At 33.4% G+C, this 144,179-nt stretch overlaps 3 protein-coding genes across 19 annotated transcripts; 2 read left to right on the top strand and 1 right to left on the bottom strand.

Annotated features, from left to right (window-relative positions):
• Positions 1 to 44,125: 44,125 nt before the first annotated feature.
• LOC143255248 (epithelial sodium channel subunit gamma-like) lies at positions 44,126 to 79,884 on the bottom strand. Its single transcript, XM_076510614.1, has 13 exons — positions 79,706 to 79,884; positions 74,854 to 75,097; positions 66,283 to 66,424; positions 62,644 to 62,831; positions 61,963 to 62,072; positions 59,689 to 59,852; positions 53,315 to 53,398; positions 52,530 to 52,644; positions 51,938 to 52,010; positions 49,176 to 49,230; positions 46,241 to 46,260; positions 45,536 to 45,611; positions 44,126 to 44,554 (listed from the first exon to the last, which is right to left on the bottom strand). The coding sequence occupies exons 2-13, from the start codon at positions 75,078 to 75,080 to the stop codon at positions 44,393 to 44,395; spliced, it is 1,416 nt and encodes a 471-aa protein (XP_076366729.1). The 5' UTR covers positions 75,081 to 75,097; positions 79,706 to 79,884; the 3' UTR covers positions 44,126 to 44,392.
• Positions 79,885 to 88,823: 8,939 nt separating this feature from the next.
• LOC143257949 (uncharacterized) lies at positions 88,824 to 92,568 on the top strand. Its single transcript, XM_076517018.1, has 3 exons — positions 88,824 to 89,157; positions 89,994 to 90,105; positions 91,134 to 92,568. Exons 1-3 carry the CDS (start codon positions 88,876 to 88,878, stop codon positions 91,499 to 91,501), a joined length of 762 nt encoding a protein of 253 aa, XP_076373133.1. The 5' UTR covers positions 88,824 to 88,875; the 3' UTR covers positions 91,502 to 92,568.
• Positions 92,569 to 106,563: 13,995 nt separating this feature from the next.
• LOC143255247 (regulator of G-protein signaling 7-like) lies at positions 106,564 to 136,587 on the top strand. Of its 17 annotated transcripts, none has more exons than XM_076510602.1 (16): positions 106,572 to 106,688; positions 110,929 to 111,051; positions 113,204 to 113,300; positions 114,021 to 114,071; positions 115,481 to 115,587; positions 116,841 to 116,889; positions 118,078 to 118,142; positions 118,658 to 118,734; positions 120,137 to 120,218; positions 122,574 to 122,660; positions 123,148 to 123,209; positions 127,557 to 127,670; positions 133,057 to 133,260; positions 133,957 to 134,175; positions 134,545 to 134,754; positions 136,131 to 136,587. In XM_076510602.1, the coding sequence occupies exons 2-16, from the start codon at positions 110,974 to 110,976 to the stop codon at positions 136,303 to 136,305; spliced, it is 1,677 nt and encodes a 558-aa protein (XP_076366717.1). In that variant the 5' UTR covers positions 106,572 to 106,688; positions 110,929 to 110,973; the 3' UTR covers positions 136,306 to 136,587. The 17 variants fall into 17 exon arrangements, with proteins under 17 accessions (XP_076366723.1, XP_076366717.1, XP_076366714.1 ...); XM_076510599.1 differs by having other exon boundaries at positions 106,574 to 106,688; positions 110,908 to 111,051; XM_076510603.1 differs by having other exon boundaries at positions 106,581 to 106,692.
• Positions 136,588 to 144,179: the final 7,592 nt, after the last annotated feature.

The raw sequence follows: 144,179 nt of genomic DNA, 5'->3' as shown, positions 1-144,179 counted from the left end.
AACAGTTAGTTTATATTATACGCTTTGGTTATTAATCTTCTATTGTTTTAAAAGTTTAACTTTATATCAATTAATGGACGACTGACAATATATTAAAATACTTTTGCATATTGTTTTTGTCACAACACAAAACATAAAGAAACTAATCGAAAGTGCTATGTGATTTATTAGTCGTTTTGTAGGACGTCTTCCTGTCTTTTACACTTTTAAAATTTGAGCACAACGAATAAATTACAGTATAATATTTTACTGCTGTGAACAGCTTGTTCCTGTTCTCTGCTGAATCAGCATTAATAAAATACCAAAGTAATAAGATGAAATAAATAGCCTTTATGTATATATTTCAGGTATGGGCTTCAAAAGCACTCTCTGAGTGCTATCACATTAATGTTTATAGGATAATGACGTTCTGTTTATTGCAGTGTTTCCATTCTTCCAAAATATTTTGCATATTGAAATGACACTTACAGAACGCCTCTGAGTGTTTTTTTTTTTTTTAACTACAAGCATTTAGCTCACACCTCAGCTATCTCTTAACCGATTTGAGATCTAATTCTAGATTTGGACTCAGAAAGCCAAACCCTTTCTACTGATGTATTTAACTACGCCCAAGATCTCATAGATTAATTTATTTTAATCCTGTCTAAACGAATTTCAATTTGAGTGTAGGCTGCTAGAAATCCCGGTGAGTAATAAAATCGAATCACTCTTGATATTTCTGGCGAACAAAAATATAGCTAATAAAGGAGGAAATAAATCAATTTCATGTGCCGCGGCTATTGAGGATTTCCTCTTGTTTAAACAGAAAGTAGTGCATAATTTGTCATATTATTTTCAAGTAAAATTATTATTTGTGTATCGTTAAGTTTCTTTAAGCGTTTTACATAAACGAAATAAAATTAAATTCCTTGTAAAAGAGAAGAAACAAATTTTTTGGTGAAGTACGTGTTCTGTTTTGTACTTTATTTTAAACTACTGAATGGATGTAGGAAAACAGCCTACAGACTTCGTTTAGCCACATCTTGAAAGCTTGCTGAATATAGTTCTCTGATAAGCTGCTATGAAATGTTTCCTGTTATTTCATATGATCCTAGATCTCGATGACGTTTATCACACGTTTGCAGAGTCTACTAAATACTGATCTTACACTTACTATATTACAATAGAATAGGATTTTCCACACTGAATCTATCTATATATAGATACATGTAAATCCCAGGATTCACTGCAGTATATGGTCCATAGAGGTCAGTAGTTACAATGGTTGGTCAGTTGGAATCAAACCAGGTCAGAATCTGTTACAAAGCTTACAAACGTTCAACGATAATGATTACAAGATGCTACACCAGTGGTATGACTGCTATAGACATAGCACGCTTAATTAATCTTACCCATAACTATGTGTTAGGTGATGTAAATAATTACTCTTTACTCCATGCAAATTTTAAAATACATTGTTCCCAGAATAAAATGTTCTACTTTTAATCCATTACCTAGGTCTTTAGTGGGAGTCCAGTGAGGGTAGGACATTTACTACTCACAGAGAGCTCTGAGATATTGGATTTTACAAACTTGCTGCTGTCTGTCACAAGCCCTTTATTGCAGTCCTGAAATTTGAAAGTGGGGGGAAAATGATTGAAAACAACTATGTGTAACTATGAAACCCACTTCTCGTTGCTTTCTTTACATGTCTTCCATACCATGTCCAGGAATGTTTTCAGACAAACAGTACTCACTATCTGCTTTAGATTGAGTATAACCTTGAACTGAATCAAGTGGACTGTTTGTTGCGGGTCTTTTATATAAGCAGTAGCAAGCAGCCTTTTTTACTAGATGTTAAACAGCAATTGTTCAGTTCTTGACAAACGTGTAACAGAGCTTAGTTTATGATTAAACCAAAAGATGGAGCCAGGTCGTATTAAAACAAAGCCTCTCATTGGCTCAGCGATAAGGTTTCGATGCCCGCAGTAAACATAGCACAAATTACTCATTGTGTATCTTTGCACTTAACAACAAGCAATTAAAATGAGCCCTCTGTATTGAAGAGTCACAGCGTCTTTTACACGTAGTGCTGTCCCAATATTTTGTAAGGTAGTGTATCTATTACCATACAATATGTCTCCCGCTGGTAGAGTGGAAAGTCTACGGACTTATAACTCTAAAATCAGGGCTTCGATTCCCCTCGGTGGACTCAGCAAATAGCCCTACGTGACTTTGCTGTAAGAAAACACACGCGCACACCATACAATACACAACAATTTAATAAACCAACAAGAGTTAACGTTTGTTTCAGATTCTTTATCTTAAATAGCCTTTTGTATTCCATCGATTTAATGGAACGTAACTGACAACTGACAAAATGTATTATAGTTTCTTTCACAGAAAACGTTCTAGGCTATTTAATAAGTAAATTATTGAAGCTGCAGTTCTCAACATATTTCATACACTGGTAACATGTGCCACCTAACAAAATGAATATTATATTTTTGTCTCTTTTTGTATATTACAAAATTAAAGACCGCAGTTAAGAATATTTCTTATCCTTGATCCTTCGATAACTTTCCTTTGTAATTGTCTGTGTTCATAATAATTATTACTGTTATTAATATATATATATTTCTTTCAAGAAGTTGATAACTGTATAAACATTATTGAATATTTTGTTCTAACACTTTTTAAAATGAGAAATATGAAAGATTTAGTAGGTTATATCATAACGCCTCTCAGTGGCACAGCGGCATTTCTGCGGACGTATACCATTAAACACCACGTTTCGATATCCGTGGCTGGAACAGTTTAGATAAGCCTTGTGTATAGCTTTTTGTTTAATGAAAAAATTACAGTATATCAAATATATTATGCAAATAAGAAAGTCACGTGGGAACCACATGGGTATCAGAACTACACTTTGACATTGCTTGACTTTTTGTAAGTTGCGTGATGCTACCAGAAATTCATTTGTCTTGGTAATTGTGTGTAAAAGTCTTTTCCAATATGCAAAACGTTCATAAGCTCAGGTCCTTGAGATGTATTCATCTTATGGATTAAAAGTTTACAAGACTAGGGTTTCTCTTCTACCCAATAGCACTGTGAAAAGAGTGAACATGGATCAGTTTGGAGGTTCAGGCCATAAGACAGTGTTTTTTGCAATGAAAACTATGATGCAAGGTTATTATCAAGATGCACGATTGTCATTTGGAGTGTGAATGTACGTGATGACATGGAATGTAAGAAGGATGCTGCTAGAAAATAAGATTAAAATAAAATACTCAACCTCTTTAAGTACATAAACTAAAGCATAGATTAGGTATCTTAAATTATGCTATAAATAAAACGTACAAGAAATATATGCATCAACTGATTTCAGAAACAACAACAATAGTAATAGAAATACATATTACCAACTGGCTTATCCTTTCATGGAATGAGAAAACCCGAGGAAACCGCTAGGAATGACATAAAGGGCCAGATCCGAAAGCAGGTACCCGATTTATCTTCCCAAAGAACTCTTAAGAATTCCTTCGAATTTTCTTAAATATAAATACAATAAATAGCATGGAAAACATATAGGGATGCAGGATTGCAGAGTGAGGTAAGATCCAATGTCAACCATCATATAGATATAATTTCTTCTGGGAGATCTAAGAATACAACCAAGTTTGGCTGTTATTGAGCAAAATTCTATAAACTTGACAACCAGACATAAAGACGACACTTCCGTTCCATACATTTCTAACAGACGTGCGTGTTAAAAGCACGAGGAAAGCACAGAGGCTTCTAGAATGTGAAATAAGTGGCCAGATTCAAACGTCAAACGCGTTTGAGGTCTTATTCACTCCCTGGGACCTTAAGGATAAATGTCAGGTTTGTTGAAAATCGGTGTCGCGGATCGCTAGCTATAAGCAAACACAATGCACAGGCAAGACATTGGATCTCAAAGTGCAACATAGGGGGTCAAGATTCATACATCAAGCCGTTATGTCACCCCCAAGAAAGCCGTAAGGATACTAGTCAGGTTTGTACAGCAGTTCACCAGTTATAAGTGAGCACATATAAAGACGTAATGACAAAAATGGTTTAGATGATTGTTATGTATACAAAGTATCAAAATTATTGTTCATTTTGTCAAAACATCGAAGAAAAAATCAAATTTTTCTTTCGAATCTCTGTCGGTGTTTGGGTAAGAAAAGTTCATACCCTGGAGGGTCAGGTTATCTATGACCTCTTCCTCCTCCCCGTACTCATGTTCTTGACGGATTGGTATTTATAACTGTAGAACTGAATATTATTTTGATCCTTTTCAGAGCAATGTCCATGTATTGTGGCTTATATATAGTGATTATTTTATTCTATCAGCAGAATGTCAAGTTTGTTGGTGGCATTTTTTTTATTATTGTTTAATACATATATATATATGCATATATATTTGTATTATTTTTTATTTTTATTATTTAATATATATATATATATTATTTATTTTTATATTTAAAATATAAGTTAACTTGGGAGAGATATTTAGGACTAGCTTCATCATGTATGAGGTACCTGTCTAGTTCGCATTGTAATTCGTTTTTCATCCAATTCTTATTAAAGTACATTATTGTACTATGTAGGAGTCTATCTGGTATGGTTGGTATGTTCGAGTATTCGTGAATGAACTGGGATGATATAGTTCTTGGAACTCTGTATGCAGTTGTGAGGAACTTTTTCTTTAACACATTCCACACTCTGGTTTAAATTTCGCACAAAGTTACACAGGGGCTATTTGCGCTAGCCGTCCTTAATTTAATAGTGAAAGACAGCTGGTTATCCACCGCCAACTCTTGGACTACTGTTTTATGAACGAATAATGAAATTGACCGTCACTCAAAAAGCCCCATGGTGAAAAGGGCGAAGAAATTTGGTAAGACGGGGATTCTAACCGGTGATTTTCAGCTTCCACATAAAACTAGATATATTTCAACATATGCAAAATAGTGCAAAATAAAGGTACATTACAATATATCGATCATTAGGAATATGAAAAGTCGTTCATATATATTTTGTTTATTAATTAATCAAGAACATATAACAAAACTGAGAAAAATGAATACACCTTTGACAAAAAACATCATATTTTTAGTAGTTTTTAAAGGTTTAATAATGTGAATATAATCAAGCTAATTAGGTAATAGGTCTGTGAAACTTATTACATTAATATATGTTATATGTTTTCTTATAGCAAAGCCACATCGAGCTATCTGCTGTGTCTACCGAGAGGAATCGAACCCCCTGAAGGATTAAAGAAAAAATACACAGGAAACTGAAAATGAATTAATACGCGATATAATTTACAAAATACCAATAAACAACAAGAGTGGGATTCAGTGGGAAAAAAAGTCAATTCAACTCTAAAGGTTTTAAGAACTCATGAAAAAACATAGATTTTGAGAATTAAGCTTCGTCTACAATTATCACTATGGGTTCACCGTACGTCAAGCTGTAGTCGAAGGAAGTTCTCATCATGTTGTTCTATCCTTGCATTTATGAATGAGGATGGGAAGGGGTTTCCAGTGGTTATTATGTTTTGTACTATGTTAGTGACGTATTAAGATAAGTAAATAACCTACAATTTTAAAGAGAAAATTGGGAGAAATAAAGCATATATGCAGGTTAACGTATCGACACTCAATGATACTCAAACATGGATCAATAAATATTAAAATTACTCAGTTGGGTTAACTTACTTTGATTATATTTTCTCTGATCTTATGTAAGAATGAAACAATAAATTTCATTAGAGAATTGTTTGCTTGTTTTTTTGGCATAACACACTTGAATTTCTTTGAAGCTATCCGAAACGTACAAACAAACCTGAATGAACATCTTATAAGTAGGATTAAAGCAACTTCAGTAAAGCTACAGAACTATAAGAATAGAAGGTTGTGTGCGTCTGAGAATATAGTTTCTTTGGGTGTGAATGAATGTTGTACTAGAAAAAAAAAGTGTTTGTGATAGACCGTAAAACTACAAATTCAGTTGATATATATTACAGCCAGAAGCAATGTTAGCGTAATGATTAACATTACTGTATGGATTGAAAATTTTTGAAGCTACGAGAAATCTAACAGTTTTTCTTGCTTTGTTTAACGTAAGACTGGACGCTATTTAGAATTCTATTCCATACCACCGTGTTATAACTTTAGAATGGATTTTTTAGGTTTAAAAAAGAAAATTAATCAAAAACAGGAACATCATGGTAAAACAAAACATGTTTAATGTTCTGACATTTTGGAATATACACATTCCATTTCAGCAGTCTAATACATATAAAGTTAACATTCTAAATCAATATAAAACACTATAAACAATATATATGTTACATTTGTGTTTTAGATTGCTGGTGATGTAAATGTTGAAACGTTCAACGATTTAACACGTTTTGATTCACTGTAGCGATTAGATTTTGTTTTCCGTCCAATGAATATTTCGGATTCAACTTCTTCAAATGTAATTTCGGTTCAGCTTCTACTTTGTTTTGAATTACTTCTGGACTTTCTTACGTTATTTTGATCTCAGAGAGAACTGGATTAATATGAACTTGGAAAATGTTTCTTTAGCGTCTATCAGTTATGACGGCCAAAGCCAGCAGAATGTTCAGTGCAGTTTAGTTATTGAAAAAAAAACAAACCTATCTGTTCTAAATCGTGTATCATTATGTACGTTTGAGGTATCTTAGTCACTCTGTGCCAGACCAAAAATTATAGACTTCTCCCAGTTAGTGTCAGAATACAGAAACAAGACCTTCTCATCACGTGTCACGTAATGGCTTCACAATGAGACACATATCAATAATTTGAAATGAGGCATTAAAGGTAGAACAACAAACGTATGTGTATCGAATGGAGTCAAATAATATCACTGCTTAAATATAAAAGTTACCTCTGTTGTTCAACACGAAATACAGAGAAAAAAACGTTACTGAATTTAAGTCTTTCATTTGTTTTTTGAACACCATTATCCCTACTTTTCATGTTCATTTCATTATTATAGCTTTGGCTTTGAAAATTTACCATTTGTAATAACAAATTTCTCAATGATTCCTCTAATCATTTGCAGTCATAAAATTATTACTTTCGTTTTCAACAATAATAATCTAAGAACATTGACCTGGTTGTTGTAAGTAGAAGTAACGAAGATAAATCGAATTATCAGTGACATCGTTCCTGTGTGGCTTATGTCGGAAGTAGATCACAATCAGGTAATCTCTTTTTATTTCTAGCAGCTGTCAACACACGAGTCTGTATGTTGTTAGACAACAGTTATGCTTTTTCTTCTTTACGTGATTGGGCTTTTGTATCTTCAGTAAGATAATTCTTCTAAAACTTATTTCGTAAGAGTATCAAACACGACCACATATTTAAAAATGTAAACAGGTTTACGGGTATGGAAAGCTCTTTGCACATGTGTGTGTTTTCTTATAACAAAGCTACATCAAACTATCTGTTGAGCCCATCGAGGGGAATCGAACCCCTGGTTTTATTGTTGTAAAGCCGTAGACTTACCGCTGTTATAGCGAGGGGCTCTCTTCGCATATCCAAATAGAGCAGTATTTTGAGTTCCTTGAACTATTGGTAAAGCAATAAATTTTTGAAGAACAATCAGCCAAAGCCCCGCCACTTATTAGCAAATTAGTTTTAAGGCAAAGTATGAATGAAAAAAAAGTTTCGATAAGAAAACATGAGAAGTAAATCATGAACTGCTTTAAATAACGTATTGCGTAATTATATCTGTTTATTGAAGTAAATGAGAAAATCTAACTGAATCGTTTATTTGTAGACTTTTCTCATGCAGCCCTTGTACGACCCAGTACTAATCCGTGATTCCGAGATTTTCAGGTACACTTCCATTAAAGCCGATTGTAATCTACCCTTTGAGGTAATGGTCAAACTCCATTATTCGATTAGAATAACTCCGCAGTTACTGTTGAGCGGAGTTTGCTTTTTTGAAGAAAATTGTAGTCTATATTTCAAAATTATAAACAACTAACACAAATAGCTCTGAAGCAGTTTTGTGCGAAGTTCAAATAATATTGACGTAAACATCATTCTTTTATTAAATATATCAAACAAAGTGGAAATATGTAATAACCAACAGATAAAACTTTCTAAAACTTGTCAGTTTATCTGGGTATGTTTCCTTTACATTAGTCGGGTTATTCATTCAGGTGGTAAAGAAGGCAATATTCACGTTCCAAATGTTTCGGTAAAGGTCTTTTTATGGTTTAAACTCAGGTGTAAAATACCGGGGAAATACATAGAAAGGGGGTGAGTTTTGGTTGTAATGTGGGATGAGACATCTGACAATCCACAATGAATACCAGGATTTTTTTAAACTACGAAATGTATTGCTATCATAAAATACAAATGATTAAATTATAATAGATATTTAACGTTACCAATACTCGCATGAACGAGATAATCAGATAGCAGTTATCCGTTTATGGAAGTTATTTGGATTCTTTACAAGTAGGTACTCCCGTAGGATAGTGAGCCGAAAGATCCTCCCTCCTGAAGGTCAGATGATTATATCACTGGAATATTCCTACTCTTCAATAAATACTTTGCCCATATCGCTAATGAATCTGATTCAAATACTTCAGCCACCTTCTCCTGGTGAGTTTCCACTGGTCAGATTATTATATCACTGGGTTTTTCTACACTGTAGTTCGCCTGTTCTTCCAGAAATACTTCGCCCATGTCTCTAATGAACCTGATCCAAATGCTTCAGCTACATCTCTAAAGAGAAATTACATTTCTTTCCTGCTAAATTGCAAATCAGTAGCCACTTCATTAATTATGTTTTCACAAAGTTTCAGCAGCCAATTTCAAATGGATAGAATGCAGTTTTCCACCCTCTACCTTCAAAATCAGACCTAATCTCTCCATACTTAGTGAACTTTTGTTCATGTAGTTCTACCAGCGCTCCATCATCACAATCCTTCCAATAGCTCAACAGATGGCAATATTTAGCCTATGGCTAGTGAATGCCTGTGAGATAAAACATTCTCTTTCCCTTTGAAGTCTACTGTTACTTTTCAATAATCTGTGATTGACAGTTTATTATTTTTAGGAGAGCTACTACCGTAGACACCTGACCCAAACCTCTCTTTAACAAAGGTGATGCCATTTGTTTGCTGTATGGCAGTAAATTATTGTGGCACCAGGTGCACAAGGCATTGAAAAGGGCAGAATGGCGTGAGCTCAGAATATGCTGAAAGCTTCCCTTCACACATTATGAACGACAACAGCTTGCCTTTCCATCGTATCAGATGCTAAGATTGGTTGATATAGGGAGCGATGTACACAAAAATAAGAACGTGGAAGGTTTAACCTCACACAACAAGAACGTGGAAGGTTTAACCTCACATAACACATTCCGTGATAAATTCAACTGTTCTACAGTCTCTCACCTTGCTCTTGTGTCTTGCTTAGTTACCAACAGTTTTAATTAGTCTCTTCTTCAACTTCTAGAATTTCCAGAGAAATCATTTTTCTTCGTGTTTTGTTGTTTTCTGATGATCACCATATATGACTTGACCATCCAAATCCTTTGCATCCTAATCAAGTATGTCCATCAATCTGCCTTTGCTTGATCCTTGACTCTGTTTCATTCAGTGTTTTCTCAGCTGTTCACTTATTGTCGATTCTAACATACAAACGTAAAAAGTGAGTCGATGAGAATTTATGGTTCATAATACCTGTCCACACTTTCAGACAGTAGACGTTCATAGAATTGTCAGTCAAACCTCACTATTTCTTTAAATAAGAAAAGTTAGCCAAAAGTTGACTTTGAGTACTACTGAATAGGAGCTCTCGTCCTAAAGTCTAGTCTGTCACTTCCAAATTAGGGAATTGTACACGCAGGCAGCCGTTCAGTAAATTTGCTAGAAATCCCTAAACAAATTGAGTAGTAATAAAAATGTGATATTTACAATGTGTAATGTGAAAGGCACTCAGGGCACTCGGTAGAGCGCATATCTTGGCCACATAGACTGATCATATTCAGCCCTCAAAATATACGAACATGTGTCCATATGTTCGTCGTTATCAGCTGATACGAACCATTTTTGGTATGACAGTGAGGAGCAATGTTCAACAAATTTCCACCAAGTTTTATTGAAACCTGACAATGTTTGACTTGGTTTAGATTAAACATAGTGTTAAACACCTCTCCCAATATTAATATATATGGAGTTTTTGGACCTCGATGACCTTCATTTTTGAGCTTGAACCTAGAAAAATAAATCACCTCTAAGATGGGTCATAGTCCAAATGTATACTAACTTTCATTTAAATACATTCACACACACACACAGGAAATACAAACATTCTCATCTTCGGTAGTGGAGCTAATTATGTAACACTTGAACGTGTAGTGAATGAACTTAATGTATTTAAATCACGTTCGGTCATTCCATATCACACTCAAATTGGAATCAAGATAATTTGTAGTATTTCTTGGGTTATATTTTCAAGTTTTCTAAGGTTTGAACATTAAATATTACGTAGTAATTTTCCGTTATATTTGCTATATTCTTCTAATATGGCTGTATTATTTTTACGTGAGATAATTGTAGTTTAAATAGTGTGAATCGTTTAGATTTTTTTTGTTTGAATTTTGCACAAAACTACTCGAGGGCTATCTGTGCTAGCCGTCCCAAATTTAGTAGTTTAAGACGAGGGAAGGCAGCTGATCATCACCACCCACCGCCAACTCTTGAACCACTCTTTTACCAACGAATAGTGGGATTGACCGAAAAATTATAACGCCCTCCCGTCTGAAAGGGCGAGCACGTTTGGCGCGATGAGGATGCGAACCCGCGACGCTCAGATTAGGAGTCGCACGCCTTAACACGCTTGGCCATGCCGGGCCCCGAAACGGTTAGATTATGAGTGTTTTCTTATAGCAAAGCCACATCAGTTTATCTGCTGAGTCCACCGAGTTAGATTTTGTACTGAAATCATATATAAAATTATTTTAATTGCTATGGATTGCACTTAACCTGAATGTTTTTATATTATTTTGATCTTTGTTTATCACTACTTATCGCTACTCATAGAATGTAGTGTCGTTTTTTTTTTTTACATTTTTATTCTTGCTACATATCACACTGACGAAGTTCCTTACATTAAATATTATTGATAAAGATAATTTCAAGTTGTTTTTTAATTTTGTAAATCAATACATTTTCTTTCCCCGGACTTGTAATACAATACTGCATATATCTTTCTTAATGTTTATTTTTATGTCAGAATATTTTGTTGCATTAGATGTCGCATTTGTTTCCTTTCATTGTTCTGATACACTGTCGTACCACTTTTTTAATCAATACGACGAAATGAAAATGAAAGCTCTCATTCCGAAATGATGTCGACTCTCCTCTCTATTTTTATTTTTCAAGTTTGTTTTTTATTTGGAAATCGATAGTTACTGGTTTGTTTTGTTTTGAATTTCGCGCAAATTTACTCAAGCTAGCCGTTCCTAATTCAGCAGTGTAAGACTAGAAAGAAGGCAGCTACACCCACACCACTTCTTGGATTTACTCTTTTACCAACGAATAGTGGGATTAATCGTCATGTTATAACGCTCCCATATGAGCATATGTGACAAGGCAAGCATATTTAATGCGACAGGGATTTGAACCCGCGACCCTCAGATTAGGAGTCGAACGCCTTAACCCACCTGGCCATGTCGGGCCTCCCAATTACTATTTCAAACATAGCAGAGTTGTGTTTACGAAATTAGAAATTTTTAAACCTAAAGAACAATTAAATTTCTTTTGAGAAAAAAAAAGTTGTAATCGCGTAGAATATTCACGAAAATGCTGGAATACAAATCTAATATTTATCAATGTCACTCACTACTCAAAAACCTATTTTAACTAGTGATCGCATTTTTATGTTTGGTTTAAATACTACTTATTTATAACCCTTAATTCGTTCCAAATAAAGGAACTGCATAATTTGTTATATTGCTTGAGAGCTATTTCGATGAAACTCTAATCTCATTAACTGTAAAATGAGTTTAAACTGGTTTTTGTTAAATATCTTCGACAACCAAATTTAAACATCTACTGGTAACCCAATTAATTTTCTAAAAGCCTCACAGCGATATATATGAATTCATATAAGTACACTAACTCGTATATAATCTAATTTCTTTGCTTTTTCCAAGCTCATGCATGGTATTCCTTTTGATACAAGAAAGAAAATTATCTCGATAGTTAACTTATTGCATTATACCAATAAACTACAGTAATGTCCTAGTGAATGCCTTAGGAATTGATGAAAACTTAGATATAGATCAAAGAAATTAGCTTAATTTTTAAACAGGCTGAAAGAGCCGTCTAGATAAACCATAAGCAGTTTAACAATGTTAACTATGAATGAACAGATTCAACGATAACACAGGCCTGCGATGGTTTTACTGTCTTGAACGTTTTGCAAGTTTAAAAGTAATTGCTGTAGGCTGAATCCGAAAATGATATTCATTTCTTTCCATTACGAACAAATTTCTCACAAAATGTCATATCTACTTTTACATAAGTGAATCTTTCTCATTACAAATGAATCACGTTTTGTTATGCTTAAAATATTAACAACCACTGGTGTAAATTTCTTCTAGACCATTGAGACGTACGAGTTTTATCGATCGCTCTGGAACATGCCAGAAACACACCACAAGTATACAAGCAATTAACCGGCCGCGTGACGTATTACTTATGGATAATATTTGTTTGTACTTGCAATTATACATTATTTTTTCTTTTCAATATTAGCCCGGTATGGCCACGTGGATTAAGGTGTTCGACTCGTAATCCGAGAATCGTGTGTTCGAATCTCTGTTGCACCAAAAATGTTCGCTCTTTCACCTGTGGGGGCGTTATAATGCAACGGTAAATCCAACTATTCTTTGGTAAAAGAGTAGCCCACGAGTTGTTGGTGGGTGGTGATGACTAGCTGCTTTTCCTCTAGTCTTACACTGCTAAATTAGGGACGGCTAGCGCAGATAGCCCTCGAGTAGCTTTGCGCGAAATTCAACAACAACTTTTCAATATCATTTATCAATTGATGTTTAAATAACCAAAGCGTAATGTTTTACATTTGTAGTAACTCTGTTGTAAAGAAACAAGAACATTACAAAGTTCGTCAAAAAAACGTATTATGAGTATTTTGGAATGAAACTTGGGAACCAAGGCAAATTATAGGATCCCCACAGAGTTTACACCATTTGTGTCCAGGAGTTGAGACTGGAATAAAGATAAGAAAAGTCTATGTCTTTTGAAATTCCAGTGGTCTGGCGTAAGTCTAGAAACCACGGATATGACTACTATTTGTGCTCTTGTAAGATGCAAGGTTACAACAACTGAAATAAAAAGGAAATTTCTTATCCGAACCTTAAATCTACTATAATACCTGTTGTTCATGGATCTGATATACCTGTACCTGCTCCTTCAGAGACTTTTGATGCAGTTTCACCTGATTCTGAATATGATGCCAATAGATATGATGATAGGGATTGTTTTCAACCTGAAACGTCTGGTGAATTACAACTTTTCACACAAGGTGAACTTAATAATTTGATAAGAGTTTTGGGTCTTGCAAAGCATTCGTCAGTGCTTTAAGGGTCAAGTCTTCAGTCTTATTTTCTCCAGTGACGTCATTTTACTTGTACAAAAATCGTGAGAAAGAGTTCACACCATACCTTTCACAAGAAGGTTCACTGATTTATTACAATAATTCTGGTAATTAATACCAATGCTAGGAACTGCAGTCTCTGAACCAAGTGAGTGGCGGTTGTTCATTGGTGCCTCCAAAAGAAGTCTAAAAATGTGATCTCCTTCACAGTGGCAATATATATACATTTGTTCTTATTATTCATTCTGTTTGCTTGAAGGAAACTTACGAAAATCTCAAAGTTATGCTTAATTCAAATACAAAGAATATAACTAGCTATTTTGTGGATACAAACTTTTAGGGAACAACAAGGACCTAAATTACGAAAATACTGTCAGTAGCATACTCAATAAATTCATAGAGTTTGGTTGTAATAGGAGCTTGAAAGTTTATTTCTTATTTTCACATAATGACTATTAATCTAAAAACTTTAGTGGCGTCAGCGTAGAACAAAGGAAAAATTTCATTAACATGAGGGAAGTGGAGGAGAGGTATCAGGAAAGGTGGAACATCAGTATGATGGCTGATTACTGGGGAGGTATCAGGAAAGATGGAACATCAGCATAATGGCTGATTACTGGGGAGGTATGAGGAAAGGTGGAACATCAGTATGATGGCTGATTACTGGGGAGGTATCAGGAAAGATGGAACATCAGCATAATGGCTGATTACTGGGGAGGTATGAGGAAAGGTGAAACACCAGCATGATGGCTGATTACTGCTGGTCATTCAAATTAGATGTGCAAGACACAACACATAAAAGAAAGATCAGAACACGTAGATTAAAAAAATCAGGGTAAATAAGGATGCATATTTGTTTGTCATCAATGTTCTTACCTTTTCTTCAGTTTGTTTGTATTTCTGTTAGCAAACACAATAATAATGAAAATGTTCATTATGACAAACGAAAATATAAATTGATATGAGCAAGAATATTTTTCTCTTCCCACTTTATAAAAGTTCTTTTGTGACAGAAAAATATGAATATTATTTTGACAATCGGCGAATCATGGAAAACTTTTTATTAAAACAAAAACAACTTTTTCAAAGTTTAAATACCCAGACCTGTGTAGTCTTTGTATCTTATTTACAACTAAAATAATATTTCCCAAGGATCTGACTGTGTAGCTGTTTTTTTATGATAATTATATTTGAAGTTGATTGTTTGTTTAGAATTTTGCGCAAAGCTACTGGCGGACTATCTGCGCTAGCTGTCCCTGTCGAACGCTTTAACACGCTTGGCCATGCCGGGCCTATTTGATGTTGAAGTTAACATTATTGTTTCCTTTTCTATATCACAAAGCCCTGTGAAGCTGTGATTTGGAAATCCTTTGTCTCTTTCACCTTTCTCCTTCACTTAATATTATATAAAATGGAAGCTCAGTGGCTTGTTCATTCCACTCAGCTGAAAGCCCGATGTGGCTGTTTGGTAACCTTTCAAAATGAAGGATTCAGAATAATATTTTTTGCTTCTATAGGGGAAAAAAAGTGAACATCCAAAATATCATGTTACTGTATTTCAAAATGAAAATTTTTACTCTTATTTTCCATAATGACTAATTACTTGACGACTGTCACCGTACATGCTATGCTAAATGTATAATTTGTTGGCGAAGACAGAATTAACACAAACTCTGTAACCGTATATATTATACTGTATGTATAATTTGCTGGTAGCGACAAAATTAACACACAAAAAACAAGGAGTTAATTATGTTAAGGTTTTATGAAGTATATGATCCATTTATATAATGAATATTCAGTAATTAGGTAATTTAGAGCTTGCCCATCGCTTTAGAATGCACATTTGCTAGAGTCCTAGCGAAGTACTGAGCTTTTGCATATTGGGTTGTGTAATCAATAAATGATTGACAGGACGACAATTATGTAGTGATACGATGTTACGTTTAGCTCGAGGGATAACTCCATTAATACCAAAAGCGATAAGAGGCAATAAAAATTAGTTTGTAAGTCAGATCTTAATTTTCCTTAAAGAAACCTGAAGGTCGCCAGGTGGGGTCACCTATTTTTCCAGTAGTGTGTTTTATAGTAGTCAGTCAATAAATACTAAAATGACGTCACATAAAATATGCTAAATGTTACAATTTGTACTGTCATATAGTCAATAACACGTGCGTATGCCGTGAATCACGAGAAGGATTATGCATTTTGTAGGCTACATTCCAATATGACACATGAACTTTAAAAACAACAAAATAAAAATATATGTTACTGTTCATTCTGGTTTTATTTACTCTTGAAACAGAGCATTTTCGTAAATGCCAAGCAAGTATGATTTAACTTTTAGAAATAATTTAAAACAAAACAAAACGTATCACATAAGTTTTATGTCAGATGTTTAAAGTGCTACAGTACGTGATTTAATACAACAAAGAAGAAAACCTTTCGTCATTAAACATTACGAAATAAACTATTTTCAGCTAAAACCTGCAATTTAACCTTGTAGTTTTCCGATTCACACATACCTTAATAGGTTCAGAGCTGTTACAATAATTGTAGGAGAACTAAGGTTCAAGCTGTGATGTGCCATTGAAAGCCCTCACTTTTTTTAATAGTAGCCGCGTAAGTGGAGGATACTGGTACATTGTTTTTCTCTACTTGGTCATCAGGTCTACATTAGGGCGAGCTATGTCTAAAACTGAATTTATAACCTAGCCGCTTAGCCTATATTCATGTTAAAAATACGAATATCTTAAGCAAAAGTTACAAACGCTTTGATTCGTCATGATAGATTGTAATTATTGAGTAAGGTAATCTAATGAGTTCGTAATGAATGTATTATAATCCACCAGTTCTAAGGCTCATTGTAGAGAATTGTAGTATATTTTTAGTAATCAACCAGAACTGGTTGGTGTTTTGTTATTCTCCCCAGAAGAAGGTTGTTGAAAAAAACTTGTAATCTGCGTTGAAGTTTACTTGAAACATGAACTTTCGTTATGAGTGGAACGCGGCATGGCCTGGTGGTTAGGGCGTTCGACACGCAATCTGAGGTTGGCGGATTCGAATTCCAGTCACACCAAACATGCTCGCTCTTTCAGCAGTGGAGGCGTTATAAGTAACGTTTAATCCACTATTCGTTGGTAAAAGAGCAGCCTAAGAGTTGGTTGTTGGTGGTGATTACTAGCTGTATTTCTTTTAGTTTTACACTGCTAAATGAGGGACGGCTAGCGCAGATAGACCTCGTGTAGCTTTGCGCGAAACTAAAAACAGACAAACAAATGTTATGAGTGTACTAGTGAGGATGGTAACCTCATTGATAAATGAAGTAATCAGCTGATACACACTTGTCCCAACGCTCCTGCCATTTCTGGAAGCAATGTTGGAAGTCTTCAACTGTTATGTGACTAAGTTCTGCTTTCACATGATTATGGATGGTTGGAATGTCATCAAATCTCTTTCCTTTCAACTTAATTTTGATTTTTGTGGACAGAAAAAATTGCAGGGAGCATGATTGGGAGTATGGTACCACAGGAATGTTTTGGTACCACAGGAATGTTTTTCTGCCAAAACTTCTTGAACAGACACAGCAGTTTGTGAAGGCGCGTTGTCAAGAAACCAGTGACCACAGCTCGCCTGACATGATCCATAGGAAATCTCCAGTTCATCAGCAATTTCGCGGATAGTTAATCGTCGATTACTTCGAATTTTTTTTCTTTCACTTTAGCGACCGTTTTACCAGTGGACGATGTCGACGGTCGCCCAGAATGTGGGTCGTCTTTGACCGATTTTCGGCTATCTTGGAAGCGTTTTATCCGCTGATAAACGACAGCTTTACTTAAGTAGTCATTCCCAAATGCAGTTCTTAACATATCGAGGATTATTGTTCTTCTTTTATCATTTTTCACACAAAACTTGATGCAAACAGGGACAAGAAATACGTCTGTCTGAACACGTTTTTTACAACACAGGTATAAGGTCTGGAAAAATGGCTGTTCGTTGGGAACATCACAATATGTACTTTGGACACATTTCAGTGAAGCTCATGTCTCTGTACTGGCATTTCAAAGATCGTCATATTAAAAATCTTTTGAGAAATTGTTAATTTTCATTTTATTATAAGGTTCTATTGAGTTAAATTATTATCAACGGTTTAAAAAGATACGACTGTAAACGTATGAAAAGATTCAAATGAAGTGAATTAATCATTATATTTGTATTTCCCATTATATAACTTGTATTGGGTTTTATTGTGTAGAGGGCCCGTTTTTGCTCTTCCGAAACTCATAATGTTTTTAACCAACAATCTGACATCTTTATCAGAATAAGGGAAAGCTTGTTTCATTCGCAACAGCGTCTGCCATTTTTAATATACCGACAACTCTGTATAACGCATTTTGATTGGTTCTATTATAGATAATCAGCCAGTTGTAAAGCTACATACAGTACTTTACTGAAAGTATAAAGAGAAACCCACGTGGTTTGAAATTGCTGAAATGATAATCAATCATCCAAAAATATGACTGATCAGTTGATCTAGAGCAAAAACTGACTTAACTTCGACGAAGTCGATTAATCGGAACACCACGAGCGAATACAAGCTCATTTTTTTGCCAGAAAAATGTTGATTTTAATGAAAACATCAAATCCAAAGCTGGGGAAACAACTGTAAATTTTAAGGGTGTTGACGATTGGAGACACTTTATTTACTACATGGAAATGTGCCTCCGAGTTCCAACGAATATTTTTGTCAAATTTTTGATCTTATTTATCTTCTTACTCGTCCCCTGGTGGGTCTGTGGTGATTCTTTGTGTTTACAATGCTAATATCAGGAGTTCGTTTCACCTCGATGGGCACAACAGACAACCCGATATGGCTTTGCTGTGATAAAACACACATCTGCCTTCTTAGTGAATATTAAAGTACTGTCAATTACTGTATATTTCCAACAGGAAAATGATATATCTTATTATTGAATTATCATATACGATTTTTTCAAGCATTGAAAATATTAGAAGTCCATGTTTTTTATCCGGATTGGGGTGTTTATTTTTTGTTGCAATCGCTTTAATGTTTGCTAATGTTTTGTGATGCTATAATTTTTTTCAACATAAATACATTTCTTACACATTGACTGGATAAACAGTGTCTTGTTGTGTGAGCCCATAAAACTTATTTTTGTTGTGAATTATGGTAACCCTGCATAAGAATAAAAATCAAGGTGTGGAAACTTTCAACATATGAAAATATACGAACGATTTTTGTTTCTTTATAGAACAAAGCAACATTATTTGTTGTGTCTACGGAATCGAGCCTCAAAGTTTTATCCGCTGAGTATAAATATTTGCTACATGGAAATGTGTCAATTACAACAATAACTTGTTGTTTTTATTAGTTTCCGTAAGTCATTAAAATTACTACTGTCCCACAGGAAAAATGTATATGAAAAAATATTGACGTGTGTTCGATTACTCTCTGTTGATAAGCTGATTTTATAACAGGTTTTAGTACTCGATTTGATTAAACACAGATCAACGAAATAAATATTTGCTTTACAGTTTCTTTTAACCTGACGGATGAGCATTAAACACGCTTTTAGATCTAATCGTTTTCACATTTTACTAAAACTTGGAAATTCAACCTTTACGCTTATCTCAGTTGAATAATTCCTAGCCAGACAGAGACAAAGTCTAACTAACATTAAATGTATCTTTTAAGTATAACAAATCCAAAGCTTTTATAATTTTATTCTTGTGTTTTACACCAATGAGATACTTCTTCCATATCATGCTGGTCTGTAACGTCATTTATAAACTGAAGACGTTGAGATTTATTTTCATTTCATTCGTTTTCAAAATTTTCATTTTGTTTTCAAAACTATGACACTTAAATATCATTTTATTTTTGTCATAGACCCAGAGAAGCACAAAGTCACTGACGCGGTACAAAACAGACAGAAAAAAGTAGAAATTTTTAGAAAAATATCAGCTGTGAAGAAACCAACCTATTAATCAGAATTTTTAAAACTTTTTTGTAATATAAATGAAATTCTAATTTTAATGAAAACGTTAGACACCAAGGTAGTAGATGGGCTTTAAAATATTTTTTGTTTGTTTTTTACCTCATTTCCCTTTTTGCGTTGGTGCACTTTGCTAATTAAATAATGTGTGATTGTAGTGATAGTTGTAATTTTTAATAATTATTGAGTTTGTTTTTTAATGAAAACTAATTAAGTTACTTGATAGTTGTCTACGAATGTTTCTGCTGTATTGACGTTTAAGTTAAACAACCTTATCTTAGCTTGTTGGTTTTGTTACTGGATTTATTCTTTAATGTTGTTTCATTTGTAACAGATTTACTGTTGTACATTTATTTTAGTGCGTACTCTTGTTTCCGTATAGTTTTTTTCTTTGTTGCATGTGACGTACATTCTTGAGTGCATACTGACCAAGTCCCATCAGCAATCTACAGTTGTGTATTGTAATGCTAGTGATTGACAGTATTGTTACGAGCGAACTTTGGTGAATGTTCTAGAGTCTCGAGTGATTGGTATATAAAAACCGACGCGCCGAGAGACAAATATAGTATTGTTTTTGGATAGCTACATTCAGTACGCTCTAAGCCTAGGACGCTATAATTGTGATTAACACCTATTAATCAGAAAACTAGAGAACTGGACCAGAAACGTTTATAGATTTCGAACATTACAAACCGTTCAACACCAGTGAATAACTTCGGACGTCAGTATTTCTACTAGAACATAAAAAACTATCGTGTGCTAAAGTGCGTGAACGATTCAAGCTAGGTCGCCGTCAACAAAGTATTAACTTGCTTTCCATGAAAGTCGATAAAAAATTCACGTCTAGACCGAATAGAATACTCAGTATAATTTATAAAGTTGTAAAACTCTTGTTTGCAAACCATCGTTTGTAATAACTATTAATAATAACCATTGTTATAAACTGTATTGTTTACTTGTCTGTATATTAAAATATATTTGTGTTAAATAAGCAAATTGTGTGTATCAAACTTGTTGGAAAATATCATAAGTTTAATACATATTAACATTTAATTAGTTGCTAAATTGGCCCGGCATGGCCAGGTAATCTGAGGGTTACGGGTTTGAATTCCTGTCGCACCAAACATGCTCGCCCTTTCAGCTGTGGGGCTATTATCATGTTTACGGTCAATCCCACTTGGTAAAAGAGTAGTCCAAGAGTTGGCGATGGGTGGTGATGACTAGCTGCCTTCTCTCTAGTCTTGCACTGCTAAATTAGGGACGGCCAGCGCAGAAAGCCCTCATGTAGCTTTGCGTGAAATTCGAACACAATCAAAGAAGAAGCAAAGCAAGCAGTAAGAAATATGATAATATAAAAATATACCATCACCTTCATGAAGACATAGCTTGAAGATTACTTTCTAAAATTCAGCAATAGAGAGCTAAAAACACCGACATATGACGCTTTAAACATGTATTAATTGCAATTCATTTGTCATTAAAATATCTTATCTTTTTTGCAGCCCTATTTTTCAAGTACTAAAATAAATTTTCGATATGGCTCTGTAGATTCGATATAATATATTAAATCTTTCCAGATATTCGTGTTTTTATTTCATACCGTGAACAACAGAGGGCAAGGAAGGATATAATGATTAAAGCCATCGGATCAATGAGAGAGAAGGTAATTTATCAACTTCGAAAACTCGAGAAAAAAATATGGGGAGTGACACTAACTTTGTAATGTTACTTTTGAATTATCTTTTCTAACAAAAGTGGAACGGAACCTAACATTCGAAATGAGGATGAAAAAAGCTTTATGCTCAAGGTAATTCTACAAAGAAAAAGTTAATCTGTGCGCTAGTCAATATATCAGTGAACTGACAGTTTTGACAAATAATAGCTTTCTTAGCTACCAAATTGCTGTGACCAATTGTCTCTAAAGTGGAAATTAGGGATGACGTTTCAGAAAACTGTTGTTTTTTTATATACTGTTAATACTTTGCTTGTAACTGTACGACAAGCTTGGATTTTCTACACGATTCCTTGCTTGAGACTGAAATTGTCTCAAACTTGAGCATAATTTTTACGCACTTTCCCTTCCTTTAGTTCGAAATGGATCGTTAATGTTCTGCACTAATTTCGGTCTTGTAAAAAAATTATCAAAGGTTTAAAAATTAAATAAAATCTGAAAATTAAAGAAATATTTTTATGGCAAGTGAATTTCGTAAACTGAGTATATGTGATTTTGGAAACACTCTTTCCACTTTCACCTCAATGGAACACTTATTTTTTGTTGTTTTTTAAAGTACTTATTAAATAAGCAAGAAAAGTAAACAACCCTATGATAAAGAAAATTTAACTAAAATAAACATCAAATTAAAAACTGCTAATTAAATTTAATTTTAATAATTTATCTTTTAAGTGGGATGTTTTTTAAATTCAATTATCCTTGACACATTTTGAGTTTGATTTATATCGTTCTTAAGAGGTCGTAAGTCTTAGGGCTTATAACTCTAAAAATGCAGATTTTGACAACAGCGATGGACAGGGAACAGATAAAGCCATTGTGCAACTTTGCACAAAATTAAGTAAAAAACAAAAAATGTGTAGCTCTGTGCTTAGCAATAAATAAACAAAACCATAAATAGTTTTTTAGATATCTATAAAGTTAATTTGTTTACGTTTGGTTTGTTTGTTTTGAATTTCGCACAAAGCTACACGAGGGCTATCTGCGCTTGCTGTCCATAATTTAACAGTGTAAGACAAGGGTAAAGGTAGTTAGTCATCACCACCAACACCGCCAACTCTTTGGCTACTCTTTTATCAACGAATAGTAGGATTGACCGTCACATTATAACTCCCCCACGGCTGAAAGGGCGAGCATATTTGGTGCAATTGAGATTCAAACCCGTGACCCTCAGCTTACGATATCAACGCCTTAACCCATCTAACCATGCCGGGCTTACGTTTCGTTGGAATTAAACATAAAACTAGACAAGGGAATATCTGTACGCTGCTCACGACAGTTTCTTGGGGAGTGAATCTGCAAACGTATCGCATTGCCACTAGGAATCAATTTTTTATTTATACATCAGTTGCATAAAATTGGAATACGTACAAAAATTACCTCTTTACAGTAAATAAACATTTCTACCTGAAGATACAAAGTTGTGTTACTACTGGCATAGCTTATTAAAGTTACTAATCGTTGAAATGGAAGCCTTTGGTTGCATTGTATGAACCGTTTTGATTTATCCTAAATACATTAAACGTTATGAATGCAGATGAAGTGACTGAAATAAAATACAAGTTCAGCATGATTGTTCTATAGTTTGTTAAATAGAGGTGAAATTAAATCGTTACCTTTCCAATACACATCCTGCCGGGACTTTGGAAGTTCGATTTCAAGAGACGCAGCGAATAAAGAATGGAGACACATTATTTATGGTTGACAGTTAACTGCAGGTTAACCTAGACCTAGTACTCGTCATAACAGCTGATAGATTGGAAGTGCGGTAAAATGACTTGCTTATAAACGCGACTCCAGGAGTGCCAGCCTCGAACTCCACTAATACTTTCAATACCCGTTGTTCCCATTCCCTCTATTTTTTTTCAAATAGTTAGCTTCAAAGTTTATAGATTACTTTTGTAATAAGATAGTAAATTGTATGAGTTCCATCTTTAACCATATCTTCTCTTCGTATGAATATGTATCAGAGTCCTAAGAATTTTGTTTAAATTGGCTGTCCCTCACATCGTTCGACTACTACTTATACAATTCTTTTAATTAAATAACTTTTTTGTGAAATTTACTTACGTCACTGCAAATTAATATTATTGTTATTATTATTCTAGGAGGGTTACTTTGGATTGTTACATAAAATATCATAAGCCATACTCCAGTTCACTAATTTTTGACGAAGAGAGTTTTATTTTTCTACTAGAAATTCTACAATTTCTTGTAAATAGGTTATCCTAACTTTCATCTAGATGTAGGCCTAGCTTCACAAACAACTCTTAAGATTCACTACTATTTATAATCTCGTACCTACGGTAATTTTAATAATTCTCTTACCTTGCTGAAAACTTGAAACACGAACGTTCATTCTTTTTCTTATCTGTTGTATTTCTTTTTTTCATATCATCCTTTTGGACCAATATTTAATTCTTATATGATATTTTTTACAACGTGTCTTTTTAAATTAGAGTTGAAAGACCTGATGTCCTGCAGTTTATTTATTACCTTTCAAGTTTAAAAATATATATATGTATTTCGTGTTTTCCTAATTCTCATATCCTAAACCATTACTGCGTCAATGAAATGATCGGACTTCAAGGAGTATGTCATCTCCTGTGGGTCTTCTGGATCAGAAATGCTGAACAATCCCTTCCACTTCTTCAGCAATTCTTGTAAGGTCTCCTTCTTCACCATTACTTTTTATCTTAAATCTTGCTTTAGAAACTTCCTGTTGTAGTCGCTTTCAAATACCTCATAGCTATTAAGTTTTTTTATTGGAACTATTCTTGATGTTCTCAAAGATGTTTTTTTTAAATAAGCAACAATATTACCAGCCTTTTGTTCATTTACATCCCTTTCACAATTACATCCCTTCATTCTGGAAATGATTTCGAACTATACTTAATGTACCTCCCAAGATACCTTTTTTGCCACAGTCTGGATAAATCGATGCGTGTTAAGCTAAGGTTTCGTCATTGTTTCGTCTTCTGTTCCTAAACTTTGCTTTAGAAGTTTTCTTCTTGAATCAAGTTATAAATCTGTTTCATGAGGTTTGCCTTTAATTTCTACTGGTTGATTAGATTGATCTTGGAAGTGTTTTGAAATTGTGGCTCGTAAGTCTCCTATGGTTTCTTTTTGGTGATTTCTCGATTGGGCGATGTTGTTATACTGGTCTGCTACATTCCAAAAGTTATGTAGCTATATAATTTCAAGCAAGTTCTGGAGTCACATAGTAACAGTTGTAACAACTATAGACCAGATAAATTATTTTATTTTATATGTGTATGAATATAGCATCCTTGAGGTTCCCCAGAGAAAAATGTGACTTGTTTGATTCTTGTATTCTGATATTTTCTTTGGTATTCTTTCAACTGTTCAATCTTGCTTCGAGTACGTCATCATCTCTAATTTCAACTTAGATTATATTTTATTTTGACGAAAATAATTCCACACCTGATACCATTGTTTTAGCAATCTCTTTTTAGAGCTTACTATCGCTAGAGGAATTATTTTAGATTATACGGATAAAAGGAAGAAATATACAAAGATTAGTGCATTTAATGATAACAAAATCAGCTTACATATACTATAGTTGACTGCAAGATCTCGAAACTCTACAGTTTTTCGTACATGAAACATAAGCTGATCAGTGAACTACCTGTGTGATCATATCACCTCTGGTTAAACAGTCTAGTCTTATTAGTGGATTACCTGTATGATCATATCACCTCTGGTTAAACAGTCTAGTCCTACCAGTGGATTACCTGTATGATCATATCACCTCTGGTTAAACAGTCTAGTCCTACCAGTGGATTACTTGTACGACCATATCACCTCTGGTTAAACAGTCTAGTCTTATTAGTGGATTACTTGTACGATCATATCACCTCTGGTTAAACAGTCTAGTCTTATTAGTGGATTACCTGTATGATCATATCACCTCTGGTTAAACAGTCTAGTCCTACCAGTGGATTACCTGTATGATCATATCACCTCTGTTTAAACAATTTAGTCCTATCAGTGAACTATCTGGTTAAACATGTTTTCCAACTTTGTACACAACATATACCTTTTATTATTGACGACTTATTCACAAAAAAAGGTTCATCTTCCAACTAAACTATTTCCATTTTTTGATTGCTATGTAATTATCTAGTTTATGTCTCTTCGCGTAACTGATCTAATTTACATTACTTGTCTGATATAATAATTCAATAACACATTCCAACTGACGACTTCTCCAACAACCATTGTGTCACACAAATTTATTTTCTAAATATAGTATTACCTGCTAATCACTGTCCAACTTTTGTAGTTTATGTCTCAACCAAGTTACTATATTCATTTCTCTTTTATTAGAACTTCTTGGGTGAAGGAAGGGCGTATCTCTATTGGTCTTCCATATCTTCTGAGGACTTACGATAAAATGAATTTTCAATAAACAATCTTTCAAGTTGCTTTTGTCCAAGGTATCGGTATGCAATATAATTCCCTAAAATCGGTCAAACTCAGTAATAGGTTATTCGTGACTTCATCTTCATCGTTATATCGTTGTAATCTTATTACATGTATGAACAGTTTATAGAGGATTGTTAAAGAGAAAAAAGAAAAACACTCTTCATATTTTTATGTATATGTAAGCGAAATATTTTAGGTCTATGTTAATAACAAAACTGAAACCCTTATATTGTATATTTAACCAATCAAAGATCTTCAACTATATAGATCAAAGCGGCATAAAATAAACGTAGTCGAGTAATTAATTAGTTATCATTTTCTTGTCTTGACAGCCAGCTTATTAATTATTTTTCGGTCTTCAGGGTGCTAATAAAGAACTTAATTAGTTTAGGCTTAATTGTTCGCTTGTTAAATGATGAAGCTTGTCTTCGATTCCAGCACAAAACGTGGGACTTTCCGAGATTTCTATTTATTACATAGTTTATACGACTTGCGGAAATTTCCAAGTACATGAAATGGGTTTTGTTTGTTTGTTTGTTTTGGAATTTCGCACAAAGCTACTAGAGGGCTATCTGTGCAAGCCGTCCCTAATTTAGCAGTGTAAGACTAGAGGGAAGACATCTAGTCATCACCATCCACCGTCGACTCTTGGGCTACTCTTTTATCAACGTATAGTGGGATTGACCGTCACATTATAACGCCCCCACGACTGGGAGGGGGAGATGTTTGGCGCGACGCGGATGCGAACCCGCGACCCTCAGATTAAGAGTCGCACGCACGCCTTAACACGCTTGGCCATGCCGAGCCACAAGAAACGGGATTTTCGTGTTGTTGTTTACTTCTGCCCAATATTAAATATATAAAAAAATCATTTAAGAGCATACCTGAAGTATGAACAATTATTTGCTCTAAATATAGGAGCAAGGCGTAATAATTATCTCAAAACATTTTCATATAAACTCTATACAAAAACAGACAAAAGATAAAAACAGTCTTGCACTCCAAATCAAATATTTGTTTTACACCTTCAAGTGGAAACAAAAATAACTAGCGATACATGAAACAAAATTACATATGAATATGTCCTCATATATACACTGGACTACTAATTAACACATTTTGTAAGAATTATATGCGTAGACAATATGGGGAAACTTTACTTACTGATTACTCGTATTTATCATTCTCATAAAAAAAACTCTTTGGTCGCAAATGTGTCCCTGTTTCTCCAAACTTAAGTTTACAATGTACTATTTGTAGATGTTTCTACAAACTTAAGCTTACATTGTACTGGTTGTGCATGCTTCTTCAAACTTCAGCTTACATTGTACTGCTTATTCATGTTTTTTCCAAATTACAGTTTACAGTATATCGATTGTGCATGTTTCTCCAAACTTCAGCTTGCTAAATATTTTGATAACCTTTCATGTTAATTTCTTGTTGTTTTTAATACGAAACGTTCACTAGTCTAGTCTAGTCTACAAAACTAACTCCTATCAAATGTTTATAAGTATTTGATAAAATGCATATATACTTTAATATTTTATATTTTCCTTTTTTTATTCTAAAAATATTATTCTTCCCATATTGAAGCTGTTTTATTCACTTATGGTATTCTGATGCTTGTGATATGATTAGTCTCGGGTCCTTTTCTTAAAGTGTTTTCTATCTGTTGTGGTAGAATGTTTGGTATTTCTTTTCACTTTACCATTTTACTTTGGCATAACCAGATGGTTAAGGCACGCGACTCGTAATCTGAGGGTCACGGGTTCTAATCCCCACTGCATTAAACATGCTCGCCCTTTCAGCTGTAGGGGTGTTATAATGTAACGATCAATCCCACTGTTCGTTGGTAAAAGAATGGCACAAGAGTTGGTGGTCTTACACTGCTAAACTAGGAACGGCTAACCTGACAGCCCTCGTGTAGCTTTGCAAGGAATTCAAACCAAACTGATTTGCTTTACCTTTATTTTTTTTACTCTTTCAAATTGTGCTACATAATATCTCATAGAAGGTGATATAAATCGTTAGAATCTATATTCTACCAGCTGATATTTTTCCTTCTTTATCCTTTAGAGGACATATATATATGTGTGTTTTAGGGTCCTATATCTTTTCCTAATACTTTATTTTTTCTACCAGTAATTCCTTTCTTTATTTGTGTCATTCTCTTATTTTTCTCACTACGCCGCATATTTTATTAACTTCTACTGCTGGTTTTTTGTCTTTAGTTATTCCTAGTTTTTCCTTTTTTTGTCAAATTCGTTTTTGGTTTTGTCAGGGTATACTTGAAGTTGATTGTACTTTCTACTTTGTGATATTTTTCTTGTTCTTCCATTAGGGCCTGGAATTGTTTTTTAATGTGATTTAAAAGTGTTTTTTTTTTTACCTTCCTGTTTTAATGGTTAAATAGCTCTCTTTATTTTCCGCAATTTTGAAATCATCTACAATCCTGCACATGTTTTTATTGATTTGCTTTAATCACACGCAGCGGTAATTATTTTCATGATAACCTAATAGTTTTTAAAAAATTACGTCTGCACATAGCCGTCAACAGCACCAACAAGCAACTGTTCATTGTATTTTGAGCATCACTCTTGCAGAACAACCAAGTGAAAAATAATTTGTTTTTATTGTTGTTGTTTTCAGACAAAGAACATGTATATTATGTTAACTTTAAAAGAAGTAGTTAACAATCCTGAATATGTTTTAAAATGTGGAACAGCTTAATTATCATGATGTTCATATCAACTAATTTGTCTGAAATAAAACATTAAAAATGGCGTATCACAAACATACACAGACAAACTTCTGTTACACTCATTGTATGGAATACTTTTTTACGTAATTTTGAAACATGAAGCTTTAATAGTTGTAGAATAAAGAGTGAAAATTAAAAGTGACTATGTGCCAACACTTAACACTGGAAGAACTGTGCATTTACGAAGACTTTAATAAATTAGTCACGAAAAGCTGTTTTGGTAATCTATACAAGTCTCACCATAGACAGTTTATTTTCAGATCATATAATTTCTCTTAAACCTCACTTTGAAACTTGGAATAATCTAAGAGTATTAGATTATTACGTACTCTAATCAATATACATTTTCTCACATATTTGGTAGGTGTCGCTGTCCTGGTGTTACTGTTGTTACTATTGTAACCATTGCTTCTGCGCTTTCATCCCTCACACGGTAGATTAACTCCTGTAACTGACTTGATGAGTTCTTGTCATTGATTTGGAAGCTTTGCTGACTCTTCGTCAACCTCATAACTGGCAAAAACCTCAGATAAAACAGTTTTATAGAGCTGAGGAATCAGACATAGTGTTGTACAAAACGTGCATCTAGCACGGTGTTTGTGACATTTTGGCATGGAGTAAGAGTTTTACTATCTTATAGCCTGGAAAATACTTCGCATCTTATCACACTGTCGGACAGTTAAGACGCGAGATATCTCACAAGTTCAAATCTCTATTAAGAATAAAACAAAAGAGTACTGGAAACAATCCCCCAAACATATCTTCCACATTCACTAATTAAGCTTTGGAAAACAAACAGTTTCTAGTCTAATATGATACAGCCCGAGATGGCCATGTGGTTAAGAAACTCGACTCGTAATCTGGTGGTCGCGGGTTCGAATCCCTGTCACACCAAATATGTTCCCCTTTCAGCCGTGGCGGTGTTTTAATGCAACTGCCAATCCCACAATTTGTTGGTAAAAGAGTAGCCAGAGAGTTGGCGGTAGGTAGTGAAGACTAGTTGCCTTCTCTTTAGTCTAATACTGCTAAATTTAGGGCGGCTAGCGCAGTTACCTTTCATTTAGATTTACGCGAAATTCAAAAACAAATAAAAAAACTAATATGATACTGAAACAATATATCAAAACATAACATTTCATAGCAGTTTTTACTGTTATTTTTTTCATATAATTTAAAATCCAAAACAAAAATATCTTAAATATTAGTGTTTTTAAAACGTTTTGATATTTTATGTCATATTATTGTATAATATTCTTTTCTGCTAATGACATCAATTTTTGGGTGAGCCTATTTACCTTCTTTGAAATGAAAAGCAAGCGTACTCGTAATGACACTTGGTAGCTAAGCTTTGTTTAATCATTCTTGAAAGTTTGGTTCCTTTGAAAATTCGCTATACGCAGTCTATCTGCGATATCCGTCCCTAATTTGGCGTTGAAAGATATTTAGTTATCACCACCCACCGTCAACTCATGGGCTACTTTTTTACCAACGAACTGTAGGATTTACTGTCACATTATAACTCATCCACGGTTGAAAGGGTAAGCATGTTTGTTGGGACGGAGGTTCGAACTCGCGCCCAGCTGTTTGTGAATCCAGTGTCCCTAACTCCTAATCCATGCCAGGCCTTCTTGCAAAAAGTGTATTTGTAATGAGATATGGTGACTAAGCCTATTTAACCATTCTTGTGAACTATCTCGAAACACTTCATTGTTCGAACAATATCGTTAAACTTTATGTTATTGTACAATTGCTGTGAAAATAGACATACTCTACAAAGACAAGCTTTTGTTTTCTTTGTACATTAATCGTAGTATACGAGATGAATAAAGTATATTTTATGATATTCTTGAAACTACTTCACTAAGTTTTATTGTCCTACAACACAAGTTTCATTATAATAAACTTTTATGAAGGATGGCAAGGTCAATCTTAGACCAACCATCTTGACAGTTTTACACATATCTTGCACTTTAGGGTAATATTTACTTCGGTGATCGCGTAACCACGTTATACTTTTGAAGTTCAGGAACATGCTGTGAACGGAGTATGACGTATTGTTCAAGTAAAGTGTGATTAACGCTCTGTAATTACGTTTTCCTGCAACGTAAGAAATATGTCTGTATTTAACTGCACTTTGACCGAATAAACTCATAACTATAATTTAATTATTTTAGCTTTAGATATATGTCCTAATTACAAATTAACTGTATTAATTATATAGCATTTTTGATGACAGAACATGAGTTAGCGTCACGTTTTGAAACACACAGTAATTATATTTTTTTGGCGTTGTGTAAACAAAACAAATGTACAGTTACCCCAGAAAGTGTTCGTACCCCTTCGCCCTAGTAGTTTTTTACTCATAACTCAAAAAGTATCACGATTAGGCTAATAGACGTTATATTACACCAACACACATCTAAATTGTTATGTAAATTAAACGAAAAATAAACTGTTTATAAACAAATAACCAAAAATAGGAGGAGCAGAAAGTGTTCGAACATTTTAGAATGTGTGAAAAACTGATATTTCCGTAAAAATTTTGTTTAGTTTGGCGAATAAACTACATTATACCATTCCAGAACTAGACACTGGGTTCATAATTGCTGGAATTTAGCCAGCAAAAAATATATCTCCAGCAATTTAGCGCCGTCTCCGTCATTATCTGCTTGGTCATCATGGCGAACAGAAAACAACTGACCAGTGATTTAAAAAAACGAATTATTATAAAATACTAATCTCGTGTGTCTTTGTCCGGTATTGCTACACAAAATAATTTGCCGAAATCTACTGTTCAAAACATAATTGCTAAGTTTAAGCTAACAGGATCAACTGCTAACCTCCCTCATTCTGGACGCCCCACCAAAATTTCAGAGAAAACCAAGAGGAAGGTTCTCAGAGAAGTTAATAGGAACCCTCGTTAACACGTAAAGACATACAGAAACTGGTAAGGGAAACTGGGGTTGAAGTAAGCACCTCTACATTTACGAACATGTTACGCTCTTGTGGGTTCAAAGCACGCCGTCCTCGTAGAACTCCATATTTAAAGTCTGTTCGTTTAGAAGCACGATTGAAATGTACAAGAAAGCATGTAGATAAAACCTTTACCTATTGGAAGAGTATTCTTTGGTCAGACGAGACTAAACTCAAGCTTTTCGGCCACAATGATGCTCGCTATATTTTCCGTAAGAAGGGGGAACAAAATCTTCCAAAGAACACCGTCCCTACAATTAAACACGGAGGTGGCTCGATCATGCTATGGGTTTCCTTCAGCTCTTCTGGTGTAGGCAGCCTTCACCGCGTAACGGAATCATGAAAAAAGAAGAGTACGTTGACATATTAGGCACTTATATCAAGAATGATGCTCAGAACTTGCAGCTTGAGCGTCGTTGGATCTTCCAACACGACAATGATCCTAAGAACACTTCGAAATATGTGCAATACTGTTTGCAAAAGAACCATATAAGTGGCCATCGCAGTCACGCGACCTCAGCCCAATTGAAAACATTTGGTATGAGTTGAAGACCAGGGTTCATCAGCGTCATCCGAAAAACTTGCAAGAGTTGGAGGCCTTCTGTAAAGAAGAATGGAAGAATATACCAGTCGAATACTTTCAAACGATCATGGAGGACTATGAGGAGAGATTGCGCCAAGTAATTGGCCTGATAGGCTTCACAACTGACCATTAAAGTAGATGCACGAACACTTTCTGCCCCTCATATGTTTGGTTATTTGTTTATAAACAGTTTATTTGTCGTTTAATTGACATAAAGGAATTATGTAAATCTTTGTTAGAATAATATTTATAATATACTTTACTTTCATTATCCTAATCGTGATACTTTTTAAGTTATGAGGAGAAAACTACTCACGACGCAGTCGGACGAACACTTTCTGTCGTAACTTTATTGACTTTAAACCTTCTTATGTATTTAGCTACATTATTATCTTATATTACATTGTTAAATAGAATTTTAAAGGCATCTGACAAGCCAAACATAATATGTAATGTTTGTGCATTAAATTATTTCTATTGTGCGATCGAAAATAATAAGTTGTACACACACAAAAGTAAATGATATGTTTACACAATATCCAACAATTTTAAAACGCAATAATTTATAAATAAACTTATTATTTCAAAAACTGTTTTATTTCGAAGTCTAAGGTCAAAGATGGTCAAGTCCAATCTACACTGTGGTCAACGTGTGTTATACTAGGATTCGGAGAATTCCACTCCTCATCAGTAACCCTAAACACGAGTTAACAAAAGAGAGATAAGTTGGACCTACATCATACTGAAACGTATCAAACATCCTCCAAATACTAAGTTTATTTATAATAACTGCTATTGTGCGGCTACATAATGTGGTGAACTAATTATTGGTCAATGACACTTTTTCTTTACTTAACAAATACAGTATATAAGTTTTTATCATAGTGAATATAAAACACGTCTGTTTGTTTAACTTTCAAGCACGATTAGAAAGTTTAGATGTTTGAATGTTTATTCGTTGTCTTTTCTAATGGTCATCAAGATTAATTAATGAACTTGAAAGTAAATCCAAAGTCATGTAAACATAATGGTTTCTGTAATGCTTCGTAAAAAAGAAAGATAAAACGGGTCTTATTATATATTTAAAGTATATGTTTAATAAAGAAGAAAGATTAAACACATTTTGATGTTGTAGTCGTAAACAACCCATGTAAGACTCTCCAGTGTCTTATGTTCCACTGTAGATTTGTATTACCTGATTTTCAGATGGTTTCATTCACGTTAACCACACATTACTAAAGAGTGTATCAGTATCATCCGAAAATGTAAGATATTTATTGACCCTTTCTTCATCTATGTAACTGATGTAAATGAAAAAGGGGAAAAGTTCTTTGGAATGAGCCCTGAGGTATTTAACTTGTGACATTAAACCAGTTTGATGGAACTTCATTTATTACAACTTTCTGCTTTCTTCCATCCAAATAGCTAACTTGTCTCCTAACTCTATAAAGATAAGTTATTTTAGAAGCATTTATGTGGCACCTCATTAATTTCTTTCTGAAAATTTAGATACACCAAATCCAAACCATTAAGCTCATCTACATAAGTAGTGACCTTAAACAAGGATTTGAAAGGCAAGATTTTCCCTTAATAAAACCATGTTGACTGTCCAATAAGGTTCTAAGCTTTATTAAATAGCTTTACAAAGTATCTTTTGTCAGACTTTCCAAAACACCGTTGATGTAATACCAATAAGCCTATAATTACTGAGACATTTTTTATCAACGCCTTGAAAAGAAGAATTATATTGGCTAAATTCCAATCCTATGGTTTCTGCACACAATTTGAGGAAATACAAAAAAAAAACAACTAACAAATTATAGAAAGTGGTTGACCTATTAAATACTTAACCTCCTTCAAAACTCTTGGGGAAATAATATCTAGCCCAAGTGCCTTATCATTTTTTAAGTTTCCTAATTTTTTCTTAATCAGCTCAGAATTAATGCAGTCATCTTATTTGATTTTGTTTCCATCAGTCAACTGTTCAAGATGTGGAATACTGTTTAAACCTTCGTTTGCAAATACTAAAAAAAAGGATATTTTAATAACCCAGTCATCTCATAATTATCTAACACGAGTCTTCCTTTATCAGTTATCAAAGATCCTACCCCATTATAACATCCTGTTTACCCTAAATATATTTAAAGAAATTCTCACTATTAATTAATACATATTCAACGTTTTACTTGCAGATACCCTTTTATTTCTATAAGGAATATGTTTATCTTGAATATTTATTTTTTCTACATCTCATCAATGTTTTTAAGTAACTCAGCTGCCCAATTCACAACAAATGATTCTTGTAGCATCTCTTAAAAATCTGTTTTCTCGAATTTTGTAACCGAATTATCATTATTTCTTTTCTCCATATGCAAAAAATCACTGAAGCTAGTAAAGTAATGATCAATTGCACCCTTTCTTTTATTTTTATGTTTGAAGTTACAATTAAATCAAGTAGTATTATTTGTTAAAAGTAGAATGCATCAATATAGAATACTACAAATACAAGTATTTTAAGGATTATTTTTCACCTTAATAAAGGTGGAGATTTTTTCAGTTTTTCCTAAAGATGATTAAGTTAAACTTTCTCGTAATGAAGATAGGTTTTTCCTAGTGTTCATGGTTTAGCTATTTCTTTTAATTTTTAACAATTGCTCTGCAAAGAAGTGTCAATAAGATCAGGTTTCTTGAAGGAACAGCCATATCACTTTTAACCAACTCCTTTTGTGAAACTGCCCTCAAACTGGATGATGTCCTAGGTATATGATTTCTAAGTGTTTACTTGAAATCAGCACAATCAGTATAAGAAAATGAAGTTGCATCAGAATGAGGGCTAACACTGTCGCTATTATCCATTATTCCAATATTTTTCCTTCTTTTCTATTGAAAACATCTGTTTATTTCGAGGTATTTGTAAAAGGTAGTGAAGCTTTGTTTTGTGAGTTTTGGTCAAAGGTAAATCCTTGTTTATTATCTTGCTAACATGCCACAAAATATTCCCTTGTCATAATAATCACCTTTCTAGAATGATTGGTTGGAATGTGGTGATCGAGCTTCTTGCTGTCCTAAACCATCTGCTGGGTAAGATTTTATTATTATAGAGAAAAATGAAGATTCAGTTATTTGGCATTTTGTTTCATTTGTCTCTGTTAATAATAGAAATTTAATATAATGAAGGAAATGTTACTACTTATTATTCATCAGTGGTTTTATATGCCGGTTTAAAACAGTTTCTCTTTTTTAAGATATTATAAACACTGTTGACAACAGCTACACACTTGTAAAATCAAAAAGAGCGTTTTCCATTTTTAAGTTCATCTTTAAATTATAGAAAAATATATAAATTCTTTAATGGATTGTTTGAGTTTCGTGCAAAACTACAAGAGACTAACTTCCCTAGCCGTTTCTAATTTAGCAGTCTAAGACTAGATGGAAGGCAACTAGTCATCACCACCCACCGCCAACTCTTGGGCTACTCTTTTATTAACAAATAGTGGTATTGATCGTCACATTATAATGCCTCCACGGCTGAAAGATGGAGTATATTTGATGCGATAGGGATTCGAATCTGTTACCCTCAGATTACTAGTCCAGCGTCTTAACCACCTGGTCATCCCAAGACTTTTCTAGTGGAGTTTCCAAAATGTTAACAGAAAGTTATAACAGCCTATAAAACTTCCTTCACTTTTCTTTTTAACATAATAAAATGATAACTAATGTAATGTTGTATCAATGTCACAAATATTTATAGAAACTTCTTAAACTCCTCCATTATAATTTAGAAAATATTTTATATGCTTAATAAAAAACAACAACAAAGTATTTCATCATTAAGTGTGAAAACAGATGATGTGTTAACACTGTTGATTCCCGTAACATTCCCAAACACTTTAACTAGATCCTCTTTAACTCTTACTTTTCATGAGAAAACAATATCAGATATTTTAACCTATTCTTGTATAACAACCATTCCATTCCAGGTATCATCTTTGTAACCGTCCTCTGAACCCTTTCCAATCATCCGATGTCCTTCCTAAGGTAAGGACTCAAAGACTGAACAAATGTGGATTAATCAAGAAGTCATACAATAACATTAAAAACTCTTTAGACTTGTATTCACTACTTCTGTGAATACAACCTATACAACCTAAATTCCTATTTGCACTGGCAACAGCACACCATTTGGATGGCTTAAGAAAGTGATCATCTAGAAAGACAAGACCCGGTTCTTCCGTAACACTGCTGAGGTAGTTTTCATCAAACATTTTACTTATAATTGAAATGATGATATCCTACTTGTGCCCTCTTGGATTTATTATAATTAAAAGTCACTTGTCATTTACTTGTTCAACTCACCAAATATTCTAAATTCTTTTCTAATGCAGCAACATCCTGGCCAGCAACATCTTAATATCGTCAGTAAGCTCATATCATTAAATGACAATTCCTTCATTTTTGTTGTTAATGTAACTCAAAAAGAGCAAAGGTCCTAAAACTGAGTCCTGAAGTACCACACTTGTGACATTAATCAAGTTTGACTGTACACTACTTATAACATCCCTCTTCTCTTCTTTCTTCCATTAAGCTACACCAAATCCACATTTGTACACTCATATAATTGAGTAATAACCTCTTTAAATAATCTTAAAATATTACTAATATAAATATTAAATATGCTATCTTGTTTATTATCATAAAACTTTCCTTTGAAAGTTCATTGATATCCGAATTTCATTGAATTAACAAAGAAACTAAACCTATCAGTTTATTGTTTACATAAAGTAGAAGTACGCTCAACATTTGAAAATCATAAGTTGAAATACAAATGTCATATTTGTTTTTACGTACTAATTGGTGTTAAGTGAAAAATATAGGATTTTGTTTGTTTGTTTTGATGTTAAGCACAAAGCTACACAATATGCAATCTCTGCTTTGCACACTAAGGTTATTAAATCCGATTTCTAGCGTTGTAAGTTCCCAGACACTAGGGGACGCAAAATACAAGAAAAAGCTTAGCATCATGCAACACAAAATGTTTTCTGAATGCTAGGTTCTTTGTTGAGTCCTATACTTTTTTTCCATATAAACGTTTTCTATTACATTAATGTTTCATGTTTCTTAATTGCCCGTCTGTCGGTATCTGTTGACTTATCTGCTTCATTCATTCATACATTTGTGAAGTTATCTGAATTTTTGGAAGACAAGTCAACACATTTTATCTTCCCTGCGACATTTAGTTTTGTCTTTTATGTATACACTATGGTATAACCGTTTAATTTATTCCAAGTGACTTATAAAGCGAAAAACCGGGTTTCGGTGCTTAGCACAGATAGCCCATTGTGCATAATTTTGGGCTTAACAATAAACAAACAATTTCAATTTTAAGAGCAAAGTTACGGCAAATTAACACTAAATCTTAATATTGTTCAAAGAACAAGGTCAACGTTTAAGAAAAACTCATGTTAACATCTTTAAGCAATTCCTGATATATATATATATATGGCTGTGTTTGTATTGAGACGACTGAGTATGTTTTATAACAATTTTTTAAAATATGAAAATCTGAACGTTCTGTGACAACCACAGTCGATATATATCGGCATGAAGCAGCGTGTATCAGTACTACTTTTTCACATTCTTTTTTGTTTGTAAAGTACGATGCTATAAAAAATTCATCATTTTTGTGAATGGTATGTGGCATTTCTGACACGAGATATTTATAAACGCAAATCATGAAAATGTGTTCAGATCAGGAATTATGAATTTTCAAGAGCAAGATATATCTGTTTTATTAGAAGTGGTGAATAAAGGAATATGGATCAATTTTGAGCACTAGAGCCATTCCATAAATAAACCAACCACAAGTCATGCTCTTGTTGCAAAGCCATACAGGTGTTCCATAAATCGGTGCAGAGCATAATGAAGAAGGATGTATTTTTGGAAAAAAAATGATTTATTCGATAGTTTACACAACGACATATCGGTTCAACCAAAGCATTCCTCAAACAGTCCAATAGAATTTCAGAAATAAATTTTTGATTTTTTCATGAAATAAAATCTCATGTCAATTTTTGTTATATATTAAAACAAATTTGCATTTCTAATTGACTTTATATGTAATATAAAAATTAAAATTCATCTCCCACGTACGATTTAAATTGGATAACTGGCTTGTTTGTTGTTGTTTTTTTAATCTTGCTCAGAGCTACACGGGGCTATCTGCGCTAGCCGTCCCTAGACTAGATGGAAGACAGCTAGTCATCATCACCCACCTCCAACTCTAGGGCTACTCTTTTACCAACGAATTGACCATCACATTATAATGCCCCCATGGCTGAAAGGGCGACTATGATTGGCGTGGAGCACTTGTCCACTTGTTATTTTTAGGCTTACACTGACTTATTATATAACTTGCTTTCATTTTTTGAAATTGCAATATGAGTTTATTTTAGTATGGCAAGATTTCTTAACATGCATTATATTTTCATATCGACAGTAAACCATTATTTTACAATCTTTATCAAAACCACTTAACAATACACTAGCTAAGACTATTTCTGTTGAAAAATTAATAACACTTACGCTGTTATAGTTAAGCGTAACAAAATACTCTCTTCAGGGCATTTCATACAAAAATAAACATTGATTACAAACATCACTCTGTCTCCAAACTGTCCATTATTCTTTTATAGTTATAAGTAGGAGATACTTTTAGTGACGAAAGGGAAGGTTCATAAATATTCAAATAATTTGAAGACTGATAGCTTAGCTTTACATGAATATTCAGTTGAAGTTTGTTCCAAAACACCAAGAACTTTGCTAAATTATTTTGCATAAAATAAGAATTATTGTAAACATAATTTGAAAATAAACAGAATGATATGATACTTACTATTTTCGGCTTGAACAATATCATATGTGACGCATGGGGTAAATGGGCAAATCATAGAGCTCTAATTTTCGGGAATATCTATTCGTATATGAAAATTAGTTTTTCTTCCTAATTTGTAGGGCCTGGCCTTATATTATTCAAGATAATAATTTTGAACTATCCGAATCTATCATATCTTTAGAGTTACGTAGAGTGACAAAGGGGTCAGAGATCGGATCTGAACCATCACCCATTTTCTTCACCTCATGGGGGCACCTGTATGTTCCCCGTGCTATCCTAGTTATCTCTATCAAACCTTAGGATATCCTTACGGAATCCGCTCAAATAATGTATGAGAATGTTGGACGTAACTGACCCTTATTATGTCAATACCATTAATCACATGTTTCTCTGTATGTCCAACTTTTACACCTTCAGTTTCTACTAATTTTAATTAAACTTCGAAGGCTCACTTAGAACATCCCTGGAAGTGACATATGAGAGTCAGCATACAAATTTAACACCACCCATGTCATTCCCTAGGGCGTTGAATGGTATGTCAGCTGGTCTGTCTGTAAATATGTTGACAGGTATACTATTATAAATGTATTTTAATATCGATGTTTATTTAAGTTACATTTATATTTTAAAATGTACATAATTTATACTGTTAAATCTGTATTGCAAAATTTCCTTCTATTTACTAAAGTTGTACAAGATTCTCGAGTGTAAGAACCAACAATATGCGTGTGGTGTAACTACTATTGTATCGACAGTATTTTTGTGTAGGCTGAACTTTCTAGAAATTCTTCTAATTCATATAAATGTACCCACCGCGACGCCTCAAGAAAAAAAAATATATTATTGGTTTGCTACAATTGGTATATTATAAATCTTTGAATCTTATATTATATTATAAGAACGCTTATAAGTTTCAAATATTACAAATCGTTTAATTTCGATGAATTGACACTGACATTATTATTTTTTAAGAAGACATTATATAACTTTAGCGATGAGAAACCTCAATGTTTAACGAAGCGCAAAGAACGCCGAATTATCTAGCTCACTGTTAAGTGAATTGTAGTTACATTAATATCGAAATTAATTCGCTCATCGAGAACCTCCGACAAGACATTAAGGAAGTTCCAGCTCAGAAAGAAGACTCAATAGTGGTTTTAAGTTTTTAAAACTTTGCACATAGATCATAATTTGAAATAACAGTTATTGTAAGATGTGTTATTAATTGTATATTAAAATATATTTGTATTAACAAACAAATTTGTATTTTTAATCTTGTAGTCAAGTATAATAAATTGGATTCATATGAACCTTTATTTAACTTCTAAATCAAAGTTATAACTTAACTCAGTTTTTGGGTCTTTGAAATTGTAATACGAAAAACATCAATAAATAGTCAGTCAGATATATGCTTGTAATACACGTCACTGAATACTTACAGTTACGACAGAAAGTGTTCGTTCCCCTGCGTCGTAAGTAATTTTTCCTCATAACTTAAAAGCATCAAGATTAGGATAATGAAAGTATTGTATGCTATGAATATTTTACTACCACACATCTACATAATTTTTTATGTAAATTGAATGAAAAATAAACTGTTTATAAACAAATAACCAAACATATGAGGGGCAGAAAGTGTTCGTGTGTCCACTTTAAATGGTCAGTTGTGAAGCCTATCAGGTGAATTACTTGGCGCAATCTCTCCTCATAGCCCTCCATGATCGTTTGACAGTATTCGACTGGTATATTCTTCCATTCTTCTTTACAGAAGGCCTCCAACTCTTGCAAGTTTTTCGGATGACGCTGATGAACCCTGGTCTTCAACTCATACCAAATGTTTTCAATTGGGCTGAGGTCGCGTGACTGCGATGGCCACTTATATGGTTCTTTTGCAAACAGTATTGCACATATTTCGAAGTGTTCTTAGGATCATTGTCGTGTTGGAAGATCCAACGACGCTCAAGCTACAAGTTCTGAGCATCATTCTTGATATAAGTGCCTAATATGTCAACGTACTCTTCTTTTTTCATGATTCCGTTACGCGGTGAAAGCTGCCTACACCAGAAGAGCTGAAGGAGACCCATAGCATGATCGTGCCACCTTCGTGTTTAATTGTAGGGACGGTGTTCTTTGGAAGATTTTGTTCCCCCTTCTTACGGAAAATATAGCGAGCATCATTGTGGCCGAAAAGCTCGAGTTTAGTCTCGTCTGACCAAAGAATACTCTTCCAATAGGTAAAGGTTTTATCTACATGCTTTCTTGTACATTTCAATCGTGCTTCTAAACGAACAGACTTTAAATATGGAGTTCTACGAGGACGGCGTGCTTTTAACCCAGAAGAGCGTAACATGTTCGTAAATGTAGAGGTGCTTACTTCAACCCCAGTTTCCCTTATCAGTTTCTGTATGTCTTTACGTGTTAAACGAGGGTTCCTACTAACTTCTCTGAGAACCTTCCTCTTGGTTCTCTCTGGAATTTTGGTGGGGCGTCCGGAACGAGGGAGGTTAGCAGTTGATCCTGTAAGCTTAAACTTGGTAATTATGTTTTGAACAGTAGATTTCGGTACATTAAGTTGTGTAGCAATACCGGACAAAACACACGAGACTTGTATTTTATAATAATTCGGTTTTTTAAATCAGTGGACAGTTGTTTCCTGTTCACCATGATGACCAAGTAGAAAAGACGGAGACGGCGCTAAATTGCCGGAAATAAATTGTTTGCTGGCTAAATTCCAAAAATTATGAACCCAGTGTCTACTTCTGGAATGGTATAATGTAGTATATTCGCCAAACTAAACAAACTTTTTACTGGAATATCAGTTTTTTCACACGTTCTGAAATGTACGAACACTTTCTGCTCCTCTTATTTTTGGTTATTTGTTTATAAACAGTTTCTTTGTCGTTTAATTTATATAAAAATAATGTAAATTAGTGTTAGTATAATATTTATAATATAGTATACGTCTATTAGCCTAATCGTGATACTTTTTAAGTTATGAGCAAAAACTACTCGGGACGCAGGTGCACGAACACATTCTGTCGTAAGTGTATAACGAAAGATATTCGCGCATAATTGCATAAAATCATGGTGTTGTTGCGTTTGGATATGAGTTGTATCAGACAGTTATTAATAAGCCGGACTTGAAAGGGGAGTTAGGCAACGGATTTAACTGTACTAAAATGGGTTTTGTTAGGGAAATTTTGCGAGAAAATAATAAATACTATATAAGTTTCTGGAAAGTTGAAGAAAATTTGTGTTTAAAGTTAATATCTGAATCAATTTAATTTTATCTTCATTAATATTAGTTATATCTATACAATCACTAATGAGAACATTACCGAAATATATATTTAATAACTGTTCAAAATATGTTATTATTGCTATACATAATCCAAAGCAATAAAGAGTCACTAGACGTGGTACATAATAATTTAATTCACAAAGTTACAAGTGTTGGGTATGTAGTGACATCTGTTGAGAGATGTTCATGATGTGCTAAAAACACGTGAGTCCAAGAAGTCTTGATAAAACTGGAATAGAAACCATTTATCAAGACTTCTTAGACTCACGTGTTTTTAGCACATCATGAACATCTCTCAACAGATGTCACTACATACTCAACTCGTGATAAAACTGAAATGGAAACCATTTATCAAGTTTCTCAAATCTGTTGAGAGGTGTTGAGATTATTATTAATTTATTTTTTTTAGTTGTCCACGTCTAATTGTGAATTCATTGCAGAATGCATTTTGCTTTTTTGGATTCAAATATTTCAACAGTATTACATGTTGTGTTTTATACTTAGGTAAACTTGTGTTTTATAAAATTGATAAAAAATAGCAGCAGATGTGAAACCATTATTGTCATTTTCTTTAAAATAAACGTAATCAAAATTGTTATAAAACTTAGCTACTTCTTTTAATAAGAGGGACACATTATACAAACGCAATTACCAGAATTTTTATAATGTAAACCAAATGTGTTTTAAAACGTCACTCCGTGAGAAAAATATTTCAAATACAAAGGAGATTTTCTTGTAATTAATTCTACATGGATGCAAACAGTTGTGATTCCCTTCAAAGGTTCTTCCCAGCGGTATGTTTGCGTAATTACAACGCTATAAACCGGGTTTCGATAACAGTGGTGGGGAGAGCTTTGTGTTTAACACACAGACACTCCATTCGAATCAAGCAGAAAATAATCCGTTATTATTGTCTAATTAACCTGGAAATTATAATAATTAAGATGCGATTTAAAAATTAAAAGGAAATATGGAGTAAATTGCCCAGTGGTTAATGTTATCCTTAATATCTTATACTTGTTACTAATTATGTCTGATGCTGTTTTGTCATTAATAATAGACAGAAGCCTGAAGACACTTTATAATAACGATTTTCATGTGTTATTGTAGTGGTGTGTTGCCGATGACACAGAGTACGGTGGCACGTGTTAGATACTCATTATGCAAATATAGTCTACAACGACAGTTCTGCCTTAATTACAATTATGGCTGGTTAAATTTATGTGATAGAGCCTGTGCCCCTCAGATTACGAGAACGATCTAACCAGCTGACCATGTCGGACTTCCAAAGAAAATGAACAGATATTTCCTATAATGGAGAGTTTTATGACTGGTTTTGTTCATTTATAAATGACAACTGATCGTGGAGATATCAGGGGTAGAGCATATTGTGGAAATATACTTAAAATTAAAGAAGTTTCTCCATTAAATAAAGAGGCAAAAAGCGATGGGTTTAATACTCCAAGAAAAATTCCCATATACACAAGAAGTACTTATCTTTATTGAAATTTGCATGATATTTCAAAAATATCTTCACGAGACCTTATTTTCCATTTATCTGAAAAACTATCAATGTGTTTAATATTTATTTAAAACTTATTTTTCCTATGATAAAATATTGTCTTATGACTTTAAAGTATTCGATGAAATGTAAATTTCTTTAGATATAATACTCACAAATCAAACTGTGGCGATTTTAGTTGTGAACTTATAAAGACAATGCAGAGAAATTATTGAATTTGCTTTATTAACCTCTTTGGAAAGAGACTTCCTGTATTTTGTGAATACAATTGCACGCAGACACAGTACAACAATATCACTATATGTTGTCTATAAAAACACTTTGTGGGCTGTGAGGGTTAAACACGCAAATTGTAGCTCAAAATCACATAATAATCATAAGCACGCAACTCAAATATATTGTAAATTTCTAAACAAAAAGAGTCCATTAACATTTCATTATTAAAGTTAGATACTTTAAATTCTTTCATCTAACAAAGAATCTTCTTTACGTTGGTGTTGTTCCATGATTAAAACAAACACGTTTTCCATACCATTCAAAATCGTAGATGTATTTCATTAACTGTATGAAGGTGTCAGAAAAGCTAACGATGGATATCCCAAGCCACAGTCCTATTTGTCCACCAATGGCGTTCATAATATCTTGTGGCTACCAATAAAGAAAATCGTGATCTTTTGACATTAGAATTGGTGGGAATTCGTAGGAGGAAGAGAAGTTTACAACAGAAAGCAATACCCTTTAACTTGTGTGGTAGTTATTTCTCTTCAGCTACTTTCTAAATACTATTTAAACTTTATATTTCTGACCTATGAGGTAACGAAACTAGACTTTATAAACTGTCAGGTGAATAAAGGACTTCAGAGTTAATGTCCATTGCCTCCATAACGTTTATTACTCAACTACATATAATGATGTAAGATTCCATTGTAGTTCTGGAGCACAAAATAACTTATCTGGGTTATGACCACCACAGATATCGAAATCCTGCTTTTATTATTATAAACCACAAGACTTACTACTGAGCCACGTGTGTGTGGGGGAGAAATTACTGATCACGTGTGGCCCACAGGTAAGTCAAGGACAAGTGGTGAATCTATAACAGACTGAGCTAGCTTGAAAAATATTATAAAGTTGTTATCTATAGGTTTTTCAAATTATGTGCCATTTCACCTTTAAGATCTAAAATAAGACACTTAAGATAAAGCTTATTTTACAAATAAACCTACTTTCCTCTACTTGTACTTTTCAAATTACAAATTTCTTTCATTATTTCACAGTCCAAGATGATATGCATTTTACTCTATGTTTGGAAACTTTGCAAAGCCTTATTTTTGAGTTTAAGTTTCATTTATTGTATTTCATACCTAAGCATTAAAGTTGAATTTCATCTACAGTGAGATCAAGAAGTTCCGGAAGCAACACCATAAAGACCAATCCCACTATTCGTTGGTAAAAGAGTAGCTCAAAAGTTGGCGGCTGGTGGTGATGACTAACTGCCTTTCATCTAATGTTATACTGCAAAATTAAGGACGGCTAGCGCAGATAGCCCTCGTCTAATTCTTTACGCGAAGTTCAAAAACAAACAATACTTCATAAGCAGTCGTTTTTTAAACCATATTCACTTTTTACCTGATATTTTGGAGTGCTACTGTAGATCAACGTTTCTTTTCTTTGAAAAAATACCTTCAAATGAGTGTAATCGTAGCTGTCAGGAGAGAAATATAGAATTATACTTCATGAGCACTCGTTTTAAAAGTGTATTCAATTTGTGATGAACAGTGTAATTTTAGTGTAAAAATAATATCATTCAGATTATTTATACATAAACGTTCTTTGATAGATTGTTTAGGCACAGTATTCATGATGACACTTTGTAGAATGGACGGCAACTACCTGTTGTGGAGACACAAGTGTAGAGGACGACGTTTCGAAAGTCTTCCACCTTTTCTTTCCCCCTTTTTCTCAAGTTTCTCTTTTGGAAGACGAAAGGCGGAAGATTTTCAAAACGTCGTCCTCTTCGCTTGTGCCTCCACAACAGGCAGTTGCCGTCTATTCGACGAAATTTCAACACATAAACAGTTTTGACTAACATGTCCACTTTATTCTGTCGTTGAAAGTTGTTCTTTTTATATTCTTTATTTAATATCTTGAAAATAACAAAAAATTATTTAAAACTTTACCAAATACATCAAGTTTATTCATGTAATTATATGATTCAGCTAATTAGATTTCTAGTTACGACGTCGGTTTTCTTGTGAATATTCTTATTTATATTACTTAGCACAAACTTGACTCTCGTTAGTTTAGTAATTAAAGTAATTCCGTAATACTTACTCATATTGAAAAGTCGTAAGCTGTAATAAGAAAAAAAAATTAAAAAATTATACTCTTTATTTTAATAATAAAAATCTTGTACGACATTTCAACAAACAGGTTATATACCACACAGCTTAAAACTAAGCACACAAGTTAGAATATATATATATATATATGTATGTATGCTTAGTTTGTTATAAACAAAAACAAGTCGAAATAAAAATCAGAAACGCTATACAAATTGAACGGATCCCTAGGTTACAGGCTATAATATGGAAAAATTTTATTAATTTTACAATTTATAATTTGGTTATCTTAACAGAAGAAAAAGAGTAAATTCTAAAATGCTTTAATTCTATGGAATTTGTTAAATTGTTTTTAACTTGACTTCTATCCAAATTATACGTATATATAATGGGTTTGAAGTTTGACCCACATAATCCATATTACATTTGGTACAAGTCAATAAATAAATTATATTTTGTATTTTCAAAAACAAATTTTTGTAAGTACTCGGATGAAAAGTGCTCAAAACAAGACATATTATATAGCCTGTGCTTGGGGATCATTTCAGTTAGTAAAGAGTTTTTTATTTTTGTTTCGGCTTGTTTTTGTTCATAACAAATTAACATCAATCAGAGGTTTGGATTTACTGTTTTTAATGCAATCTTTCCTTTTTATTCTGTTTTGTTTTACTTAACTTTTCAGTATTAATATTCCCTCTGTGTACAGGTTTGAACCCTGTCACACCAATCATGCTCGCCCTTTCAGCTTTGGGGGTGTTATAATGATACGGCCAATCCCACAATTCTTTGGCAAAAGAGTAACCCAAGAGATGGCGGTGGGTGGTGATGACTAGCTGCCTTTCCTCTAGTCTTACACTGCTAAATTATGGACAGCTAGCACAAATAACCCTCGTGTAGCTTTGCGCAAATTTAAAAAAGAAACAAACTGTCTATGTTTATTTAGCTATACTGAAAGGAAAAGTGACAATTCATGTACTATTAAATATTCATATAACTTTAAGCACTGTTTATAATTTACTAGTTTTGTAATTTTTATAGCAATAAAATGACTATAAGAATACAAACGTTTTTACACTAATTGCATTTGTCATTAGACTTTCTTAGTTACACCAAACATGCTCTCCCTTTCAGCCATGGGGGCGTTATAATATGACAGTCAATCGCACTATTTGTTGGTAAAAGAGAAACTCAAGAGTTGGCGGTGGGTGGTGATGACTTGCTGCCTTCACTCTAGTCTTACAGTACTAAATTAGGACAGCTAGTGCAGGTAGCCCTGGTGCAGCTTTACCTGAAAATTTAAAGAAAACACACAACTTCTCCAAAGCTCTAAAAGATGTACTTCATAATACAAACATCAAAAGGTTTAGTACTTGTGATTAATATATGATTAAAAATTTCGATAAACAATTTCCTGAATTATATTTTACAAATAAGTGAAAACTTAAGTGTTAGCCTGCACCAGAGAATGAAATCGTTTACCACAAACATAATGATTGGCAAAAGTGTGTGAACTGTAAGTCTGTCCCTTATGCAGATGGTTGAGTGGGTTACAAAAACCGATATTGAATATGTAAATCAGCAAATCATGTAACGAGAACAACCAATAAAATGTCGTGCTGCAAAGTATTAAATGTATCAGAACTACATTTTAACATTGTTTGGCATTACGTGGGTAGTGTAATGCCACCGAAAGTCTATTATTTTGGGGGAGAAGAGTGTAAAAGCCCTTTAGGTGCAACGTATTGAGACCATAAGCATGTACTGAGGTCAATAATTTAGAATGCTTTTTATACTTAATGGCAATGCAAAACAACAGAATAATGGTCAATAATAAGGAACATAATGGCCGCTCCCGAGTGGCACAGCGGTATGTTTGCTTACAACGCTATAAATCGGATTTCGATACCCATAGTGAGCAGATCGCATACAGACCATTCTGTAGCTTTGTGCTTAATTTCAAACAAACAAGCACCAAGACCTGCAACTTGTAGTATATTAGCCTTATTAAATAAAGAATGGTGTCTTGTAGCAGCTGAGAATCCACTTAATAGAAATAAGTTTAACTATCTCCTGTCTTAAGAAACTGGAAAATTATATGGTCGTTCATTCTATTTTACACAAAAAGAGACCAATCAAGTAGTCAAATGCTGTACCTGGGGATTTCTGTGCAATTTGACTGTTTAAATGGAAGCGTGAAAACCATTATTCTCGAACAGTAGATGGATGATGGAAAGTAAAAAGGAGGAACTGACATACCTTAACAGGAGAATCTTATATTAGTCAGATGTAGCAAAACAAGGCCTTAACAATGTGATGAGATCCCAAATCAATTTTAATATAACTTCCCAAACCATCTTCATAATATTAAGCCGCTAAATGAGTATAATATCTGACGTTAATATCACACATTACCTATTCTATACTCCTATAAAACCCATAAAGTGCAAAAAAGTAATGATATGCCCAAGATTTTAAATATCACTGACAAGTAAATCAAAATAATGTGATATTTTATGAATATTGATGAAGGAAAACTAATGTCGTAAACAAGATTTATGTACCGTACGTAGAAAAATACTTCAAAAGCGTAGATTACAGTGTTATGTTTATATAGCTTCCCCAAACACGAAAAATAAATTGAGGAGAAGGTACATATGATAACAAAAGAATGAAACAATGAAAACTATAGGGTTACTTTAGTTAGAATTTGGATAGGAAAAGCTGCTGTGATCAACCGTTAAAATGAAGCCCCGGATTTTAGCGTTCTAAGTCGGTAGAAGTACCACTGCTATACCGACAGTGGGGAATAAATGTACAATTTTTATCAGAAAAAGAAAGAAAAAAAGACAAATTGACTCATAAGGTCAAGTACAGGAGCAAAATATTAGATGTTGTACTTAGTTTTAGACATATGAAAGTAGACTCACCGTATCACCTAAAGATAAGTGGCTGCTGGAAATGGTTGTCTCGTAGTTCCTCTCGCTAAAACAGATAGAAACAGAAACTGATGTTATGCAGGAATACAGCTAACCCTTGACATAAAATTATTGTATATTGTTCTGTATTGATATCATTGTCTACGTGTATTGAGTGTTTATTCAGAAAATGCCATAGTAGTAATAGAGAAATTATTGTGATCTATTGCTATTATAGTCTTATCTATGTTTTCAGTATTATTTCGTCAAAAAACACCTGTTATGTTATGTTAGGCTATGCTGTTGGCATAAACTTTTTCGAAACATATCAACTTTTTTCAAGACAGTTTCCCTGTACTTGCTGTAGAGTTATGCCTCGTCAAGTACCAGAAGGTATAACGCATCAAATTGTTTGACTGTGCAGAAATAGTGTAAAGCAAACGGTCGTTACCGGAACAGTAGGGTCTTCCAGTGTACTGTATCCAGAATTCTGAAACATTGTTCCAAAAAGATCTAGTGAAAAACATAAAACGTACTGTCTGTAATGATTCTGTTTTGATCAGATTAACATGTTAAAGTCGAAAGAAAGGCACGAATACTATCGTTCCAGAATATCTAAAAGATCGGTGAATAGGAGATCAACAAAATAAGATTATTTTGTAAGAAGGGCTATCTAAAAAACTAATATTAACCAGAATTCACCCCCATCACCGTGATACTTGGGCAAAATAGCATACCATTTTACTCTTAGAGCACTGAAGACATGGTTTATTTTCAGATGAATCACATTTTTAGCTTGTTAAATCTGAGAGTAGGATTCATGTTCATTTTTTGTCTAGAGAACAGATGAGAGAAGACTGTCTTTTCCAGAAGAACGAAACAGAAGGTGATGCAGTACATTTTTGGGTAGCTATTCATCATGGTTGAAAAATTGCTCTTCATATTTTCCAGGATAACGTCAGTGACATCTTATACACTCATCACGACATTTCTGCCATGTGGTGGGGGAAGGTTTGGCAATAACGTTGGTTTCCAGGATGACAATGCTGCTCCCCACAGTGTACGTATTATACAGGATTATCTAAACTTGTAAAACGTTAAATAATTGCCATGGCCAGCAGAGTTTCCAGATTTACTCCCATTGGAAAAGGTTGGGCAGAACTGTCTGTAAAATTACTATCACGACCCTAAACCAGCTACTGTAGCTTAGTTACAGCGCCTTCTAGTGATAAGTTGGGATCAAATTACGGTATATTACATTGATAACCTCATCGACAGCATGCAACGTCACCTTACGGAGGTTATTAGCGTACGAGAGAGATGAATCAAGTACTAATTATTTAATTATAACTGATATCAATACGAGCACTACTTATAATAATTTATTGTTAAACTTTGCCATTATATATGTTTTGATAAGATTCTGAACAACTGAATTACACACCTTTTTAATTTGTTTGTCTGATAACATTGTTTATTGTTCTAAAAATTGTTCATAATGTCCGTAGAACCTGTTTCATTATCCAAACTGCATATGTACATATTTAACATGTTGTTGTTTTTTCAGGTTGAAGAGCTAAGTGTATTTGTATTTCATATTACTAATCATGCTTTATTTGTTACAAAATATGTATACACATTTATTACAATCATATTACTTTAAAAAAGACGAACATCAGATAACCCAGTTGCTATATAATTGAATATAAGTGGAAATATTTAAGCGGACATAACAGAAACTTAATATCCAAGATTACATATATCCCTAATAACTTCAAACCATACTATAGTTATGCAATTTTAAATAATTTAGTTAAGTTAGCTAAAGTAACAAAAAAATATAATGGATTTCTAATAATCCTTGTTTGTTTGTTTTGAAATTCACCCAAAGCTACACGAGTGGTATCTGCGCTAACCTCCTTAATTTAGCAGTGTAAGACTAGTGGGAGACAACTAGTTATCACTACCACCGCCAACTCTTAAGCTATTCTTTTACCAATGAATAAGGGAATTAATCGTCACTTATAACGCCCAAACGGTTGAAATAACTAGCATGTTTGGTGTGACGGGAATTCGAACCCGCGACCCTCAGATTACGAGTCGAGCGCCCTAACCACCTGGCGATGCTGGGCCTTTGATAACCCTATATAATTATAATTTCTGGATAATTATATACATATATTCAAAAATGGAAACTTCACAAAATTTAAATTATTTCTGGTATCTTAAATCTCACTGTTCAGTCAGACAAGAGAAGCCAAAGATAATGTGGTGGGTACTATATTTACCAATTGTTTTTTCTATAATCTATCATTTTAAAATTAATAATAGCTATGCGCAGATATCTTTTCTAGCTCTGCGAAAATATTCTAAATACAAAAACGTCTGGAATTCAATAATACCGATTAATTGTGAAAAATAATAAATTTTTTTTATAAAAATAAGTAACATTATATTTCATTAGATAATTTAATATGTGTTTGTTTTTATGAATTTCGCGGAAAGCTACACGAGAGCTATCTGCGCTAGCCGTCACTAATTTAGCAGTGTAAGGCTAAAGGGAAGACAGCTAGTCATCACCACTAACTTTTCGGCTACTCTTTTACCAACGAATAATGGGATTAACCGTCACTTCATAAAGCCTCTACGGCTCCAAAGGCGAGTGTGTTTGGTGGGGAGGGGGATTCGAACCCACGCCCTCATCTTACAAGTCGAGCGCCTTAACCCACTTGGCCATGCCCGGTTTAATTTAAAATATAAAAATATTTACTTACAAGCAAGAAAGAGGACATTCGCAGTCGTGCTCACCAGAAATTAAAATGTTTCTCACCCTCTCCAGGCAACAAACTATAGTGAAAAATTAGGCTTAAAGTACATAAAGTTTGAAAGGTACCAGTTATTTGTTAAAAAATCATAAATAAGTAAAAATTTGTTTCTCTTTTCTCATTCGTTTAAAATATGTTAATTACTTAAGCATTTTGTACAACTAATGTGTTGAAACTGATATCTGATATCAGCAAAAAACGAATTTAATTAATAAAAGAAATGATATACATGTTAATCTATTTGAACTAAGAACATTTCGTATTTGTTTTATTTTATTATTTAATCGAAAAGTCATAGTGCAAACATGTCCTATCACAACGATGTCAATATTTTCAGTCTGTTGCTCAAATAAGTTAACATAATATAATTATAATAATCACCAAGTGTATTAAAATGTAAGAAAAACTGCACAAAGCCTAGTTTAATTTACAACGTCTTTTCTTTTTCTTATTATAACAAATCAGACGGGTTTCAGTTGACGATTCTTTCAAATATTCTTAGGGCGAACTTAGGGAGAAAAATCCGGTTTTTCCAACTTACCTATTGAAGTATTACCAATAATACAAGGTGGTACACCATGAGGAAGTAGTGCTGTTGGGTCACCACACCCGCAGGTTTTATTGCTCAATAGTTGTGCGCAGACCTGTAGGCATAACTAATAAGAGAAGTAATAATATTCTAATTTTGTTAGAAATTAACTCACGAAGTAGCGTATATCATTACCATCTTGCATAATTTATAACCAATACTACAAGTATAAACATAATTTATAGCGCTAAACTGAATACATAAAATCTTCGTAATGACCATCTCTCTTTGTTCTCTTCTCATTTTTAATGTTCATATTTCTAATTATCTTCTATAATAATTAATGATGCCGGCTTCAGAGGTACAATATTTGCTAAATAAGTATCAAATATCCTCAGAAAAAACATTCTAAAAGTATATCATGTATTTTTTGTGTATTTCTGTTTTAAATGTAAGGAACTTAATTTCTCATTAAACCGCTCTCAATACTCAAACTAAAACTTTTTAAAATTCTGTTTAACGTTTCGTTTTTATTAACTTCATTTCGTATTAAAGTTATTTTATTTAATTGTGAGTTATTTTTTCCTGAATGAATCCGAAACACGATATGATAAGCTTTTATATTTCACAATGCTTTACAATATAAGATACACACTACTCTGCATAGTGTAGGAAACATAGGATGACTCTAAGACCAGTGCGATGGCACATTTGACATCATTTTAAGGAAGCTAAAAAACAAGCTGCTATAAATGTGGTATTAATTCACTAATACAGATAACAATAAGCCTACTCACTTCTCTGTCATAATATGCATTCAAGGATGCATGGTTTTTGCCACAACTATCGCTATAGGGCTCCGGCAGACGATGGAAAATAATCTGTTAGAAAATAAATAGAAAAAAAAAATAATTTCAATGTATTCTATGATTTGCTACATTTTAATATGTGAGTAAATATTTCATTAAACTTGAAATACTTCGAAACACATGATATATGTAAATTTTTATATTGAACACTTATTTATTATCTTTGTGGACACATGTAAACTCGTATTTTAAACACATATATTTGTTATCTTGGTTTACATATGTAAACTTGTATTTTCAAACAACGTTATCTTTCTAATCAAGGTTAATATACATCTAAAATTTTATTTCAAATACAATAGTCTTTGTTATCTTGGTTGATATATGTAAACTTTTATTTTAAACACTATTATCTTTGTTATCTTGGTTGAAATATGTGAACTTTTATTTTAAACACTGTTATCTTTGTTATCTTGGTTGAAATATGTGAACTTTTATTTTAAACACTGTTATCTTTGTTATCTTGGTTGAAATATGTAAACTCGTATTTTGAACACTATAATCATTTTATATTGTTTGATACACATGAAAAAGTTTATATTGATCACTATTATCTTTGTTATCTTGATTGATTCATATAAAACATGTAACTCAGACACTATTATATTTGCTTCCATGGATGATATACATGTAATTTTTTTTTACTATTATCTTTTTTCTCCTTCTTGTTTGTCGTAAACATCTATTTCATACACTGTTTTCTTTGTTATCTGGTTTGATATGCATAATATTTTATTTTAAACACTGTTTTCTTTGTTACTTGGTTGGTTTATGTAAACTTTTATGTTAAACACGATCATTTAAAATTTTATTATAAACACTATTATCTTTGTTATAATCGTTGATAAAAGTAAACACGTATTTCAAAACTGTTATCTTTCTTATGTTCGTTCATAAATATAAACATATATTGTACACACTATTATCTTTGTTATCTTGGTTAATATATGTAAACTGGTTTTTTAAACACTATTACCTTTTTTATGTTCTTTGATAAAGATAAACTTTTATTTGGAACAACATTGTCTTTGTTATTTTCGTTGATATATGTAAACTTGTGTTTTAAACACTGTAGTCTTTATTATCTTGGGATATATATGTAAATTTGTATTTTGAACACTGTTATCTATTTTATCTCGGTTGTTATACTCGTATATGTATACGTTCGTTCTAACACTATTACTTTGGTTATTTTGGTTGATATATATAAACCTGTATTTTAAACACTACTATCCTTGTTATTCTCGTTGATAAAGTAATATTGTATTTTATATACCATTGTCTTTTTTATGCTGCTGGATATGTATTTGTAATTTTATTTCAAAACTGCTATCTTTATTTTAGTTAATATATGTATGTAAACTAGTATTTTAAACATTATTATCTTTCTTTTCTTGTTTGATAAATGCAAACCTGTATTTAAACACTATTATGTTTGTTATCTTGGTTAATATGTGTATGCTTGTATTTCAAAAAGTATTATCTTTGTTCTGTTGGTTGATAAATGTAAACTTGTATATTATACACTATTCTCTTTCTTAACTTGGTTGATATATGAAAATTCGTGTTTGAAGCATTATTATTTATCTTGTGTTGATTGATACCTATGTATACTTTTATTTTGAAGAATATTATCTTTGTTATCTTCCTTTATATCTGTAAGTTGGTATTTTAAACTCTATTATCTTTGTTATTTTGGTTAATATATATGCAAACTTCTATTTTAAACGTTATTAAATTTATAGTTTAGATGATAAAGGTAAACTTGTATTTTAAACAGTGTTATCTTTGTCATTTTTGTTGATATGTGCAAACTTGTATTTTAAACGCTATTATCGTTGTTATCTTGGTTGATTTATGTAAACTGGTATTTTAAACACTACTATCTTTGTTAGCTTAGTTGATATGTGTAACTCGTAATTTAAACACTGTTATCTTTGTTATCTTGGTTATATATGTAGAACTGTTATTTCAAACACTATTATTTTTGTTATCTTGGTTGATTTATATAAACTGAAATTTTCAAAACAATTGTCCTTGTTATCTTGGATCATACATAACAATTTATATTTTGAACACTATTATCTGCTACTTTGGTTGATATATGTAAATTTGTATTTTGAACAATATTATCTTTCAGTTATGACGAGAAAAACCACTTATAGAGAAAAATATATATATATATAAAAATTCTCAACCCAAACCAACCGTTTTTACATACATATTATCTTTGTTATCTGGGTTGATATATCTAAACGTACATATTAAACACTATTGTCTCAGTAATCCTGTTTGATAAAGTATACTTGTGTTTTAAACACTATTATCTTTGTCAGATTGGTTGAGGGCCCGGATGGACAAGCGCGTTAAGGCGCGCGACTCGTAATCTGAGGGTCGCGGGTTTGCATCCCTGTCGCGCCAAACATGCTCGCCCTTTCAGCCGTGGGGACGTTATAATGTGACGGTCAATCCCACTATTCTTTGGTAAAAGAGTAGCTCAAGAGTTGGCGGTGGGTGGTGATGACTAGCTGCCTTCCCTCTAGCCTTACACTGCTAAATTAGGGACGGCTAGCACAGATAGCCCTCGAGTAGCTTTGTGCGAAATTTAAAAACAACAACAACAACAGATTGGTTGATATACGTAAACGTTTATATTAAACACTATTATCTTTGTCAGTTTGGTTGATATACGTAAACGTTTATATTAAACACCATTATCTTTGTTGATATATCTAAAACTTATGTTTTAAACACTATTATTTTTGTTATCTTGGTTGATATATGTAAACTTGACCATACTGACACGAAGCGTTAAACGGTAAATACGTAACAAAATTTAGTCATTTGTGTTCAAGCATAAGCGTTGTCAACATCTCTCACTGACATCTCCTGTGTTACATTGGGTAAAACCATAGCAAAGGCTAAAAAGTTGACAGAGTTCGAACGTGGCAGAATTGTCGAGCTTCAAAAGCAAGTTCTCTTTCAACGTACCATCGCTGATGAGATTGGGCGTAGTAAAACTGCTGTTGCAAATTTCTTAAAAGACACTGAGGAATACGGAACGAGAATTTCAAGTGGTCGGCCCAAGAAAATTTCGCAGGCGTTGAGTAGGATGATTCGACGGGTTGACCGGTAAGACACCAGACGATCGTCTAACCAGATTAAGGCCCTCACGGGCGAAGAATGCAGCTCAAGAACAATAAGATGGCATTTACGAGAGAAAGGCTTTAAAAACCGTAAACGTCTTCAAAGGCCACGTCTCCTGACATACCACGAAACAACTCGGTTAAACTTTGCTGAGAAGCACCAAACATAGGACGTAGAAAAGTGGACGAAGGTTTTGCTCTCTGATGAAAAAAAAATAACCTGGATTGTCCAGATGGCTTTCAACGTTACTGGTACGATAAGGATATCCACCGGAGACATTTTTAACATGACACAGTGGACGAGGTTCCATCATGATCTGGGGTGCTTTCTCCTTCCATGGAACAATGGAGCTTCAGGATATACAGGGGCGTCAAACAGCAGCTGGCTACATTGGCATGTTGGAGAGAGCATCCTTATTGACTGAAGGCCCTCGCTTGTGTGGAAATGACTGGATCTTTCAACAGGACAACGCTGCAATCCACAATGCCCGCAGAACAAAGAACTTTTTCATGGCGAATAACGTGATTCTTTTAGACCATCCAGCGTGTTCGCTCGAACTAAACCCCATTGAAAATGTTTGGGGGTGGATGGCAAGGGACGTCTATAGAAATGGACGTCAATTCCAAACAGTGCATGATCTTCATGAAGCATTCTTCACCACTTGGAATAACATTACAGCCAGCCTCCTGCAAACACTTATATCGACCATATCAAAGTGAATATTTGCAGTTATTCACAATGACGGCGGTGCAACTTACTACTGAGACCACGTGTGGAGCATTTTCTGCCCTGTTTAGGACTTTTTTTTGGTATAATTTTAATCTTTTGACCAGCTAGTGTTTAAACTAATTTCATAGTGTTTACATGAATATAAAGAAAAAACAACGCAAAATGCATATTTTTCTTTATATTTGTTAGCCTTAAGAATTTGGCCAGCAGTGTATCTTTGTTATGTTGGTTTATAAATGTAAACATATATTTTAAGCAGTATGATCTTCGTTCTTTTTGTTGATGTAGGTGAACTTCTATTTTAAACACTATCATTTTTGTTATCTTGTTTGAGATACATGTAACCCTTAACTTAATCGGTATTATCTTTGTTATCTTTTTTAAAAATGTAACTTTGTATTTTAAACACTGTTATCTTTGTTATTTCTGTTAATATATGTGTAAACTTTTGTTTTAAACACTATTATCTTTGTTGTTTTAGTTGATAAATATAAACCTTATTTTAAAAACTATTATCTTTCATCTCTTGCTTGATATATGTAAACACTTATTTTAAACACTGTTATCTTGGCTGATATATGTAAATATTATATTTTAAAGACTGTTATCTTTGTTATTTCTTGAGGTCTGGCATGGCCAAGCGCGTAAGGCGTGCGACTCGTAACCCGAGGGTCGCGGGTTCGTGCCCGCGTCGCGCTAAACATGCTTGCCCTCCCAACCGTGGGGGCGTATAATGTGACGATCAATCCAACTATTCGTTGGTAAAAGAGCAGCTCAAGAATTGGCGGTGGGTGGTGATGACTAGCTGCCTTCCCTCTAGTCTTACACTGCTAAATTAGGGACGGCTAGCACAGATAGCCCTCGAGTAGCTTTGTGCGAAATTCCAAACCTTGATATTTCTGTTAATATATGTGTAAACTTTTGTTTTAAACACTATTATCTTTGTTGTTTTGGTTGATAAATATAAACCTTATTTTAAAACTATTATCTTTCATCTCTTGCTTGATATACGTAAACACTTATTTTAAACACTGTTATCTTGGATGATATATGTAATATTTTTAAACACTATTATCTTTCTTGTCTCAGTTAGTATATTTAAGTTTGTATTTTAAACACGATTATATTTGTTATCTTGGTTGTTATGCGTAAACTTCTATTTTAAACACTATTATCTTTGTTATTTTTCTTGATAAAGTCATGTGAAAAAGTTAGGACACCTATGAAAGCCTGTGTATTTTTGTAACATATTTGGATATATAGATATGTAATCTCAATTTTAACAATACTGAGAGATTATAGGAGTATAACTAAACAATTAAAAGTCAAAAAAGACTTTTCAAGATCTTCTGTAAATGTAATTCTACAAAAATGCATATTCTAACTGAGGAAAAAGTTAGGACACCCTCACATTTATTCCCACTTAAAATATTTGGTGATATTCCTAATCCTAAGAAATTATCAATAAAACAGTTAGATAAAGCGAAGTGTTCAGTAAAGGTTAATTATTCTAAAAATCAATTAAGAATAGTAAGCACATAACATTCCAAGAGAGATTTAACACCAGAAAAGCGTTAGACTGGGATAGTTGAGAGATGTTTCAGAGTAGATATAACATAGAAAGATGAACAAACCCATAGAAAACATAAAACAATTAAGGCAATAATTTTATGAAAATATTGTATTTATGTTAATGCAGACTTCGCTTGTAATGGAGAGAAAGCGGCGGGCAAAGTAATTTAAGATTTAAAGAATGCCTTCAGGTGGAGGGAAAACAGTTCAGACGAAAACGTGAAATCTCAACTTATACAAGTTAGGTGTATTCATGATATAAAGTGCAAACTAATAGCATTCTGTTTGAAAAAAATATAAAGGAAAACATTGCATTTATGTAAAAAAACTTAACACAGTCCAGCAGAGCTATACATGATAAAACAATCTGACTTCGGTTAGATCAGAAAAGCACTGAACCTTGAAGGTACCCTACAGGATCAATTCCAGGTAAAAAGAAATACAGTAAACCTATTGTTACACGCAGTTGGTTCGTTGATTCTCGAACCAGAGCGATTTTACTGCACAGGGTATGGACGGTATTTTTATATCTCTGAAGGTTTTAAAATGTTTCAAATTTTTAAAAGTTTTCTAAAGTGACAGTTGTCAATGAACATACTAACAATAAGCGAGAGCAAATAAGACGTGTTATGGATCACACAATAGTTAATATGGGATGAAATTTGTACTACAATACATCATGTGAAAGTCGCCTATGAGGTTTCTACATAAATGTACACATATCAATTTCTGATTGGTTTTATTTCCTGCTATTTTCTGTATACTGAGTGCTAATATCGTTATAATAATAAATAAAACATTAAACTATCTATTGCATTAAACATAATTTTCCATATCAAGGAAAATAATTAAACCTGTTCAAGTGCAATGTGAGTCGTCGTTCCTGGTGTGATGTCTAATCCGTCATTCTCTACATTTGGAATAATATCTGGAGAGTGTATTACAACTTTATATCCAAATGTCCCTAAAATTGAAGTCGAAATATCCTGTACTGGCATATAGGCCCTAATTTCCAATCCTGTAAAAAAATACAAGTTTTTAACAATTATGATACACTTCGAAACACAAATTTTGCTTTTACCCCCACAATTTATAAATGTTTCAATGATACTTCACACATACATATCTGCGTTCTTAAATAGCCTACTGTGAATAAATATTCACTCAAATAAGGTGAAACAAATAATACATGCGAAATAGACATCAGCGACACACTGAGCATATGTTATCAATTATCGACAACATTTACAGCTTTTACCTCAACAATAACTATTAAAAAATTAGGGTTATATGGAGTGGTAATAAATACTAAGTATGCATGTACAGCTTCAACTAGGTATAAGAAACAATAAAAGGATACACCCCCCCTTATTTGAATTGGGAAACTTGCAACATTAATCATTCATTGTTAAGAACTTACTGAAATATATTCGCAGAAATCCACACTGAGACAGCAAACTCGAGTAAAGATGAAAAATAGCATTTCGAGAACAATATACAACACCAGAATCGGGAACCGTGTGACAATTTTCAATTAATAAATTGGAAAATGCACAAGTTGTACTTTCCAACTAGTGTACACGCCAGGAAAACACCAGATATTTCAATGACTGAAAGAGAACGAATTAAAAAAATTCGCAGCACGCCAAAATGCAGGAGATGGCAGTAAGTTTACAACTATTCTCTCAGTATTTTGCAAGTTTTCTCTGCGATACAATACGACAGTAAATATCACTTGCAATAATTTATAGTGGAGCTATAATAGCAGTACGTCTCTAGCCTTATTTCCTTACTTTTTTGTGATTCATATTTGTAGATTTTAAATTCTTAATTATTATTTATCTCGTATGTTGGCTTTTCTAAGGCATAGCAATGGGCAAATGTATGCTCAAAGTAACACAAAATGCATATAACATTTAATCATTAAATAAACAAACTTTATAAAATAAATAATTAATCTAAAACATTGCTTTAAATAAGGCGTTGTGTCTTTTAAGGTAATTATTTACAGAGTCAAGTGGCTTTATACCTGAAGTATCGTGTAATTTCGCGTTTAGCTCGCGCGTCTATTACAAAAGTAGCCGCGCAAAACGACATCTCATTTATTGTATTAGCATAACCATGTAGATTAAATTTCAGTGAAAAATAATGAACTTTTGAATAAGTCATGAGCATTCACAGTGCTTCATATAGTATTCTATATACATTTTGGTTCAAAATATCCAGTATATTTTCTTGAAGGCTTGTAAAGCAATAATAGCATGAACAAATAGGCACATTTTGATTTTGTATACAATCGTGTAGTCACTTATTTTGTTTATTTTCAATATTTTGATGACCTTAAGTGTTGAAAAGGAAGGTTTTGAGTGTTGTTTCAAAAATAAGCCTGCTCTCTTATTTTTACTCATAGGCTTGATACCGATTTCAGTAAATTTAACTCCCCTCTTTCATATGATAAACTTTATTTATATTTTTTAGCTTTATCTACATTGCATGTTTCTTTTAATAGGCCTTTTAAAGTCACTTCATATTTTACACGACTTCAATCTTTTTTTCCAATTAATGTACCCACACCACGTAAAACAGTTACACTTCATCAATATCTTTATTTGGCACCTTGTATTCATAATTTTATTCCTTATAGTATAAGATCTTCTATTAATCGTGTTAATCAAAAGAAATACTTAAAACAATGGATCTTAAATACTGATGATAATATTCTGGGAACTTTACATTGATTTTGTAAGTTTTGATTTTACATTTTTATGTGTTTAACCATCACAGGACGAGTTAACTCTTTGTTGATGGTTTTATAATGATATTTGATTTTTTTGTGTCTAATTTATTGCTTAATAAATTTATTATTATTATTATTATTTTAAAGATGGTTTCTGGTCGAATATTCTATTACAGTTTAGAGCGAATTCTAGTGCGAACTCTATTACGAACCAATATCGTAGTTTATAACAATAAATTAGAGCCACAAGGTTTCGTCATATTTATGTAATAAAGCAACATTTTTCGAGTTGTATATATTTAACATTGGAATATCTCAAGAATATATTATCGGTGTCATGTAATGACACATTATTTTTTTTATTCAATACAAAAATTTAAAGTCTATTCACCATGTTCGGAGCCTATCTCTTTAACAGGCAAATCTTCAGTTTTTTTCTCCCAGTGAGAGTTAAAAGTGAAACAGTTTCCAAACATCGAGTTCCAAAATGTTGTGAAGTTCCTGTAGAATTTTGAAAGTTATGAATACGTCGTTTTAAACGTTTAACAGCATTTCGTATAATTATACTTATATTTGTATATATGCTTATGGTGGAAAGAAAATTCTATTTTTTGTTAAGCACAAAACTACACAGAAGATTATTTGTGCTGTGACCACCACGAATATCAATCTTACTGCTATGTCACTGCACTGGAAGGCGAAAAGAAAGTTCAGGATTAAAACAATGAAGGCCATGAAGGAGAAAATGTTATTATCTGAGATTCTGGGGTTTTATTTATGTGTAAAATTATTGGCAAAAAATAAATTATGTCTATTCTGTGGACCAAAAGTGACATGTTATCTAATTCGTAATAAAATTTCTGCTCTTGCACATATCAAATAATTTAATATACTACTTTTTCAATTACTATCATTTTTAATCAGTTCATGCAGGTTATGAAGTTAAACTTAATTACATGTATATTCACATCTTGTAATTATGTTGCAAAGAGGATAGTTGATGTGTTATCGAAACATAAAACAACATGACCAATAAGTTAAGAGTAGTTTGTTTAATACAAATTGTAGTTACCGGAAGCTGCACTGGACTTCATCATAGCTACAGCCAATGATAATATCTTCAGCATGGAAATGGAGACTTTCTCGTACAGATTTCGGTAGTGAAATATAACCTGTCTCTCTTTTAAAAATATTCTCTTCCTCAGTCGGTAATTCGTCAACAGAGACGTCCTTGGAACAGGTAGTAAATAAGGAAAGAGCCTAAAGGGTTTAAAAATAATATTTCCATGAAACAAATATATATATATATAGATAGATAGGGATAGATTTTGTAACATAAAATGTATGGAAAACAATCTCACGTTGTTGCATCATCAATTCGTGAAAATATTTATCCCTCTGTTAAACAGATGTATAAAAAATCAAATGACTAAATCATATATTACTACCCTTAGTTATCATACTATATTATTGCCAACTAAACAAACTTCCTGTTCTTTACATTTCATACCAACTGGAATAAAACATATTGGAATTATTTACACGAAATGAAACACAGGACTGTCACGAAACAAAACACATAGATCGGTAAAAACTGACATTTTTTTTAATTTTGCGCAAAGCTACACGAGGGCTATCTGCGCTAGCCGTCCCAAATTTAGCAGTGTAAGACTAGAGGGAAGGCAGTCAGTGATCAATACCCACTGCTATCTCTTGGATTGCTATTTTACCAACGAATAGCGGGGTTCATCATAGCATTATAACGCTCTCACGGCTAAAAGGGCGAGCATGTTTGGTGTGACGGGGATTCGAACCCGCAACCATCAGATTGCGAGTCCGACCTCCCTAACCCACCGAGCCATGCTGGGCCTAAAAACTGATAAACGTTTTGTGGAGTGCATCTGATTGAGTGTGTACTGTACTATTCGCAGCTAGCTTGTTTTACTATGCGATGCTAGCACCGTTAAAAATTTCTTGTTTAGAACAAACCGTGATAGAACTTAAGTTTTAGAGCAACTATCATTGTATCGAAATAAATATCATGTACACTGATTCTACATATTATAATAAAATGAATAGACTGAGAACAATATAAGTAAATATCCTAACATTAAACAGCCCTGCAAGCTCAAGAAATATACAAATCACCACGCTACATTTTTGTTAGCGGGTTATTAAAAACCGGAAAAGTGAATTACTTTCAAATATAACGAGAATATCAGATTGATGAAATCAAGTACATTTTTAACGGTAATATATTGACGCCCAGTTCAGGGTCACTGGACACCAATCACTAAAACAGACAATCCCACCTAAGGCCCGGCATGACTAAGTGGTTAGGGACCTCAGACTCGCAATCTGATGGTTGCGAGCTCGCATTCCCATCACGACAAACATGCTCGCCCTTTCAGTCATTGGGGCGTTATTATGTCCCCGTCAATCCCACTATTCGTTGGTAAAAGAGTAGTCCAAGAGATGGAAGTGGATGGTGATGACTAGCTACCTCCCCTCTGGTCTTACACTTCGAAATACAGAACGACTAGAGCAGATATAAATTTTAATTTTCCTTAACTTATAACATCGTTAAAGTTAACTAAGTAATGTAGATAAGGTGTTAAGGTTGGAAACATTATGGAACTAAGAAATATTACTGAATGTATAAATCTCTATGTTACTCAATGTGGGGGTTAATGCAGTATAAGATTTCATGTCTTTCAGAAATGTTAATAATCATTTGTACTCGATATCGCATGACTTCCATGTTTACATAAAAATAGAGAGGAGGAAGGCTTGGCTGTTCTGTCGATTTGGTTTGGTGTTTTTTTTTAATTTCGCGCAAAACTACGCGAGGGCTATCTGCTCTAGCCGTCCCTGATTTAGATGTGTAAGACTAGGGGGAAAGCAGCTAGTTATCATCACCCACCGCCAACTCTTGGGCTACTCTCTTACCAACGAATAGTGGGATTGACCGTAATATTATAACGACCCCATGGCTGAAAGGGCGAGCATATTTGGTGTGACGGGGATTCGAACCTGCGACCATAGGATTGCGAGTCGAATGTTTTAACCAACTGGCCATGCCGAGCCGTTTTCATCATGGGGAAAATTAAATTTTTTAATGTTATCTAACTGATAGGTTCAAATATAAGAGTGATAATCTTTCTGTATACCTCAGAAAATCAGATATACGAGTTTATTCACATTGTATTTTACATTTCTGAAAATTCAATCACATCCTAAGATGAACATTTTTTTAGACTTATAATATAAAATGTTACACCGCAAAATACCCCCCCCCCAAAAAAAATATATACTACAGGGACAAATTGTTTAAACAGGACTTAGTGAAGAGGGACCCGTTTCTTGAATAATTAATAAGAAGTAGAAAGTTCAAGTTTGTTGAAATAACGCAAAATCAGATACTGTAGTACATTAATTATTCGTTGATAAAAGAGTAACCCAAAAATTGACGATAGGTGGTGATAACTAGCTGCCTCCCCTCTAGTCTTACACTGCTGAATTATGGACGGCTAGCGCAGATAGCCCCCGAGTAGCTTTGCAAGAAATTCAAAACAAACATACGATAACTTCCCTTTCAACAATGCAGCAACGTCCCCTCTATTTCAATTATACTAAGAGACAATCTATTATTTATTACATATACAAACTATTTTCTATTAATAATTTAGAACTATATTTATAATCTCATCTTTATATCTTTAATATTATCATGCTTTATACAAACTTTGAATTTAGGTTTCATTTGTTTTCTCTTTTTTAACATTTAGGTTTCAGAAAAATAGGTATAAAATTTCTCAAGACGATCTTTGAAAAGTAATTATTATAAATATATAAGCATGCCTTTTATCTTGAAATTGTCATGTACAAATAAATGCATTCATAAATAAACTATAGAGCAGTGTATGCTTTTAACATAATTAAAATAGCTGAAATACTTCGTGAATAAATGCAAATTTTGGCGATATTGTAAAGGATTTTGGTAAAAAAAAAAGGAATATATAATTAGGAATGCAATTACTTTCACATGTATAATTTGAAAGTGGTATTGGTTTGTACCAGACATTTTGTAGTAATGTATGTAACACTATATTAGCAGCATTGAAGTAACGTCATCAGATGAAGTCCAGGTAAGGTGACTGAGGAACTGATTAAAATAAGATGGACGAATGTGTGTTGCAATAGAGAATTAGAGTAAACTATAGATTTGATACATTTATTTTGTTGTTTTTTTGTTTGTTTTAGAACAAAGCTAAACTGTTTTATCTCCACATCACGGAATCGAATCCAGAATTTTAACGTTGTATGTCCATAGACGTACCAACAGAAGTGTCATAATTCTTTAAACGCGGTATTCTATTTTATTGTAAAAACTGCATCTTGTTCATTTGTTTGAAGTTAAGCACAAAGCTACATAATGGGATATCTGTGCTCTTCCCACCACTGGTGTCAAAACCCGACTTCTGGTGTTGTAAGTCCGCTGACATATCACTGTGTCAATAGTATTTATAATTAATTAGGAAACTCAAATGAAAAAAATATATATATACCAACATTGCCTGCAAAATCTACTTCATTAAAATACTCGGCCGAAATGCCAAAGTTGTTATTACTGAAATAGGTATATAATAAAATATTATAAGACGAAGAAGAGCTATTTATATTATCATTCATATCGAAGAGTGCTACTTACCGTTTTTTTTGGTGTGTTGAAAAATGCTGAAGGAGCATACGCTGGTAATATACATTCAGTTCCAAGATTTCTGCAGGCATAATAAATTGGGTCACCATCTTCGTACTTATTCTTACATTCCATAACCTTTGAAAGGTTGACCCTACATAAACAATGAGAAAACATAAAGTAAACATCAATATCTAGTAATTTTAACAACCCAGTTGCCAACAGGGATGTGTTACCGTTGAAACTGTTCAAAATGTTACCCTTTCAGACACACGTTACTGATGAAATAAACGTGTTTAATGCATTGAGATTGCGCTGTTATAATCACACTTTGTCTTAACCCAAATCCGCTTAATAGACTCTCCCTCTCTCTGCAAATTCTCATTGCACGAAATCCAACTGCAGATTTTAAAGTTGCGATTTCTTTAACATTTTGTCGAGTTACCAGTTAAAACAATACATTTATCATACCAAAAAGCTGTAAGAGAGATAGATTAATATTTTATATGGAAACTGTTGTATTGTGTAAGTTGTTGCGTTGTATGAGAAAGTAAACATTGTAGAAAGTGTTTGTAGGAGAAAACAATTATTTAACATGTGTGTGTGTTTTTTCTTATAGCAAAGCCACATTGGGCTATCTGCTCAGCCCACCGAGGGGAATCGAACCCCTGATGGTAGCGTTAAAAATCCGAAGACATACCGCTGTACTAGCGAGGGGCATTGTTTAACAATAAATAGAAATATATCAATAGATTAGAAATAGAATTAAAAATTATCGCACGTTTTACAAATAAACCTGGTAGAAGTGAAAATAAATAAACCTAGTACAAGTGAAAATAAATGAATAACAGTTTATTGTGTCTAGGAATTAGATAACTATTTTGGTGGTTCAACAATGAGTTTACGAACTAACAACGCTAAAATCTGGGATTCAACTTCCAGTAGTTGAGAGCAGACAGCCCGTTGTATGAAATAACACCAATATTTATTGAAAGTCTTTAGACTGACATAAACACAAACGATTATTACTTTGTCATGTTTTGGAATATCATGAAACATTGGCATACTGAAATAACAGATATACCAAAGAAACTGATTGTAATGGAATAAGATTTTCGTTTAAATATATATAAGACAAATAAATAAATGACACATTTATTGGGTAGTAAATATTGTATACCTTAAAACGCATATTAAAAATAGATATAGTATTTTAAGATATACAAACAATTTATAAATGAAAATACAATTAAACATCATGAAACATTAAAGATCTAACTTTGTGACAATGTAATACAGACTGAAGTACTAAGGTACTAAATAAAACATGCCTTAAAATGGATTACAATAAAGTAAACATCATAATTTAAGAGATACAAATAAAGTTGATAAAGGAAACATCATTAGATAACGTAGAATAATGAAGAGAGAGCTTAGTAGTAATCGCATACAGACTATAATACTAGAGTATTAAATTTATTGCTCATCAAACTAGATTATAATAAGATAAATATTATATTTTAAGAGAAAAACAACTTGTTAAGGAAGACATTATTAAATATCGTGGAATATCGAATTAGTGAATTTATAGTAATAGCATAGATATGAAAATAATGGAGCATTAAATATAATATACCTCAAAAAGAATTATGATGAATTAGACATTATAATTTAAAATATACAAATAGCTTGTTAAAGAAAACATCATTAAATAACATGGACTATTGAAGAGATCCCTTTGTAACAATTGCATACGGAATGAAATACTAGATAGTAAGTAAATATAGTATACGTCAAAAGGGTTGTAATAAAGTAAATATGGTATTTTAAAATATATAAAACTTTCTCAAAGAAAACATCAATAAATGTCGTGAAATATTGGAGATTTAGGTTTCTACTAACGGCATAGAAACTAGAATATTAGAGCAGTATATGTTGTATAAGTCAGAACAGATTTTAGTAAAATAGATATTATATTTCAGTATGAACAAACAAGTTATTAGAAAAACCATCATTAAACATAGTGAAATATTGAAGCTATAGATTTCTTACAATGTCTTACAATCTAAAATAGTAGTATACTATATATAGTATACCTTAAAACGGGTTTTAATATAATAAACACAAGTCATTAACATACATGATACTTTAAAATAAGAAACGACTTATTTAAAAAAAGTCATTAAATATTTTGGAATCTTGAAAAGATAAACTTGTATTAATTGAATACGAGGTCTGTTAAAAAAATACGCGGACTGACGTCATAAAACAAAATGTACTTTATTTAGAAGTTACAGGTCTGGGACCCCTTCAAAGTACTCTCCTCCCCAACGCACACACTTATCCCAACGGTGTTTCTACTTGTTGAAACAGTCCTGGTACGCTTCTTTTGTAATGTCCTCCAGCTCCTACGTCGCATTTGCCTTAATCTCGGGAATCGTCTCAAATCTTCTTCCTTTCAAGGGTCTTTTGAGTTTGGGGAACAACAAAAATTCGCAAGGAGCAAGGTCAGGTGAGTAGGGGGGTGGGGAAGAACAGTGATCGAGTGTTTGGCCAAAAACTCACGAGTTCTGAGGGCTGAATTTCGCAGCAACGCGGTGCATCTTCAATTTTTCGGTCAAAATCTCGTAACAAGATCCAACTGATATCCCACACTCTTCAGCAAGCTCCTGACAGTCAGACGTCGATTTGCCCGCACCAGGGTGTTGATTTTGTCGACGTGTTGATCGTCAGTTGACGTGGAAGGACGTCCAGGACGCTCATCATCTTCAATGGACTGTCGACCATCCTTAAAACGTTCATGCCACTTGAAACATGCCGTACGCTTCATAGCAACATCACCGTAAGCCGTGTTAAGCATAGCAAAAGTTTCAGTCGCAGATTTTCCAAGTTTAACACAAAATTTTACAGCAAGTCGATTCTCCTTCAGGTCATTCATTTTGAAATCCGCCAAACGAAAAAAATCGCACTTCACTTAAAACCGCGTAGCTAATACACAAATGAAGATGTTTGCAATCGGGAAATGGCGTCGTAATCAGCTGATCTGTACGAACCTAGCGACACCAAGCGGATTTCCCTGGAACCAACTGGAGCCGCGCAATTCAAACAGTCCGCGTAGCTACTCGAGGGCTATCTGTGCTAGCCGTCCTAATTTTTTTGAACAGCCCTCGTATGAAACCTTTATCAAACAAAGCATCATTAAACATAATGAAATATTCAAGATAGAGCTTTCTAACAACAGCATACCGGCTAAAATACTAGGATAGTATATACTGTATACTTTAAAACTGTCAGTAATACAATAGACAGTAGACCGTAAAGTATATAAAGTATCGTGAAACATTGAAGGGATAGATTTTTAACTCTTGCATAAAGACTAAAATACTATGATAGTAAATACAATACACCTCGAAACGAACTGTAATAAAATAAACATTATATTTTGAAATACCCAAGCAACTTAATAAAGAAAACATCATTAAATGTCGTTGGATATTGTAACAATAGCGTATATAATAAGATATTAGGATAGTAAATATAGTGTACCTCCAAACAGATAATAATCGAATAGACAACATTGTACTCTATGTAGTAGAATATTAAGATATGACTTTGTAACAATAGCATACATATTAAAATATGATTGCAGTAAACAAAGTATACATCAAAACTGATTTTAATGAAATATACATTATGCTTTAAAATATACAAAGAAATGTCATAAATAAAACAGCACTAAATATCCTTCAGTACTGAAGTAGCTTTTTAACAATGGCATGCTTTCTAAAATACTGGGATTGTAAATGCAGTTTACCTCAAAACTGAATGTAATAAACTACTCATGTATTTTACTATACAAACCACTTATTATAGAAAGCATAAAATAACAGTGAATACTAAAGAGAAACTATTTTAAATTCAGTAACCTACTGAAATAAGAGGGTTGTAAATATAATATGCTTCAAAATGGATTATGATGTAAGATATATTATACTTTAAATTATACAAGGAATTTATTAAAAACATAATTAAATGTCATTGAAGAATGAATTCACAGCTAAAATATTAGGAATGCAAATGTATTTTAACTAAAAACTAATTGTAATAAAATAAATATTATATTCTATAATATACAAACTCATTACTAAAGCGACCGTCAATAGCATACGGGCTAAAATACCAGTTAAATTAATACCATACCGCCAACTGATATAATAAATTACATGCTAATTGTAAAATACACAAAAAACTTTTAAAACTAAGCATCATTAAACTCTATGGTGACATTTTTAAGAGCTACCTATGTAGCATTGGCCTTCAGACTAAAATAATGGGCTGTAAATTAAGTATATCTCAAAGACATTGTAATAAAATAAACAATATTCTTTAAAATATGTGAACAGGTTTTTAAAAAAACGTCATTATATGTCAGATAATAATGAAGAGAAAGGTAGGTAACTGTAGCATAAAGGTTAAAATGCTAGGGTAAAATATGGTATAATAGGTAAATATGATGTACCTCAAAATAGATTTTATTGAAATAAACAATCTATTGAAAAATGCACAAGCAACTAATTGAAAAAAAACATAATTAAATATCGTTCAATACTGAAGACATAGTTTTGTAAAAAACTGACTAAAATTGTAGGGTAGGAAATATCATATTCATCAAAACGTATTGTATTGAAAGAGATATATTTTCAAATGTACAGACAACAAAAAATAATTAAATATTATGTAATATTAAAGAGAGTTTGTAACAATGACCTACTGACTAAAATACTATATAGTAAGTATATTATACCTCATAACTAAACTTAATACAATAGACATTGTACTTTAAAATATACGAGCTACTTATTAACGTCATTAAACATCGTATAATAGTGAAAACATCTTCGTGGCACTTTAATTCATTCTGAAATATTATTATGCCTAAAATATTAATTTTAGTGGAATAGTGTTTATGTTTTAGAATTCATAAAAATTTTATAAAATTAAACTTTAATGTTATATCATGTAATTTTTAAGAGGTAGCTTTGAAACAACACTAAAATAAAGATTTAAGTACTGGTGTGGTTAATATTGTTTACGTAAAACTGGTTGCAATACAACATAATTTGTTTTGAAATATTCAAGATACTGTGTGAAATTAAACATTATTGAGGGTTTTTTGGAATATTGGAGAGACAACTTTGTAACAGTAAAATGCAGACTCAAATATTAGTGTTCTAAACATAATGTGTTTAAATATATATTGCAGTTCAATAAGTTTTATATTTTAACCATAAAAAACACGCTTTAAAAGGAAATAATAATGTATTTCGTAGAAGAATGAATAGACAACTTTGCAACAATACCATACGTGCTAAAATACAAGTGTTATAAATATAGTATATTAAAAAAATGTTTGTATCATAATAGAATTTAAGATTTAAAACATACACAAAGGCGTCTTAATAGAAATACTATTTTCACTCGAGAGTTATTGAAGTTTCACCTTCTCCAAAATATATTATAGGTGTTGTTGGTTTGTTGGTTTGAATTTCGCGCAAAGCTACTCCAGGGCTATCTGCGCTAGCCATCCCTAATTTAGCAGTGTAAGACTAGAGGGAAGGTAGCTAGTCATCACCACCGCCAACTCTTGGCCTACTCTTTTACCAACGAATAGTGGGATTGACTGTCACATTATAACGTGAAAGGGTAAGCATGTTTGGTGCGACGGGGATTCGAACACACTACCTTCAGTTTACGAGTCGAACGCCTTAACCCACCTGGCCATGCGGCGCCATATATATTATAGGTAACAACTCATTGCAACATAACAAAGTTGTTATTTTAAAAAATACAAAATATTCCGTTAGACCAAATATTTTTAAATATTTACTAAGAAATGAGTCTCCGATTACATACGTTACTCTGATAATTTTAGTTTTAATTGAAAATTAATTGAATGTCCATATGTATTAAATTTATGATATTTTATATATTGTTTATTACATACTTTATTTTATCTTGTTTATTCAAGTTATTAATTTCTATTATCTTCAAATTATTCTCTGAGTTCTATTTCAGTGTATTCGTGATTAATTTGACCTTTGGTAACGTTATCAGTATGTACTCCTCATTTTTAAAATCATTCTGTATTTTGGATGTTATTTGAATAATTCAAGGAATAGAATTTTTCTTAAGGTTTGTAGTTGTTTTTTTTTTTGGTAATGATAAATTTGTAATTAAAACTTCATTTCGGATAAAATGTGGAATACAGGTATACACATATAAGTTAATCTAACATTTTTAAATGTATCTGATGATGCTAAGTTAACTGCAAAGAAACATGATTTTTGAGATTTATTTATGTTTCTTACTTTTCTACTTCTCAGGCGTTTTAAAGTTTTAATCAGACATATTATAATTCTACATAACGTTTTCATTAATATATATATGCGATACATTTCTCTTACATTACACAGTATATTCAACACTGTAGTCCGTTCCCTTTTTCAATCAAATGGATTCTCAAAATGGTCTAACGTGATGCATTTATTCGTCTATCTAGTACTTATACCAACTGATCAAGATTTTACGTTAGTTTTAGAATATTTTGCTCAATTACATCCGTTCTGCATCGCTATAATGTCAATAAGTATCATGAACGATTTCCATCTATATAAGTTGTTTTTAACTTTTCGTTGTTTTCAATGAAAAATCATAAACCGGAAAACAGACAGCAAAATATTAAGATTCAAAGGGTGAGCCACTTCGAAAGTTAACCAAGTGATGCTTAAAGCAGCATTATATTTTCATTCTTCACAAAATTTTCCTTCAAAAAGTATAGACTGATATCCAAATTAAAACCTTTAAAACAAAGAGACCTTGGCAGTTCTGACTATTAATTTTTCAGTTGGTCTGTAGTTGATCTTAATTATTCTAGATGATGTTTATCATACACTGAAAAGACAGCAAAGATTACATGTTCATAGATAATATATGTTAAACAACACATTATTTTAAAATAATTTTCTGCCTAATTACTAATTGCAAAGGGGAGTACAACTACTTCACTACAGGGGATTGTTATAGACTTTTCATTTCCTTCAAAGATAATCCACTCCGTCTATAACACTGGGGAACACTTTTTCAGTAACTTTGAGTTGCATTGTATATTTTAACTGATTCTGAAGGAGTTTTAGGCGCTGATTTTAAATCTGAAATTAGTTTTTCTCTACAAGCTCTAGTTTGTATGCAATTTGAGGTTAATGAAATTGTACAAATGTGAACTTGCGTAAACCATGTATAAGCATTTTCACGTCCATATATATAGATAGCTTCTAATATTTTGATCATTCTTCTTTTGTTTCAGATCAAACATGGCTTCCAAAAAATAGTTATCACTGCAGAAACAAGCCTGATGCCTTCTGCTACATATGTGGATGCTACACACTCAATCGTCAGAGACGTAACATATCCTCGTTCGTCAAGCGTGCCTACAAGACATATTTTGAAGTTCATCTTGGTTATCAAGACAAGCAATGGGCTCCTCATGTTGTGTGCCACAATTGTGAGGAAATGCTTCGAGACTGGACCAAAGGAAAATGCAATGGTCTGCCTTTTGGTGTTCCAATGATTTGGCGTGAACCCACCAACCATGTAACTGACTGTTATTTCTGCATGGTAAACACAACGGGTGTTGGGAAGAAAAACCGACATAAGATTACGTATCCGAACATTCCCTCAGCTATTCGGCCTGCTCCGCACTCTGAAGAAGTTCCTGTTCCAGTTTTCAAAGGCTTGCCTTCATTGGACGATAAAGACATTGGACATGATACAAGCGAACAAGACAGTTGTGACAGTGAATTGTCAGAAAAGTGTACACAATCGGAGAACTGTTCTTCAGACACTGAACCTTTCCCCGTCCCCAAGCCTCTTCCCCAGGCTGAACTGAATGATTTAGTGCGGGATTTAGGTCTTTCAAATAAAAATGTCAAATTGCATAAAATCTGTAGCTTGCAGACAAAACCGACTTCAGATTTGAAATCAACACACTCAAATTGACTATAGAAAGGTCTTTTTTTAAATGCAACAAAATGAGTGTTCCCCAGTGTAATCATCGTATGGAATTGGAAAAGTAATTTTTATATTGATTTGTCATTACAAAATTCTGTACTTAAAATAAACTGTATATTTATAAATATATTAAGCGATACATTTTAGTTAAATTACTAAATGTGCAAATATTTCCATGACAAAACATTTGATAGAAAAATACTTTCTGTTAAGTATTATCAGTAAAGAAATAATTATATTAGAATTTAGATGAAACAGCTAAACACATTCAAACAAATAGCAACTGCTTATGTTATAATGAAAATAATTGTATACTATTTGTGCTAATTAGGCATATTCTTTATTTCCTAATGAAATAAAAAGAGATAATTCTCTCTTAATACAGGATATATGAAAATTAAGTAAACTCCAAAATTTCAAGTTTCTTTCATACCATTAAAGTATATTTAAAAACAATGGTATATAATATCTCTAAGACAGATAGAAAAGGAAATGTTATCATAAAATCATGTGTACCTGTCTTGATTACAGATTGTCACAGCTGGAAATGTTAACTGTTCTCCCATGTCCATCTCCATTTTTAACACGGTCGGATAGGTTGAATATTCGTCCAGGAAAACTTTGAAAAAGTAAATGCACAAAGTGACAGATGTCACTTTTACAGTTCCCATTAGAACAAAGTATAATACGTGAAAAACTGTGAAAGTCTTGACTTTCTCTCTTGTCCAGCTTGCAATACACATTGTGGCCCACTTGACAGCTTTTCAAAGAATATAAAACTGTTTGGTAAGTTAAACTATTTAAGGATGGTTTTACAAGTCAAATACTCCATTAAAAGTGACATGTAGAATAAAAGTATAACTTAGACTTTATAACTAGCTAAAACATTCAATAGTTGTAGCATTTCCAAGTTCGAAATCAAGATAAAGCAGCACATAACAAGTCATAAAAGTAACGAAATAAATTCCAAAACTAGACTATTATCTCATTGTAATAACTTTCAATAACATTATTCAAGACCCTTACAACATTATATACATTTTGTACACGTATAATATCATCAGCTTACAATATTTATGTTTAACTTTACACGAAATAACTATATAATTACACTACATCACAAAGTGAACAAAGCAAAAGTTTAAGGTGATCAAAAATAATATTCTTAAGAAATATGTACAATTTTTTCAAAGGCACACTACGTTATACACTAGAAGTTACCTATATGTAAGGTACATTAAGTTATATAATAATACCTAGCTATATGTAAGGTACATTAAGTTATATAATAATACCTAGCTATATGTAAGGTACATTAAGTTATATAATAATAGCTAGCTATATGAAGGTACACTAAATTATATAATAATACCTAGCTGTATGTGAGGTATAATACGATATATAGTAATAGCTAGCTGCATGTAACGTACATTACATTATATAATAATAGCTAGCTATATGTAAGATTCACTACGTTATATAATAATAGCTAGCCTCATGTAAGGTACATTAGGTTATATAATATTAGGTAGCTGCTCCTAAGGCACAGTACGTTATATAATAGTTGCTAGATGCTTGTAATGTACACTACGATATATAATAATTGCTAGTTGAATGTAACGTACACTACCTTATATTATAATAACTATCTGTATGTAAGATACAATACTTTATATAATAACAGCTAGCTGCATGTAAGGTACACTACGTTATATAATAATAGGAAACAGCATGCTGTAAAGATGAAGAATTTGTGGTTTACTATGAACTGCCCTCTGCTGGTAAAACAGAATGTCTGCGTACTTACAACTCTGATATGCGGCTTTCTATATCCGTGGTGAACCTAGCTCAAAGAACCCACAGTGTGGCTTTTTGATTAACTTCAAACGAATTTTGCCAAAAGTTTGAATAAGTATTTATAGAAAGTAGCTGTAGTGACTATTTGTGATTATACTTCATGAACTGGGTAAGCTAGTTTCTGTCATGCAGTAAACCTAACATTTGAGGGCATAATTAACACGAACGACACACGTTATTTTCACTTGTTAATAACCGTGTTTATTTTTTTAACTAGAAGTTGTAGAACTCTGTCTTGAGACTAATGTCATAACTTTAGTGGCGGTTAGTCACGTGTCAGCAATACCAGTATATTTTGATGTAATTTGTACCAAACAAGATGAAACTTCTTGATTTTAAAGAGACAAGACTTAGTATTAATTTAGAGCGACATCAAGTTATCTTGCTATGTAGTTCATTATAATAGTCTGTTGAATAATCAAACATAAGAATGTCCCAGCAACAGATTCTTCTCCTTTCAATCCTATAACGCTCTTATAGAAGGCCCAACATAGCCAGATGGTTAGAGCGATTGACTCGTAACATAAGGATTGCGAGTTCAAATCCACGTCTTTCAAAACATGCTCGACTGTTCAGACGTGGAGATGCTATGATGTTATGGTGAATCTCACTATTCATAGGTAATAAAGTAGTCCAAAAGTTGGCTATGGGTAAGAACGATCAGCGCCTTTCCTTTTAGTTTTTCATTGTCAAAATAAGACCGACTTGAGTAGAAGGCTCTCGTGTAGCTTTGCATGAAATTCAAACGAAAACAATCTTCTTCGGGAACCTTAGATGGTGCCGTGTACGTCACCTTTTTAACTGATCTTAAGTGATTGGTATTGTTCCATCTGAAAAGTGAGGCAAAGGTATATACCCCAAAGACAGATGATGAACAGCATTAGGAGGTGTGTGACAGATAAGTTAAATGTAAATTGCTCACATTCTGTATCTTTTAACTAACGACATATTGTAAACAAAGGTAATTGATTAACATATTAATTAATTAAATATTACCTACTTAATACACCCTGTTAATAAACAACTTTATAGTGAAATTCATATATTTTAAGTTGTTTTTCAGAAACTTGTATTACAATCACAGTAATACAAATAATAGCTTTCAGTATACCTTTCTCTTCTGGCCTCATAAGACATTTTTTTTCCAATAAAGAAAATAATTGCATCTCCAATAAAAGTTAATATAAGAAAAGAAACACCTTTACATTCCTGTTAATTTATATGTTGTTTGAAATACATATTTTAAAGGCAGATAGCAGAATTCTTAAAGAGAGGGTTTGAGCTTCATTCATTGCATACTTTAAGCACAACTGGAAGTCAGCAGAATTAATGAACATCGTTTCCATGCAACTGAAGACAAATTAATTAAAATAAATTGCAATGTGCTAATTTTTCAATATCAAAATAGAATAACAACATAAGTTTACTTTGCTTGTAGTTTAAGTAACTAACATTACTTTTCCATAAGTTAAACTAGCTTTACGTATTGATCTTTCATTCCTCTTCTGTTGCATCGTGTTCAGTTTTGAACTTAACTAAGATGCTAACTGAGCAGTTTAGCCTTGTTATCAATAAGCGTTAACAAAGACAGTGACTGAGCTTTTAAACGAAATTATCTAATACAAATCGAAGGTACAGCCGAATGAATTCACTCAGTAATTATCTCATTAGATAGACTAATGCCGAGATAATTCGTTAGAGTTTTAAAATATACTCCTATCAGAATCAAGCTGCTAAAAATATCTCTGAAACTCTTTACCTCAAAATATTTTGTTTTAGAATTAACAGCTAAGTATATTTAATGCCGAAATGTTGACAATAATATAATTGCTAAAAATTACTTTAACAAAATACATAATGTAATATGCTGACGTAAGGTAGAATATGAAACATGAAAACGATTTTAGAATATACACCGTTTTTCTTCACACGTGCTTAGCTTTTTCCTGGAAACTGAAATATACATGAAAAATATACATCTGTCGTGGTAAAATTGCATCGAAGTGATGAGCCCATGACGAAGAATTATAGTAAAATTTTTCTTGTAATATGTATTACACAGTTGGACATATGTTGCATATATCATCTACCCCTTAGAGTATTAACAAAAAAATTACATACATAAAAATTAACTGTCAAATACTCTTCTCCAGTGTAAGAATTTCTTTGTATTAAGTATTCTATAAGGCACAACAAGAACCAAAGTTATTCATATTATATATCTTTCTTCCTACAAGTCTCTACAGATGACTTGCCGACCTTTTCATCACTACTTCATTTCCTGTATTTGGTGTAGAAGCTCATTTGAACTTTGGAGACATACCTAAAAAGTTTCAATATTGAATTTTTGTGGGTTTTATTCACATTTTGCCATTTTAACCACTACTTCACCCCCCATAAATAGATCTTCACCAAATTTAGTGTAGACGTTCATTAGGTCCATGTGGAAATATATACAAACTTGCGATTTTAAATTTTGTGTTTTAAAGTTTTATGGATGTTTTTTGCAATTACATATAAGAGAAGCAGATTTTCAGGTCCTAAGATAACCTTTCATTAACCATAACTTTACATAACTTCCGTTCAGAAGACGAGTAATCCAGCTGGTTTATAAAAATATAAAACATACATTCGTTGTATGTCCAAGTTACTACTTTTCAGGATATGGAAATTCATTAGGTCCATAAGGGGCTTATACAAATTTTCAGTTTGTGGTTTGTATTTATGTTTTTGCTCAGATGAATTTTTACCAAAATCAGTTTGGAGGTTCATTAGATCTTTGGGAAGACACACACAAATTTTCAGTTTTGTGTTTTGTATTTTTTACCACTACCTTCTATTCAAATAAAAAACAAAAAAGTAACTATTTCAGCAACTAAAGACTAGTAAAATTGTTTATTTGAATTTCACGTAAAGCTACACAAAGTTATCTGCGCTAACCGTCCCTAATTTAGCAGTCTGTTTAAGACTAGAGGGAAGACAGCTTGTCATCACCACCCATCGCCAACTATTGGGCTACTCTTTTACTAATGAATAGTTTGACTGACCGTCACATTATAACACCCCTACGGCTGAAAGGGTGAGCATGTTTGGTGTGACGGGAACTCGAATCCGTGACACTCAGATTACGAGTCGAATGCCTTGACCCACCTGGCCGACTGGTAAAATATAGAATATCGTTAATAATTCAACTAATGTCCTTTGCCACAGCTAAATGGAAACTATTTAAAGAAAAAATTACGCAAACGTTTAAATCAGGAGTAATGAATATGATAAAACATAGCAGTTCGTACAATTGTTAATATTTTACATTGATAGAAAAATGATGTAAGAAACGATAACACCCTCTAAAAACATCAAAATTACTAATGTCGAAATATTTCAGATTATTTTAGTAATATTCAAGTAAATTATTTGACAATTCAATTTCAAAAATTAAATGATCATAGCCTCTTCTCTAAGACAAACAGAAGGAAAACTAGTAATAAAATATCAAAGAATACGTGGATACCTGTTATAATCACACCTCGAGAGATCTGGGAATATTAGTTATTTCTTATGTCCAGTTCCATTTCTATCACAGAAAAACGTAAGACAGTCTTTCAAAATGTTGTGATAAAACAAATTTATGTATAACAAACAGATGTAACTGGCCACACCAAACCGAAATATAATACTTCGAATGCTATGAACTTTCCGAGTTTGGCTACAAATTGTGGTCACGTGATAGTTGATAGTTCTGCTAAGACTGAAGACGTTTTGCACATAATAAACATTTTAAGGTTCATTTGCAAGTCATAAACTTAAGAAGAATAAATCATTAGGATGCTCATAATTTCTTGACAAACAAAGTTAATATCTGTTGTTTCTGAAACACTCACTGAAGTTGATTCATTACTACGTAATGATGAGACATGAAATAATTAAATTCATTCCACAAATTAGCTGATTATTTAGCGACGTATTTCTTGTGACTTTAACTATATATGTATATGAAGAGAGACTTCCCCAGGTTGTACATCTGTTTTTTAAGGTACATTATAGTCACATGAACATATATAAATTAAAAGTTAATTTGTTTGGCAGCAACATTGCGTACTAGGAGATAACTATCACTGACAATGGTGTTAATCACGTAAATAACAAAATCTATTTATTTTCCACTTCAGATAAAATTTAAATTATCCTATAATTACCTAATTATGCAATACCATGAAATAAATTGGCACAACGGCCATGCATGGTTTGAGGGTTAAGGCGTTCGAATCATAATTCAAAGGTCGCGGGTTTGAATCCTTGTCACACCAAACATTCTTGCCCTTTCAGCTGTGAGAGCGTTATGATGTGACGGTTAATTCTACTATTTTTTGGTAAAAGAGTTAGCCAAGAGTTGGCGGTGGGTGGTGATAGCTAGCTGCATCCTCTCTAACCTTATACTGCTAAACTGGGGACAGCTGGCGTAGGTAACCCTTGTGTAGCTTTGCGCGAAATTACAAACAAACAAAATTAACAAAATCTCAGAAGCTACTCATTATTGCAGTTCAAAACATCTAAATGTTTGTTTTTGAAGCAAATAAATAAACGAACTACAAGATGTCTATAAAATAACACTATCACAAAATAATAAAACAAATATTAATTTAATTGTGAAATACACGAATCGTCTCCTATCAAAAAGACACAGCGGGTTTGATTATGATTTAGCGCAAAGCTACACAAGGGCTTTCAGCGCCAGCCGTCACTGATTTAGTAGTGTAAAACTAAAGAGAAAGGCAAATAGGCGAGCGCCCAACCATTTATGTCTATGAAATTAGAGGTTTCTCCTCTCATTTATGTAGCAAGATTTGTGAAACTTAACAGAAAAAATATTGAAGAAGTTCTGATATTTATCCGTACTAAAATATAGTTAATAACTTTATCAGAACACAATTATCGAACAAAGCACAATAAAAGTACTAAACTATGAAACTGTTTTTACTGCGTTTTCTTTTTTAATATCAGGCCATCCCATAAGTAATGTCCGAACATTTAATACAGAAGGTTCATCATCATTCCTGTCTTTGTAGAAGGCTTTAATGACTAAAATATGTAGTAGGACCTGTATATAAATGTTCAGACAAAGAAAAGAAACTAGCCCAATTCCACTTTTCAGATCATTAATCAAATAAACCCTTATGAAGCTGGATGTGTCTGAGGACCACATTAGGCATATAATGCTTTATTAATTAAAAAAAAGTCAATATTGTAGCAGAAACGAACGAAACATTCAAGGTGCTTAAGGTGCGAAGTTTCTCAATGAAAGAAAATGTCGAAGGTGGTTTAAGAGTTCAGATCAGTTGACCACAGCTTAAGTGATGCACCACGTTCAGGTCATCCTGTTGTGTTTAATGATGACTTGCTGCTGGCTGCATTTTATGAATATTGTGATGTAACAGTTGAAGAACTAGCACAGAAGCTTAATTTAACCCATTCAACAGTTCACTGTCATCTGCAACAGCTTGAAAAGGTGTCACAACTTTGAAAATGGATCCCCAATAATTTGACAGAAGCCAACCTTAGAGCACGAGTGGACATTTGCACTTCTCTCCTCTCTCGTGAACGTAACTCACTTTTTTTGGACAAATTAGCGAATGGAGATGAAAAACGGTTATTTTAAGCGCCGCAGACAATGGCTCAATGCAGGTAATCTGGCTAAATCCCAGCTCAAAATGGACCTCCACTTTAGGAAAGTCTTGTTAAACGTTTGGTGGGATATTATTTGTGTGATCCACTTTGAATTGCTGCCACTCAATGTAACGATTACTCAGACTTCTATTGTCAACAGTTAGAGTGCTTGAATGTTGCATTGAAAGAAAAGAGGCCTGCTTTGATCAATCGTAAAGGTGTTGTGTTACACCAGGATAATGCACGACCCCATTCACCAAGCTACCAGCTTAGTCGCCAATTTTGATTTCATTCCTTCACTTCGCACGCTGATTTTTTTACTGCACCTTTTTCACACTTAAGGCGTTTAGATTAGATATCATGACTTTCGTGAATGCACACAGAAAAACAACAGCAAGTAAAAATGTGACACTTGACAGTCATCCACGTTAATTTTAGAATCACCACTCCATTATTCAAAACAGACCTTTACTTTATAAAACCAATCAGATTCTTTAAAACATATGATGGTACTTCTTCTCTTTAAAACAGTATTAATATACTTCTTTATAATAACGTCATGGAATTTAAATAAACAATTTTTTGTCATCACCTTCATGCAATCGGTACAGCTGCATTAAGCATCATTATTTATGTTAATTGCTTAAGCTGATATCACGTAATACTAAACTCTCTAACATTATAATGATATCATAAAAATTAGTAAATTTGTAGTAAAAAAATTGCAATGAATAAAAAAGTAACCATTCACCTGTATGATTATTTTGAAAACTTGATCAATCTAATTTTATTGGCCTAACAAATACCACACGTGCTTTCACCTTATAGTTTTACTGTCCTATATCAGTCATCTTTAATTTAGACATTTTACCATAGCTGGGGAACAAGTTCAGTCTTTGCTGTGTCCGTTTGGTCCTGATTTGGAACAAGCATCTGTATTTTAATATATATATATATATACACATCACACTTTCAAAATGTCAGTGCACGATAGTTTAGCCCATTTCCCATGATTTAATAATCTTTTAATTAAAATTACTTGTCAAATTTCATAAAATTTGAACACAACAGTTGCATCACTTCAAATAAATGTGTTGAAACCACAGTTATGGTAAAAACATGTAACATTTATTTCTGAATATGATTAACAGTGTTTACTAATACAAGCATTATTTCTTTTTTTACTTAAATGTACTACTTCATGGACTAGGAGAGAGTCACAACGCATCCTTTCCATAAACCTCTAGTTCTGGTGTTTTCAAATAACTTAGGACGTATTCATAAAAGAAAATAATATTTTCATTGAATGTTTTAGGTCTCAATAAGATTTCTACAATATTATTTCATAATTATCTTAAATATTTTCAAAAACAAAAACACCTTTAAACTGAGCTACAGTCACCTTACCAATTTTCACTATTATCTTTTTTCCTAAAAATACCAATAAAATGTATATTTCAAGAAAACAAAATATTATAAGTTATTATTTATGTTAAACAGAAGCTCAATACATTGTATTAAAACTATTCTAGAGCCTTAACACGTAGTTACGGTCCATGTTAGCTCTCTCTCTCTCGCCCTTTGGATCTTTGTATACTCGGGTTGGTCAGGTGTGCGTTGACCCCTCCCTCCTTCCTTTACTTCATTTATCACAACGGTTAAATGTATGGATCAATATTACATGAGAGCTTGAGTAACCCACACTTACTCAGGCCCCTATCAGGGCAATGTCCATGTACCATTCACCAGTGCATTTGATGCAAATATATTATTTCTCTCTAATGTTCCATAATAAGTCGCACTTTCACTATAAGGAATTTACAGAGAAAAAATTACAAAACTTACCCTGACAATGTTTATTAGTGAGTTCCTGACTAATGTGATGTAGGTCTATGTCTCACGGTTTGTTTGTTAGTTTTGTAGTTCGCGCAAACGTACACGAAGGCAACCTGCGCTAGCCGTCCTTAATTTAGCAGTGTAAGACTAGAGGGAAGGCAGCAAGTCATCACCACCCACCGACAACATTGGGCTACATTTTTACCAACAAATAGTTGGATTGGCCTTCACATTATAGCATCCCCACAGCAGAAAGGGCAAGCATGTTTGATGTGACGGGGATTCGAACCAGTGATCCTCAGATTACGAGTCGAGTGCCTAAATCATCTGGCCATGCTGGGCCTACCATGTCTCACAGCTGTGCATCTTGACAATTGTCCTGCGACATATTTTATATTTCGAAAGGCTTCATCGTAAAGCTGTCATGACAAATGCACAACACTGTTCTCTATACTGTTTCCATACTCCACCTAGTAGATGAGGATTTCCTAGCATCCATTTCTACAGTGTAGTTACTTGAGGTATGTGGTGACTGAATGGTTATGTCTGTAAAAAAGTTGTGTAAACATAACTTGTGTCTCTTTTTCATTTGAAAACATTTTTCAAATTTATTTCCTACTGTTGCTTGAGACTCGCGCAGCTCTTGCCTCTGGTTTTTGTGTTCGTGGATTTATCAGTTGTTACAAGATTTTACACTTGACTTGTCATAGCCAAATTTACAACTGTTGTAAATTTCTTTCTGGATTATGCTGTTGTGCGAGATTCTTCCATAGTCCTTTCTTTCTTAATCCCATTAATCACAAAGTCTGTTCCAATTTTGGAGATTATAATTCCCCGTGCTAAAACTATATTTATGTGTGAGTGCAAGGAGATTTTTCGTCGAAAAGAGCTATATACATATCGTTAACTGAAGTGATCAGTTTTCAGTGGCATCACACAACCTACAGAATGACAAAGAATTTCATTATTTATTCCCTAAACATACCGTTACTTTATATCAGCTGTAGTTGTCACGGAACATAACAACATGGATAGTAAAGACGTGGTAAGGCTCCAAAGTCTTTTTCATATAACACACTCATATAACGTCTTCGTACAAGTGCTCTTATACTGGCAAAGAAACTTCATAGCTATTAAAGGGATTTAGGCGTCTATTTATTTTTCCTTCATGGAACTAAATTATCTCATTCTTGATTATCAAAAAATACATTTTATTTCAGTATTTTTATTTAAAAAATCCACACATTTTCTGTTGTATTGTTTTGTTTGCTTGTTTTTTAATTTTGCGTAAAGCTACACGAGGACTATCTGCGCTAGCTATCCTAATTTAGCAATGTAAGACTAGAGACAGCTAGCCATCACCACCTACCACTAACTCTTGGGTTACTCTTTTACCGACGAATAGTAGGATTGACGATCACATTACAACGCTCCGATAACTGAAAGAGCGAACATGTTTGATGTGGCGGGGATTCAAACCCGCAACCCTCGAATTACGAGTCGAGTGCCTTAACCACCTGGCCATGCCGGGCCTTTTTCTATTGTAACAGCATTCGACTAAAATCACCTGATATTTTATTTTACATAGTAAGATGAACAATGTAAATTTAGTCTCAACCTGTAAATAATTCTGTTATTACAAGTATCTAATAAATTAACTTGTCTTATAATCTCCTTGCTGTCACTTGAAACAAAAAATCTTCAAGATTCAGTTTCATAGCGATCTTAAAATCGATGAGGTACAATTAGTGAAGTGTCAACCTATCATTAAAAGTTCCATTAGTGATAAAAAATTGTATTTTAATGTTTCACTGAGGTAATGACATGTTTAAAGAAAGAACGATATTTCATATTTTTTCATGTATCAATAATTTCATGTTCCATTACAATACAGACTAATGCATTGACATGTTGCATGAGCGAGACATTTAACTCGTACATATTTGGTTCACAGCAAACTTCTCTAGCAAGTAAGTGTAATATTCATGCATCAAGACTCGTTTAACGATAAATAACCAAGGAAACCAATATTTCAACTAAAGGATCGTTAAATATTGTCCATTGGAAAGCAAAACTTGCACAGCAGAGCATTTGAAACAGCAAGAGTTCCAAAATCACACGCAAGACACTCACGAGCACTTATCTGAAGAATTGAGGGTAAGGTTATAAAATAAGGTAGTAAAACTGTTGTTATATCTTAGTGACATTAAAACAGTTAATAAACAAAAAACTGAAAATACAAAAGTTTAAATACACAGTAACATCTTAAAATCAACGACTTATTTTCATTAGAGATGGCCAAAGAAATTGTAATCACAGTAATCATACAACTAGGTGTTATTTCTGTTGAATTTCTCTATATTATAATTGGAATGGTAAGTGTTAATAGAGATTAATTGCTATATTTTTTCTGTAGAGCTCAAATAACTAAATATTTTCTCAGTGTATTAATAAAACCATTTTCAGTAATTGTTTTCCAACAACCCTTCTTAACATGAACTGTTGCCTGGAGTGTTATTATAGCATTTCTACTTCTGTGGAATATGGAACTGGCATGTTCCATCAGTTGAGAATACATCTATTTGGAAAAAAAAAAAAGTCATTCTTATTACATTTCTTCAGAGAAACATGACATATTAGAAACCATCTGCCAAATGTTTAATGTATAATTAAATCTTACAACAGTTATATTCATTAAATATATACACTTATTGATCCCTACTCTTTGCGGTAGCGTGTGTAAAATATGGAAATAAAAAATAAGAGGAGACGCATTTATTGCTTTCTTTTCTTACATATATTAAAACAGTAGATGGCTTTTAGTAATTCTTAATTCATCTCTAAAGCTTTTTGTTAGATGATTGAATTATATTTTATTATCTTTTTTTATATAAAATTAAGCAACCTGAGAGAAGTAAATTAGAATAATTCTACGTTTACACATGAGATAACTGAGTGAAACTAACATGAGCACTTGTTTCAGTTTCTAAATGTTAAAGTTCAACTTATGTCGATATTTTTTTCTTTTTTCTAACAATATTACGAAAAAATATATATGACTTGTAGCAATACAGAATTATAGTCAAGACCTGAAAATTGTTTGTTTGTTTTTTTGAATTTCGCGCAATGCTACACGAGGACTATCTGCGCTAGCCGTCTCTAATTTTGCAATAAAAAAACTAGAGGGAAGGCAGCTAGTCATCACCACCCACCACCAATTCTTGTACTACTCTTTTACCAACAAATAGTGGAATTGACTGTCACATTATAATCCTCCACGGCTGAAAGAGCGAGCATGTTTGGTGCAACCGGGAATCGGACCCGCGACCCTCAGATTACGAGTCGAACGCCTTAACCATCTGGCCACGCAGGGGCCGATCTGGAAATTAAGTCATGCCAGAAAACCACATATTAATAAGATTTTTTTTGTATCAATATAAGTTCTTCATAATTTATGTTAAAGCTCGTCATGAAGAAAATGGCTTGCACTCAAAATAGCTCTTTTATACAATGGACTTAAAAAATAGTAAAACTACCATCACTATCTCTCTCTCTCTATATATATATATAGATTTTGATATATATTTTAGACAGTAGATGTATTTTCTCGAAAATGCAACACAGGAATTCTGAAACAATCCAAAGTAATCTGAGGTAATACTGTAAGCCTGGTTTTACTAGCATGTGTCAGTATAATTACTGCAAGCTGCACCTTTGTTAAACAGTGTTATGTTTCAGCATGATTACGGTAAGCTGCATCTTTGTTAAACAATGTTATGTTTCAATACAATCTGTACCTTTATTGAACAATCTTTTAAAATATGATAACAACAACATCCAACTGTCATTTCAAATAATAAAAGACTGTTCTTGTTGCTAGTGGAGAAGAAAGGATAAGAAAACTCGCTGAATCCACCGTTCGACTCCCCGTCACGCGAAACATGCTCACCCTTTCAGCTGTGTTGGCGTAATAATGTGACGATCAATCCAACTATTCGTTGATAAAAGACTAGCCCATCAATTGTTGGTGGGTGGTTATAACTAGCTGCCCTCCCTCTAGTCTTACACTGCTAAATTAGGAACGTAATAGCTTTGCGAGAAAACAATAAAAAATGAAGTTAGACAAAGGAAATAAATATAATCTGCATGTATTCTTAGCTTGCTCTTAATAATACTGTGTCGTCAACGTGTATTGTTAGCTTGCTCTTAATAATGCTGTGTCGTCAACGTGTATTGTTAGCTTGCTCTTAATAATGCTGTGTCGTCAACGTGTATTGTAAGCTTGATCTCAATAATACTGTGTCGTCAGTGTGTATTGTTAGCTTGCTCTTAATAATACTATGTCGTCAACGTGTATTATTGGCTTGCTCTTAATAATACTGTGTCGTCAACGTGTATTGTGAGCTTGATCTTAATAATACTGTGTCGTCAACGTGTATTGTAATTTTGCTCTTAATAATACTAGACCTATTGAGGTTAGATTTTACCTATACTTTCTTATCACAGGATTGAATTTACATTTTGCAAATATTTTCTTTGTATTTGATACGAAAAACTACTAAATTTGATATGGTTTTTGTAGCACAAAACTATCAATGAGCTGATTCAACTGAGTCTGCCGTGAGGATAAAACATTAATTTTGATGTTTTAATCTGCAGATATACAGCTGAAACATCAGAGTACGACCTCAATATAAACATAAAAATATAGCTGGAAATGTATAATGCATATACGGATGGAAATACATTTATTTATGATTAAACACACGTCGTTCGATGAAAGCTTTCAACTTAGATTTTTGTAGTTAGTTTTTTAATCAGATTAAGTTGTGAAACGTCAATCTATTAAGTTCTATACAATACAGAAACTGAACTTGCGAAAAAAAACACTTGATATGGTTTTATGACGTGTCTAAAATTCGTCGTTTCTTATTTATGGCACGTAATTACCTGCATATTCTCAAGAGTCTAGAGTTAATATTTTTATCAATATTTATGTTACATTATAAGCCCATTTATCTTAAAGTTTTTTGTCTTAGATACATATATTTGTTTTCCTACAAACTGTAAACACTTTGTCGTGGCAACCAGTACTTCTTTAAAATGGCTTAAATGTAGGGTTAAACCGCTCAACAAATCATGTAGTGTTCTGCAGTCTTGAAACACATTAACTTATTTAAGATGTTTGTGATCAGTTTGCAATTAATGCTTCTAACTGTTTTCGCTCACGACATACAAAACCGACAATTTATTAAATTTGGCGACAAGAAGGAGGCAACAGGTGGACAATTGGAGACTGTCCAAAAATTGACCTCTCTCACTCAGTGTAGCAGTGTGTGTTCGAAAGACGTCCAGTGTATGGGTGTAAGCTTCAGCAGAATACTCAGCCATTGTCAGAAGCTGAAGAATGTATCAGAAGACAACCTCACACCTAATATGGACTACAGTGTATGGAAAAAGGTGGTATGTACCCTTTTCTCAGTGTACAACCATCGTACATGTAGTGTGTAAAACCAGACGTTAAGTTGTTTTCTTATTCTTCATCCGTCATGTTTGTAATGTGTGGAATGAGTTGGTAAGTATTCTTTTCACACAGTGCAACCATCGTGTGTATTAAGGGAATTGGTGAATACTCTGTATCACCGAACAGCCATCGTGCCTGTAGTGTATTAAGAGAGGTGATAAGTATTCTTTTTACACCGAAATACCATTGTGCCAATAGTGTATTAAGGGAAGTGGTAAGTAATCTTTTTACACCGAAATACCGTCACGCCTATAGTGTATTAAGGGAGATGGTAAGTACTCTTTTTTTTTACACCGAACAACCATCGTGCCTTTAATGTATTAAAGAAGGTGGTACGCACTCTTTTCACACCAAACAACCATAGTGCCTGTACTGAATTTAAGAAGGTGGTAAGAACTATTTTCTCACTGTACAACCATTGTGACTATAATATGTGGAAAATGGTTGCAAGTATCATATTCCCAACCATCGCGGTTGTAAATAACAGGTCAGTAAGTCCATTTCATGCATCATTTTTATTTTCTAAAATGCATATTTTTACACACATTTATTAGCTTGATTGAAATTGTAAGTCTCGCACTTAATGGTTGAAATATTTTTAGATTTATAAGATACATTCATAATGCTTGAATTTATATGTAGTAAAAATGACACTATTAATATCTCTAGTCTGCTCTTCAGTACTGTTTACAAATCATGTAGACCTAATTGCATACAGAAAATTCAGGTTACAAGATATTCGAGTCACACATTAAAAATATGTTGTTGTTTCTAGGTGACTTGCCAAGATAAACCGTGTAATAATGGATCTTGTTACGATAACGACACTGATGGTTATAGGTGTGAATGTCTGCCTGGTTATGTAGGTTTGAACTGTGAAGAAACACGTAAGTTCCGATTCATCTCTTATTCTACAACAATTTTTACCTTTATTGAATATATCTAGACACGTCAAGACTTGTCAATGTACGGTGGGCTACTTGAGATGCTGTACGTTAATCGGTAAGGCAGAATCGTGAGTTTGAGTATAGCCTATTATCAATTTTAGGTTTTTCAAAGTAACTGTAATATATTACAAAAAAGATTTTCGTTATATCGATGTCTTAGTGTTTGCCTACAATTGCAGTGTGTGTATGTGTGTGTGTGTGTGTGTATTTGAGATCACCATCTTATATAAATTAACGTTAATTAATGTTTGTGGCTTTGTTTTACCTCAAACACCTCCCAGAGTTTTGAAGCTAGCAGAACCAAATTATACAGACAAACTCGGGAAGCTTCGAGTGTATCTCTTCCTTGAAGATAGGGTCTCTTCTAAGAACGTATTAAGGAGAGCTAAAACGCACCTGAGAGGTTCGCTCAGATAGGATTTGTATTTAAAAGTGTTTTCAGGGTCGCTGAGACAAACTCAGCATGTATTTTGTTTATGATTATCCTAGAAATTGTGGAAATATCGCGTACTAAAATATGTTCATACACTCATACAAGTTGGCGAGTTCAAAGTCAGTACAGTTCCCCAGACACCACGGGAGTATTTTTTGTAGGGCTTAATTTCTTTCATGGAACCCTGTGGTGTAGCTATAAAAGTAATTAGGGAGAATAAACAAGTTTGATTAATGTATTGTAGGTTCTGTGATTCCTCACCAGGAGACCTTTGAATCTCCAGCACTTTATGTTTGTTTAGAAGAACAAACTTTCGAAACAACTTAAAGAAAAGAATAGAGCATACCTACTTAATGATACTAATATTGAAGATGGTTTACGATAGTTAATGAAGTTAATATTTGAGATGATTTACTATAGTTTGTGCAAGTTAATGTATGAGATGATTTACTCTAGTTTGTGCAAGTTAATATTTGAGACGATTTACTATAGCTTCTCATTCTGCTCTTATCTTACATTTCACAAACAACTGAAGCTTCGAATGGGTATCAGTATCACAATGGATCATACTTCAAGTATTATGAAATTGTAATGTCACAACCAGCTGCTGAGGATAGATGCAATCAGGAAGGAGCACGTTTAGCTCAGGTCCCGAATTTGTCTGTTCACGAGTTTTTAAAGGAGTTGATTTCAGTCAACAAAAAAAACACGTGGATCGGACTTCGTCGAGTGAATGGTACCTGGAACTACGCGTCGAGCGAATTTAGAGTTTGGGAAAAGTCGGAACCTCCACCTGATACTAAAGACGAATGTGTTGAAATGAGCGGCAGTAATTTGGAGTGGAAAGCAGAAAACTGTGCTGATGATAACAATAACTATGTGTGTGAACTAATAAATAATTAACTTTTTAACACGCTAAAAGTTTATTATGTATTTTTCATGACAAATACTAGGTTCTATTCTTTTTCATAATTTGCACAAGCAACAGTAAATTTTATCCTAGGAGAGTGTTTCTTCGATATGATTTTTAAGACTTGAGAAACAGAAAATATCCTTAAGAAACGTTTTACAAATAAAAGCAAATATACATTATGAAAATTATTCTTTAAAAATTAATAAAGTGAGGGTATATATCTATAGAGATTCAGAAATAGAGAACTGTGATGATAACAGTAAACATGCTGATATTATGTTGCAAAAATAAACAGTCACAGAGAGTCCTTGACTTTCTTGTAATTGAACACAAAGCTACATAGTAGACCACCATTGATAGTGTAACAAGGTTGACAGCGTTCATTAAAGATCTGACGTCCCCCAGTGGCACAGCGCTATTTCATCGGTCTTATAACGGCGGTTATCTACGCTAGCCGTCCGTAATTTAGCAGAAGGAAGGAAGGCAGCTAGTCATCACCACCCACCATCACCTCTTTGGCTAATTTTTTACCAAATAATAATAATAAAACACGTCACATTATATCCAATCGAATCCCGTCACAACATACATGCTCACCCATCCAGCGTTATGTTACGGTCAATCCTACAATATTTTGTTAAAAAATAGCCTAAGAGTTGGCGGTGGGTGGTGATAACTAGCTGTATTCCCTCTAGTCTTACACTGCTAAATTGGAAACGGTTAGGGTAGATAACCCTCGTGTAGCTTTGCGTGTGATTCAAAAAGAAAGAAACATATTGTAATGCTCGCATGTTTAAAAGGGAGAGCAAGTCGTTGTTTTGTTTCCTTTAAATATAATTGACATTTATATATGAGACATGAGCAGGCTTAGCTTTAGCAAAACATGTTTTCGAGCACTATTAGTTAGAGGTTATTACTGTGCAACACTGATTAAGGTATAAACCATGTTATTGTCTATTTGAAATTTCAGTAAATTATTGTTTTTTCAAGTTTCTTTTTGTCTAAAATCAATACAAAATGTAACGATTGAATTAAAACTCAAATAAAGTAAAACTTGTGATCCTGAGTTTTGTTCTGTTGCCAATATATAAACATTTTTGTGGTGTGTAAATTTTGTTATAATGTTCAAGAATTACATTAAAGAGACTTACTCAATATGAACATCCATTTCAGACCTAAAGATAAATTTCTAAATACATAGAAATATTATTGAGATTACTTCGATAAATATAAACTTTTTAATTATTTTGTTTTGCAATCTTATGTTATTCTGGAAATATGGTAACACTTGTCAATTAGGAGTTTATTTTATACCAAAAAAAAAAACCAACAACAACAGAGCATTAAATGGAACAACCATTCTGAATTCATTTGATAATGCTCAGTGGCACAGCGACGCGTCTGCAGACTTACACTATTAGAAAGTGGGTTTCGATTACCATGATGAGCAGAGCACCGATCGTCCTTCGTTCTGAAATATGAAACAGATATTGGATGAAAACTGCAAAATTTACTGGTTTAAATTACAAGCATATTAAAGCTCAAACCTAGCTCAAATGCTAGGAAATTATAAAATAATTTATCGTTTTTTCATAACTCAGAAATAATATGCAATGTTGCGTTTTACAGTTATATTTTACAGAAGAATAATTACATCATTCTGATATTATTTACTATTATTATTTTACAACTGAAATAAAGTTATAGCGATAATATATTGTAACAGATTTACTATTATATATTTCAATATCGAGTTTGTATAAGTTAAATTTATATTTAGAAATGAATGTAACATATACTGTTAAATGTGTGTTGCGAAATTCTGGCCTATTCATCATATTTGTAGAAGATTCTCGATTGTAAGGATCAACATTGTATATATATATATCAGTATCGTTGCCAACTGAAATTTCGAGAACCTCGCACAATGTTATAAACTGACGCGCCAAGTGACAATCTAATATCCTCGGTTTGCTGCCGTTGCTATACTATAAACCTCGGAAGCTATAACTGAGATTAAAGCTCATTAATTCGGAAACTACAGACCGGGAACATTTATAGATTTATATGAATACAAACCGTTTAACTTCAGCGGATTACCATCGACGTTAGTATTCTACAAAACACCTAATGACTTCAGAGTGGAAAAATTCAAGTTTGATCAGAGAAAGATAGCTAGTTACCCGTTAAGAGAACTGTGCCGATATCAACTCGAAATTAGTTTGTTTATCCTGAACTGTCCACAAAATGTGTTGTTCCAGACCACATAGAAGACTCAATATTGTTTTTATTTTAACACGTTCGTACATAAATCATTGTTTATTATAAATTGTATTTTTGTTTGTATTGTATTTGGGTCTTGTAACATTAATTTTTCATGTACTTTCAACTAACAATTTAACTATAGATCTGTTTTCATAAGATTATATATTATGATTTGTTAAAGTGTGCACTATATGACACTTGCATTTCTTGGCACAATGTAACACTTGAATTTTAACGTTACTGTGTTACACTTGAGTCCGTGTGCTATAATATGTCACTTGAATTTTAACATAATATTAAAATTTTCAATTTGTTAAATAACTAACATTCACGCAAAATATTCTTTTAATTTTATGACGACAAATTGACTTTTTTTTTTTTAAATGACTGAGAACTTTCGTATCGTTTACTGTTTACGCTGGAATGTAGATATTATAATACTCACAAAAGGTAAACTTGATTTAATTTTGCTATCATCATTGCTTATTAAAACTTAAAAAAAATATATTTGGCTAAATATGTTCACCTTTCTTTTGTGATGTTTTTTGAAACTATTAATATTACCGAGAATATTTTTCTTAACAAAATATTAGTTACATATACCGATTTTGTTTAATGAAATACTATCGTTTATTTGAAACTCAATACAGTCCACACTTAAATCGACTATATTTTGATAAGTAGAGGTGTGTGTATGTTTACTTATAACAAAGCCACATGTGGCTATCTGCTGAGCCCATCGAGGGGAATCGAACATCTGATTTTAGCGTTGCAAATCCATAGACTTTTCGCTGTACTAGCGGGGTAAGTAGAGATTTAATGGAGAATAAGTGAAACTTCTTAAATGAGTTACTGTTTGTGTTACGAACTAATCATTTTAAGCAACAAAGTTAATGAGCGGAAATACGAGAAAAGATATCTTTAGATAGAATTATGTAATATTAACTTCTTACCAAAATTAAACTAATTACATAGATCAGAATCCCAGAATTATCTGTATAATCGCCGTAGTCAACATATCATCCTGTTTCTGTATCCTCACCTACACATAAAAAATCAAAATTGTATGTTTCCCCGTCCGCTAACTCCAAGCACACTATTTGACCGAGGACCACAAAACTTGACATGGTGGCTCCTACGATCCACAGAAGAAACACGAAAGGAAATAATTTCCATTAGGTTTTCACAAAAATGTTATTTAAGAACTTAAACTACTTTTTTTATATTTTGATTCCGTTTCTACCTTCATGTCACGTTACTTTGGGTAATCTTTAACAATATACGGATAACCAGATGGTTAAGGCGCTCGAACCCGCAACCCCAAACATGCTCTCCCTTACATCTGTGGGGGCTTTATGATGTGGCGGTCATTCCCACTATTCGTTGGTAAAAGAGTAGCCCAAGAGTTGGCGGTAGGTGGTGATGACTAGCTGCCTTCCCTCTAGTCTCACATTGCTAAATTAGGGACAACTAGTGCAGATAACCCTCGTGTTGCTTTGCGCGAAATTCAAAAACAAAGAAATACCCAACTTAATTTCAAATTCTCTTGAAATTAACATTATTCTTAAAGAATATGCATGTTCAAACAAATTTCTTTGTTTATTTTTATCATTCTGACCTTAACTCGAGAGTAAGACACTTTAAAACACTTTATGTTTACTTTTGTTGTTTTAAATCTTACCTCGCGGACTCCAGAAAACAGGACGAAAAAAACTAGTTTCAGTAACATGGCAAGACTGTTCCTAGACAGCTTTATGTTCCGTAACTCTATATAGAAAATTTGGTGAGGCAAGTTTCTTATTTACCAGTCTAATGAAAATAGCTACAAGTCAGAATCGTGTTTAACAGCTTAACAACAACATTTGAGAGGTCTCTAATTCATCAGCTTAAAACCTGCACGACATAATAACATTATGTTAAACATATAGTAAACATATTAACGAGAGCAACTTGATATGTGTATTCTATTAGAACTTTTCATTTATACAGTAGAATATTATGTATCAAATTACACAAACAATCATCTAGAACCACAATGGATATTTGCATAGCATACTTATTAGAATGTCATGTACAGTCTGTAACAACGGTAAAATTATTTTCTGGATAATGTGTTATTACTCATAAATAAACAGAAGAATGGTTAATATAAATACCGGCCATTAAAGGAATTATTTATACTTCTTTATAATAAATAAGAAAACGTTTAAAAAAATAAACTTTAGATTATTGAAAACACGTTATGGAGACATTACAGTCATTCGTTCCTTAGACTTATAAGTAGCTGACTTTAAAAGTATAATTTGATTCAATACACCGGATTGGAAAACTAAGTACATACAGTTAGGCTTGTCTCGCGTTATACCTGAACACAGTTTCAAGAGAGGGGGAGTAGGTTAGATGTGTAAGAACTGTTAAGGTGCAGTTTTGAATGTTGTTCAGAATCATTTTGTCCCATTTAATATATTCTTGTAAGGGCAGAAGTTGAAAATTTTATATAGTTGGAAGTTTAAGGTGGTTGCATTTCGACTTTAAGAATTCTAAGGGTAGCTGTCTTCCAAAAAATGGCTGCAGCTATTGAAAAGTAGTAGAAACTGAAATGTTTGAGTGTAAGCACTCAGCTCTGTAACTTTAATTGATTTTCCACGATAGCTAGCTAGTTTAACACCACAATTACTATTTTGTCTGATAGATGGGATGTCCCTAATGCATTTGAGTGCTTTTACTACAGGTATTATCCACTGTAACATCAAGTTCACAACAAGACAACGACAATGACAATACTAATACTTTTTATATATGCATTCTACGGAGAGTGTTTAGTTTCAGGGTAGCATCGTGGATCCAGTTAGTGGAAGTTCAGTACTTTATATTAGAATTAATCTGGAATCTAACAACCGAAGATACAGTCCATGTCGCCACGTACGGTCATGCTATATCTAACAACAGCCAAGCAATACAGTTTCCATTACAAAGGATACGATCCTCGGGCTTTTATTTAAATGCACTCTTCTATTACCTGCTTTTTTTCCACAGTTCATCTGATTCAATAGTCTAATCGCACCAAAATCCATAGATGCTGCGTCTAATGACTTAACGAATATGTCTTTGTACTCAATAACATGAACACCCTTTTCATTCTTCAAGCTGCTTGAGGTATGCAATGGTTGAACAAGAGGTATGACTGGAAGCCTTATTTTATTGAAACCATAACAGTTCATTCCAACACAAAATATTTATGTACTTAGATTTAGGGTTTACATTTCTAGGAGAGGGGTATCCTTTGCACTTAACGACATTGTAGAATAAAGAAATGTGGATTATTATGAAACACGAGAACTATCCAGAAAGAGACTTGCAGTAAGTCATTCAAAACAAAATGTGGCGTCTTGTAACTAGGTTCACGAACACGACGGTCAGTGGCTAGGCCCCCTCCCGTTGCAGAGCGTTATGTCTACGGTCTTACAATGCTAGAAACCGGATTTCGACAGCCCTAGTGTGCAGACCACATACATCCCATTATGCATCTTTGTGCTTAACTATAACAAACAAATAATGGCAATAAGCCGTCCACAAATCCAGGCAATAATACGTGTCGTACCAGTAAGCACTCCTATTGCTAGAGGCCCGGCATGCCAGGTGGTTACGGCACTCGACTCGTAATATGAAGGTCGCGAGTTCGAATCCCTGTCACACTAAACATGTTCACTCTTTCAGCCGTGGGGGCATTATAATGTGACGTTCAATTCCACTATTCATTGGTAAAAGAATAGCCCAAAAGTTGACGGTGGGTGGTGATGACTAGCTGCCTTCCCTCTTGTCTTACACTGCTAAATTATGGACGACTAGTTCAGATAGCCCTCGAGTGGCTTTGGGCACCTCATTTTACCTGCGAGCACTGCATATACATTCTAGAAGGTAAGACGGACAATTTTTGCTTGCTTAAATAGTAAGATTTTATATTATACAAATTTTAGACCTTTTAAAATTTAAATATCTTTTAATTTATTTTTTTTAATTTCCAATAGTATAGAGATGTATCACATATGAAATATTTTGCATGAACCTCTTACACATTAGTTGTGGAAGAAATAAATTTATTCTTCATCATAACAATTTTATTTTGCTCTTTTACAGGTTGGTACAGAGGGGAAAAAGGGGCCATGAAGTTCGCTATTCCAAGAATTTGGCATGAACCCACTGACCATTCAAGTAATTGCTACTTTTGCATGATGGACCCTTCCATACGTCGGGTTGGCAAGAATGTATCTGCTATCATGTATCCATCGCCCTAGTGCCACACTGCCCTGAGCTCTTTGTACTCACTCCGCCAAAAAGAAAGCAGCCATCCTCAGAAGAAAGTAGCAAATCAGAAGAGAAGGTAGAGGTTCAAGATCCAGATTACAATTTCAGAGGTGCAGCTGGTGAGAGAAACCCATACTACCTCAACCAAAGAGACCTTAATGACTTGATCAGATATCTTAGTCTAATAAGTCGAATGCTGAGCTTTTACATGTCGGCTCATGGCGTGGGATTTGTTAGATGAAAGTGTGCAAGTCGCAATTGAGAGAAGCGTTATCGACATTTTTCAAGCTTCTTCAATCGTCAAGATGAGCTCTGCTTCTGCCACAATGTATCCGGTCTGTGCGTGTCAATTGAAATTGCCTGTAACCCGAACGAATGGTGCCTCTTAATTGATAGCTCTTCCAGAAGCCTCAAAGATGTATTGCTTCATAACGGGAATAAGTATCCATCTCTTCCCCTGGCTCATTCGGTGCACCTCAAAGAGGAATACAATGGCGTCAAGACCTTGCTAGAAGCCTTGAAGTATGATGAGTATGACTGGGAGGTTATCGGAGACTTCAAAATGGTGGCATTTTTAATGGAACTCCAAGGAGGCTTTACCAAGTTTCCCTGTTATCTTTGCCTTTGAAACAGCAGGAATACTGCAGCGTACTACAACAGGAAACACTGACCACTAAGGACCGAGTTCTCTGTAAGGAAGCACAATGTCAAGTGTGAGCGACTAGTGAACCTCCAGAAGGTGCTGTTCCCACTATAGCACATAAAATTGGGTCTTATGAAACAAGTTGTCGCAGCTCTTGATAAGGAGTCTGCAGCCTTCAAGTACTTTCGAGACTTCTTCCCTAACCTATCTGAGGCAAAGGTCAAAGATAGTGTCTTCGTTGAACCACAAATAAAGAAGATCCTGGAGTGCACAGAAGAAAAAAGCTTGGGGCATCTTTGTTCAGGGCTTCTTGGGCAATCACAAGGCCGAAAATGATGTGGAACTGGTTGAGACTCTGGTGAAGAACTATGGCAAAATGGGCTGCAAGATGTCCCTGAAAGTCCACGTCATTGACGCTCATCTTTATAAATTGAAGGAGAACATGGGAGATATTCAGAGGAGCAAGGCAAGCGCTTCCACCAAGATATACTGGACTTTGAACACCGCTACCAAGGAGCGTATAACGAAAACATGATGAGAGACTATATTTGGGGGCTGATACGTGAAAGTGATTTACGTTACAGTCGCAAATCTCAAAAAACTACTCACTTCTGAGCATTTTTGTATAACTTTAGTATAAATACATGTAAATCTTGTTTCATATGCTGTTTTATTCAAACCTTATGTAAATTAAAATGTACAAATTTGCCTGTTTTTACATAGAAACTTGGTTAATTTCTAAATTTCATTATCCAAGTCGCAAAAGCAAAGTTTGAAGGGAATACTGGCCATTTTCTGTACTTTTACAACGTAAGCAATTAAAAAATAACACATACTATCCAAGAACAAAATTTGTGTTACTAAGTGTTATCAGCGATGAGTATTATGCATGAATTTGGGAAAACAAAGACAGATGGCAGCACCCATTGCCCGGAGATCAAGTGACATTTTAAAGAGCAATTACCAACTTTATTTCACCTACATGGGCTTATTCTATTAAAGTACGGTTGTATTATTTGTTCATTGGTATTTTGAATGTCGTCATAGGTTATTTTCAACCTTCAAACTTAGTAATATTTTGAGACTAGTAAGGATTAATCCCGGTGTTAAATTTATTATGAGGCTGTCACTCAGGCTGTCAGTTATAATGGATTACAGCCATTATCAATATTTCTAAAAGCATCATAGACATCCTTCAGTTTAAAACAAGCAAAAAGATTGGTTAAGACTTTAGAATACATATATATTACGTATATCAGTAAAATATAAATTTTTAGTAAATCGATTGATCGTCTTAGATATTAGTGAACAAGTTTGTTTGTTTGTTTGTTTTGGAATTTCGCACAAAGCTACTCGAGAGCTATCTGTGCTAGCCGTCCCTAATTTAGCAGTGTAAGACTAGAGGGAAGGCAGCTAGTCATCACCACCCACCGCCAACTCTTGGGCTACTCTTTTACCAACGAATAGTGGGATTGACCGTCACATTATACACCCCCACGGCTGGGAGGGCGAGCATGTTTAGCGCGACGCGGGCGCGAACCCGCGACCCTCGGATTACGAGTCGCACGCCTTACGCGCTCGGCCATGCCGGGCCCATTAGTGAACAAAGGAAGGCTGATTTGGCGAACCTATCTAATTTAAGTCACTGTAACAATCAGTTAAAATATTTTCTCACTTGTATCGTAGTGCTTGTTTTTAAATATGCATGTGTTATTCTACTCTAGAACAAGAAAGACGCCACTCTCGTTAAAACTTTTAGAGAATTTTTTAAACAAGGCTGAAAACCCTGAAACTTTAAACTGACGTTGGAACACATTTTATTAATTGTCTGTTTCAGCGTCAACTCAAGAAACGAGACATTCACTTCTTTATTATATATAATAAAACCAAGCCCCCTCCCAGTGGTACAGGGGTGCGTCTGCGAACTCGCAGACGTTAAAAATTAGGTTTCGATACTCGTGGTGGGCAGAACACAGTTAGCCCATTGTGTAACTTTGTGTTTAATTCTAAATAAACAATAAAACCAAAGCATCTATAGTAGAATTATTTAATGGTACACTAACAATTAGAATGTTTTCCTAATTTATATATAACATAACTTTCAAGTACATGCTCATATTTATAAAAAAAAGGTCCGGTGCGACCAGGTGGTTAGGACTCTCGACTCGTAATCTGAGGATTGCGGGTTCGAATCTCCGTCTTACGAAACATTGTCCTTCTTTGAGCCGTAAGGACGTTTTAGTGTGCAATCAATCCCACTATTCCTTGGTAAAAAAGTAGCCCAAGAGTTGGCGGTGGGTGGTGATAACTAGCTCCTTTTCCTCTAGGCTTATACTGCTAACTTAGAGACGGTCAGCGCAAGTAGTTCTCGTGTAGCTTTACGTGAAATTTAAAAACAAACAAACGCTTAAAATGTGCAGTATTACATTGAAACCGACAGCGTTCTAATCAGTCTGTGGTGTGGAAAACTATAAACCCTCACCAAAATTGAAAGATTAAGCCCACCTTTCTTCCGCAGGGAGCACAACCTACGCTTTGAATCAAATATTTCAAACTTGGACTCATCTGTACATAAAACCTTTTACCGATCACAAATGTCCTCTAGTGGCACAGTGATATGTCCGCGGACTCACGTCATTAAAATCTGGGCTTTGATACCTGTAATAAGCAGAGCATAGATAGCCCATTGTGTAGCTTTATGATTAATTCTAAACGAATAGACCAATTATCTACAGTTCATTTTATATACTTCTTAGTACGTTTTAATCATTGACAATATCTGAAGATCGAACTAAATATTTTTAACTGCTACACGACCAAATATTTCATTCTCGTTGAATCTACCTGATACTGTAGATCTGGATACTCTTCTTTCATTTAATACATGGATGTTTATCTCATGCATGAGATCAGTGTCAGTCTTCATTCTGTCCCCAAGGCTGAATAAACAAAAATACTTAACATCAGTATCATTGACTTTAGGTGTTCTGTTTCTTTCTTTCCTATTTTCAAATTTACCTGTTTCGATCTCACGATCCGAGGTATACTGTGACAGTGTTTCGAAAGCATTTCCAGTCAGCAATTTGTCAGACAATCTAACCACCATCAAATAAAGCTTTTATGCGAACTCTCTGTTCTACTGACATTTCGCTACGCTCTTTTGGCCGTGACATGACAACAGAACTTAATATGTTGTGTAAAACGCTGTTTTTATCAAGATTCATTTGTGGAGTGCTAATAAATTGATTTCTTCTAGTATATACCGATATCATATGTTAACTCTCTTGCTAGCTTCTTTCCATATGGGTACCGTGACAGTTAGTTCAGAACCTAAATTTGATCAGTATGTTCATCCAAGTAGAGCCCCATTTAGTTGTCAACATGAATCAGTGAAACATTATCACAGTGTTGACATTTACATTCTGTTATGGCATGGAAGAATTAACCCCATAAAAATGGAAATAATGACAAAATTTTACCTCACCCTTTGCATATCACTGTGCATCTTTTCTAAAAAGAACATCAGCCCCCTCGTCATCATGATGAATAATAGAGTATTTGAGAAAGGAAGAGCTAAGTATCTTTTGAAACATATAGAGTGTTTTCAATTCCATAAGAAAGTTATGTGTCTCGTTAGATATTGCATTTTTGTGTCAAATATTTCAATTTCATGGAAATCAATGTTAATGGGAAACACATTTCTGCTAAACCTCTCCAATTTGATTTTAAGGCTGAATTGTATCTAAAAGTTATGAAACCTCATTTAATAGAACAAGAAGACAGTTTTTTTTTTCGAATCAAATAAATTAAATCAGTTTCGATCAATACATGGAAGGACACACTGTTTGACATGACACTTGATCATGGTGTACCATAGAAATTTATGAATTGAGAGAGCTTTAGCAGATCATTATCCACAACTATAAATACTCTCGTCTACGCAGAATTTCAGTCTCTTTCAAAAAATATTCATCAAAAAAAAAAATCTTAACCAGTGTCTATAACTATGTACATTTGAGAAATTTATTCTATACTCGCACAGGAACTCGGAGGTGTGTTTTCCAGTAACCAATTACCTGACCGTGCATAAAAACTGATCAACATTAATAATTAGTGCCTGAGTTACCAATCAGACAATCGATACGTTTATTTTAGTTGTGATAAAGAAGAGAGGAAATTTTGATCCATATGAACTAAACATAAGGAGATTGATCACGAAAAACTGGCTAATGTGAAATTACAATAAAAACCGACTAATGTGGAATTACAATTAAAAGATGCTTCTAACGTCTTCTACATCTATGTGTATGGACAATATCGTATTTACTAACTCTATAATTGTTACTGAAATGTTTCTAAACAAAACCTGTTAACGAAGTTTAGATCCTGTAAAAATAGTAACGATATATTTCTTCACAATTTTTTTTTTCAAAACGCTTTCACGTGAAAATACTTTAATAGATATATCTTTTCTTGTAGACCAAATGACTATATCATTATTGTAAAATACAAAAAACAACAACAATGAAATAAGTTATCAAGAAATGTTTATGGACAACAACAACTATTTGAATACTTTGTTTAATCTTGAAATATAAAGATGTAGGACACTTGCACATTACATTGACAAATCTTGACACTTACACATTGCATCGAAAAATCTTGCAGAAAGTCGTCTTCCTCTAAAGTATCTAAGAAAGTGTTTTGGTATATTCTGATAAATATAGTCTGATCTTTTTTCGACAAATCTGAGCACGAAATCCGCAACATTCTGATTTGAATAAAATATTTTTGTGATATCATGTCAACGCCATAATAATCAAAATGATGCATTAACAAAATAGAGAACGTTTAACACATACAACGCAACTTACACGATTCCGCTCTCCTAGAAGAAAATTGTGTCCAGTCTTACACCGTACAGCAGCAGTAACGGTTGGAATTTATTATTGAATTTCTTCTATTCAGTTGAAGGAAAAGTGACGCCCTCCTTGGTGGTTTTTAGTTTTAGTTTTCCTTGAACTGATGAATATAAATATTCAAATTATTCTCGTAAGTCACCAAAGTGATGTACTGGTTATTTACAATACTATAGACTTAAGATAACAATGGAACTTATTCATATCGTGTATCAATTAACCTGGCTGTTGTTATTCCTGATTCACTACTAATTCAGCTACACAACTAGTTTTGGATTTTTGGTTTCCTGATTATCAGCGACATTTCTTTTATATTCAACTAAAAATTATAAAATGTAAAGTAAGTAGTGAATAAACATTAATTATAACATATATAATAATTACTGAATGACAACAATGTTAATTATGAAGATAATAATGACAAAAACAAAACATAGAATAACATATAAGGAGATACACGAATTTAGAAGTAACCAATTCTCTGACTGGTGATTGATTCATCATTCTTTATTTCATGGGATAGAACAGCATCAAACTTATGGTTAAACTCTGTGTTTGTAATTCAAGAGAAATGTCGTGTGGTTTATTTTTGTAGTTCTAAAATATGTTATATTACGAAATAAAATTAAATCATAGTAGCAAAGATAATATCCCATTTATTTCAAAACAAAGTTCGTTATGATGTAGTCAGAGGTTGGGATTCATTGGCATTTAGTATGCCCTCTATTAACATTCTACATAACGCAACTTGACAGTCAAATTCAGACAGGTTCAACAACACCAGCATATATTCATACAAATGAGCATACCCCATAGATTTTTTCATTGTCTAACCCCTAGTGACACATTTTGGAACTTGCAGTTTCCTAAAAATACTCTTTGGAACCACTCGCCCTTCAGTATCTCATATATAATAAACAACCCTTTCAGAACTAAGTATTTGTAAGAAAGTGTAGCTGTTGAGAAGTCAAAGTGTTATATATTACCATTAGTAAAAGCTATGTATAAAATAAACAGTTATAATTTGAATCCGTTTATGCTAATACGAAAATGAGATTTTCATGACTACGTAGATCCTAAACTAAACTAGTATACGGAAAATTATCTGTATGTATAAACTTCGAATTACACTACACATTTAATCAAACTATCATACATAAAATATTTGTTATACGTATTCAAATTTTTTGTTTGTTATGGTCACGTAATGGATACGGATGTCATGCAAAAGTTTTGATTTGATAACATCGATTAATGATTAAAGATATATCACATTCTACGGCTTAATGACCTGAATACCTTACTCACAATTCTTTTTTAACTGTTGAATAAATGGATATTGAAGTGAAATTATAAAGTAGATAATTTGTTCACAACAATAATGCAGAAGTAATATTGTGTTAGACATTTGTGCAATCGATTTCGAACAAAGTTCTATATAACTTTTTCACACACTAGAACTCTGTAGACAGACATTCGTCCATTCAGATATCTGGGTCATGCTCAACAGGAACTTTGTGTACCATCTGATGGTGTATTGTTGAGCTATCCATTCCTAGTAGCACATGTTGAAACTATTTGTCCGTAGAAGAACATTTTGGAACTATCATCCCCTCGTGGTACTGTGTAAAACTACCGCCTATGACGACAAAGGTTGGCAACCACACCACACTAGTTTAGCCGCCATTTTGTAAATAACTTGAGCGTCTTCACAACTGCTGTCGTAGACGGCAAATTTCATCTGTTATTTTATTTCAATGGACCCCCAAAAAAACAGTGTATTGTTGTGAAACTTGTAATACTGCTTAATAAATACAGCGATATAATGATTACGTCGCAGTGATTTATATGTAATTTGACTGTGTCATAATTTCAATATTAATTTTAACAATAATGTTAATAACCACGTCACTTATACATAATTGCACAAATTTTATTTCGTTATTTCATCGAATGAAATTAGAAAAATAATATTTTGCCAGGCACAGTTATTTTTAAGTCTAAATTACATATAGAGATATCTTGTTTTTAACCATTTAAACCCGCAGACTTATAGATGAGTCAGCGAAGGGGCATAATCGTTTTACTTGTAAAAATGGTACTCTCTTTTGTATTGTTATTACAAGGTGGATATGAATGTCATTTTGAATATTCGATCTTTGTTAAAGACTATGACATTAAACAATGAGGTCAAACGTATGCTTTATTTTCTTCTATTTCAAAGAAAAGTACTAATATAAATATGATAATAGCTTAGTTTTTATATATTTTATTTCTTTAATTTATTTTTCTTTGTGTGAGACTGGCGAAGAGAAGTTAAGATTGATAGACGATATATCCCCACCAGAATGTGGATCCTACATTTTAAGTACCCACCTCTAAAACCTATGATACATTCTATATTTCACATTATAGCCTGTACCCTGGGATCCTTTCAATTGGTGCAGCATTTTTTATTTTTGTTTCGGCTTGTTTATGGTTATAATAACATAACACCATTTGTTTAGCTTACTATTTTAACGTATTAATTTTCCCCGATCTACGTTTTGTCAAGTTTTTCTACACTGTAAGACTAGAAATTCAGTTCCATAGAGGAGTCGTGGGTATGTAAGTATATTTATCAGAACCAGTTAAGCTGCGCTGATATAACTTCAGAAATAGATCGTATAATTAGAAATGTTGAAAGAACCTTACACACTGTTAGTGATTATATAAGTTCTTATTTGTTCTTATAGATATAAAATATAACCAAATCAAAGAACAATATTTTTTCTCTGTTCTTTAAAGCTTAATAATTTCAACTCTTAATGTAAATTTCATGATGTATTATAAATAACTGTAACATATTTTCAGATTTAATAATAACTTCAGCTTCTGAATGACCTTTCGAATAAATTAGGGGAACTAAGAGAAAAACCTTTTACAACATCAGCCCTTCCCATAAGCACGTTTCGCAACACACACAACAAAACTTTTTTCACATTCGATGATTGACTCTAGCAAACCAACTTCCTCTATTAATCAGATGAGAATGAAACAGTATTAGTAAGTAAGCACCCTGATTATATTTCTCTTATTAAAACTGGATTGGTAAGTAAGTAAATTATTAATTACTTTTGTGTATTATTGGCTAGGAGCGTATGTACATGGTTGGGATGTATGGATTAAATTTAACTTTTGGATTTAAGAGCAGTCTAGATTTGGGTTGAAGTCCACAAACATTTTAAATATGAAATGAAATGGGAGTGTTTAAGTGTTCAGCTCGTGAAGGCAGGGGCTGTGGCATAACACAAAATTTTGTTTATCTGGTAACTAACGGGTGTGTAAAAAGATAAAAGTGGGACTTCTTGAGATATCTGAAAGGCTAACTTATAAAACTGGATAAGAAACAATCAATACCAGTTTCGTTAAACATTTGTTGAGGCCTTTTAAGAGTGAAAGAAGTGTATAGGTAAAGAGAAAACAAGTTGTAATGTTCACTAAAGCTGTTGACAGCTGATATTACATTCACAAACCCAAAAGTAGCTCAAACTAGCATATTATTTTATGAAAACAAAAATTGTCTTCCTTAATAAATTATGATAAATATTGTTTATTTTTTATAGATTTTTAAATAAATAAACACTACTTATCTCTGTTGTATTTTATAAGTCGACTAATTTCCTCAAAATCTTTAGAAATGCTTAAACTTTTCAGTCTGTCGATCTTGCGCTACCTTTGTTGAGAATGTTATTTTCGTTCGTTAAAACAGTGGGACCGTAGTTTGAAAGTTTTGTTTTCAAATTTCGCGCAAAGCTACACGAGGGCTATCTGCGTTGGCGGTCTTTAACTTAGCAGTGTAAGACTAGAAGGAAGGCAGTTAGTCATTACCACCCACTGCCAGCTACTCTTTTACCAATAGTGGGATTAACCGTCACATTATGACGTCTCCTCGACTGAGGCGTGTCGGGGATTCGAACTTGCGACCCTCGGAGTACGAGTCGAGTGCCTTAACCACCTGGCCATCCTGGCCCTCTCATGAACAAACTTGTTTGTTTCTAATTAGTATTATATATAAGATATTTCATATTTATTAATTTTAGACAACTTCCGAGTTAGCAGTGTGTTATTAAATGGTTATATCAAAGCAAATTTTTTATTTTTATTATAAACCATTTTATAAAATATTAATTCACAGATTAATATATTTTAAATCAAAGCACGTAAATCACTCTTTCGAAAACTGCCTCATTCTTAGTTGATTTGCATTTCACTTTTGAACAAAATAAAGAAAAATATATACTTTTTTTCTGACAAAGAATATGCAAATACAATTGGTACCATTTAAGATTAAATTATCTCTTTAGGTAAAATAAATGTTAGTTGCTTGGCTGATCTACTAGCTAGTTACTTTATTCATTAGTTTTATAAATGGTATTATTTTTTTATGTTAGTTACGTGAAAGTTAACGTGTGGCCCGTCATGGCTCTATGGGTTAAGACGTTGGACTCGTAATCTGAGGGCCGCATGTTCGCATTTCTGCCACACTAAGCTTGCTTGACCTTTCAACCGTGGCGACATTATAATATGACTGGCAATCCCACTATTCGTTGGTAAAATTGCAGCTCAAGAGTTGGCGGTGGGTGGTGATAACTCTAGTGTTACACTGCTAAATTAGGGATGGCTAGTGCAGATAGTTCTTGTGTAGCTTTGCGCAAAATAAAAAAAAACAAACAAGACAGTGAACGTGTAGAAGGAAGTTGATGCCACAAGATGTCATAATGAATAAACTGTAGACGCTCCCATTGTTTCGATTTCCGATTTTCACGGAAACCATGGCCCAGCATTCCTCTTCCGGTTTATATGTATGTCTTTACATTCATATTGAAGCTTTCCCGTGTTTTCTAAATAAAATGATTCCTCTACTGTAGTAGTTTGAAGTTTTATAAGACTGAGTACATATATGAATTGTGGTATGATGTTCTTTAAAACTGTAGTCACTTCTTTTTATCAAATGTGTTATATAATGTTACATAAACAAGAATATACTATCATTCCAAGTTACCATTAGACCGAATTAAACAATAATGATAATTCCTTATCACTTTAGGTATATTTTATATATATATATATAACATCTCTCCGAAAGTAAATACACACGTACAAATTATTTTTCTAGTTTCAAGATGTTTGTTCATTTTTAATGATAATATTAATTTGTCTTTCAGCCTTTAGGTACTTTTATGTTGAGAAATTATAAAAGCTTTTACTAAAAGCTAATGTAAAAACTTAGATTTGTGACATTGTAAATCTAATAATCAAGCAGTAACATAAGTTATGAGTCTTCTCAGTTTTAGTTAGGATGGATCCCAGTCTCAATCTTAGTAAAGTTTCTTGCTAAGATATTTTATCAACTGTCAATAGTCTTTTAAGGTTTAAAAAGGGTTTGATCCATCCAAACTTCGTCCTAAAAGAGTTTGATACTGTCTATGTCCATCTTAAAAATGTTTCAATCTGCCAAACTCCGTTCTAAAAGTGTTTGATCCTGCCAAGCTCCTTACTTAATATATTTGATCCTGCCAACCTCCGGCCTAAAAATGTTTGATTCTGCCAAGCTCCATCTTTAATGTTTAATCCTGTGAAGCTCCGTCCTTAATATGTTTGATTCTGTCAAGCTAACCAGAGGCCAAACACTAAATGAACTCACTTTTTACTTTTCTATAGTTGTATTTTTCATTGTTTCATGTTTACATTAACCCAAACAAATAGTTGTTTACCTTCGTTTCCAGTTTCTGTGTTTATGAACAGCAGTTTTATTGCCCTCTTTAAGTGTTCTTTTTTGTGGTTCTTGAGGTTTAATCATGTTTTTAAACTAAATATATAGACATGATGATGAGACACAGGAAAATGATAATTTAGTTGGTTATAGCTCGTGTACAACATACAAATTAATATGAAATCTTCTTCAACTATTTCAGAAGATTAACGTAGGTATATCTAAGTAAGAAATATAAAACCTCACTGGAAACTTTAAAAGTCATTTGATTATTCATGTTTCGTTCGTTTATTTCCTTAGAGGTAAAAAAATAAATAAAGTTGAAGTATTCAACAGCCACTTTATGTTTTATTTGGTTAAATTCAGTAAAAAAGATTATTAGATTCAATACGACTCGGTTTTATTATTCTTTGGTAAAAGAGTAGCTCAAGAATTGGCGGTAGGTACTGATGACTAGCTGCCTCCCTTCTAGTCTTACACAACTAAATTAGAAAGGCTAGTGCAGAAAGCCCTCTTGTAGCTTTGCACGAAAATTCAAAATAAATAAACAGACACATCTTTGTACGTCGTAACCTGAGAATGAAAATAATGACCAACAAGATACATAAGTAATAAGATAAGATATTTAGAGTGCTATAACTATTTTTAAGTAATAACACAGGATATTTAGAGTGCTATACCTATCTTTAAATAATAACACTATAATCAATATACTATATTAACACGCTGAATAAATATACATAAATCCACCTACCATTAAAAGAAACTAAACTCTAAAGCCCTTAATCGTAAATATAAAAAATTGTACAATCTCATAATTATTTTTACCAGTCATTTGTACCTAAAGTTCATAATTATGTCAGCTTTCGGCTACTCGGTAATCTTCCCAATACACAAAGAAAATTATTATTATAACTACAGCAGTATATTAGAAACAAAATAATTAATTTTTAATTATATATGTAGTTTCTGTACGCACAAAGTTTCTTAAGTTGTTAGCATTGTTTACTCGAAGCGTTTCCAATAATAATAAAAAATCTTCAAAAGACAGAAGAAATTCTTTTAACCCAATTCTATGACGGACTGAACGCCACTCGCAAACAGCGCTCTAAGAAAGTTTGAGTTAGTGAAAAATTTCTATCGCTACAACCCTAAAAAAGCTGTTACCAGGTAAATAGCACGGTCCCATAGATAAACTTTCCGTGTTAATTATAAACGGATATTTATGAATCACACTCAAGTAAACTCATTTTACACTTTACTGGTTGTAAACAAAAGTTCGTTCTGTTCTAAGCAGTTCTGAAATGTCTAAATTCGCCCTAGTTTTTACTTTGCAGGATATCTGCTTGTTAATCGCAAAAGTTTATTCAACAATATGTTTTAACTTGTTTGATAAAAGTACTGGTTATTTCACATTAAGCCATAAATGTATTTTTGTAAACGTTTTTATTAAGATAAAAATAATATAGTGTAACTGAAAAACTGAATAATTTAATTTCTTTCATCTAGAATCTCATTAAAATGTTTCAGAACGGTTGTCTGACGAAATACTAACCACAACTAGCTAGCTGCATTATGACCAAGACTGATGAATTTAAAGAAATGGACCAAACAGATAAACAAGGTGTTCCTCGGGAAATCATCTTCAGTAAAGTATGTAGTGGTACTTCTTTAAGCATTTAAATGAATTCATAAAATGTATTAGAAGTACGTATCATCTAAGTCTTAAAATATACTTTTGTTGTCCAAAGTAAATATATTATTAATTTTACAACTATTCCAAGACTCCAATTCAGTAGCTTCTGTCCTTAAATTTGACATTTTTATATCACAATAAATTTTATATTATATTACAGTTTATTTAATTTTATAAAAGTTTAGGTTGATTACATTGTAGTGGCTTTGTGGTTTAATGAAAACCTTATGCCTGGAGTGTAAAAGTAGAGTTTAATCTCAGTAAGCGACATGGAAGACAAAGCACAGAAGGGGCCCCAGTTAGTACAGCGGTATGTCTATGGATTTACAACGCTAAAATCAGGGGTTCGATTCCTCTCGGTAGGCTCAGCAGATAGCCCGATATGCACACGCGCACAGAAGGATAAACGCACTTGGTAGATGATGGTTTTAAAATCCTTCAAAAATATGAAAACTGCACGTTAATTATTAAAACTTCCTGAATGGCTCTGCAGTCAGTTTGAATGGTTATAACATTAGGCCTTGCTTAGACTCGATGGCATTGTGTGGCTTTGTGCCTAACAAGAATCTAATAAGCGAATCGTATTTAAAAAATAAAACGTACTGAGTTTTAAAAGGCATTGCCTATCAAAGCAAACAAAATTCTACAGATTTAAATAAAAATAAATACTTTCTGAAACACCATGCTGTAATATGTGAACTTAAAAACAGAACATTAAAAATAAAACTAAAGTATTACGTTTTTTGTTCAACAAACGCCTAGAAGACACCATCAAAATCCCAGTAAGAGCATTTAAAACTTCATCTTATCACAGTTACCTCTAAATAACGTTTAAAATGTTGGTATGAAAACAAGAAATGTAACTTATTTCTATAAGTGGAGAGATTATAGCCATGAGGCCTATCAGTAAGTTTTATATTGACTGATTTAAACTAAAGAATAAGAGTTCTCACAAACTATACAGAATTTAAATACATTCTATTAAAAGGAATTTACAGACTCTTTGTGTCATTGCATTCCTTTTCGAAGCGTACGGTCATGCTCTATCTGATGGTCGTGTATCTTCACAATATCACTGCATCTGTTCATTGATAAAGGCTCCGTTGTAAGATCACCGTGTTGGTAACGAGTGTTGTCGACCAGCTACTTTTCTTCTAGTCTGTAAGTTGATAATTAGTAATGATTTGTATAGATACCTTAAATGTAGCTATGCGCAGATATATGAAACAAACAAGTCTTATGATTTTAATAATAATGGCCAAATATTGAGTAAACTAAAAATTCGTAATTGTTTATTCCAGTTATGCCTTTATAAAATAGTATTTTTTTCAAATCCATATAGTTTATAAACTCTATGTATTGAGCATGATGATATAAGGAAATTGTGGTTTCTTTCCTTTAGTGTGGCTTATCAGTTTAGCAAGTTAAACTTACCAAGTTTACAAACTTGAAATCTTTTAACAAAACAATTCAGGGTTTTTCATGTTTCAGATGTCATAACGTAAACAATATTGAAGTTTAAGCCAATTAGTGGTTTTATTTACTTGTTTTGTTTGTTAGTTTTTTTATTTTGCGAAAACGCTATACGATGGCTATCCGCGCAAGCCATCCCTAATTTAGCAATGTAAGACTAGAGAGAAGGCATCTTTTCATCACCACCCACCACCAACTCTTGGGATACTCTTTTACCAACGAATAGTGAGATTGACCGTTACATTATAACGCCCCCATAGCTGAAAGGGCGAGCATGTTTGGTGTGACGGGGATTCGATCCCGCAACACTCAAATTATGTCCTTGCTTGGCCCCCCTCTTTTTTTTTTTTTTTTTGGTTTTCAAGAAAACTCTAACTTCTGAAAGTTTTCTAAATTGGAAGACGTATGTAACTGTTCCTCCCTTTTTCTTTTGCTTAAAAGCAAACAAACCCAATAAAAGTTGCTGCTTTCTCCTGGTGTTTGGTTAAGTTAAACGTTTATCACCGTGTAGCACAATTCAGTAAAATATTTAAACAAAACTAAAAGTCCTTAGCCATACATGTCAATGTTTATCATGAAAAGAAGAAACCAGCAGAAGAAGAAAAATGCATTAAGTGATCTTTTTTTTTCTTTCAGATCGAACGATTAGTTCGAGAGATGCAGCATCCAATGACAGGCGTTCCGGTAAGAAGTCAGAAACTGTTTCTTACATACATTCCATCTGTTTTTATGGGTAGGTTCGTTTATTTGTTGTTTTCTGCATCTAATTTCAAGATGTGTTGGTAACAGTAGTCTTGTAAAAGAAGAGAAGTTGACTCTTAAAAATACTCCGATTTTGTGTTTAGAAGATTATTATGAACATTAACATGTTAGAAGAATCAAACTTAACAGTGTTTTTTCATTTATCTAAAAACAACTCGTGAATAGCACACTTCTCAAGCTGCTCAAGGAATGGGCTCGGCATGTTTTGGTGGTTAAGGCACTCGACTCGTAATCCGAGGGTCGCGGGTTCGAATCCCTCTTACACCAAACATACTTACCCTTTTAGCCGACGTGTGTTATAAAGTGACGGTCAATTCGTTGATAAAAGAGTAGCCCAACAGTTGGCGGTGGATGATGATGAATATCTGCCTTCCCTCTAGTGTTACACTACTAAATTAGGGAGCGCTACTGCAGATGGCCCCTTTGGTAACTTTGCGCGAAATTCAAACTAGACTCAAGGAATTCTAAAAGCTAAAAACAAAAAGCACGAAAGAGACAATCCATCTTTCACTAAGTTAGATATATATATAGTTGGCTGATAGGCAGAAAGTTTAGTTATTCACTGTCTGCTCGTTAAAATAACCAATCTAATTTATTCCATATTTAACTAAAAACTTGAATATGTACATATGGAAAATAATAGTGCATAATGTGTGATAGAAATAAAATTAACTATTTTCTTTTTTTCTAGGCTTTGATTTAGTGGATTGGCTAATGAGCAGACTCAACATCAAACATTTAGGTGAGACCTTTAATGGCTATCAACTTTTTAAACATGTTTCAGTCTACCTGTCAGCGAGGTTACTCGAAATTTTAATTTCCCCTTCATTAGTTATCTTTATATCACATTCCTGTTCCCTGGTGAGCTGGCAGTAAGTCTTCGAACTTACAACGCTGAAATCAAGGGTTTGATTCTCCTCGGTGGACACAGCAGATAGCTCAATATGGCTTTGATATAAAACAAAAACACACCAGCAATCACATTTCTTATTATTTTGAGTATTTAAAAAGTTGTCATTTTGGATGAAATTCATTGATTCGAAAAAAATTGAATGTTCACCATGAATGTCACTATATGCATACAGAGTCTAAACATCTTGGCCAAAGACCCTAATATTCAGGTATAGTTATAACTAATTTTGAATTACTCCCCCAAAAAATAAAATAAAATAAAGACAGTCTGCTTGCAGCAACTGCTGCACAAGTGCTCTGTCTAAACCCTTGCTTCACAAATGCAACATCAAGTCATGAATGACAGACATTTCAGTTCGCAGCTTCACAGCTATGCCTATACTTTAAAGTACACAATTTACAATGTAATATATGTCCGCATTGGAATCAACCCCTAAGCCATGAAGATTCTCAGTTAGTTACTGGAAAACCTTAAACTAAAGACTGTATAAAATCTACAGATAAATTTGAACGAAGACTATTTATTCAACAAATATTATTTTATGTTATCGTTTTAAATTCAACTTAAATTTTTCAATTAAAAATTTATTCTAAAGGTCTTGTGTATCACCATTACAAATTATGTCATTAAAAGTGAGTCTAAAATAGGAGAAATGTTATTTTAATAATTACTTCAGTTGTTGTATTTTCTAATTACAAGGCCTGGCATGGCCAAGCGTGTTAAGGCGTGCGATTCGTAATATGAGGGTCTTTGGTTCGCATCCCCGTCGCGGCAAACATGCTCGCCCTCCCAGCCGTGGGGGCGTTATAATGTGACGATCAATCCCAATATTCGTTGGTAAAAGAGTAGCCCAAGAGTTGGCGGTGGGTGGTGATGACTAGCTGCCTTCCCTCTTGTCTTACACTGCTAAATTAGGAACGGATAGCGCAGATATCCCTTGAGTAGCTTTGCACGAAATTCAAAAACAAACAAACAATTTGAGGTACTTGGACAGTACAACACACGACCCGAGAGAAGGCATCACTAGAAATGTTTTAATAAAACAAATACAGTTATTTCTCATGTTAGTATGCGCATGTCCATGACAGATAAATCTGTCTTATCTTAAATATATAACTACGTAACATTCAAAATAAAAAAAATAGTAAAACTTAAAAAAAAAATTTAACAAGTTAATATTTATACAAGTAAGAGTTGGAGGTTGATATCTTACGTATTGATTTTGTTTTATTTCTCAGCTGAAGCCATTCATCTAGCCAATCTAATCTGTCAACATGGATACTTTTATCCTGTAAATGACACAAAACTTACATTGAAGGATGATGGCACTCTGTACAGGTTTCAGGTTAATTTTTCAGCCTTTTTAGTTATTATCATTTAAGCTAAAGGTTAAGCATATATTACTGCTCTCCCAATACTTTGGATTCTTTATTTAGCTATAATTATTATGTTTCTTATGAAGTAAGTCCAAGTCACTGGGATAAGAACGAGTTTCGGCATGGCCAGGTGGTTAAGGCGCTCGACTCCCAGTCCGAGGATCGCGAGATCGAATCCTCGTCACACCAAACATGCTCGCCCTTTCAGCCGTGGGGGCGTTATAAAGTGACGGTCAATCCCACTATTCGTTAGTAAAAGAGTAACCCAAGAGTTGGAAAGTTGGTGATGATAACTAGCTGCCTTCTCTCTAGTCTTACACTGCTAAATTAAGGAGGACTAGTGCAGATAATCCTTGTGTAGGTTTTCGCGAAATTAAAAGAAACAAACGAAGAGCTACATACATTAAACTCATTGAAAATTTCTTATCGCTTAGAGTTTGTAATACACCATGGGGAGGCTTGTAACTCTATGATAAGTCACAGTTCTTTCTTAAAAAGGGGCATTCATGAAACGAAGTTGTTAAATGAAATCGAGAAAATATTTCCAAGAAAAATTAGAAGACTTTAGTGTTTTCTATGAAATAGGAAAATTTTTTAGAGTAGAACATTTAGGAAAGAGAGGGGGATCCACAATAAAACCCCAAGCATGTCATCTGAAGATAAAGTTTATAGTAGTGAAATTGAGCACTAACCCCCCAAAAAAACTATTAGAATGAAGGCCTCATATATTTTTAGTATTTTTAAAAAGATGTAAAATAGAGAGTGGAAGATAGCCAAGATTTACAAGCTTCCATCACACCTTGAAATTTAAAGCTATTTGCATACGAAAGATAATCAAATTAACCGGAATAACAGAAATCGCATTACGATTTATATCTGTTAACTACGAAACATCGGCAAGCTCGTCCCTATCCCATGATTATGAATTATCAGTGATAAAACAAAATTATAGGGAAGGCAATGTTCATGTAACTGAAAGTTCAGTAAATAGTTAGAAGTTGATATTTTTTGTAACACTAGCTATTGAAGCCCTTTCTTTAATAGAAGTCATTCATTCTGTTTGTTGGACATTAAAACAAAGTTATTTACTTTAAACTCATATTTTCTTTTTATTTGTTCTTGTATATTAAATTAATAAACGGGTATTGGTATCATAAAATGTTTAGGCTAATATCTTACAATCTGTTTCGAATATACTAAGTGTCTTAATCTGTGCTTTCAGGAACAGTGTTTCTGGCCTTCTTACAACCAACCAGATGATATCCATTATGGTAAGCTACTGTTTATTCAGAAGAAAATAAAATATCTTAATCTAGTGCGCTTTCTTACAACCAACCAGATGATATCCATTATGGTAAGCTACTGTTTATCCAGAAGAAAATAAAATGTCTTTATCTATGTTGCTTTATTACAACCAGACAGATGATATCCACTATGGTAAGCTACTGTTTATCCAGAAAAAAGTAAAATGTATTAATCTGGATTGGTTTCTTACTACCAGCCACATGATATCAATTTTGATAAGTTATTATGAATTTAGAAGAGGCTATGTGAATGTCTTGGTAAAAATATTATCCAGGAATCCAAATTTGGGTGTTTTCCCATACCTAGTTATTTTTACAAACAGCAAGGATTTAAATTACAATTTTTTTCGGTAAGAAATACCTCTTTTTATCTGTTTATTCTCATTTATTATCATTATTCTCTTCTTCTGGACACATCTTTAACCTTTATAAAGAAGTTTCAACTTAATTTTAACTTTCATAGCGGACTTTCTGTCAACGACCTGGCATGGTCAGGTGGGTTAAGGCGTGCGACTCGTAATCTGAGGGTCGCGGGCTCGAAACCCGGTCGCACCAAACATGCTTGCCCTCTCAGACATGAGGGCGTTATGATGTTACGTTCAATCCCACTTTTCGTTGGTAAAAGAGTAGCCCAAGAGTTGGCTGTGGGTGGTGATGACTAGCTGTCTTCCCTCTAGTCTTACACTGCTGAATTAGGGACGGCTAGCATAGATAGCCCCTCTAGTAGCTTTGTACGAAATTAAAAAACAAACAAACTTTCTGTCATGATAATATAAAGATAAAAATATTTTATGTAACTGCAAAGGCCTTAAACGACTGGTGTGGTAATCTTTAAAGAAATGAATATTTCTCTAAAGCCTAAAAATCTAACTCATTAACTGGATGGATATATGTTAGAATATTTAGATCATGAATGTGATACACTGAATCGGAGACTGAACCTTCAAGGTGATTATTTGATATTAAAATTATTGATTTGAGATATATATATAGAAACATATCGATAACATATAATATTGCATAAAGTTTCCCAACAAGCTAATGTGCTTTATATTATAAGAAATCAATTGCTTTTCACCAAGTGATGTATATTTACTACTGTTTTTGCTTACATGAATCTGATAATGACCTTACTTTTGTTATTTTTTTTACAAGCCATCTTCCTGGTGAAAAGAACTTTAAGGAATAAACAGAAACACGGACTTGAGGATCATGAACAGGTAAGACTTTTATCAGTTTTTTACTGTTTACATGTACATTTTTTTTCAGTCATAGAAAGATATTTTGTCAGTAAACACTTAAATTATAAGATTAATCACAAAAACAAAACAATACCCACTTTAATAACACAGTCTCCCTCTATTGTGAACAGTTGATAGATGGCTTTGCGTTAAAAAGTATTATTGGGGTTTTACCAGTCAGATATTTATTATGGTAAGCTAATGTTTATCCAGAAAAAAACGAAATGTATTAATCTAGTGCACTTTCTTACTACCAGCCAGATTATATTCATTATGGTAAGCTATTGGTGTATAACTGTGTTTTATATTGTGTAAAATGTTCTCTATGTTTTTATTAAAGAGCCTAAAGTGTGAATGGATTAAATTTCAATTCTGAAAAGTTTGGTTTCTCTATAAACATGTTTTAACTAAGATAATATTCTATTCATCTTCATTTCAGAAATATTTTACTAAACAATATACCTTCTTCTTACTGTGCTATTTTCTTCTTTTAGGAAACGTTGGCGAGATTAAAGAAAGTTTTAAGTCAAAAATGGGAATATATTTGTAAGCAAGCTGAGGAACAAGTCCAGTAAGATATCAGAGTTCCTAAAAAATAAACCAAACTTAAGTTTTAAAACTATCAAAAATAATTGTGAGGAACGCGTATTGTACGATCGTCAGTAGCATGAAAATAACTTCAATGAGATGGTGATTTTTGTGTCATGGTTAGATTCAAACACAGCTGACTGTGTAGATGGATGTTACTTAAAGGGAAGAGTTTGTGTAACTACAGTTAAAATAAATAAAATCGTATTGTTATAGTTTTAAACTTACTGTAGATAATATTGTATGTATTTGAAAACTGAGACACTACAATAACAAATCACAGATATTTAGGCATATAAAGACAAGCTATATTAGAAATGTAGAGTTATAGAAAGAAATATTATTCCTTACGTGCTACAAAATGAAACTGTGTGATATGTAAGGTGCTACAAATACAATTTATAATTTTAGAACCGGCTTGAATAGCTAATGAAAGAAACTTAATGACAAATGAACAACATTTCAACAAGCTTGTGATGTCGTCAAGAACATTTGTATTAAAGGTGTTTGTTTTTTCTCCGCCCATTCAAGACTTCTCCAGATTTTATTCTATAAAAAAGTGGTTTCCCCTTCATCAATTGGGAATAAAATTATGTTAGACACACACAGGAAAATTTATTTCTGAAGTACACAAAAAGAAACTATATATATTATTTCAAGTAATACAGTGAGAAACTATGTAATATGTACATACTATACATACATATTATGTTGGGAATCTAGAGTAATACAAAGAAATACTACTTCTGAAATGCTACAAAAAAACTATGGAATGTTGATTATACTATGAAAATAAACTATAGAATTTTAAGCAATACAAAAAAGAAACTTGGAGATGTTAAGCATACAATAAACATTGTATACTACAAACCACTAAAGACATGTTTATACTAATGATGTACAGTAGAACAGTATTCTGCACGCGGTATTTCGTACGATGAATATTTGTTGAGAAATAATACGACTGAGTAACACCAATGAAAAAAACCATACTAAACTGTTTTAATGTTTCATCACTACATAAGATACCTATGGTCACAGTGAGTATAACATTAATATCTGAATTTCTAAGTTTCTTAATTAACAAATATAATAACAAAATAAACGAGTTATGACCTCACATCAAAAGTTATAAATTCGCGTTTTTTTCTTTCTCTCTTATTAAATTTACAGATGTTAAAGTCATGTGTACCCATTTTAAGATTTTTTAATGAATATAACGCAACAGAAAAATGAAATGTGGCATTATTTTATTAGTATTATGTTCAAGTTAGAAGATATATAAATAAACCTGGTTATTGCAAAAATTTTGTGTTAAGGGAAATAAGTGGCTTATGATTTAGGGTTGCACAAACTTATAGGAAATATATTTTATTTTTATGTAGTCTTATGAACGAAAGAAAAAAATCTGAAAAAAGTATACTAGACAGTCAAGAAAAGGCCTACTGGCGTGTTCACAGACCACCGGTAAGAACTCCATTGGTATATTGTGTTTATAAGTTATTCAGTTGTCCACGAACTCCAGACTTGCAAGTGTAGAATTACCGATAAAGTTCATATGGACCCTTATGCGCTTATGAATACATTTTTAAACTATTTACATAATAAGTTATTTGTGGTTCCGTTATGTTGTTGGTTCCAGAGCTTCCACTATCCCATGATCCACATACAAATGTAAACAAAAATACAATTAATATTACATTTAATCAAAATATGTGAAATCCCTCACTTTATATGTGTGTTAGATAGAAAACAGATCACTTCCCCAAATGCTTGATAAGTTCTTTACAATGACTATTGTAACACACAATTATTAAATTACTTGGGGTAATTATAATAGCTTCCGATCAGAGTAAACTTAGAACTAAATTAGATATCCTTTTCTTACGTATCTACTAATAAAGATTAGTTTACAATTCTATTTGTTTGGTATTCTCGTTATCAACGATGCTTTCGACCATAAACCCAGTAATATTTCACAAGGACAGGCCAGTTAAGGAGATTTAGTTTAGTCCTAATACAAATACTAGGTTAACAATTTAAAATTATCTTTGTAATGAATGTATAATACAAGAATAAAAATTGAAAGTAATAACGCTAGATATATTAAACATTCCAACAGATACTATTTGTGAAAATAACTACAAAGAAATAATAACTACAGCTTACTATAGAACATAAAAATACTAGTATACATGATCCTACAGATAATGAAATTATAAAAATAAATCAGTAATTTGAAAGTTAAAGTATTATAATTTCTTAAATATTAATTATATCTGAAGATTAAATCAAATGAAACGTTAGAGACTATTTAATTTTCATCCCTTCCCTGTAAGGTAAACAGAAAATCTAAAGTTTAGAAATTAATCGAAACACCAATAACATGTAATTAAATTAAAACTGAAATCCAACCTGCCCTTTGATATGAAATGGTTAACTTATTTACTTCTGGACATTTAAAGCGTTTCTCCATATAAATTATCAGTGTTAAGGGACTTTCTATTAGTAATATGAACCAAGAATAAACTGAATGAATTAGAAAATTCAAAGAAAGGAATGTTTCATAAAGTAACTTTTGTCTAAGATTTAGAAAAAAAGAAACCCTAGAAGATTATAGATTCTCTTTTAGATAACTATTTGTGTCAAGCCAGTGTTTCAAGATTATTTGGAAGATCTACGAAACATGCGATAATTATTCTACAAAACTGAACCTGCATCATTTAAGGAACTACACACACGCCAGCGCATCGCTAATTAATCGTTTGACGAGAGCTTAGATATGATTGGGCAACCTCGAAAGATGAAGAATTATTTATGTATGCGTGACTTGAAAAAGTTGTCGCTCATTTTAAACATTTATTAACTACTCATTAGTCAGTCAAGGTTCTGCTGAAACTGTGTTAAATTATAACTGTAAACTGTAGTTTCAGGTAATATTGGACCTTTCAGCCCAGCTAGACTAATAAAAATTAATAATAATGATTATTTCTAACTGAAAGTTAGTACACGGGAAAATATATATCTTAACACAATTAAACAAATAAATTATTATTTGTTTTAAAGCAAAATGTTATACAATGGGCTATATGATGACTAGCTGTCTTCCCTCTGGTCTTAAACTGCTAAATTATAGGATGGTTGACGCAGATAGTCCTTGTGTAGCTTTGCGTGAAAGTCAAAAACAAAAACTTGTCATAGCTATTCAGGAGCACTGACACCTTGACCAGCATCACAACAAACTTCTATCTTTCTTGTGAAATGTTTTGTTTGAGCAGTTATGTTTCTGGAGGACAGCTTGTTTTCTCACAGAGTATGTTGTTTTCAGAATTATCTTGTATCCAGTTAATTACAATATGTGTATTCTGGTAATACCAGCTTTTTTTATGTTCGTGTGTCAGTGAGGGAAGGCGTGTTGACTCACCTGAATTGCGAAACTTGTGAACGACTCCAATTTAGATTAAATATATTAAAGAAATCATTAACCTTATTTATAGTTGTATCAACAAATGATGCAAATCGTGAGATAGTAAAAATCATTATAAAATGAATGAAATGGTAAACTTTGCACGCCAAACAAAAAATTCACAACATGAAATTACTTTTTATGTCTGTGCTAGCATTGTTTGTTTTTGAATTTCGCGCAAAGCTACTCGAGGCTGTGCTAGCATAAATATTTTTATAAACGATTTTTTTGTATTTTATCGTAGTTTATTTCATGTTAAATGTTCTTTTTTTTTAATTTACTAGAACAAGGATATTATAAAATCGGAAGTTAAATTTATTCCATAATATTTTTCACTAACTAATGTTATTTTTCAGCCAGGAATAGTGAGTTGTTTTGAAAGAGGCCCATTAGCAAATAAAAAAACAGAAAAAAACAAAAACAAACAAGATCTAAAGAAACAGGTAAATTTTATAAATTTGTAGGTGAATAGTTGAAAATTTTCAAATATCGCTGAAAACAAAATATATATATATATAATACTTGAATAAAACATTGTATACTTTTCGAAGTACAAGAATTTTTTATTTATGTAAGCAACATGACTGTATAAGTGTATATAATTATTCTGTTTTATTTCTTATTTAATACGGCTCTCTGTTCCTTGTCATTAAATCGAGAATTCCAGAATCTGCTTAAATTCTAACACAGTTCTAAGCATTAAAGGTAAATGAAAATGTTTTATTGCATGGGACATTTATGACACTGGTTGCATTTACCATGTTGTATGCCAAAGGGCATTTTTATAATGGTTTAGTAAGGTAACCATGTTATGTCAAGAATAAAATATTCAACATATTACTTGATTATAAAATTTTGTAAGTATGGTATTTCAATAACTGAAATACTTGTGTGTATATATATATAATTTCATTTTCCTACATTTTTCAGACTGAATTTCTCCAACAGTACATTTACAGACCTAGAACGAAGCTCCATCAAGTTGTTGAGAGGTTAGTTTTATTTTACGTTTGTTGTTAAAGTTGTTTTATAGTATACATAGTATACAGTACTGTACAAAATTGTTAGAACAAAGTCAAAAACTAGATTTCAGGCTACTTTTAAAGAATGTCTGTAAGTAAGTCACAGATGAAAAATTAAAATTTTATTAATCTTCATATTTAGTACAACAGAAATTCAGTGCAAGTGATTGAGTTCAGTAAACAGTTAAAAGTTTGTGTGTCCCCTTTTATATTAATAACTGCAGATGGTCTTTCAATCATTGTTGCAACATATTTAAATAAGTGTATTTTAGGATTTTGCTCCGAATGTTTATAATACTCTCCCATAAAGTTTCTTTTAAACAATTTTTGATTTGTCAAGTTTTTGATCTATTAAATACCAGATCTGTTCAATTAGGTTGAGACGGGGTCTCTATGGGACTATTGTATCATTTTAATTACCCCAGCATCTTCTTTTTTAGCTAAGTAATTTATGCATACGTAGTGTGAGTATTTGGAGTCATTATTTCCTTCGTAGGAGAATTGTTTACCAATAATACACAAACCACTGGATATACCATGATATATATGAGTATCTAATGGTAATAGCGCTACTTCATTATTACATCTCTTTTACAAATATGTCTTGTCACTTCAGCAGAAAAACACCTCAAACCATCACATTAGCCCCGAAGTTTTATGTTAGATGTTGCATCGAACGAGGTAAGTACCTTTCTACCTACGCTTTGAACCATATATTTCAAACTTGGACTCATCTGTACAAAAAAAAACCTTTTTCCAATCATGAATGTCCCCCAGTAGCACAGCAGTATGTCTGCGAACTCACACCGCTAAAAACCGGATTTCCATGTCCGTGGTGGGTAGAGCACAAACAGCCCAATGTGTAGCTTTGTGCTTAATTCTAAACAAATAAACCAATCATCAAGAGTCCAGTTTTTATTCTTTTTAGCACATTTCTGTCTTCTACAATATTTGATGATCGAATTAAATATTTTTAACTGCTACACGACCAAATATTCCATTCTCATTGGGTCTTCTTGATAGTGTAGTTCTGGACATTTTACTCACATTTGGTACATGGTTGTTTATCTTGTGCTTGAGACAAATGGCAATCTTTCTTCTTCCATGAAGGCTACGTAAATGAAGATACTTAACATCAGTATCATTGACTTTAGGTATTCTGCCTGCTCCTTTCCTATTTTCAAATTTACCTGTCTTTGTCTCACGATCTAGCGTGTACATCACAGTGTATGGGGAGTATTTCAAGTGCAAGCAGCATCGTGTAAAGTTTCTAGGCGAACTTTTTGCTCGACTGATAATTCTCTACCCTTTTTGGGCCGTGGCATGACAACAAAACTTATAGTTTTAAACACGCATTTTTTGTCAAGGTTTGTTTGTGGAGTGCTGTTAAATTGATTTGTTTTAGAATATACCGCTACCATATGCTAGTTCCTTGCAAGTATCTTTCTATAGATCCCCAGTGTATGGGGAGTATTTCAAGTGCAAGCAGCATCGTGTAAAGTTTCTAGGCGAACTTTTTGCTCGACTGATAATTCTCTACCCTTTTTGGGCCGTGGCATGACAACAAAACTTATAGTTTTAAACACGCATTTTTTGTCAAGGTTTGTTTGTGGAGTGCTGTTAAATTGATTTGTTTTAGAATATACCGCTACCATATGCTAGTTCCTTGCAAGTATCTTTCTATAGAGTTAAGACACTACATGGGTTACCATGACAGTTATTTCAAACACTATATTTGATCAATGTGTTCATTCACATAGAACTGTTATGAAATGTCCTTGGTAAACGTATATAGAAAATTTAAAGAATGATAAGTATTCTCACCCTTCAATATTCAACAGAAACCAGTAAACATTACCATAATGTTGAAATTTACATTCTGTAACTAAAGAATTAGACCCATAAAATGGAAAGAATGGTAAAATATTATCTTGTCCTAACACTTTTCCATCGTACTGTATCTTATGCTTTATTAAGTAAACAATGAATCTACGAAATGTACTTAGCCTTGAGCGTTAAATAAACAATTTATTGTTAAATACAGTTTGTTTGTTTTTAAAAAAGCCTTAAAGCATTGGATATCACGTTAATATCTTCTACACTTCAGATCCACATAAAGCATCATTATGGTCTTTCAATTAAATAATAATTTACCAAAAATACATTTATCAACCATCTTTTAACCTTATATAAGGATGCGCTTACCTGAATATCGAGCATTATTTTCATAACACTCGAAAAAGAAATTCCCACAACTGTATATTGCAGGTCAATTTTCTTTCTTTTAATCTATTTACGCACTCGAATTAACCAACTAGCTCTCAAAAATTAAAAAGCGTTCAACTTTATCATATGTTTTAATACTCTAACTGTTTTACAGATGGAAATATATTTCCATTTATTTGTACAATAATATAACTAAGCGTATATTTCTCGTTGTTTAAAAACGAGCATGAGTAATTATAAGTTTAAGAACTAATGTATCCATTTACTAAGTACTTATGAAAACACAATTGATACACGTACGAGAATGATAAAGCAGAAACAGTAATGAATTTATTAAAATGATATGAAACATTACCCCAGAAGATGCAAATTACAAACGAATATATCGCAATGCATTTCGTATCTTGTATGTTTACCACAAGCTTTACATCTGTTCATGCTGTCAACCACTTCTTTCAAAGTTGTTTGGTCTTTCAATCTTACTTTTTCTATAAGTTTATACAGACTCAAGAATGTTCACATTAGGATTTTTTTAGTTAGTCCAAATCGTAGTTGTGGGTATCGTTTCACCACATATGCTGTATGCATGTATCATACCTTGATGGAAGATGACATTTCACAAGACAAGTCGTTTTTCTGAATGCATGTTTCAAAAGACAGAGTGTCATCAATTCTGTATAAATTATCGACACTGTTGTTTGAAATGTTTCCCTAAAATTGCACTCTTCGTTGTACACTCTGAACACTGACTCTGATTTCTCTCTCCACTGTCGTTAATTGCTATCTATCATTTACAGTTTACACATAAAAGTACACATCTGGAATCATTCTACTATCTATCATTCAATGCTCACTTTAACCTTGTAATTCTACTAGCTTTTCTCAGCAGCAATTTTCGAGTGGCTACTCATTCATTGAGACGATTCATGCTAATGTGCAACTTATTGTTCTCTGAGTAACGTTCACCCATTTGTTTACAACAAGGTTCTTCGTAAGATCTGAAATCAACTGTCTTTCATTCTGAAGATCACACTTTGGAACACTTAAAATCACTTTTAATAGCCTTACCGCAACCTTTTCATAAAGTATCCTTGACCACTAAAAACTTTGAATTCTACACGCTTATCATTTGAAATTTCAGTCCTGAAAGACATGAGTGATATCACCTTATACTATTATAATGGGCATAGTATCATGTACTTTCATAGGCATTCTACTGGTGTCGCACTTTCTGATTGGTTGGATGATATTCAATCACAATGTGAACTATCAATATATGAGTAGATTTTGAAATATTTCATTTTTACACGAAGCCTAGAATGGTCTTATGGTTAGAAAACTCAACTTGCATTCTGCGGGTAACGGGGTCGAACCCCTCAACGAATATGCTGGCCCTTTCAAGTGTAGAGCCATTACAATGTGACATTGAAACTCCATTATTCGTTAGTAAAGAGTACTCCAAGAGCTGATGGAAGTGATGTTAACTATATACCTTTCCTCTAGTCTAACACTAAATAATTATGGAGAAGCGTAAGCAAGAAGCATCCAACACCAAAAAAATATCATTAAATCTAATAACAACATTAACTGTCACTTTTATTACACACTCACAATTAACGGTACGGGGCGGGTTCAGCAGCTTAGAAACTCGAACTCCAGAGCCTTCGATTCACAGCTTGAAATGCAAATCCCTGGGTCAGTCCTTGCTCTAAGAGATTATATTTTGACCAACACAAGACTGAAAGATATGTTTTATTAAATCTTCCACATCATTTAATAAAAGGAAAAAAAGTGTCATTGATGTTTTCTTCAGAGTTATTACAGTTTGATATGAGTTTTTCGTGTACAGTAATATTTGGAAATGTTTCCATTTGATTTTTACTCTTCAGCGTTTTGGTGAATATTTCTAGGTAATTAATTACTCGCTCAAAACCTAAATTATAGAACCACTTTTCTTGAATTTATTATGATGTATTAAGAAACTATTAGTGAATATTACTTTAACTGTAGTACAGTTTCTTAATAACTTATTAGTTAAGCCTATTCAAAAGGTATGCAAAAGTTTTAAACTGTTGTATTCATTCTTTTCAGTTTGATTCATCAATGTGAATTATACGCCGAATTTGATCCATTCGTCACGGATGTACAGCCAACAAATCCTTGGATATCTGATGACAACACATTCTGGGCTCTTAATAGTGACTTGTAAGAACACATTTAATAAAATGAAGTCGTAAGAATGCTTCAACTTCTATAAATGATTTTCTTCTTTTTGTACTCTTTACATTCCCTAGAATTTAAATTAAGTCTAACCAGCAGTAGAACAAGTTTAACAAAATAATTCTTTGCATGGGCGTAGCTAAGGGGGACTGTGGTCAAAAGACCACACCAATATTCTAAAAAATCTAAATGGGTCACTGTCTTCTAATTTTAAATAAGCACTTGACTTTCATGGAAATCACTCCAATTGTTTGTTTAGAAGAAAAAGTCCATTTTCTTAAACACCCTTTTCTATATATCGATACTGCTGGTTACGCCCCTGCATAGTCTTTGTCCTTTACCACATTTGCTTGGAGAGTAAATTGAACAACATTTAATTATTTTTCCCGAGCGATTCAGCAGAATACTTTCTACTCGTAGACGTTATTGGCTAACAAGATATGATTGTACTCTTAACTGAAACTTGATTATTTCTATTATTGTTCCTTTATCTGGCAAGATATTAAAGAAACGTAAATACCAGTTATTTTCCTTTACACAACCGTATGTTTTAGCCATTGTATAGAAAGAAAGCTCCACCTTTAATTATTCTCAGGAACGGTTATCATTTACATAACAGTATACTCTTTTCGCCTCTTCCATATTAAGACACGTTTGTAACCAGTACCAGTACATATTACATGCTGTGTTTGACTTACAGTCAATAATCTTAAGTTATCTATACCTTCAGGATCAGAAACGTTAGTTCCGTCACACTAAATATGCTCGCTCTTTCAGCCGAGGGGGCATTATGATGTTACGGTCAATCCCACTATTCGTTAGTAAAAGAGTAGTCTAATCGTTGGTGATGGGTGGAAATGAGTAGCTACATTCCCTCTAGTCTTGCACTTAAAATGTGGATGGCTAGCGCAGATAGCCCTCCTGTAGTTTGGCGCGAAATTCAAAACAAACCAAACTAAACCGGAAAAGCTAGAGACTCGTATTTAGTGAAGCTTTACTATCACACCATATTCCATATTTCCAAGTTTAACTGGTGACTTTAGTTTCACATAACGCCCTTTCTCAACTGATATCGAAATGGTTTCCGTCAAGCACACTCATTACTTGAGACATAAATGTTCTTCATATGATGTTACAGTTATTACTAATAATCTTCCTCCTTTTACTGTTTTGCACAAATTTACTTTTTATGTAAGTTTATAGATATAAGTATGTAATATTTAAAGTATTATTTTAACGTTAAGGGCCCGGCATGGCCAGGTGGTTAAGGCACTCGACTCGTAATCTGAAGGTCGTGGATTCGAATCCCCATCACACCAAACATGCTAGCCTTTTCAACCGTGGGGGCGTTATAATGTGATAGTCAATCCCACTATTAGTTGGTAAAAGAGTAGCCCAAGAGTTGTCGGTGGGCGGTGATGACCAGTTGCCTTCTCTCTAGTCTTACACTGCTAAATTAGAACGGCTAGTGCAGATAGCCCTCGTGTAGCTTTGAGTGAAATTGAAACTAAACCTAACGTCAAGAATGCTAATAACTGGTTATTTCAAATAAAACAATCCATCAACAGAAAATATGAAATTTGTCCCAAGTCACTCATATTTCGTAAAAAAATCTTTTTTTTTTAATCTAATTAACATCATGTAGTCAAGATCTCCAAACTGTTTTATAGCTGTTTTTGGTTAAATATTCAGTTGTTAAAAATATGCTTATCTATTATGTTTTAACCATGCAAAAGTGGTAGAGCATCAGCAGCCAATATTTGTATCTGAATTTAGAGAACCAGTCTCTTGCCTTTGTCTATGTTATTATCTTTAGAATACCGTTTAATTAAAGTGAATATTGCAAGTGTAACAATGGTTTATAATGGTTTTACATACAGGGGTTATGTATTCTGCAGCTGGTTATTACTAAAGTAACAAATCAGGTCATTGAATATTAAAATAATTTAATTTTCTGAGAGTGTAAGGAAGGACATTCTACTGATCATGTTTGTTTATTTTATTATTCTAGAAACAAGGTTTTGGTTATCTGGTGTTACATAAATTGTAATAAGGTAATTTGGAAAGTTCACCCCCTTAATTATTATGATATTAATAATAATGACTCTGGAAGATGTTAAAAATATCAGCTTTAAAAATACGACTTGTAACCTTTAAGGAAATGGTTCATTAGAGCTGATATTTATTGAACATGTTGGTAGTGGTCGTTCAGTTTTATTATTTTCCATGAGTCTATTATATTTCTATGCTATGTATCATTGTGGTTCCTTTTATCATGTTTGTTATGAGTCTGCTTACAAACAAAACAAAAACATTGTTTTATTCTTTTACACTTGACAACACATCAGTGAATATTTTAAGTAGGTAATTAGGAATGATGTCCAACTTAAGATTGTGTAATAAAATATAGCATATTCTCAACCGTACCTAATTGATAGAAAAGTTACAAACAACTCATTCAAAATTAACTTCATTGTTAATAAAAGCTGTTCTAGTATTTATCTCCAGTAACTCACTGGCAAGTCTGAGGGCTTGTAGGTCTAAAACATTGCTTTTAATGTTTGCGGATGATGTGGTACAGAGAGGTTATTGTGTTCCTTACCACTTAACAACAAACAAACATTTGGACATAAAGCTCAAAATAAGAAAGAGCAAAGAAGTAAAAGTGTGAACAAGATTTGAAAGACATATTCGACCTTGTCAATCTGTCTGACAACGAAATTAAGAAGAATCATTTCTTTCTTTATTTCACTGCCAAAAAACTAGTAGTTACTTTTGAAAACCAACCATGTACACTAAATCAAACTATTGTTCTTTTAAGAACCTAGGCTTTTTTAAAACTAGTTAATAGTTGTTAACAGTTGTGTTATCATTTTGTATCTAAAAGTATTTTCCAATGGCCAAAATATATTACTGACATAAGTATTTTGGGGCATTGAACTGTTTTCTTTCACAAATATTTTCATACATTAAAGTCAACCTACTTGTACTAAACTAGCAACTAGCAACTCCTAACAAACGTGCTTGGAAATAAAGTTACAAATATTCATCATTGTAAGCACAAGTTGTAACGGATAATCTTTATCACTCGAGAACATTACTTTCTGTTATTTAACAACTCCTGAAAATATTCAGCCTTATTCAACTTCAGGCTTTAATATCATTGAGAGTGATTCAAGATATCCAAGAAAGACACACATTATACATCGGTGTTTCTCAACCCTTTTATACCGTATACCCTCAATCAGACCTTTGAACAAGTCGTGTACCTCCGAAGCATGAATAGGTTTTATGAATAATTTAAGAGTAGTTTGTATTTGATAAATGAAATTAAATAATTGAAGATGCGTCAACAAAATAAGCTAATGTTGAGTGCTAGAAAGTCGTGGTAATTTACCAAGACTGTCTTCAGGCTTTGAGGTGTGTTATTTAATTGTTTTTTAATGTTTACTTCCAGAGATCTAGGGCGTATAACGCTTAAACCTTGGTTTCGATAACCACGGTGGGGAAGAGGACAGATATTTCATTGTGAAATTTTTATGCTTCACATCAAACAAATAGATCATTTTCTGTTATCGATTTCCGTTTTCAGCGTATAAAATCATGAGCTTTAGATTTACTGTGTAGAAGTGTTAAGACAAAAGAATATTTTATAATTCTTTCCATTTTATGGGGCAATTTCTTCCACGCCATTACAGAATGTAAATATTAACCCTGTGGTAATATTTCACTGATCCCTGTTGACAACTAAATGAACTAGGGTGAGAATATTTGTCATTCTTTAGAATTCCGATATACTTGTACTAAGGACATGTCACAAAGGTTCTGCTTGAATAAACACATTGATCAAATTTAGGGTCTCAAACAACTGTCATGATACCATATGCAGCGTCTTAACTATACAGAAAGAAGCTTGCAAAGAACTAGCATGTGGTACTGGTATATGCTAAAAAAATCAATTTAATAACACTCCGCAAACAAACCTTGATAAAAAGAGAGTTTAATACTCTGTAATAAGTTTTATTGCCATGTCATGGCCAAAAAGCGTAGGAAGTTATCTGTAGAGCAGAAAGTTCACATAAAAGCTTTACGTGATGTTGGTTGGGCTCTCCGACAAATTTCTCAGACTTGAAGTGCTCGTGTAACACTGTCAGGTACACTATAGATCGTGAAACAGAGACAGATAAGTTTGAAAACATGAAAGGAAGAGGCAGAACATCTGAAGTCAATGATAATGATCTCAAACATGAGATAAATAACCATGTACCAAATGACAGAAAAGTGTCCAGATCTACAGTATCAAGAAAACTCAAAGAGAATGAAATATTTATTTGTGTAGCAGTTTAAAACCTTTACTTCGATCCCTATATGTTGTGAAGAAACTGAAATGTGCTATAAGTACCAGAACTGAGCTATCGATGACTGGAAGAAGTGCTATGGAAAGATGAGTCCAAGTTTGAAATATTTTGTTGGAAGCTTAGGATGTACGTATGTCCGGCAGAAGAAAGGCGAAAAATGTTACCTCAACAGATAGCATCTAAGATGAAGTATGAAAGAGACAGTGTGGTGATTGGGAGGTGTTTTTCTGCTGAGGCGATAGAAAATATTTTTCAAAATAAATTGAATAATGGACTAGTGCAAGTACCGTCATATACTTATCCTTCACGGTATACCCAGTTATTTGGGTATTATTGATAAAGGATTCTATTACCGAGAATATAATGACCCTAAGTACTCATCCAAATTATGCTGAAATTACTTAGCTGTGAAAAAAGCCGCTGAAGTAATAACCCCCACAGAATCTTGATCTCAACTCAATAAAGCAGATCTGGGATTTGATCGATCAGAAACTTGATAAATCAAACGTTACTTCCAAAGACACTTTATGTAAGTGTTTTAGATAAATTTGGAGTGAATTCCTAAAGGGCACTTTGATCAAATGTGTTTCACCAATGCCTGAAAGACTGTCTGCAGTTATTAAAGCAAAAATGGGGCACACAAAATATTAACTGTTTACTGAACTCAATCACTACCACTGAACTTCTGTTGTACAAAATATGAAGATTAATAAAATTTGAATGTTTCATCTGTGACTTACTTACAAACTTTCTTTAAAAGTAGCCTGAAATCTAGTTTTCGACTTTGTTCTAACACTTTTGTACAGTACTGTATACGAAATGTTTAAAACGAATCAAGAAAGTCAGTGAGTTTTTACAAGAAATCGATCAACAAACAAATACTATAATAACACCAGGACCGGTGGCTTTCTTTATCGTTTATCTAATTGATAAATAGAATAAAAATACAAGTAACTTTAGAAAATTGAGATTTGTTTTGAATATCACGCAATATAATGTTCCGATTCTTCTAGTGTTGAAATTCCGACTGAAAAACGACTTAGACGGTGGGGGATCTCCTTGGAAGAGCTGTTGACAGACCCCATGGGTGTTCTGGAATTCGAAAAGTACCTGAGAAAGGAATACAGCCACGAAAACATGTGTTTTTGGAAGATAGTCCAAAGTCTGAAGCGTGGTTCTCAAGCAGCTGTTACAAACAGAATCAATAAGATTTACGAGTAATGTATTATGTGTTCTAGTTTATCATAAAATTTCATTTGTTCAAGCTAAACATTTCATATTATTTTTTCTTGTATCACGACAAATTTCGGTTGTCAAAATTCTGACTATCCCAGTTTGCACAGATACAACATTTCGCTGTTGCTTAATTTTTATAAATTTTCAGAGTACTTATTGTGTAGATTATACAGATTACTTATTGTTCATTTGTTTAGTTTCCATAATCTCAAAGTTTTGATATTTGCCAGCTTAGCCAAAATCTCCTAATTCCAAAGCTTAAATTCACTGTTGTCTGGTTTATCCTGTTTTTCATGTAATCAACACTTTACTATTGCTATTATTAAGGTATCGTAATCTCAAGACTCCTGTCGCACTTTTTTGCCGAAGCTGTGACGTATGAGCAATTGGCACCCCAACCAGTTCGTGCTTTCAAACCTATACATTAATAATATAAATTTCAGGAGAAGTTAAACTTTGCCGGGCATGTGCAATTCTGAAACTTTTGAATGCATTTTGTAGGAAATATTAAAGCCATTAATAAAAGAATTCACTGTTCGCTCGATTTTATCAGTTCCGTAAGGGTAGAGAGTAAATTGTATAAAAGCGTTCCGTAATCTTATCTCATTATAAGATTTCGTTAAGTAAGTAAATTGTATTTTTATGATATTCAATAAATAAATAATTATTATCTTTAGAAAATACTTGGCACCTGGGGCTCCTTGCGAAGTTAATTTGGATAGTAAGACATTAGAGGTGACTTACAACCTTATGAAAAGTCCATCACGGTACACATTCGATGCCGCTCAGGAACATGTTTTTCTACTGATGAAAAAGGACACCTATCGTCGCTTTCTTAAATCAGATCATTACCGAAATCTCCTCAGCAACACCCAACAAATCGATCAAAAGAGAAAGTAAGATACGCTGTAATTACATGAAAGTTTAAAAATATAACGATGAAAGAATATACGAGTAAAGGCGGAAATATATATCCCGGCAAAACTAGTTTGGCTAAGGTATTTGTTATCAAAATATATTTTTCAATTATTTACTTTTATTTTTACCACTACATAACAGCATTTGTTTGTTACTGGAAAAATATTGTTATATAATGACTTTACGATGTGAAGGTATATTGCTAATTATAAGGATATTGGTTGTGGATATAACAATAGAAAGAAAAGCAGTTATTTTTCGCAAACTTGGTCATTAGCCCATCTCATCAAAGCATATTATAACTTTCCAAAATTCTGTAACTGTTTCGTCACGATCGTTTCCCACAGGTTTTTCAGTTTTGGTGTTTCGACACGAAAGAAAGTAGTACCGTCGGCAGGGATGGGAAATAGACGAAACAGCGGTTGTCATCGAACCAGTAGTAATGTGGATATCACTTTGAATGCTCTTCAGCTGAGTGACGACCATCCATTTACTGGAAAACATTCTCAAAGCACAAGTGATCTTCAAGATATGCAAAAAAATTTGGCCTTGAATAGGTTGGTTATTTACCCTTTACGATGAAAAATTACATTTTTCACTTTTAAACATTAATGAATTATTTTCACTGTTATCATTTTGTATTTTATATTTTTCATCTGTTTTGTAAATACTATTAATAATGCCCCTGACTTTCATTGTTTATTCCTACTCCATAAGCCTAGCATGGGCAGGTGGTTGAGGCACTTGACTCTTAATCCGAGAACAAACTAAATTTACTTCATAATAAATATCCCAGTAGCACGAGAAAAATCTAAAAATCAATTTTTATATGCTTATTGTAGGTATTCATATATGTAGATAAGAAAAATAAGATATGTTAATGGAATTTCAGCTATGTTTACAAAAAATACATACATTTTTATCAAACTATAAATTTTTAATCGCGTTCAAAAATTCAAAACTATTTTAATAGTTTGTTTTTCATCAGTATATTGTTTCAAAATTTTACCCAAGAAAGAGCTAATTCGTGATTATAAATACCTTTGTTAGAAACCATTAATTTAACCGAAGTTCTTTATCTATTTGGGGGTTTTCATGAAACACGTGGATGACTATCTAATAGGCCTTTCTTTAAATGTTCCTGTTGTTAGATTATTTTGTGTTGAAAGGAGAAGATTTGGGTTTAGTTTAAATTTCGCGCAAAGTTACTCGTGGGCTATTTGCGCTAGCCGTCCCTAATTTAGCAGTGTAAGACTAGGAAGAATGCAGCTAGTCATCACCACCCACCACCAACTCTTAGGATACTCTTTTCCGACGAATAATGGGATTGACCGTCACATTATAACGCCCCCACGGCTGAAAGGGCGAGCATGTTTGGTATGACAGAGATTCGAACCCGTGACTTTCGGATTACGAGTAGAACGCCTTAACCACCTGGCCATACAGGGCCTTGTGATGAGGGGAAATCCACTATATACTTTAAATAAAAGTCCAGATATACACCCTTTGAATGGGCTGTTTATTTTCATCTTTGTTTAACTTTATTATAACGTTCGGACAATTTATGTAGCCATCATCAGATAACTGTCGCCAGTTGTGTGAAATATTAAAGAAACGCGGCACGAGCATCTTGTTCCATTTTAGAAAACAAATAGGGTGGCATTTGTGTTTTCGTTCAATAATTAATTTTTTTCCTTCCATTACTGGTGTTCTTATTGCATATTTTTTTTAAAGTTGTTAATGTTAATTGGATCTTGATTCGATGCGCTATGTTTGTAAATATGTGCTGAAGGAATTGTTACCTTATTTAATTATAATGTGTATCTTGCGTCTCGTTTCACCTGTGTTAACAGTACCAGTTTAGTATATATATCCATTGGTTGATTGAAAAGAATATTCGTGCAATGGCTAATCACTTTTCTTTTATTCTCAGACTTTCTTCACCGTCAGAATCACAGAATCTGGTAAATAATGTTGGGCATGACGCCCTCTCAGTATCTCGGATGGGATATTTGAGCAGTTCACTGGATGGAACAAATAGAAATATAACTTTAACAGTTCCTCAACCCACCAAAAATTTGGTCGCACCATGGGAGACGGAAAACTGAAACTTGAAGAAATTTGTTACAATTATTATCATTATTATTAAACACTGTAATATGTATCACTCCAATGTGTGTGCTCAGTTCGTTATATATTATGTGTTCACAGTGTTCAATTAAGTATTGTATTGAAACTGAAAATTATAAATGTCTTATCATGTTTATTATCCTTTCAATAAAAGTGGCTTTCAGTACTATATATTCGCAAATTCGAGTGAATTATCTGGTGTTGTTTCTATTGTCTGTGTAAGAACATTTTCAGAGAATAAAATAAAAATATGCAGTCAAGTTGTAATAGTTGATTTTTTGTGCGAAAAAATATAAAACAAATAAATCAAGTGTGGCCATTTTACTCAGTTGCTATCAGCAGATAATAGGGGTGAATTTATAAAACCATTTAATTGGAGGAGGATTTGATAGTCTTATTGAGACCAAATGTGGTTAGTTTGGTTTCGTGAAAAAAAACAAACCTATAATCCAACAAAATTAACCATAAAAATGTAAAACGTATATATTATATGTAAATAGTGTATGTATGTGTTTTCTTATAACAAAGCCACATAGGGCTATCTGCTGAGGCCACCGAGGGGAATCGAGCCTCTGCTTTTAGCATTGTAAATCCGTAGACTTATCTCTGTACTAGCGGGGAACCTTTGAATGTAAACCTGAAATACGCTCACTGTAAGCTGTTTGACTACCATAAATTTTCAAAAAATATTGTAGATATAGCGTTGACCAACAGATGTATGATCCGGTTGCGTTTCTTTGTAGATAAACTCGAAGTTACATAATTAGCTGTATGTGCTAAGCGAATCACACGCCACAAGCTGGTTACTATCGTTTTGCCTCCGCATAACTACTGCTGTTTCAACTTGGTTAAAGAGAAGGAGGCATGACAGGATTCACTGCATTTCTAAACATTACAATAGGTACTAATTAAATAATTAAAAGTTTGTTTTTTTGTTTTGGAATTTCGCACAAAGCTACTCGAGGGCTATCTGTGCTAGCCGTCCCTAATTTAGCAGTGTAAGACTAGAGGGAAGGCAGCTAGTCATCACCACCCACCGCCAACTCTTGGGCTACTCTTTTACCAACGAATAGTGGGATTGACCGTCACTTATACACCCTCACGGTTGGGAGGGCGAGCATGTTTAGCGCGACGCGGGCGCGAACCCGCGACCCTCGGATTACGAGTCGCACGCCTTACGCGCTCGGCCATGCCAGGCCTAAATAATTAAAAGAACGTCGCTGTAACAATAACTAAGCGACTTTTAGTAATACACCATGTAACTGAACACTTAGTTCAGACCTCTTTTAATTAAACATAGTACCAGATTTTAGTTGTATCATTGTCTTTTTCTAAAATTTTTGGTTGCATTTTTCATCCACCAATTTATTCTCTTCATCTCTCATTTACCACCAAGGCCAAGCACGCCCATTGGTTAGCGTATCATAGTATGGAGTTGAGTTTCCATGGTTACTACAGAAAGAAAAAAAATCACTTTCTTCATGTGGGTACATAATAAGTTTGTTTGTTTGTTTGTTTGTTTTTGAATTTCACACAAAGCTACTCGAAGGCTATCTGTGCTAGCCGTCCCTAATTTAGCAGTGTAAGACTAGAGGGAAGACAGCTAATCATCACCACCCACTGCCAACTGTTGGGCTACTCTTTTACCAACGAATAGTGGGATTGATCGTCACATTATAACGCCCCCACGGCTGAAAGGGCGAGCATGTTTGGCGCGACGGGGATGCGAACCCGCGACCCTCAGATTACGAGTCGCACGCCTTAACACGCTTGGCCATGCCAGGCCCTACATAATAAGAATGGAGATAAAATCCCACTTTATATTCTGACAAAATTACCACAATAACTGGTGGTGAATCGTCTTGGCTATCTGTCTACACATTAATTTATCACCTCAAAATTAGGAGCTGCTAAATGTAGATAGTCCTTACAAAGCCAAAAGATTCTCAGTTCCTTTAGGATTTTTTGAAATAAAAGCTATTTCACTTTTTAATCCATTTAGTGACATTAAATGTTATGTGACACGAATTAGATTAATATGTGGGGGTAATTTGCATTCACTTTTACATCGTATTCAAACAGCCTAAATTTAGAAAGTTTATTTCCAGTGTAAGTTATCGTACATCATGTTAAGCCTTTGTTGCTTAAACTTTCTCAGTGTGATATAATTTTAATTAATGGAACTTTGATAAAATTATCGCTCTCCTTCTCTAAAGACCTAAAATGTCAGACTATATAACACAGAGTCCAAGGTTTAGGATGTGATATTACACTTTCATCTGTGATTTTTATAAAAGTGACAGTCAGTCCTATTATTTATTTCAGAAGGCAATGATAACGCTATCGTAAGAGTGAATCTTTATTAGTTGGATTTTATGGATAGTTAAGGTTCTCTGACCAAATTAATTAGAGTAAAATAAGCGTGTGGTGGTTTCCAACATGAGTCCTTTCTCTGCAAGTTCGGGCATTGCCTAGTGAACAGCATTTTCTTAAAATAAACGTGTTACACTTGTTTGTTTTGAATTTCGCGCAAACCTACACAAGGGCTATATAAGCTAGCTGTCTCTTATTTAGAAATATAAAACTGTAGGGAAGGCAGCTAGCCATCACCACCCACCGCCGCCTTTGGGGCTACTCTTTTATCAACGAATAGTGGGATTGACTGTAACATTATAACGCCCCCACGGCTGAAAAGGGGAGCATATTTAGTGTGATGGGGATTCAAAAACGCCACCCTCGGATTACGAGTCGGGTGCCTTAACCGCTTGGCCATGCTGGGCAGGTGTTACGCATTTGAGTCCGTGAGTACATTATTAACGCCACAGTTAACTTCTATTATTTGAACCAAGAATGGTGTTGGTTGGTATTGGTTGCTTCCAGAATTGTTGACGATATTAACAAAGACAATTCCGTGTTGTTTTACATGGGAACCCAAAGCAAATCTCAACCAAATGAATTCTTCACTGTTTCTAGTGTACTTTTATATCCTACCTCTACTTTAGGTATTTATTTAATAAAGTAATATATTTATGTCTGAAAATTTATAACACTAAAAACCAGGTTTCCATACCCATGGTGGGCACAACAAAGATAGCCCGTTATATTGTTTTATGCGTAACAACAAGCCGGCAAATATTTAATTGCAAATTTACTCAGATTAACTTCAACATTATTTTTAAAATATGGCCAATTATCACTCAGTTCTCTTCTTAGTAACTAGGAATTGTTTTATTTAAAGAACTCAGTACTGAAAATTGATCTTTAGACTTATCTCAGAAAATAAAATAAGGAAGGCTTTCAAGTCTTAGTTATTCATCTTTATATCGAAACTGTGCACTAGAAACACAGCTTTATTATAAGTGCCACAACATAATTGCAGCATATTGGATATATTGTGGATTAACTGCCAAATAGAAAGTTAGGCCAACTAACAACTCTTTAATTCTCATATTTCGAACAATCGAATCTATTACCCGTCATTTATCGATAATAGAACGTGAGAAAAGTTACAAAATACACACCTACACAAAACACCTTTGAATAATTCTCATAATTTGTAGAACAGTGAACAATGCAATAAATAAGAAAGCAAACGATTGCGTGTACTTTATAAAAGTGACTGATACAGCTACTGATGAAAACTTTAAGAAACACTTGCTTTAACTAATGTATGTGTACCACTGCAAATTAAAGTAAAGCAAAAAAATGAAGTTGATTCCAAGTTAACTTACATCACAACACTATTCATCAAAGTCTAACAGTGGCGGCGCCAGGATATTTTCGTTGGGGGAGCTGATGTAAACTGTGGAGGGGCTTCCCAAAATACCATCAATATGAAGTATAGATGGTAAATTATAATAATGTAAATACCAAGGTACATTTCAGAAAGGTGTGCTATTTTGAACTGCGTTTTCATTGGAAACTCATACTCTGATTAATAATTCATTATTACAAATTAGAAATAATCTATTTATGAAAATATGCGTATATGCAAAAGAGGAAGCTCACCTAAATTCCACCCAAGGTAATAAATAATAATAAAGAAAATCAAGATTAGCTTAGATTGAACATTTAATATAACATTTAGATTAAAGCTACAAATCAAAAGAAATATAACATAAAGATATAGCAGAAACGAATTATCCCATGTGAAGTTAATACACTCTGAGGAAAAGTAAGGTCACTATCAGGCGAACTATCTTTCATCCTGTTGTGTTTATAGTCAATATAACTTCAAAACAATGCACCTGTTCTGGTGATTGGCAGCAAATGTGTCTATAACAGTATCAATATCGAGTTGTTTTGCCATCCTGGAGTTTACTGATATGACAGCAAGGTTGCTGGTGTGGTTGTCACCACTGCCGTTGCAAAAGTATGTCTTGAGAAGCTTCAGACATGAGAAACTTCTCTCACAGGCAGCTGAAGTGACAGGCAGGGTCACAGCGATGCATACAAGTTTATGGAGATCCATGAAGGCATCCTTGTATGGCTCCAGCATGGTTGCAAGCTTCAATGGTGTGGATATTTCCTGCCCCTTGTCTTTCTTCCTGGAAATTAGCCGATTCAACTGGTGGACCTCCACTGCGAGGTTATCCTCTGCCACACCATAGTTTCCTGCTATTTCTAAGAGTGCTTGCTTGTCCAGAAATGTGGAGTGTTTGGGGTTCAATGCAGTTGCACCTATCAGAACACTGCAGGCATCAGAGAAGAATCTTCTATTCACCTCGTTGAGCATCCTGTCTATGATGGCATAGAAGGTGCGTCTCCTGGCATCCGGTGTTGGCTCATCTCTTTGGCCAGTACTTGATGTGATTATGAATTCGTCCAGGTGTCTGGGGCAGATTGCTGTCCACCTTGATGCACCGTCTCTGTGTGTATTCCCACTTTCTTATATATATCCTCAGCAGATTCTTCCAAGTCTTTCCATGCTGCTTCAGTTCTCATTTCTGAGAGACCAGAGATGACAGATTGTACTAGGTCCTCTGCAGAGACCAGTTGCAGGTCAGATGACTGGAGATGGTCTGATAGCTGGTTTGTCATCAGCAGAAGTTTTTCTATGGCCACTAGGCTGGTTACAAACTGCTGATCTAGGAGGATGCACAGGCCCTTTGATTCAGTGGCTCTATGGACATTATCCCCTTCTGCAAGATGCTTTAGGGTTGTCACAATGGCAGGGAGGGTTTTTTTCACAGCCCGACAAGCAGCATGTTGGCAGGATAATCTTGTGTTTGACAGTCGCTTCAACTCTATGTGCAGGTTCACGGGTTTAAGCTCCTTCTGTACCTTCAGAAATTCTTCATGCACAACCGATGTAGAGAAGAATTTGTACAGCTTCTGAATTGTCACAAAGAACTCTGCTGCAGCCTGGACGTTGTGCACACAACCAACTGGCACAAGGTTGAGCCTGCGACCATAGCAGTGGACATACACAGCCTGAGACACCTCTCTCCTGAACCTTTCCTGTACGCCACTGATGTGCCCTGACATGACTGCAGCTCCGTTATAGCACTGGCCAATGCAGGCATTATGGTCAATACCATATTTAGCCAGTCTCCATGATTTTCTTGAGCAATGAATCTGCATCCAGACCCTCAGCAGCTGTGAAGTCCAGGAGATCCTCCTGAAGGCTCTGTTGGTTTAGGTACCTTACCACAATGGACAGCTGTTCTTGTTTGCTCACATCCTTTGTTTCATCCACCATTAGAGCAAAATGCTCAGCTTCCATGACCTCTTTGCTGATATCTATGCTGATCATTCCAGCTATGATGTCAAGCAGTTTGTTTTGGATATCATGGTGCGTGTACTTGACATTGCCAGAACCACTCAGTTTCTTCTTCACGATTTCATCATACCTGGAAATCATGTCAAGAAGTTCCAGGAAATTGCCCCCGTTATCTGACTGACTACCTTCCCTGTGACCTCTCTGGGCTTCATTCTGGCAGACTGTATAGAGCAATGCATCTATCACGGCTCTTATTTAATGTCGGTTTCCTCCACAGTTTTAGCATGGCTTGCAGCGAGAACAGGTTGGATCCATGCACCCTTTGTTTTCTGCAATTTAAACTCTGCCCAAGCTTGCATGACAAATTTATGTCCTGCAGAGTTATCATGGGACTTCAATGATGTGGTCGCCTTCTTCGCTGACTCTTCTTGGGTAGCAGGTACTGCACTAGTCGTGTCTGCATTCTCACCATCACAATCACCACTGTCCTCCTCACTTGCACAACATGTGTTTGTAGGACCATATACTCGCCGCCTCTTCTAGGGTAGCAGGTAGTGTTGCATAATCAACCTGCTACTCAAGTAGCAGGTTCTACTACATGTAGTAGTACTACACATACTACTATGTGTAGTATGACCGGTTTACGTTTTGGTGGGTTATGTTTGACTCCTGTCATGTGTGTTGGTGTCCTTGTTTGAAATCGAGTCGCTGATTTTGATTTCCTTTTATTAATCCAAACTGAGTGTGTGTTCCAGTGTGAGGCCGAGTACCAGAGAGAGCGAGAGCCGCGTAAAAAACATAACTCCCTTTTATATAGAGCGCGCGAACGTCAAAGTAACCCCCATGCCGTCTGATTCCTAGTACCACTTCTTACTTCCAAGTTGTGTTAGTTTATATGAAACGAATGGAAATTTCTCTTCTTATATTGGCATTAGAGCTTACAAAGGATATTAATTCTAAACATCGAAATCTAAGGAAAAAGATATAACATGCATACTATTGAGTCATTTCATGAATAAGGAACAAATAACAACTAAACATCGTTCAACATTACGAACAACTGCTCTGCGGCATTGAAATCACCAAATTATATTAATAGCACATGAAAATCCGAGGCCTGGCATGGCCAAGCGCGTAAGGCGTGCGACTCGTAATCCGAGGGTTGCGGGTTCGCGCCCGTGTCGCGCCAAACATGCTCGCCCTCCCAGCCGTGGGGGCCTTATAATGTGACAGTCAATCCCACTATTCGTTGGTAAAAGAGTAGCCCAAGAGTTGGCGGTGGGTGGTGATGACTAGCTGCCTTCTCTCTAGTCTTACACTGTTAAATTAGGGACGGCTCGGTGCAGTGGGCTAACATCCTACTCACTTAAATACTTGTTGAAGAATCCGCAAGCGATTGCGGCCCTATGTTCCTAGATGGAATCTAATGGTGATAACTAACTAACATGAAAATCCATAACATATCCGTGAAATACTGTTAGAGAAAGTGTTTATCTTTAACCATATAGCACAAGTACTTAATTAGAGGGTAGTGATAATGCAAATTTTCAGGGCTAATTAGGGAACACAAACACAGCTTTGATAGGGCATGTTGTAAAACTGTGGACAGCTAATGGAAGTGAGCGGGGGAAGTGTGGCGTGTGGCTGGCATCTGGATCTCGATGGGGCTGAGCCGATCGTTAGCCGTACATCATGGTCAGCGGCTCGGTGATCATACTCTTAAGGCGTTCGAGGCGGGAATCGCGCGCTCGAACAAAGCAAACTCGCGGCCTGGATATTGAATGGTCATAGTAGCACCAAAACAAAATGTCTAAATTGTAGTTGACCTTCACAGAAAGGCTGGTATCTTCATAAGTTCACATTATTCATACAGGCCAAACTGTGATAGTGATATTGTTCTTATTATCATAAGTGTGACAAGCGCCTGTTACAATAATGTAACTTCTACATTACATTAAATTAGGCACTTCAAAATAGCCCAATGACAATTTCAAAATTCATTCTAGAATTGTTTAGAAATATTATTTGGTCATTAACATGTAAGGTTATTATCTAATCATAAGTATAACGTTAACTGGATTGTAAGTCACAATTTTAAGTGTATGCCACAATCATCAGTACAATTTTGGA

This window comes from Tachypleus tridentatus, chromosome 7 (assembly GCF_004210375.1).
Source record: "Tachypleus tridentatus isolate NWPU-2018 chromosome 7, ASM421037v1, whole genome shotgun sequence".
In the NCBI taxonomy this organism is placed as follows: Eukaryota; Metazoa; Arthropoda; class Merostomata; order Xiphosura; family Limulidae; genus Tachypleus; species Tachypleus tridentatus.
This window is presented reverse-complemented; position numbering and strand designations above follow the sequence as displayed.

Excerpts from the sequence above, each read along its gene's own strand:
- LOC143255247 (XM_076510602.1), top strand. The coding sequence starts at position 110,974 with ATGACCAAGACTGATGAATTTAAAGAAATGGACCAAACAGATAAACAA. Across the intron at positions 114,072-115,480 it reads ACTCAACATCAAACATTTAG|CTGAAGCCATTCATCTAGCC; the intron begins GTGAGACCTTTA and ends TTTATTTCTCAG. Across the intron at positions 134,755-136,130 it reads AAAAATTTGGCCTTGAATAG|ACTTTCTTCACCGTCAGAAT; the intron begins GTTGGTTATTTA and ends TTTTATTCTCAG.
- LOC143255248 (XM_076510614.1), bottom strand. The coding sequence starts at position 75,080 with ATGTGTATTGCAAGCTGGACAAGAGAGAAAGTCAAGACTTTCACAGTT. Across the intron at positions 52,645-53,314 it reads ATGCATATTATGACAGAGAA|TTATGCCTACAGGTCTGCGC; the intron begins GTGAGTAGGCTT and ends TTCTCTTATTAG. Across the intron at positions 45,612-46,240 it reads CTTACGACTTTTCAATATGA|CTACGATTACACTCATTTGA; the intron begins GTAAGTATTACG and ends CTCTCCTGACAG.
- LOC143257949 (XM_076517018.1), top strand. The coding sequence starts at position 88,876 with ATGTTTGTGATCAGTTTGCAATTAATGCTTCTAACTGTTTTCGCTCAC. Across the intron at positions 89,158-89,993 it reads ACAGTGTATGGAAAAAGGTG|GTGACTTGCCAAGATAAACC; the intron begins GTATGTACCCTT and ends TGTTGTTTCTAG. Across the intron at positions 90,106-91,133 it reads TTTGAACTGTGAAGAAACAC|CTTCGAATGGGTATCAGTAT; the intron begins GTAAGTTCCGAT and ends AAACAACTGAAG.